The sequence below is a fragment of the Brienomyrus brachyistius genome, chromosome 22 (genome assembly GCF_023856365.1).
Source record: "Brienomyrus brachyistius isolate T26 chromosome 22, BBRACH_0.4, whole genome shotgun sequence".
In the NCBI taxonomy this organism is placed as follows: Eukaryota; Metazoa; Chordata; class Actinopteri; order Osteoglossiformes; family Mormyridae; genus Brienomyrus; species Brienomyrus brachyistius.
The window spans coordinates 13660200-13786273 of record NC_064554.1 but is presented as its reverse complement, the minus strand read 5'-3'; the positions used below and the strand labels follow the sequence as shown (position 1 = coordinate 13786273).

General features: G+C 44.6%; 6 protein-coding genes and 1 non-coding gene across 14 annotated transcripts in view; 4 read left to right on the top strand and 3 right to left on the bottom strand.

Annotated features, from left to right (window-relative positions):
- Positions 1–15145: 15145 nt before the first annotated feature.
- Positions 15146–21653, top strand: ccdc103 (coiled-coil domain containing 103). Of its 2 annotated transcripts, XM_048992252.1 has the most exons (5): positions 15946–16117; positions 16351–16403; positions 16561–16704; positions 17425–17557; positions 20668–21653. In XM_048992252.1, exons 3-5 carry the CDS (start codon positions 16562–16564, stop codon positions 21220–21222), a joined length of 831 nt encoding a protein of 276 aa, XP_048848209.1. In that variant the 5' UTR covers positions 15946–16117; positions 16351–16403; position 16561; the 3' UTR covers positions 21223–21653. The 2 variants fall into 2 exon arrangements, with proteins under 2 accessions (XP_048848210.1, XP_048848209.1); XM_048992253.1 differs by lacking the exons at positions 15946–16117; positions 16351–16403 and adding an exon at positions 15146–15201.
- Positions 21654–22518: 865 nt separating this feature from the next.
- LOC125718446 (Ig-like V-type domain-containing protein FAM187A) lies at positions 22519–23781 on the top strand. Its single transcript, XM_048992302.1, has one exon. It carries the CDS (start codon positions 22519–22521, stop codon positions 23779–23781), a length of 1263 nt encoding a protein of 420 aa, XP_048848259.1.
- Positions 23782–31434: 7653 nt separating this feature from the next.
- On the bottom strand, positions 31435–59304 carry kpnb1 (karyopherin (importin) beta 1). Its single transcript, XM_048990964.1, has 22 exons — positions 58943–59304; positions 57990–58048; positions 55504–55686; positions 55189–55389; positions 54823–54975; positions 54348–54407; positions 53832–53921; positions 48815–48925; positions 48092–48193; positions 47425–47649; positions 46262–46453; positions 45175–45305; positions 44466–44613; positions 41467–41538; positions 40841–40985; positions 40250–40332; positions 39703–39810; positions 39166–39309; positions 36796–36901; positions 35370–35484; positions 32950–33111; positions 31435–32744 (listed from the first exon to the last, which is right to left on the bottom strand). Coding segments are annotated over exons 1-22 (2631 nt in total). The 5' UTR covers positions 58983–59304; the 3' UTR covers positions 31435–32743.
- A 5594-nt stretch (positions 59305–64898) lies between these two features.
- LOC125718517 (extracellular serine/threonine protein kinase FAM20C-like) lies at positions 64899–74927 on the bottom strand. Its single transcript, XM_048992421.1, has 10 exons — positions 73737–74927; positions 73273–73451; positions 72179–72257; positions 70903–70995; positions 69905–70020; positions 68250–68430; positions 67574–67680; positions 67128–67209; positions 66323–66382; positions 64899–65998 (listed from the first exon to the last, which is right to left on the bottom strand). The coding sequence occupies exons 1-10, from the start codon at positions 74237–74239 to the stop codon at positions 65752–65754; spliced, it is 1647 nt and encodes a 548-aa protein (XP_048848378.1). The 5' UTR covers positions 74240–74927; the 3' UTR covers positions 64899–65751.
- trnas-aga (transfer RNA serine (anticodon AGA)) lies at positions 68917–68998 on the top strand. Its single transcript has one exon. It is a non-coding gene; the product is annotated as a tRNA-Ser (tRNA).
- A 4212-nt stretch (positions 74928–79139) lies between the features above and the next one.
- Positions 79140–105825, bottom strand: LOC125717801 (transformation/transcription domain-associated protein). 4 transcript variants are annotated; one of them, XM_048991071.1, is made up of 71 exons: positions 105579–105825; positions 104460–104634; positions 104096–104145; positions 103864–103974; positions 103567–103671; positions 103400–103483; positions 103100–103156; positions 102793–102918; positions 102627–102704; positions 101759–101847; positions 101345–101441; positions 101110–101248; positions 100946–101024; positions 100536–100770; positions 100100–100436; positions 99913–100010; positions 99595–99789; positions 99262–99453; positions 98288–98453; positions 97943–98199; positions 97651–97851; positions 97392–97543; positions 97103–97302; positions 96797–97014; positions 96510–96707; positions 96162–96422; positions 95919–96080; positions 95713–95809; positions 95502–95623; positions 95185–95355; positions 94855–94923; positions 94213–94233; positions 93496–93615; positions 93251–93370; positions 93004–93168; positions 92729–92910; positions 92433–92631; positions 92194–92322; positions 91338–91811; positions 91070–91228; positions 90779–90916; positions 90516–90626; positions 90268–90414; positions 89780–89993; positions 89497–89622; positions 89204–89350; positions 88928–89124; positions 88532–88653; positions 88111–88324; positions 87850–88029; positions 87591–87737; positions 87162–87281; positions 86790–87077; positions 86569–86706; positions 86143–86255; positions 85912–86047; positions 85598–85789; positions 85306–85501; positions 84863–85128; positions 84605–84705; positions 84086–84287; positions 83732–83893; positions 83495–83585; positions 82994–83193; positions 82551–82812; positions 81650–81875; positions 81305–81522; positions 80997–81181; positions 80693–80896; positions 80193–80387; positions 79140–80076 (listed from the first exon to the last, which is right to left on the bottom strand). In XM_048991071.1, exons 2-71 carry the CDS (start codon positions 104560–104562, stop codon positions 79792–79794), a joined length of 11541 nt encoding a protein of 3846 aa, XP_048847028.1. In that variant the 5' UTR covers positions 104563–104634; positions 105579–105825; the 3' UTR covers positions 79140–79791. The 4 variants fall into 4 exon arrangements, with proteins under 4 accessions (XP_048847028.1, XP_048847030.1, XP_048847029.1 ...); XM_048991073.1 differs by lacking the exon at positions 105579–105825 and adding an exon at positions 105516–105537; XM_048991072.1 differs by lacking the exon at positions 105579–105825 and adding an exon at positions 105471–105493.
- Positions 105826–122293: 16468 nt separating this feature from the next.
- Positions 122294–126074, top strand: part of LOC125718497 (neuronal pentraxin-2-like) — a 10212-nt gene continuing 6431 nt past the window's right edge. For 2 of the 4 annotated variants that reach the window (XM_048992390.1, XM_048992388.1), the window contains exons 1-2: positions 122294–123188; positions 126044–126074. The exon at positions 126044–126074 is cut by the window's right edge and continues 189 nt beyond it. In XM_048992390.1, coding sequence (XP_048848347.1) covers positions 122739–123188; positions 126044–126074 — 481 coding nt within the window. In that variant the 5' untranslated portion in view covers positions 122294–122738. Of the gene's footprint in view, positions 123189–126040 lie in introns of all 4 variants that reach the window. The other 2 variants (XM_048992389.1, XM_048992387.1) reach the window with 1 other exon arrangement.

Here is a 126074-nt window from a genome sequence, read left to right as displayed (position 1 = left end):
CAGAATTACATTAAAAGACTAAAGGGGACTAAATTAATTTTTTACTCAGAGAAAAGCTGAAAGTATTGCGCATGATTACATAATAGTTCTTTTAAAGAAAGTCCAAACCGTAATTTTCCTCACTATCAACTCAGTTTTGTCTGTCTCTCCCATACATTTGCTTTTCAGCTCATGGTGGCATAAAAATTGTCAGCCCTGGAAGTCATTACATAAGTGTTCAAAATAAATGGGATAAACAGAATAAATGTTACAATTTTCTGCACAATTTTTACTTCCCACTTAACTGCTTTATTCCAGCAGTTTGTGAACTTTAAACTCCAGGTTTGAAGTCAGAAATCGAGCACAGCCCATGTGACTTCACAGCCCTGCGAATCAGCAGACTCTTTTTTTTCACGGTCATCTTCTCCTTTGCACCTACAGCGTCCGTGTCCATCAGGAGCCTGTGGTGGGGTGACGGCAGAATCCCTTTGCGGGAGGGGGGCTCGGCAGGCCGGTCCAGACGGCCCCGAAAATGTTCCAGTCTTACGGAATTCAAGGGTGACCCCGGACAGGAAATGTCACTGAAACATACGCGTATAACAGTATATAGAAGCAGAGTGAAACACTGCAGAGAAGCGATAAATAGGTCCAGATCTTTTAAAAAAAAAATACATTAAATTATAGAGGATCTCTTGAGATGAGGTAGGAGAGGAGGGGGGAGGAGCAGGAGGAGGTGAGGCTGGGGGTTGCAGATTGTAAACTCATTTTGATGGCCAGGAAGGGGGAGGCAGTGGGTAATTGTGGCTTTTAAAGTGAGAAGTCAGGCATTTGTATCGTGATCCCTTCACTCTCTCTAGGCAACCGAAGACCCTTAAGCCCTCCTACTCTGCATAACTTCTGCACTGTTATGCAGCATAAGCACTTCTGTGTGACGACAGTTCAGAGTATTAAGGACGGACTTTTGACCAGGAGTCTATGGCACATTCCTGGACAGCAAAAACAAAAGATTTTCGGTATATAAATGCCTGCATTGTTGATATCGAATGGCACAGAAGTTTAACCAAGTGGACACCATAAACTAAATTTTTCCTGTGCTCATAAATACAAATAAAATTTCATGAAAATTTGTTGCATTGGCAAGATAATTTGCGAATGACAGGCATCAGTCTGGATAATAAGGGACGTTAAGGAAAATCACATAAATCAAGACAAGCCACTTAAAATCACAGCTGTCACTTTTTAGATTATTAATGACTGTTGGAACAGATTTGATAGTTCAGCCAGCCAAATACCTTAAGCATACTGCTATAAATCCAGTGCTATTCTAGTATTTGATAATTATCTGGAACATACAGGTTGCTTTCAAAGCAGGATTCCAGGATTCTGTTCTAAACTGAGAAAACACTAAACTGATTTACCTTCTATAATGATGTGTTAAGCTGAGTGAATAAACACTCAGGCAGACGGAAAAACACACGTGGCAGCCGACCAGACCCCGAGTCAACGCTGCATCAGTAGCCGAGCTAATATCTTCATGCTGTTCCACCAAAGTGATTGACTTTGATCGTACGATAAATAGCAACAACTTATTTGCAGAACCACATCTGTCTCTTTACTTAATTTGTTGCTATTTTCTCTTTTGTACCTAAGAACTATTATTCCTTACGGTTTGGAATTAATCAGGAAAAAATGCAGAAAAATGTGGGGGGGGGGGGGGGGGGGAAATCATCTGTTTGAAACTGCACATGATGTCATGAAAAATATTTTTATTGTGAATCTGTGACCCAGACAATTAGTACTACAAATACAGGAAGTGACTACACTCCAGCTTCCTGCTGGACATAGTTAACTAGGGCTGACAGTTCTCCTTAACGTGTCTAGCTGTTGGCTTTCTGCATTGTTCTTTTTACTCGGCTTTTCCCTCCTCCGATCTGCCCACAAGCTCGAAATTGTAATTCAAGACAGAGAACAGTATTTGGGGGGGGAGTAACCGAGAAAAAGCAGGCACCTCATTGGCTCACGTGGGATGCCCCATTTCCAGACTAACCTCTCTCTCCTGGCCAGTTGTTTGTTCCTCACGTTCACGGCTATGAGTGACTACTGATCCAATCTAGGAATTTATCTTTACAGAGTTTGCGGTGCATTTTTAAGCGCACTTACTAGTATAATGAATATCTGAGATTCACAAATTACTAAATCTCTGTTTGCTTTTTTTGAGCATTTAAGCTACTCGAGAGTAGCTTGTCATATTCCCATATTCAAATTGAATGTTTTTTTTTTTAAGTTTGTACGTACATATTTTTTTTTCGTCCCACGTTTAGTTTTTTTAATCTCCCTCAGCAGTCAGATATATTATTTTCTATACGATTCATAAAGCATGATGTCAGGGTTCCAGCTGACACGTGGCTGCTGTAGTCTGCCGTGTGCTGCTACCGTATAATCAGTACGTGCGCGACACTGTCTGAGGGATGCTCCTGTCCTCACGCCTCCATGTCTGCGGCGTCCGAGGGTGAAGGATGGAGTGAAGTGGAACACCCAGGAGCAACAAAGAAAGAAAAAAAAAATAAAAATTCGCAGCTTCTGTGGAGAAAGAGAGACCCCTCCTACCTCAGTGGCCCCGCCTCCCCGGCAAGATCCTGCTTGCTCCGATTCCCCTCCTCACATTCTTCTTTTTAAACCATTAGACGTCTAGGGGCCCACAAAATCCACACATATGTTGCCTTGGGATCGCTATCAACACATTCCAGGCAATAGTTTTAGGAAAGAAAATTAATGTTAAAGAAAAAGAGGAGAAAGAAAAAATGCATTTCAGGAAGAGGGGCGTGGTCATGAAGGTATGCGGTAGATCTGGAACACATTAGCCATTAATTTGATGTCTGATTGCAATCAAACCCACTCAGCCTCCTTGTTTATGTCCTTGGCTGAACTACAGCATCTCAAAGAAGAGCTTGAATTGCCTTCAGCTCTTCCTCAGCTAAGCACAAAGACGGACATGCGCGGTTCAGAGATAATCTCTGTTTCTTTCAAAGGAAACTGTCTCCTTCAGTGAAACTCATGCGTTGGAGATTTCAAAAGACCCAAATCCTCCCTTATAAGACACCACCCACCTCTCCCCCTACAAGCTGTAGTGGTGCCTAATTGCTTAAGGTAGCATAATAATAAACAATAATAAAGTTTGGGTTTGGTACCTTAAATTAATTTTGGGGATTAATAATGTTTTTTTTTTATCTGTTTTTCAATCTACATAAATACTTTCTTAAGTTAGTGTGTCTGTTATTTTACTAGGATATTATGATATTAACATGGTACCACATACAAGTAACCTTGTTGGCGGGGGGGGGGGTTATCCTTTAATACTCCAGGAAAAAAACCTGTCTAAATAACTGAACTTACTGTCTGGTGTCTGTTTGTGTGTTTATGGGCTCATTTTTGTTCGTATTTGGTATTTTATCTGCAGGCTCGTAACCAGCGGGTCACCTGGGCCAGACGAGGCTGCCGAATAAATAAAAGGGGAAATGGGAGCAGAACGAAACGCAGACTGTGAACCGAGCACATAAACGCGAAGGGGGGTCCGCGTGGATGCAGGACGGGGGGAGGGATAGTGCTGCCACGTGTTCTGGGTTATGGGAGTCAGCCCCCGCCTTGGGCCAATCCCAACACACCGGGGGCGGAAAACACAATCTCAGCATGGCCTCTACTCCTTAGTCTCTATCGTCTTCGTTAACAAAATATAGCCAATATAACACAGAATTACTTTGTCAGAGATCGCACAATATCTGATAAGGGACATGAACAGAATCAAGAGAATAGTTCAGGTCTAGAGAGTGAAAGTCCAGACCTGGATTTAATTTCAACCCACCAGTTGAGTCTCTGTGACTGTGACTCTTTAAACTCAACTGGTCGGTTGAAACAAATTCTTGGTCTGGATTTTTACTCTCTGGACCTGAATATAAAAGCATAAAGGGGTCTGATTTAAAGTGTAAATTTAAATAGGTATGCAGCATTTCTCCTATGCAAAGAGTGAAATTGACCAGCGCTTAAGTATAGTATTTGAGGAGAGTTTCACAGGAGACCAGCGCATTGTTGTTTTTGGTTTCTGTGTCCATAAGGGGAGTTCAATCGCACGAAAAAGCACGTGGAATTCAAACAATAGACTAAGGCACTAGAATAGTAGAACTTTCACACGCAATTTCACCATTAAGACAGATAAGATCTACTGCTCCTTCACACCTCTTTTCAGTCTTGACCTGTAATTACGTAACTCTGCAGTCAATTGGGAACATCACCCAAAATAAGCCTAAGCACTGTCAAGTGCTTATAAATTATTAAGCCAAAGATACTTACATTTTAACAATAGCTCAAAGATCATATTGTTTTATGGCTTTGATGATAAGTCATATGAGCATAGCATTCAAAAAACTGCACATCTAACAATGCAATTCAGTTATTAGACGGGCTCCAAATGTCAGTGAGGCTTTACTTAACTCTCTCCAAGTTATCTAACAATACTAGTGGAACATTCCTCGCAAATTCACAGCGCGCACATTCTAAGTGGTCGTTTCCTGATGTGGCAAGCTGTGGGGTGGAATTCTGCCACAAGGGGAGGATAGAAACACCGGACAGAAAGGTTCACACAAACAAAGGGGCTTTATTAGAGAGAGCGGTAGGAGTGTGGACAGGCCTCTACGGGGATCTAAAGGGGGCCAAAGAAAAAGCGAATACGTTGCAACTGAGCGAACCAAAAAAAAACAGGTTTGGAAAAATGGGGGCTTGGGCCATCAACACGACTCCCCAGGGGTGCACAGACTCCCTGAGAAGTGGGGAGGGGGCAAAACTCATCCAGCTGATGCCTTTAAACTGTGATGAGGATAATCAGCGCAGGCAGTGTCAGCAGGGACTCATTACCGAAACCCAGCCCAGTGCCACTGATGTAACTCCTGCCAACTCGTGGTGCTGTGTCTTTGTTTGGTAAATAAAGCATCAAAAAACGATATTACATAAAGCAAGATTTATATGAACAGTTAATGTGTCCAACTGCTGGTGAATAGGACCTCAGTTGTAGCATTTGGAAGATATGGTCATGAATCATGCATTTAATTACTCAAAGTAGCCCAGAGCACATACAACATACCATGAGTCAGTCGGTATTAATGATATAGTCTGAGCTCCGATACCCACGTCGAGCCAGTGCCACCATTTCATTGGGAATCCCTGTTGGGTATTTTCCAGTATTTATTTAAAAAAATAAAATAAAAGACTATTCCGGATCCTTTTGAATTAAGTCTGACTACATTTAGTTCAACTATAATGTAGGAAGCAAAGACCTAATTGTGTAAGCACCATTAAAGAGATTTTAATTAGGTATATTATTATACCAAGATTGTAATATTTTTTCACCTTAGAAAGATGTTATTACTTAGTTGGTGACATTAAGTCCAAGTTCCTTGTTTGTTCATAAATCCTGTCAAAATAACATGAGAAATTCTTCTTCATGACCACTAAGTTGTAAAGACCAATGGTTTGACAGGGGATGTGAGTGATGTGCAGCTGCACACCGAATGCTTCCACACATTCTCAGCACTGCCCATTGAAAGGGAAGAGAGCTGTGAGCAGAAGGGATCTTGGCAAAGCGGCACAGGAGATCTGGCACATTTCAACAGGCTTCGTCAGAACTCAGCTCCTCAGATGAAGATCTACTCTCATTGCACTTAATAGTAAAAGTGCTGCGCGAGCAAAATTCTTAAAGGTACAGATACACAAACAATGAAGGCACCGAAAAATCATCCATCCATCCATCCATCCATCTTATGCTTATCCTACTGGGTTGCGGGGGGTCCGGAGCCTATCCCGGAAGCAATGGGCACGAGGCAGGGAACAACCCAGGATGGGGGGCCAGCCCATCGCAGGGCACACTCACACACCATTCACTCACGCATGCACACCTATGGGCAATTTAGCAACTCCTATTAGCCTCAGCATGTCTTTGGACTGTGAGGGGGAAACCGGAGTACCCGGAGGACATGGGGAGAACATGCAAACTCCACACACATGTGACCCAGGCGGAGACACAAACCCAGGTCCCAGAGGTGTGAAGCAACAGTGCTAACCACTACACCACCATGCAGCCCCCAGTGCTAACCACTGCACCACCATGCCGCCCCTTGTCTAATACAAACATGAATTCTTCGTACATTTTCGAGGTGGAGTGCCTTCATGAAGTTACTTCCAGCGTTACTTCGGGAAAATGGTCATGGGCGTTCACAGAGATATGAAAAGATATGAAATCGGCCCTAATGATAAGTTGAACCACATGACGTCTTTGGCATGGATCACAGAATTGCTATTCTGCTTAAATTCTTATATAATGATGCACAATGCAAAAGTAAACAAAAGCAGGCAAAGTCAAAGTACACAAGTGATTTACTACCATCTGCCATCCCTCCACTGTCTCATAGACAAATAAATCTACTCCCATCTGGATTCGTAAATGCAAGTTCATAATATCCCGTGATTTTATTTCCCCTTTAATGATTTTATCTATGCAACATTTACCTGGTTTGGGAGCCTCTTCAGTCAGAAGTTTGCACTGATCAGTGCTCATCTGCAAGATTACATTTCGACTCAGAGCACCATTCAGCCAGATTTTATCCTCCTTACTTCCGCCCAGCTGACCACATTTATAAACTCAATTATTTTAACCAGGTCCAGCAGGATTCCCATTAACCGAAGTGCCTGTGGACACAGAGATGGCGGTCAGTTGCCATAAAAGGGCACGAGATAATCCAAACATGCCTTGTGACGCGACTGTTGAGATCACAGCAGAATAGGTAGCAGAGAGAAGCGTCGTTGACACAGATTTGTGCAGAGCTGCTATAAAACGTGATGAATATGCACACGAGATGTTTATGTGAGACTGTCCAACTTGGAAAGGTGGCACGAAGCAGCAAATGAGGCAATTCTTCGTAATGTTGGGGTAATAGCTGAGGCTTCGTGGATGGCAGAAAGTTTTGTGGTCTGGACACATCTTCTCTACCCCTGAAGCTATAAGAAATTTTTACTCTAGGATTAAATATATAGAGTGTTTCAATCCCGACCAAGTGCAGACAGATTATTCCATAAACAGAACAAGAAAACCATTCAAATGTGTATGTTTCCATAATGAGAGGACAGAAGCATTTGATTGGTTATTCCAGGGGTCTCCAACTCCGGTCCTGGAGAGCTACTGTCCAGTAGGTTTTCTATCTTACTTGGCTTCTGATGAGCCACACCTGTTCTCAGGTAAATACCAGGATCATCAGAAGCTGGGTTGGATAGAAAACCTGCTGGATAGTAGACTTGTAAATCCCTGGGTTGTGTCATATTTCAGTGGCACGGTGCTGGCTGAATCCGCAGTGAAACACGATGGGCTGTATGGTTATTGTATTGAAGGGTAACAGCTATGGGTCAATCAATTTTTAGAAAAAAACTTAGATAAAATGAATGAATTCAGAGATGCAGACAGGGCCGTGTTTCCCAAAAGCATCGAAGCACTAAAAGCAAAAGATCTAAAAGCTCTAATCAATCTGGATAAATAAATACTTCAAACATTTATATTATTATATTATGCATTGAAATGTTGTCTTTCTAGGGTATCATGTGGCTTACGCCAGTGTTTCTCAAACCGGCCCTCGGGGACACACAGATAGTCCACGTTTTTGCTCCCACCCAGCATCAGGTAGGGAGCAGTAATGTGGACTGACTGGCAGGGAGGTGGGAGAGAGCAAAAACATGGACTGGCAGTGGGTTCCCGAGGACCGGATTGGGAAACACCGGCTTAGGCTTAGATGTTGAATTAGTTACCTAAAACAAAAGAGATTCTAATTTCGCCAATTCTGGGAAATTCAACCCAGATGATTGAGACCAGATGTGGCTTCTTAAGGAGCTTCATCGGAATGAGGCACAATTCCAAAGGAGGAATGTCTTTGTATGACACAACGGGAGCCTTCTGAAATTCCCAGATATCACATTTAGCCAGAATGATTGTGAGGTACAAATGACTCAAGATGTTTGTACATATTGGTGTTTACTGTAGGAACTTGGGATCGTACCTCTGACCTTCACAATTTTGCATTTGAAGAAGCCAATTAAATGGGTTTTTGTTGTTATTGGGTCCGCTATTCCCAAATATCTCAGCGGCTCTTTTCTTAGCAACAGCTGTAGTACTAGCATGCATTTTTAATATTACTACAATAGACGCAAACTTGCCATTTGCATCCTGTTTTCCTGATGGCTACCATTATATGCAGATGGATGCATTTTATGCTTAAAAACTTTCTATTCTTAGTTGTGCCATATTGTTGGGCTTGGAATAATGTTTTTTTCCTGAGATTAATGTCTCTCTCTCTGCCCAGTGTCACTTATATCAAACCTGATGTTTCAAGTCTCAAGGCTTGTTTGTATAGTTTTGTTCATTTAAGTACTCATAAATAAATTGGTTCACTGAACACTAAGTTATAGTCAATGGAAAAATAGTTACATGCCAGCAGAACAATAAAATAATGCTAAAATGATTATTACGCCATTGTTGCTAAGAAAAAATAAATACAAGGAGAAGTGTCAGTTATAAGAAGGCATTTCTATGATGTGCCTGTTTAAATAGAGAAAAATGTCCTGGGTATCTTCAAACTGTCCTCCTTTCTTATACCAAACGATCTCACAAGTTCTTTGAAGACGCAGTCAGACAGTGTTATGTTATAATACGTCTATCTGTCTCATTCATCTACTTTCTTACTGTTTCCAGTTCCTCTCTAACACTGTCCGCCTCCCTATTATACAGTCTGTATTAAATACAGAAAGATATTTTTCACCATGAAACAAATATGTTGCTGTATACTTCTACTCCATAAAATAAAAGCACGCTATTTTGAGCTCCCAGAAATTAAACCCAATCGTACTGTAATCTGGAGGTGCTGCTTCTGATTTGCATTTGTTTAGCACTAATGAAAGAAATATTTGAAAAATAAATTCTGTCTGAAAATTCAGGCCCCGGTCTTCAGCACTCCATTGCAATCAAGATGAACTCAAGGATAAATAGCCTGAGAGGAGGCAGATTTTTCCCCTTTTTCTTGCAAAGCTTTCTGTTAAATTACCCATGTTATCGCTCTGCATAAGCCAGATTTTCACTTTTATAGGTTTGTATGAATGAATTTCACATTACTAGACAACCCAAACAGTAAGTCTTTACCCCTCCCTGACCAGAGCAATGACCCTAAGAAATTCATTTTGTTTGTACAGGCAAAGTTTAAGCTGTAATAAAATGCTTACATCAATCCAGTCTTCCATCTGTTTCTAAGAATTTTTTTCATCACCCGAAACTAAGCATGTTAATGGTGTAACACACTGCAGAGAAGTTCTTGCCGATGTCTAGTGGTCACACTAAAAGCTAAATGATCCATTACCACCTTCCCACCACCTGGACATGTTGAGGCACTGAGCAAAAAGCATTCCTTACATAGACTATCACCCCGCGTACGTCACACTTAACTCCAACATTTGCTATTAAGGCCCCAGAGTATTTGCTTGCATCTGCACAGAGATGCTTATAGGAATGACGATGCATTTATTGTTGAGTTTGTTCGCTAAAGAAATTAAACAAGGCAATCAAGGTGAGACGGTGATTGAAACATCATTTAAGCCATTTAGACATTATAAACAAAACAATGCAGATAGAGCTGGGATGCTGTAAACACTCAGGGAAAAGCTGAAAATCCAGAATAGAATCTGTCTGGATCCAAATGGAATCTGTTTGGTTGGGTTAGATAGTTTTCATTAGTAATATAGGGGGCCTTCAAAAAACTTGAAAAATTGACACTTATTCCCCAAAGCAGATGCGTGCTGCCTGCTGGGCCACAGCCTTCCCTCCCAGCTACACAACTCCAAGCTTTTATAATTATCTTCACCCCCCCCCCCCCTCCTACTTCTTTACCCACCTGCCCCTACTTGTCTAGTACATTGTTGAAGTTCCTCAGGTGCACCCTGAACCTGACCAATCCCCACTTTGGCCTTGTGGTACATACCATCTTGTCCTAGCCTCTGGAGAAGGTTGTATGAACTCTGCTCTCCCAGGAGAAGCTCCTCGGGGCCAAAAAGCAGGTTAAATCCTACGGTGAGGATACCTGTCACTGGCAGCGCAATTAGCCAGTGTTTAGCAATACAGCCCAGTGCTACGACTACCCGAATATCACAACAGGTCATTACTCTGTAACACACGGGCCATCTACAATGGTGCTAAATAGGTCAGCAATACGCAATAACTTCCCAAAAAGTTCCATCTCAAGAAATCAAAATTACGCAGAAATGTAGAGCCACGCATTTGCAGATGGAAATGCACCAAAGCTGGTTCGTTTCTGGGTTCGAGGCCGGATGCTATCTGAAAAGAAACCCTGGGAAAATGTGTTCTTTTAGTCGTGGTAAAGACCAATAAAGGTACAGTACTACCAATGACACAAAAAGGCTCTGCGAGGAGAGTTGACCCTAAAAAGCCTGAAAACTTTCAATTAGCTTGCAGTAACAAAAATTCAGAATGAGATGTTGGTGCGTAGCACACGTCATGCCAAGGAAGGAAGAACCTGTCACTGTCGGGATCGAACACACCAGCTCTTTCTCAGACACTCGGGTAACAGTGTCAGACTTTGCTCAATCACTCAACAATCGATCCTAAGACAATCTTATAAACCAGTGATTTTATTTTTTTATGTTCTTGTAAGCATTCAGTTACCATTCCAAGGTTTTCCAGACGATCCCCTGCCGTCTTGGAGAAAAATGTTGGCATAGCCCAGGTCCCATGGAAATCATACTGTCTCTTACCCAGAGGTGGAAATTTTAGGCCCACAAAGTAAAAAAATCCAGACCATGATTTTGTTTCAACCAACCAGTTGAGTACTCTGTAACTGTGCCTCTTCATGTACAACTGACTGGTTAAAACGAAATCATGGTCTGGATTTAAAATTTCTGTACCTGAAATTTCCACCTCTCATCACACTTAACCGACATCACCTACCACATTTGTGGCATATATTATTTAAACTATACACTTTAAAAAATGAATGTAAATTAGCCCAGCGCAGTTAGTTGTTTTGAAATTGCTCACATACTAATTTAAATAACTATAGCTTATGTAATTTGGACTCACTTTGTGATTTCATTGGAATTCAGAATAAATTTCTATGCAGGCCTTGGCTGTTAGTTTCATAGACTTGGTAGAAACTTATAAAATAAATAGTTTTTATGGTATAAGCTAAATTACAGGGGCATAATGAGAGGGAGGAATTACAAAATTATCCATTTATCCAGCTTCCAATCTTACCATATATAAATCCAAAACGTACTTAGAGAAACTGCTGTTGGAAGCAGGAAAAAGGTGACATAATTAGAGCACAGTGTTTTATTTTAAATATTTGCAAGGGAAGCATAAACAAACAAACAAGAGGAGGATGCTGTTTGCGGTGGGCTTGTATGTATTTAAAAGGCACGGATCCAAGTGTTTTCTTGAATTCATTGATCTGCCTGCAAGGGGCGTTGGTTCAGACAAGGGATGCATGAAATAGTAAGTCAGCTATAGTACTGCTTCTGTTATTATAGGATAGACATCTGAAGTTAGACATCACTCATGTACTAAAATTATATTTTTCAAAGCAACATGGAGAGCAGGGTCAACCAGCACCTCTGAGGTTAAGGGTGCTGCTCAAGGGCCCAACTGTGATACAAACATCTGACAGCCATGGGATTTACTGTAAAGACACAACCAAGCTTCCCCACAATACCACAGATCTCTATCCCCACATGATTTGCACAATATTAGGGGCCTGTATCATTTAAGCCGGAGTTCTTGTTTAGCCGGATAACTTGTTGGATTTGTTGGAAGGTAGTCGGGCTAAATGTAAGTGAAGGGAGATAAAGACCATTTAAATTGGGGTACCTTAAACCTGACAAGTTATCTGGCTAAGCAAGAAATCCGGCCCCAGAAGTGAAGCAGGGTCACAATCAGTCACCAAAGCAATGTGTGGCTAACGCTATGTAATAGCCACAAGTACTCTTGGCAAAGTAATAAAGCTGATGAATATTAACTGAAGTGCAAAACACAGGTGTATTTCCTTAGCACAGTCAAGAAAGTGAGCAAACTGTGGACAAACTGTGGATTATTTGGAATCTGTGCAAGTATTCTGACCATTAATCCCTTACTCACTGGAAGGTGGAGTTTTTTTCTTTTATGAACTTGTAAAACAAGAAGTATTGTTTTGAAGAACTGCTTTAATGGGACGTTATTTAAAAAATGTCCAGCCTCTTGAGATTGGCTTTGGTTCTGCGGTGCAACAAATCTAAGCAGGACGGGGGGGATGGGCAGTGTGTGGCTCAGTGAAATAGGGCACTGGGCTTGTGGTCAGGAAGTCACCAGTTCAAATTCCAGGGTCAGCACAGTGGTTTCACTGGTGGGCTCTCATGCAAGGCTTCTAACCTGTGACTGCTCCAGTGACTGACACTTTCACAAAAAATATAGGTAACACTTTTTTAGTCATTTATAAACACATTTATAATGCATTATAAAAGTATACAAATAATGCATAATATACCAGTTATTTTATGAAGAAATTCCTAGCAGTTTTTTAGTGTCTTACTGTTAATCTGGATATTTTCTCATGTTAAACATGCTTTCTTAGTTGTGAGCAAACCCAGATAAATAGCTTTAAGCATTTCCTTTGACTGCCTAAGACCTTTGCAGATACACATACATGCAAACAGTGATGTTTGTGTTGCATTTTTTTTTAATATAAATTCAATATACCAATTTCTGAATTACTGACAGTGGCAAATCCTGGCGAGATGGCAATTTTCCCAAGTTGGGACCTTCTGAGGACTGACAGTAAACCACTGCCCTCCATGCCCCCCTCCCGTCGACAACTTTCACCCTCACCACCCTCCCCCACTGCTTCCCCCCCCCCCCCCCAGGTCAACAACTTGGAATAATTAAAGGATCTGGACTGACATACTTTGCTAATTCATTCAATGCCAGAAGGGGAGTTGCTAAGCGTTTTCTGTTAGCCAGGATAATGCCTTCATTTTCCACAAATCGATCTTCAGATGTAAGTGTCTGTGAGCTGATCATTGATCATGTTTCCTCATGAATACAATTTGTATATTTGATTCATAGAGGAAGCAGAGCGGCTCGGTGGGAAGCCGTATCGCGGTTTGCACTCCTGCCACCACTCTCCTTATTTGGCATGCGCTCCATGAGAGCTTGTGTGGCTGTCCTTCTGCAGTCCGACAATATGCACTGAGGGTAACTGCCATTTTATATTGTCTAGGATGGATGGATGGATGGATGGATGGATGGATGGAGTGATGGAGGGACTGGGTATTTTGCCTGTCAACATCACAATTCGGGAATTAGCAGCATAGATAATGGCAAATTTTGTAAGGTTATCAAATTTTTTTCCGTTTTTTGACACTTTAATGCTACAGCTCAGGGCAGCAGGGAGGTGCAGTGGTTAGCGCTGTTGGCTCACACTTCTGGGTCCCGGGTTCGAGTCTCCGTCTGGGTCACATGTGTGTGGAGTTTGCATGTTCTCCCCATGTCGTTACCTGGGTCAGAAGCATTTTGAATGTGGGGGGGACATACTAGCATAAAACGAATATTTTGTGTTAAATGTGGGGGGGTCCAAATGAATAATTATGAAATGTGAAGGGGGACACGTCCCCCTCAGATTTAATGGCGGCGACGCCCATGTTTGGGGGGTTTCTTCAAGAGTTCTCCCATGTCCCCCCAAAAAGTCCAAAAACATGCTAATGTGAATAGGAATCACCAAACTGTCCATGGCTGTGCATGTGCGAGTGAATGATGCGTGAGCGCGTCCTGCAATGGGTTAGGGCCCTGTCTTCAGTCATTCCCTGCCTTGTGCCCATTACTTCCAGGATAGGTTCCAGACCCATGCGACCCTAGATAGGAGAAGTGGGTATTGAACATGGATGGATGGATGGAACTCTATAGTTCAGCAGCCAGAACCAGCACATGTGGATTTAACGGGGATCACATGTGCGAACACGTAAAAGAAGCAAAAACTTAAGAAATACTTTTCTTTTCCAGTTTTTACACAAAATTCACTGCAAATGTGTGATCAAACATTTCAGGTTCTGGCCAGATCACACTGGATGATATCTATAATTGTACCACTCGGAGGAGATCAACCCAAAGTTGATTATCATTCCTTTCAATTTATATCAAATCAGCAAATTTTCATTTATCTATAAATTGCATTTCATTATCAAAGACAAAAGGCAAGCAAAGTTCATCTATAAGAGGAGGTTAGTTTGCTAACTCTCTTTTTAAGCCCCATTCATCATTATTTAAAATGCTATAAGAACATAATACAGGATTTCCTTGGTGTTGACATTAATAGAACACAAACATCCAGAATAAATACAAGCAGACTGTAACCTGTCATTAATGGTGATGCTACTGAACCACAACTAAAACAATGGAACCCATTTTGGATGAAGAGTATGGGCCTATTCTCCCTTCCAGGCTATACTCCAGCTTTGTGCTCTGCGCTGCCCAGGATAGCCGCCCCCCCACCCCGCCCCTCCCTACCGCACCAACCCTAACCAGACTGGTTAGAAGACAGTTGGGTGAACCAATGGCATGAACCAATTCAATAAACACCTCTGCATACTACATACAGAGTATTTCCAGATATGCTTTATATTGACTTTCTGTTTATTTATCTTTCTTTTCTCAGAAATTCTAGTATTTTAGCCCCACCTACTGGACAGAATTGTGAAGAACATTTCCTGCGCAATTCTACATGAGCAATCAGTCTGATCTCATTTTAATACCTTTTTTAATAACAAATACGCAACTATGGGAGTAAATTTTAGTTGTTGATTTTTTTATGTAAATTGTTTAGACCGCAATCGAGCCCGTCACGGCGTGTGTGGGGGGGGGACCCCTCCGTATCCCCATTGACCGCCCCCCACCCGGCCAGCAGATTTTATTGGCTGCTCCTCTTGATAACCGACGATCATGCAAAACTCACAATAAGAAATTTACCAAGAGGGACCCCTCCTCCCTAGGTCAGCAAAATTTACTCCCGTTGCCCCCCTCCCCCTGCCGCGAGACCCGTCCTCCGCCCCTGGTTCGTGACGTAGCCTGAAAAACATAGAGACAGAGACAATAGAAGTAATTTCATGGTAAGTCCCGAGTTTTCAATTATAAAATATTTGATTATGCAGATAAGGATCAGAACCAACAATGCAGAATTACAATGCAGCTGCCAATGGGTCAGTACTTGATTTAATCAAATGAACAAACACAAAAACGTATATTTCGAGTGACGGATAAAATTACTGCATCCACATATCAAAATGTCTGTTTTGGGTAAAACAAAAGGCACGAAGAAGACATTATCGATAAATAACGTACACTTTAGTAGTAATCTCAAGTACACTGGATAAATCTGTTGATTAGGTAATAACCGATAAAAACTTCTATGTCAAAAGTTGTATTAATAAAAAGAATTTTACCCAGGAGCATGAAACCCTATTTGTCCTGTACACAACGATAATAATTATTTTTATATTTCCAGAATTTGCCCATGAAATTTCACTTAATTTCATAAACATGAGGGTGAAACCGATTGTGAAAAGCAAGCACTTTAGAATAAATTATTTATCAGATGAATACCAGTCGTAGAATTATGGTCTCACAACCTCAATGTTGTGTATTTAATTCCTAAACCAGCGTGTAAAGTTTGCATACCTGTCTTTATGGTGTAAAAATGTCTTACATCTCTTCGAATTTAAGTGTAACTTAAAAGTTTTCCACCCGAAGCTCGCGGGCTTCCTCCGCTCAGGTCAGTTTGTTGTACATAGTCGCGCTTTAGCGACTCGGACCTCGGTATCGCGGCTTGCCTTTCACACACTGCGCATGCTCATTCCGGCAGAACCTGCAGCTTTTCGTGGGACGCTGCGTTTGCTAGAACGTATCACCAGACCCTTTTCCCTCATCGAAGCGTTATCCTTCCACAAAAAGTGGCGTGGTCTGTAATATCCAATAGTCTGTACTAGCTACTGTAGACTAGTCGCGGGCAGAGCAGCCACAAACCCGGTAATATACTGACGGAGGCACAGCGATTGCTATAGTGGTTGCCATGGATACGAGCTGTTTACTTCCAGGGAGGAAAGCTAGCTAAATTAAAACTCACAGCCAGAATTTAGTTTCTTATTGTATAAAACAACAGCAAATAGCAGTAATAATACAAATGATTTTTTTCCTTAATCTAATTCTTGACAGTTCTAAGTAGTTATCTTTTAAAAAAAAAAAAAACTCACATTTTAAAGCAGGACTTACCACCGGACGCAAGAGCTGCTAAACTAACCAAGACACAGGCAAGGTAACGTTATCTAGCTTGAATGTCGATCAGTTACGGAATAAGGATGAACTAGATGAGAAACGTATAGTAGTTAGACAAAGAGGAAACAACAAAACTGAAATATCGTAATATCTGTAACCGATTTTCTTATTATTGTTGTTATTTCATCTATATGCAGCATGGATGGCCCAGAGGTAATTAATTTTGCGTCAGTGGAAAGTGCTCTCAATGCTGCCCTGGAATCCGACGAAAGGTATCAAAGAGAAAATAACGCCAAGTTTCGAGCTGTACGTCAAAGGGTGGCTTCTTACGAGGAATTCAGGTGAGCGCCACTTACATAGAGTGAGCAGATCATCCATGTCAGGGCGGACACTTTGAGCTACTTCACATTTTACAAACTGCGTTAAAACTGAAAGGCTCTTGTGCTTCACTAAATCGTTCAGTTCCTCTTGTGCTTTGACTGGTTTGTTACCTTGATTGAAACACTCATCCAACTGTTTGACATTAACATTAGTGACACATGCATGATTATAGGAGACTGACCAATCAGCACACAGCAAGAACTGAGTGCATAAGTGAAACCCAGGTCCTTTTAATTGAAATAGTAGCTTATATATCCTGTTCAAGCTCAAAGCGAATGAAGTGTGTAGACAACTTCTCATTCCTCGAGATGCTTCCTGTGTCATGACTCGACCTAAGGAAGCAGTTGACCAATATCTTTGTGATAAATGTATTTTTAAAATAAATCACATATTTTGAATGTAGAACAGTGTTCATGATGTGTATAAAAACTGAACTGTTAAAAATAGCTTTCAAGTGTGAAAACGTGGTTTCATGTTAAGCTGTTTAACAGGTGCAGAACTCTTGAGGGAAATGTGTTATTTAATCACACATCACCTTTATAAATATACAGGCTGACTCTTGGAGCTGTCCCTAATATTTAAGTATATTTTTAAGCCTTGCATCCTCAAATAATATTTTAATATAAGTCAATATTTATATATCAAAACTTATATTGATATGTTAATGTTTTACCTTTCAGGGATATAGTCCTGGCATCCCATTTGAAACCTCTGGAGAAGAGCGACGTGGTGGGGGCACCACGCAAACAACCATGGAATTGCGTTTTTTCCGCTACCAAGCAGAAGGACATGGTTTGCTGTGAGGTGACGGAGGTCAGTCAAGGCAATAAATGCTAATTACCTACAATGAACAGCTTACATTGGGTGTGAGGATGTTGAAGATGGCTTAGATGTTTAGTTATAAAAGTTTGTAAGGGGACCGCAATTGTACCTCTTACCTCTGAAGTCCAAGGTCCGAGTCTCCGCCCCAACACTATGTTTGTGGAGTATGGGTTGGCGTCCCATCCTGGGTTTTCCCTGCCTTGCACCTGTAGCTTCCAGGAAAGGGTTCAGACACCACAACCCTCCAGAAGACATAAGTGGGTACATAAGCTGGACAGAAGTGTGTAATTTTCAGAGTTGGGTAATTCAGGTCCAGAGAGTAAAAGTCCAGACCTGGATTTTGTTTCAACCAACCAGTTGAGTGCTCTGTGACTGTTACTCTTTATGCTCAACTGGTTGGTTGAAACAAAATCCTGGTCTGGACTTTTACTCTCTGGACCTGAATGACCCAACTCTGGTAATGTTACCTTCATGACAAGATGTATTGATCCTTCCAAATGACTTTCTTATATTGATTTTGAAAACAGACACATTTTAAATCCCTTTATTAAAAACAGTCAAGAAGTCAGTATTTCTGCCACCTACTGTGAGAAAATATTTAGACCCTTGTATCACAGCTCGTTTACAACCAAATGTTTTTGTGAGTAAATCTTCACCAACTTTTTTTCCTTTTTCTTTTTTTTTTATACCAAGCTTATTTCAGTGTGCAGTTATTCTTCTTGGCAGATCTGGCTGAGTTCTCTCGATTTGCTGGATGATTGCCCAGATAAAGAGTTTTCCAGCTGTACCACAGAATCCGAATAGGACACATGGAGAAGCTGAGTCTGCCAGAGCGCTGGCCGATCTGAAGCGAGGCGCAAAAACGTTTGAAAGAAAACAAAAGCGAACGATTCCAAAAGTAAATTAATTTAAATATTCAGAATGAAATCAGCATTCAAGAGCGAATTATCGTTAATTGAAAACACTACTCTTGCATCAATCATTTTTACTTTCGCAGGACTTCTCACTGGGTCTCAGCCAGCCTGGAGGCTGTCTAAGCGTGTAAAGGGCATCAGACTGGGTTCAGCCCGAACAGGATGCCAGTGCATCACAGCCCGCAAACACACACGGGGGGTGGGGGGGTAGATTTAGAGATTGGGGTATTTCTTTCTGGGATGGGTGCAGCGCAAAAGGAGGCAAGATGCTTTGACGAATAATGAGTGACAATGAGTAACCGAATGAATTATAGGAGCACGGACACTGAGATCTAGTATGTCGTTAGTTACAGGTACTAACTGCTTATCCAGTGCCATATCACTGGGAGCCTGGAACCTAGAGCCTATCATAAGTAACCAAGGGTGGGAACCCCCTACATAGGATGCCAGTCCATTTTAGAAGACATATTAATGTATTATGGGTAATTGGGACATACAAATTGTCCTAAGTGCATGGGTGCTTAGTCTGCGTACTTGACCATGCTTGTGTTCCCTCATAGCTGTTTTACGTCATCTTCCATTGCTGAAGACCAGTTCTAATAGTAAGATCAGCAGTAGAGAGGATGGTAAACATCCCCGCATGTCGTTCTTGCCCCGCCCCAAATATCAAGGATGCATCTGTTGCCTCTTCGCCAAATGAGACCAATCCCACGATTCATTGCTCCCCAAGTTCGCTCTTGGGAGGCAAGTTAGCCACGGGTACAATCTTGACATTCTTGGTATTGAGAAACACCCACGTCTTTTGACTAAGGGAGGAAATTTTACACAAATAGAGCACGGATAGGATACAAAAGCCCGTCATCAGCACTACCCACTGAGCCACCGTACCATTCCCATGTAGTCTATTAAGGTATGAGTTAATATTAAATAAGCTCAGCTATTTAACCCCTTGCTCCATGTTCCAGCACGTTTGGCAGATAATGTGTCATTGTTAACAGTATGCTTAACTGATGCAAAAGGATGAATTTCAGGTGAGAAAGAGAGAGGATAGATCACCCTGGACACAGCTGCCTTACTCAGCCTGTTCACATGCCCTGCAGGAAGCTGACTGGGAAGCAGGGTGGTGAAGTGGAACAAAACAGATTCAGTGTGAGACCTGCACAGTCACCCACGTCCAAGGGTTACATAGGTTCATGGACTTTACATCTCACATTATATAGCTGCTCTGTTCTGAATTTGGCAAGATTGTTTTGTAGTCTTGCCAGATGAAATCCACAGCTAATAATGTAGTAATACATGGCATTAATCATCCGTAAGATTTATGTCTGCTTGGCCAGCAAAGAGGTCCATGTGACACGGACTGGTGGATTCAACAGGGAGTTTTTTGCACCTTCAGGACTCAACGTCCAGGCAAACAGAGCAAACATCCAAGGCAGCCATTTATATTAAATGAACTGGCTTTATACCTTTAACAATCAATGGAGGGGCTTGTTATCCAAATCTACCATACTGTAGGTCTATCTCACAAACTACATTGTGACTGTAATATATATTTTTTTATAGATCATATTGTGCATTTTCAAAAGCCCATTTTATTCAGAATTGTGAACATTTCCAGGTCACTTTGGGTGAAACAAGTAAAATCGTAACCATGGCCAGTGGATATTCTCCGTATTATCAATTTCAGACGATACACTAAGGCATGGATTCACGTTACTTCCTTCACAGCTGATCTATAAGCAGAGTTGGGTAATTCAGGTCCAGAGAGTAAAAGTCCAGAACGGGATTTTGTTTCAACCAGTTGAGTACTCTGTGACTCTTTAAACTCAACATTTGAATACTCTGGACCTGAATTACCCAACTCTGTCTATATCAGGGTTAGATCATTTGTAAATCATTATTAGCTATGCGTGTCAGTTCTGTCAAGGTAAAATGTGGTCACGTCCAGCCAAAACAATGACCCAAACGCCAGGATCAAATCTACACTAACTGGCTCGTTCAAAAAGTGTGATCCTGTTTGAGCATCGACTACAAAAACAATTTTTGTTTGATATTCCATTTAAAACAATCTAAAAACGAATGTTGTGAAAACTTGCAATATGAAGGTTCATGTCGTAAAAGGTGCCTTACTTTTGTGATACTGCAACATTTTTGTAAAGTTCATCTTTATGTGATTTTTTTCCACAGTGTGAAGCAGCGAAGTTCCAGCCCCAGACAGCCTCGGAGTTTCAGCGCGACTGGCGCCGATTGGGTGGGAATGTCAAAGACAAATATCACTGCATAATATCCCTCGGCGGGCCGAAGTTGAGGGAGATATTCAAGATTGAGATTGGTGCAGGCCTGCTGGGAGAGTTTCTGATAATTATGGCAGAGTGTATGCAGGCGGGCGATGGAGCAGGGATACTGGCAATCCTGCAGGGCCTGTCACAAACTTGTCGTTTCAGCCTCAACGTTTCTCTCTTGGACCAAGCGGAAAGAGAGGGGTGTTCGCAGCTGTTCGGCAGGCTGCTGGATATAATGGATAAACAAGCTCTGAAAGGTCACACACGTGTCGGCCATGACAGTGCCCACGAACATACTACAGAGACGAGGGGAACGGAGAAAAATGACCAAGGTTTTTGCGATGCTCAGGCTGCAGGGGAAGGGATTGATGTTGAAAAGCTGAAAGACCTAATGCAATGTTATGATGTGAAAACACAACCCTTCACTACCCGACTGCACTGCATTACCCAAGACAGCTAAAAGTGTATAACTCTTCCTGATGCTGTTTAATAAAAACAAAAGTAAAGTAAAAGACTGAGTTATCCATTTGCATTACTATTTAACAGTCTAAACATAAGAAACTTTATGTATGTTTTGAGTCCTTGTTAGAATTTAGTAACCATAAAAGTAATACAAGTTCTGAAGAAAATTATGATGTTTTTATATAAATATGTTATTAAAAGTTTCAGTGTGTTTTATTAGAGTAATTCATCTGGTCTAGGCAGTTTATGAGCCATTAGCCGTGTTCATTAAGTAAGTGCCCTGTGTTTTCTTACATTATACATACTTCTGTGATTATACAATAGAGAATATGCTGCATGTGGTGCATGGTGCAGGGGTGTTGCAAGTGGGTTGGAAAATGATTCAGGGGACCATATATGGGCAGGGGCTCTAAAACCTGCCGGCAATCTGGGGACAGAGATCCAGAATTTCTAGAGTCACCCGTTTTGTGATGAATATTTTCTGACTGGTTTGTCTAATTTGTTTATTTCCTGAAAAAAAAAAACAAAATGCAGTTTTGGTATCAAACAAAATGTATTTCAGAACTTTCCAGGCATTTAGTAAAACACAACTGCCCTTTCTGTCTTATAGTAAAGATGTGGGAATATCCTCCAAAAAAAACCTAATATGGGGACAAATAAATGGTGATGATGCACACTAGTGCAGTTCAAATGTCAACCAATGAAAATAAATAGCTGTCTTCATATAAAAATGTATAAGGGCCAGTGAGCTTATGCTCACTGTACTTTTTGTAATGCATCTTATAAAAAAATAACCAAATTCATCACCATTTATTTGTCCCCATATTAATAAGGCAAACACCTTGCACAGAAATCAGAGGAATGAGACCGTAGGTTCACGGCATGAACAATCCCACTGTGTTTTCCCACACCAATCAGTGTATATCTGAATACTTCAAATAGTCAGTCTATCTTGCAATCAATCCTTCGATAAATCTTAAAATTTTCACTCATTAAATGTCTCGATAAATAATAAAATTGCTATAAGCCTTGCAATAACTGAATCATTTATTGATATATTTAATTAGACAACAGACTGACATAATTAAAGATAGGTTGACACATATAATTAAGGCTATGTCACAAAAAATCCTCCATATATTATTGCTCAGGCTACTATATACTTTAGAAATTGTCGGTTAGGGTTATCTCCATAGCAACTCTAACATCATCACTGAGAATTCTCCACTCCAGTGAAGCAAGGACATATTCATTAGTATTTTTCGAATCGCACGTTATGGCAGTTGGTTTAAAAATGTTGCTCTTTCCATTTTGTTTCGGATTGATAGCACTGCTCTTTGCCCAGGAGAGCCCAGAAGAAAAGGAGACCATTTCTGCCAAGAAGGCTTATCCTGCCGCTTTGGTGTTTGAAAATGTCGCGTCGCTGACCGATAGGACAGTTGAGTTGCCATGTCGCTGCAAAACGGAAGAGGCCTATTCAGTTGTTTGGCACTACCAGAGACATCTTGCCAGCAAGGACAGTATAGTTATCACGGACTTTGAAGGATTATCAGTGATAGACATGGCTAAGGTAGGCCAAAAAACGGACCTTCAGAACCGTCTGTCAATCCGCCTCTTCAGTCTAATCATCTTTAGAGGCCAGGAAACAGACTCTGGATACTACATCTGCAGCGCGAAATCGAAACGGTTTTTCTATGCCTACTATCTAGATATTCAGAAGATTCAGCAGGTGTCTTTGTCCCCCAGATCTGACATCTCTTCTCAGAATCCTTCAATAACCAGTGGATCTGAACAATCTCCACACTACATCGTGTTTAACAGATACCGGCGATGGTCAGTGTGCGATCGCTGCGGTGTACCCGGCGAACTAACTCGAGTGGGTCTGTGTTATTTGCGGAGCGACTACCTGAACGTACGCTACAAGACTTACAAACGTGGAATCGCCTCGTGCGGATCCCCTGCGGTGCCTCGTAGATTCCAGCTGGATGGTTCTCTGACAGGGGCGAAGCTGGAAGTGAGGGAGTGCCAGGTGCCCTGTCCACCAGCACCCAGGGTACCACCAAAAGAGAAGGCCATCCTGGAGTTCCTCGGCGATTCCACCAAAGGAGCCGGGCTCCCTGTGTATTATCAAAACCATCCAGTGAATGGCAAAGTCATCCTGACCTGTCCTGGAGCAAACTCCAGGGATGCCGTAGCGTGGGACCAAGGGGAGAGGAAGATGCTCCGCAGACACTTTATGGAAGGGGTCAGGAAGACAATGCGGGTCTACATCGATGGGGGAGGCCGTCTCCATTTGGACCCTGTGCTCTTGAATGACAAGGGCTCATACTACTGCTGGCTGCAGGGGAAACTGGCAGCAGACATCAGGCTTAACGTTTACCACCCTTTGGGCTACCAGTTCCAGCCCTCTGACCCCAGAACAGTTGATTTCTTACGAGCCACTCTCATGACCTATGCAGGATTCAGTTCAGTCTTCGTCCTGTTTTTAGTAGGCAGGTGTTCTTATAGGTATTTTAGAATGTTCCGCTGCACCAAAAATGTAAAAGATGAAGCCTAATGGAAAAAAATGCATTCGATAAAATACTTTGTTTACAGATGTTTACTTATTCTGATTCTTTAAGCTGTCTTGGGACTGAATCATCTACTGCCAGTAATGTGTTTATTGCCAAATCCTGCTTTCAGCTTTCCCTGGAAAAGATGTTTTGGATGACCGTAATTTATGTTAAACACAGATGCTAAATGACACCATTAAGGGTACGATCACAGGCTGAGCGGCGAGAGCGTCAAAGCGAGCGGAAGTCATTCGATCATTCTCTATGAGAAAGCACGTTGACAGGCGGCGAGCGGCACAATTTGGCCGCTGTGGGCGTCAACATGACCTTCAAGCCCGGGGTGCGTTTCTCGAATAACGACGGAAACGTACTATGTAAGTTCGTGGTTTGGCTTCTTGGATTGATTGACTGTTCATTAGTTTTGTGCTAAGCATTTGCAGACCCAAGACCCGTTTTGAAATGTAAGTCCTTACATTTCCAATTCTACCTCGCGGACCTTTCAGAATTTGCAAAACAAAATTTGGGTCGCGACCCTTGGGTTGAGAATCGCTGCTCCACAGTGTACTTTGGTTTATTACAAATGATTCTATGAAAATGTCACATTATTTAGTATTACTATTTAGTAATTATGTGGCTGTTCACTCAATTGTTTGCAACAAACAGTAGCTAATTAACATGTTTGGGTACGTTGCAGTCTGTTTTTTAGTATACCTTTTTATATCTGGTGAAATTGGAGCAATGGGAATGTCGTTGAGTATTACATACTGAAAATTGATTCGCATTATGGTATACAGCATTATGAGGTCTTATTATGACACCTAGAGGTTGTGAGTTGAATTGTACACTACCAACTGCAGAGTGAATGCCAGACGCTATCCTGCAATGGGAGTCTATGGCAGCTTTGTACATTTGCTTAACGTTTGCTTAAGCAGCGTTGATGGGACAGATAAACCCGCCTGGATACCAGGCTTCTCTGCACAAGACAGGATTAACTACCACTAACATTAATGCTCGGACGAGTTTCCACATGGCGTCGGCGGTGCCGGATCGCAGCATCCTGTCATTCTGTCGCATGCATGTGCAAATCGTCGAAATCCATTGACGATGAAGAGCAAAATTTACATACAAGTTTTTATATATGTATTTTTTAGTCATAGTGCCAAATATCCACACGGTGCCTCCCCATGCATTTTACAAATCACAATCCACTACTGTTATACTGGTTATGGAAACTGAATGGAACAACAGATTATAAAAGGAAGCGTTTTCTTCCATCTTTCAGTTTCAAGAAATTTGTAAATGGAGTGCATGATAGAATTTTAAACAAGGACCACAGTAAAATTGCAGGGTACCTCTTGTATGTAGATGGGCAGCAATGACTTGATCTAAAACAACACAAGGATCATCACTATAATAACGGTTAGTCCACTGTAGACTCCACCAGCTGTAGTTAAGGTGAAGCCAGGACGACACAGGATGCCGGTACTTTAATGACACTGAGTTCTAGCAGTTCTTATGACTTTGCTTAAATATATCACCTGCTGATATTGCAGTTGAGGAGTGGTGAGCACAGCCAGCCGAAAAGTTCGCTTCGATTACCGTTAAAACACTAACTCCGAAGATTAATTAGATAACGCTAAAACGATAACCATTTTGTTTAGCAGACGCTAACCGCTAACTTATACGAATTTAGCTTTGGTTTGGTTTTTGACTCGAACACTTAAAAGCATACCTAGAGACCAAAGTGTTAAAGTAGTTAATATTTTAAGTCCCAACTGTCGGTCCAAAGTGATTGCCAGGGGATATTTAGGACTTACTTAATTGGGTGTCATTGGATGCTGTAGTGTCTCCGGAATAAATATGCGTTGACATTTTTCATTTCTGTGATATTCCGATTTCGAGATAGAAGCATTTTTGTCAGAGGATCCTCGTTTCACAACTGGCCCATGCTGACATTTCGCACTCAGTGAAACCGCCTGGGGACTACAAACATGGCGCCGGTTGCCTGGAATTATGAAGGAGGATCTCAGCTCTTTATTGGTCAATAGCTCTGTCAATCAGAACCCGCAAAATACAACGGGGTGCCTGTATCGACCGACGTGCGTCCTTAACCGTATTTGTATTATCATCTTATACCCGCTTTACCTCATCCTCCATTGCTTAAGACCATTTCCAGTACTTAAGTACAGATATAGAGAGAACCGTAAAAATCTCCAGGTGCCCTACCCCAAATATCAATTATACATTAGTTGCATCTATTACTACTGGGGTATTTCTCAATACCAGGAAGAACAAAGTCCATACTTGTGGACTTGGCAAGTTCGGTCTTGCTAACTTACCTCCAAGAATGAATTATGGGCGCAATGAATCATGGAACTGGTCTTGTTTGGCGAAGATGCGGCTGATGCTTTCTTGATCTTTGGGCTGGGCAAGAATGAGATCTGGGGGTTTTACAGTCATCTTTACTTCCGTCCTTGAATACTGGAACTGGTTTTCAGCAGTGGGAAAATGACATAAAACAAGTACGCAATAACACAAGTGCAGTCAAGTACGCAAATTGAGAAACACCCCGGGAACTGAGTCAACACCTGTGGATCTCAGTCACACATACACCAGTGTTGAAAGCCAAATACAAAAGCACCGTAAAATGATCTTTAAAAAAAAAAAAAAAAAAAAAAACGAAAACTGAAAACTAATTAAAAGAAAGCCAAATACAAAAAACATACGTCCAGTCCCTGTGTGGAGTAGTAGTTGGAGTTGCCAGTATCTAAACTGACAATTAAAGGTAATCTGCTATTTTGTGAAAATTTGTGTAAATGAGTGTTGGTCCTTAACTTTCTACATTTGGTAAGGGTGTTGGTTTGGCAGATAGCCTAAAGTCCTTTATTACTGGAATAGTCGAATATTTTAATAGTTTAACACAGTTGACTCCCATCTGCAGCACATACACAACTCAAATCCACAGTTGACTCATCCTGTAGCGACAGCATCCAAACAAGACCAATGCACTGATTCATTGCACTTCAGGTTTGCTCTTGAAAGGCAAGACTTTGCATTCTTGGCATTGAGAAACACCCAGGATTTCTTGCTTAGCTGGATAACTTGTCAAATTAAAGATAGATTTAGACTAAGTGATCAAAGATAAAAACTAAATCCGACAAGTTATCTGGATTAGCGAGAAATCCTGCTTCGTAATCGAGGCCCCTGATCTCCACTTAGTTCAGGGTATCCCATTTTAAATGGACTTTATTTTAATTGAACAATCACATCTTGTGTTTACACATAATCAGCCAACAGCGTGCCAGACTGCTGCAGACACGATCACAATCGACAGGGAAAATATGTATGGTTTTGGGGTTTACGAAACATTTTTGACCAGTTAAACTTCAATCACTTTACCCGCAAAAAAAATGTAGGCAGAGTTACAGTTTTCAGAACTAAACTTAGAAGCTAATTGGTCCGCTAACAGTTTATAAAACTAGTGGAAATGCTAATCCACCAATGAAAAAGTTAGCTTTGCTATTTAAAGCATAAGAGTCCCGCCCACCAATGTAGGTGAGGGATGCCAATGTCTTCCGTTCTTGGAGGCCTTCTGGTCTTTTGGTCATATGTACAGACTTCCTGTGCTACCGTTTATAGCCGCCTGGTTCTTTTCCATCTCTCTTCCAGCCATTAGTTCCGCTTCCAGTCCCCGACAGTGACCCCATTCTGCAGTCTCCTTCTCCTCCTGACTGCATGCATATGGAGTTGCAATTGTGGTTTACTTTGTGTGCAGAATTGGTATACTTGACTCATGGTAGTCGTCCAATCAAAAAGGGATATTTAATATGCCTATTACATTATAGTTCGATTTGTGGCAAGAGAAAAAACTATATTGATTCTAAAAAATTGGTATAATAAAATGGTATAGAAAAAAATGAAAACTTTACCCATGGATTCATTTGATTTCCAGAAACATTTACCCAGTGTCATGTTAAATATATTACATATCACCACAAGGCATTTGTGTAAGACTGGACATACAAACCAACCAGAGGGCAGTCCTGATATTACACATTTTTTTCCAAAACTTGACATGAACAACTGATATGGGCACTGGTGGCTTAATGGTCAGGGAAGCGCATGTGTAATTGAAAGATTGCAGGTTTGAATCCCTGACTAGCAAGACACCACTGAGGTACCCTGAGCAAGGTACTGCCCCCAAGCACTGCTCCCCAGGCGCTGAATTAGCTGCCCACTGCTGTCACACATATGCATTAAACGCAGAGAACATATTTCATTGTGTGCTGGGGTGTCAACAATGACAATTTTATAGAACTGACACAATTACATTCTAGCTGGACAAACAGGTTCAGCTTCACAGTTTCAACTGTGGTTGAAAAGGGATCAAAACCCATCTCCACCAAAACATCTACAAAATAATGTATATAAATTGAGCATGACATTTAAAACCACCTAGCAGACACTATATGGACATATAGGACACCTGATCATCACACCTACAGGAACTTTTGACATCCCATTCTAAATCCCTAGGTATCAATATGGAGTTGCCCCCCCCCCCCCTTTACAGCCATAACAGCATTTCCACAAGGTTCTGGAGAGTGTCTGAGAATTTTTGCCCATTCATCCAAAAGAACATTTGTGAGGTCAGGCACCGATGTTGTGAGCCAGGCCTTCACATCCAATCTCCGTTCAAGTTCATCCCAAAGCTGTTTGATTGACCAGGGCTCCGTGCTGGGCAGTCATGTTCTTCCACAACAAACTGTCTTGATGGACCTTGCTTTATGGACTGGGCCAGTCATGTTGGAATGGTAAACAGCCTTCCCCAAACCATTCCCACAAAGTTGGAAGCATAGAATTGTCAAAAATGTCTTAGTATGCAGAGGCATTGAGTTCCCTTCAGTGGATCTAAGGGGCCAAGCCCAACCCCTGAAAAACAACCCTCTACCAATGTCCCTCCTCCACCAAACTTTACAGTCAGCACAATGCAGTCAGGTAGGTAATATTCTCCTGGCATCTGCCAAACCCAGACTCATCCATCTCACTGCCAGACAGAAGTGTGATTCGTCACTCCACAGAACACGTTTCCACTGCTCCAGAGTCCAGTAGTGCTGTGCTTTACACCACATTGCGCTTGATGTGAGGCTTGCATGGAGTTGCTCAGCCATGAAAGCCCATTTCATGAAGCTCCTGGTAGTTTTTTGCTGGGATTAACGCCAGAGGAAGTCTGGAACTCTGCAGTTATTGAGTCAGACAGGGTGATGACAAAATTTCCAGTCAATGGAATTTATGTAGCTGAAATTGTTAATGAGAGAGGTCGGGGGAGATTGGTATAGTTCATTAAAGGTGCAAAAACAACAGCACAACTATGGTGTGCAGAAAGAGATACGTCTTCCCTTGACGTAGTTCTGGAGACAAAGCTAATTCCTGAACAGCTGGAGAATAGCTATTGCACGCTATAGATAGTTGTGAAAACAACCATGGATTAGGTTGATTGAGCTAGATGGGTCACATTTTCTGAAAAAGAAAAACTCCTTGAATCATGACCAAAATTTATCCATGAGGCAAACTCGATTCGGTGCTTGTCACTGAAGTCAATGGCAAGGAATGCTACGATTCTCAGTCATTGCAAGGAAGTAGTTAACATCGTCTTAGAGGACACTGTCCTTAGACTGGTTAATGTCTCTGTACCTTAGGACACAAGGTGAACACAACATTGTAATACCAGCAATATCACACATTCAGTCCATCAAAAACTTAGTTTACAATGTTAACATAGCATATATGGGGGGGGGGGGAGCATAAAAATGTATCAAACTGACCAGATCAGCATCTTGAATGTAACATCATGTATTGATTATTGCAGGACAATCTTTGGTCCAGTTGTGTTTTTGATTGAGGGAGACAGGTAAACACCACAAACCTCGGCATATGCATTTATTTGAATAGTTGAAACCATTCCTACAAACATGACTAGTGAATCACTGTGAATCCATCTTTAGGACGTGTGAGGTTTGTGTAGATATTCTTACTGTAACAGACCAAGTTCAAGAGGAAAAACCCAACAGCAACCTTGTACCGACTGCTTCACCTTCTCTTCCAACAGACAGAGGGTTCTACTGTCATTACCCTTCACTATTTAGTCTTCAGGGATACTTCTCTTACATTAACGGCATCAAAGCCACACCAAGTGTAAATACCTGTAAGGTTCCCATACTATTCTGTTATTGGTTTAAAACAGTGTTTCTCAAACCCGGTCCTTGGGGACCCCCAGACGGTTCATGTTTTTGCTCCCCCCCAGCCAAACAGTCCACATTTTTGGGATGGGAGGGAGCAAAAACGTGGACCATCTGGGGGTCCCCAAGGACCGGGTTAAGACACAGTTTTCAATCGGTACAGGAATCTTAAGATTGGCTGCACATATTATCTGAAGTGACCAAACCGTGGGGAACAGTGTGCGGGGAAACGACAAAATGTGGAAAACTGCAACCTCGATGGATTGGAGTTCCCGCTGGCGCCTTGTTCGCTGGAAGGCAGGCCTCAAAACAAGAACGAGATTCAGCCAGCTGAAACTCCGCATATTTTATTCTCGGGTTCTAAAGCAGAAAGCAACACAGGACTGAAACAAGTAGCAGTGAGGAATGGTCAAAAATTCCCCATCTCCGGAACACCCCCCACCCCAAACCACAATTCCCCCATCCTGCCCCAATGATTACAAATTATATTAAAGCCAGAGTTTCAACTCCAACACTGGAGGGGAAAAAAACAAAACAAAAAACCTTGAGTTAACGACCCAATAGGAGTAGAAACAACCTTTTCCTGTTTTATTGTACAACAGTATTACTTTTACCTCTGGCAGTTGATTTGCACACAAAAGCAAGTTGGAGATTGATAACAGAGCTAATTAAACACATTAAAAGTCAATCAAAATAAGTGAAGCTGTAAATCCAACCGTTAGCAGCCAGAGAGCCCCATTCCCATTATCAGTTCTGACCTGCTTCGCTTTTAAAAAGGCACGGGCTTCGTATGCTCTTCATGTTATGGGCGATTGGGGATGACGCACTGTGACTGGCAACTGGGATGAGAAACCCTCTCCCCACTGGGAACAATGGGCTAAGCTGAAGCTCAGGAGAGACACCCATTTGCCCTTCAAGATCTTAAAACAGACCTTTTCCCTTCAGCATCTTAAAAACATTAAAAAAAAAAAAAAAAAAGTATGAAACAGGTAATGCACCCAAAAAAAAACGTGACCATGGGAAGCCTGCTACACCAAGACACAAAGCAGACAAACTCCTTATACAAAAAGGGTGGAGAGAAGAATGCCAAGTGTGTGTGTGGAGGAGCAGTGCCCAGTATGGTCAGTGAGTGGCGTAGCGGAGCAGGAGAAGCGGCTTACGACTCCCAAAACCACCTTCAGTGCTTACAGCTTACACTCGCCAGGCCTGGGGCCTGGAGGCCCACAGCAACGCGCCTTCACTTCATATCTCTTCTGCTTGGCATGCAAAATGGCTCATGACTAATATGAATAGAAATTATTAGCCACTTAATTTTGAGGGAGGGGGGCGTACTTGATTGGCCGCAATGCCCATTTACACCATCGGGAATTTTCAGCTCCCCAGAACCCACCCACCAAAAAGACCAAATGCAAACAATGCTAGGGGAATGTTTGATAGAATTTTATTTTTCTTCATTGCAGTGGAAAAATAGAACCTCATACAAATGCCTCCATTTTTACTCTAGACAAGTTGGATAAGCTGGACCTTTCCAACTAAGTTCGGGGGGAAACCAGCGACAAAATGGAAACAATGCAAGCACAAAAAGCCCCAAACTACCAATCATTTCCTATCATAAGCCTATTATCGGACCACTTATTGTATATCCAATTCTTTAGGCTTTAAATCCGTTCAAAAGAGAACCCAATTTGTAAATTTTTGTTTTTTACTGTCGGGTTATAAATTCTTTGGCACACTACCACCTTTGGAACTAGATTTAAAATAATCCAGACAGCTAAGTGTCACCTGCCGAAATTTCGGGCTTTTTGCTTCAGCTGCAAGCGTGTTCCTCACCTTGAATTACCCATTTTCCGTGAATTTGAATTGCTTTTAAAATTTCACAGTTTGGAATAGAGGCAAGAAAGAAACAGATGGCCAAAAGAATAAGGAGAAACCCCCTAGACACCTTAAGTATGAATGTTAGTCATTTTGTTAAAGAGAAAAAAAAAAAAAAAAAAAAAAAACAACTTACCAAATTTGTCTTACGCTGCCATTTACTCAAACTCCCCTTCCAATGTAGTTTCAGTACTGCATTCGGCATTTGCATTGTATTTATAGTATTGGGCAGTGAAGTGAATCCCTCACTCTCACACACTTGATTCTTATGAGCCAGGCCTAAAATCAGCAGGACTCCATGTGTGGACAGGTTAATGGCTTCCAAAAGGCTGTGGGACACAGGCCACCAAATCCAAATCGCTGATTCTCTTTCCCCTCATGTAAGCTTTCTTCAATTCCAGCAGCAAAAGTCCATTTTAGTTATCCAATTGATATCCCTTCTGAGCAACATCGCATACCTCCATATCCATAGCGCTGGGACGTCAAACCTCAGCACAGCGTCAAGTCCTTTCTCTCGGGGTGGGGGGGTGGGGGTAGGAGGTCTTCCACGTTTGGCAGTTTCTTCTTTAATGTTCCTTGAATTTTTCTGTTGACTAATGTCAGTTTGGGACCGGCCGGCTACGGCCGTCCCATACGATGTTCACGTCGTCGTTTTCAGGTCAGTCCAACGGTGGCCGGATGGACGCTGCGGGCGACTGCTGGAATTGTACTCGGGTGGTGTGATATCAAGCCTCACTCACTCACTCTCACATTGCAGACACTCATCTCAGCACACTCTTAACTTCTGCTTTAACCCAATAGCGCAAAAGACAGAAGAAACTCCAGTGGGGTTTGCTCAGTATGATCTCTTGTTCGGTCTGAGAAAGAAAAAAAAAAAAAAGTATTAATTGACAATATCGGACATAAGCTGGGCGATACCACTGATTCCTCCTTTGGCCAAATACAGCCAGAAAACGCAAAGTGCAGCAACTGTCTGAACACCGTTTCCTTTCTGATTTTCATCATATTTGATTTAGATCATCAAAGAGAGACCTTGTGCACGACCGTGGTGGAGACACTCACCAAGCCTGGTTTTTAAGTTTGCGCAGCTCCTTGGTGGCCCATGTGGCCAGAGTCTTGGTTTTGCTAGTCTTAGATCTTCGGCCCTCGGTCAGCAACTCATTGATAAGGGGCCTCACCTCCACCAGCTTCATGACGTCCTTGCCGAAGGCAGTGCACAGGTCACTGTGGGAAGGGGGATGCTATAGTCAGCCAAGTGGCCAATCAGATCAGCAGCTCCACAGTCCTTTAGGTTCTTCACCAACACCATTGTGTGTGTGGGTGTGTGTATTTATGTATATGCTGGTATATGGACACACACCAGGCTTGCAAAAGGGGTGGGAAAATTCCAGAAACTTTCCATTCATTTGGAAGTTATCCCAGCCTATTTCCAAAATTCCCCCGGTTGGAAACTTTCCATGGGAATTAACAGGAATATATGGAAATTAAGTGAGAAATTCAGAGAATTTTGCAACCATAACACACACACACACACACACACACACACACACAATGTGGAAAGTTAGAATATTAGATTGTCTCATAACTGAATGATGGAAAGTATGCAAAGTAACTAGGACCTGTAAATTTAAGGGCTCGGATTGGGAGACGTGAATCAATGCACTTCCCTCACTAAATTAATCAACGGAGAAACTTTTTCAAAATGTGTCCGGTGGCAATTAGACACCAAACTGCCTTCATAACTTGTACAGTATGATAACAGTATGCTCATAATCCTACAGAAAAAAAGATCAAGTTAAGGGCCCTTCTGAAAGAAACTCAGAAGTAGAATTCAGATATTCATTAAATAGTCTTGAATAACTAGTCTTAAATTTAGCCATGTAAAGCTTGGTGACTCAGCTGTGAATTTCACACGACAAGTATAGAGAAAACTGGCTGGTTCAGGAAGTGTCCAAGAACTCCTACCAAGTCCTTCCAAAAATACCCAAGACTTTTACCATTTATATTTCAGCACACAGACATTTTAAAGTGTGTCGGCATAGGCGCTCGCTGGTCTGACAGTTTCACAGGAGGCAAAACATTCAAAACTGGAAGTGAGAATAATAAGCCTTAAGAAGAGTTACTTTTAGAAGTAGGTTAACACAACCAACGCACAAAACAAACAATTCAAATAATGTTATACAACATCCCCCAATAACAAGACGAAAGGAAGCTTCACAGTTGATTTTACAAAATGCCAAGTAATCTATTCAATGGGATGTTGCTGGAGGTTAAAAACGTGCAATGACAAAATCAGGCAGAATCGATGAGTTCCCTATGGCAGGACTATCAGTTCCCAGCATATCTGAATGGCACAGAACATCCAAGCAAGTCCCCTGGATCTTAAAACGGGTAACCCTGGTGCGTCACCAAGCAGCAGCCTGCATTCCCCCGGCCAATTAGTGTGTACTGTGATAGCAGCAGGGCTGAAAACAGAATGTACATGCAGTACACGACTCGGGGATCTCCAAGTGATCATTTAGAATGACTAAAGCCCGTCAGAGACTAAAATAGCAAAAAAAAAATCACTCTGAGGGTGCATTAAATCTTTCGGCTTCTATACATCTGGCTTTTCTAACTGCTGGGCGCTTCAATCCCAAAGCAAACAAAACAATGAGACTGCAAACATAACAGCGGTATATACAGCTCAGGGAGGTAATATGCTAGTTTTTGCTGCTGAAAAAGCAAGTGACCCCCAACTGCACAAAGGTTAGCGGCTGGGTAGGGAAAAAAAAAGCAGAAGGGGGGTAAAGAACTGTCAGTCACGTGGGTCCGTTTGAGAGGATCGTTTTACGGCCAAAAGCAAGCCAGATAACCTGCTAAAGGGACGCTTCACAGGAAGCAGCTACGTTAGCAAAGAGGTGCAGCACAGATACATACACAGATATTCTAATTAACACAGAAGGGGAAAGGGAGCTTTAAAAATACTAGATAAGCCAGGCAAAATTAGTATAAATTCAGGTATCGGAGTGTGTTGGAGGCAGCGGTACGGTCAAGTGCAGTGCAACTGCAATAAATCAGATATGAAGAAGGGAGAAGAGAGGCTCAAATCATTGAAATTTCATAAGACATGCGATGGCTGCATGCTTGTAGTCATTAACCACATGACTGCAAAAATGACAAATTAATGTCTTAAGCCATGAATGTTGCAACTTTAACGGTATGCTGGAAAACATGAATTCTGGACTAAAAAAGGACTTCAAAATTGCATATCTAAAAACACACATGGTAAGAGCAGAGTGATCATCACGTTTAATGGCTTCCCAGGGGAAGAATGACCTTCATTTTTGCTGGCTTTCCCCAATAAAAGATGGCAGTCATAAGCAGGGTGGGACAGCAAGCAACTACAGCTGCAGCCATCGTCTCTCACAAGGCAGGGAGAATTTCAGACGAACAGAACTACAGTGCTGTACTGCAGAGGGATGTCCTGTGACGTCGCTCACCCTATGAGGCCGGTAGCATTGGCTACCACACCGTCAGAATGATCCTCGTCTTCAGCAATGTGGTGAATAAAGGACAGGATAAACTCCACTCGGGGCTGAACCAGCATCACATCCGCTGGAGAGAAAAGCGCGTCAAATGCCGAGCAACTCAAACACATTTACACCAACACATTCCTTTCACAAAGACCAGCTGGTTAATAAACTTCCTTGCCACAAATAAGATACAGCTAACGAAGGCTAGAAAGGGCTGTGAATCGATTCAGTTTCCTTTGATTAATTGCAATTAAATCACACCAAAACCATACAATCATAAAAATTTGCACATTAAATGCCTAATTTAATGTGCAAATAAGAGTAATATGGGTCACTCACTAACTCATACATTTTTTTCAGATTTGTAAAATAATTTTGAAGACTGACTCGAGTTACACAACTTCATCAATCAGTTTAGCTAATGAGTTGTTATATCACTGTTTATGTAATAAACCAAGCATTTAATCAAACCCAGGGCAAGGGTTAGGGTTAGAAAAAAAAAAGACAACTAACCAAAAATGAAGCAAAAACCTACACAAACTATTTACTACAAGCAAGACCATTGTGAGTTACAGATGAAAGGGTTAACATTATCTGGGTTTTTATCCTTTGATTTTTGGTGAAAATGGTCAAAATCAAATCAGATCAAGAAGCTACAATTTTAATATATTTAGAAAGTATTGGCAATGCAGATTTCTTTACACAAAAAAAAATCCGAAAACTTCTCAATTTATGAGAGTGACCCATATTAATATTTGTAATGGTTTAACAAGCTAACATACAGATTATTCATTTAACAGAAATACAGCCAAGCAGGTATAAGGTACATACCACATGTACATACAAGCACAGATGCAGAACAGGCAGACTAACACATCCCTACCATGTGCACCATCTAAAGTCTGAAACCTATTTGACAAATAGCTTGAAGAAACAGAAGCATGTCTACTGAAATTAGACTTGATCTTAATATTTTAAGATACAAGCCATCAATAAAATAAAACAAAATACTGCAAATATGATACAATATTTTTAATCCTCTGTATGCCTCAATCGGGCAGTTTTATTTAAACTAAATAAACCAGGTAACATGATTACACATTCCCTGTGAGACTGTAACCCTTTTAAATTTTGTTTTAAATTCTAGAATTCTGTGCAACATCACACAAACTCCAGGATGGAATATTAAAAGGTCTCAGTTAAAAATCTTCTCACACACTATTCTCCCATTCAGGTATTAAACCGCTGCACGCGTTAATTCGATCAAAGAAACAGTTAGTTAAAATTAGTGCAGCACCTTAATGCTATAAAAATCCCTGCCCCCACTAGACAGCCTATACGAAGTTAAGACTCCAGCACAAAAAAAAAAAACATGTAAGGGCAGGACACTTACGATGTACATTTTCCTGATCGCCTTTCAAGCCTTGAATAATCCCCGTGTAGGCTTCCAGACAGCCTTCTCGAAGCTCGTTCAGGTAGTCCACCATGTCGTAATCCGTCTGCCAGAGAAAGATGAGAATGTCGGCCACAAAATCCCCATTATCACCCGCAACTGAGTAAAGCACAACAGACTTAGAACCGTTAAGTTGGATTGCATTAAGTGCCTAATGGAAAAGCACATGTCCGTCTAAGCTACATGCTCCTAACCAGGAAGTGATGCCGTTCATACTATCCTCCAGCCAGAACAGAAGCCCATTTACAAAATGCTGGAGAGACAGACTTGCCAATCAAGTCATTCACAACCCCAATGAATCATGGGAATGATTTGAAGGAAATGAAGAGCAAACTGTCTTATGCTCAGACACAGAGCAGAAACACATTAAAGGGAATCACTTCAAACCACAGCAATGAATGAGGAAATGCATCACGAACAGGGGAACCGTTTAACTCTAAGCCTCCAGTGGTCTGCATCCAACACAAATGACTACCAGGGATTTTTAAAGGCAACCTCAAAAACAACTGTTTGCAATACTACTGTAACCGTCCATCTGTATTTGATTTTCAATGGTATTACAATGATTAGGATTTTCCATAAACAGAATTAAAGCAGAATTCGACAGAACCTGCCCTATCGCTACAGTATAACCGGTAGCCAAACCGCCCCAAGCAGCTTCCGTCAATTTTACCAGGTCACCGAAATGCACTGGCTACCTCTGAAGCAGCCCCTGAGAGAAAAATCCCCCCCCACTAACGCAAGCCAAAGAACCAGTCGGCATAACGGGCTGAAAGGGACAATGAAGGGCAGCACAATCTGCTTCCAGACATTCCTGCGCTCTTACCAAACCACAGGCCGCAATTCAAGCTTACTGAGGCATTTCGCTTCGTGCAGAATCTTGGGAACGTATGCAGTCGAGCCCATTAAGAGCACGTCAGCTTGTGTACGTAGGAGAGAATCAATTTAATGTCCATGGTACGCAGGTTTACTACCAAGAGCTAAGAGTACAGCAGGCTGCTGTAACATTGTGCTTTACAACCAATTGTAAAGTGCAAGGTTTTTAAAACAAACTGCAGTTTTCATTGAACCATTAACCCTCTGGGGTCTAGGGAACACACATTTCATTCAATATCACAAAACGTAATACATGGCAAATAAATTCTTACATATTTGTTTTGGTATTACCTTCATCTTAACCTTAGTTTACTTTGTAAATATGTCAGATTTATGTGAAGTTTGTAATTTGACATCAAAGTATAGACATTGCAAAATGCAGTTTGGAACACTTGCAGAAACATTTTAAAAATACATAGTAAGCAATGGTGGAAGTTTGTTTTGATCCCAGATATCTGCTCACCAAAGTCTTGGCTAAATGAAGATGACTAAATGGTGTAGTTGCAACATTCAGTTGGATAAATAAGGAAAGCCGAACTCATGTCATCCTTCCATTGAATATGTAGCAACTTTCATGTGTATGCATGAGACATTCACACCTGGCCACACCACCCCCCCCCCCCCCATGGTGCTGATGGGGATGTATCTGGATCGCGTTTCACCGCTGCGCTGTTCATCAAATTACCATGCGAATGTGATTTGAATATACAGTAATGCAGCCATTTATAATCTGAATAGCGATCTTCAGGTGAGGGCGGCACTACACCCCCCAGATGCAGGTAAAATAAAGTAAGGTGACATGGTTTACTTTTTTGCCGATTTAACCTCATTTCAAAAACTTTAATAATTCCGACAATGGACGTTTTGAAAAGAAGACAGATTACAGTCAGTTTTTTCCATGTTTCTACAACAGGATTTCAGCGAGTTATGAACTGAAATACATGAGAAAGATACGCAGCATCGACCCCAGAGGATTAAATCCTACCAGTCAGCAGGCCTGCAAATGAATCTACATTATGAACCACAAGGTTCCACAAGCAGCAAAACAAAAAGCAGCCATTTTCATATACTGGACGTAAAGTGGCCTTTTACTCCCAGAAACACGCCGCAATAATACTGGTGGAGGACACTAATCCAATAAGCAGCCAGTTGTTTGTCACTAAAACGCAGGCAAAAAAAAGCTTGGCGTGAATTTTGTCCATTAACACACTATCCAATCCACATATCTGGTATGTGATCAAAGGGGTCAGTCGCTCAAGCTCAGCAGAAGTGAGGCTCTGACCTCAAATAAGGAAGCCAGTGGTTTAGAAGAGCAAAACAGGAAAATAGCATTAAACCAGAGTGGTGCTGCAGCAATGAAGTCATGAAATGAAAATCCATGTTAAAAGGATGGGCAGTGCGGGGTAACGTGTGCGCGGGACGCAAAGGACAGACCTTATCCACTTGGGCCTGCGACGCTTGCTGGAGGGTGTCCAATACAATATCCAGATATTTCTTGAACTCGCCTCCAATGGCCAAGGCGATATCCCCGAAAGCAGAGAGAATCTGCGGCTTCACAGATCTGTGGACGTTCTCATTCTGTCGAGAGAGAAAAGGTCACTTTACAGCAGCGCGGTGCCGGCAGGGTTTCCACTCAGCGCTATCCTGAGCATGTAATCGGTAACGGGCTTCTTAAACACAATCCTGTCTTAAGGCACGGAGACACGTTTTACTCTGCAAGTGCAGTAGCTAGAAGCAGAATGGTGTCAGAAACTAGACACCACAAATACAAGAACCTAATCTAATCCTGCCACCTGGTTAAAAAGAAGAAAAAAAACATTGTAAACAAGGGCAAGTGTCCTCTAGAGGGAGCCAAACAACATATTTTGAAGGCAGGGTAACAATTTAACCAGCAGTTTCTGGAATTAAGCATAAATGACCTAATTGGCTGCATTCATCAATCGGAGGATGAGTTGGTACCGAGAGACGTACCCCCAGGTTCTCCAGTAGAAGCTGCATGATCTCGTCACAGTAAGGCAGGATGTTGGTCGTAAGTGCTCGGCAAAGATCACAAACCAGGCCGACAGCGGCGAGACACACCTAAGCGGGGGAAACGAACCTGACAGCTATGGCAACATGCATGTTACATTCCTGCACTGTGACCGGAAGCTACCAAATATGATGTCACAGGATGCATCAGCCACATTTTCTTGTGCAAAGGTTGCTTGCAGAAATTTGCATGCCAGACAGAAGAACCAATATCAAAAACCAGATATTTAAGCAAAATGTGTGGTGGTTATCAAGTCAAGCCAACCTGACATGAAAAAGAACAATTCAGTATTTTATCTGCTGCATTGTTAAAAGTGATGTCTTCCTGAAAATGGGATATACTGGACCAAAAGGTACCCAAAGGGGATCCTCACAAACCATGGATTTACACATTTATGCATATAGTTGTGCTGAGCGTGCTTCCGATAAGGAAAAACCTCAAACATGCTAAAACCGACAGATAGTTCTGTTAGATAAAACCAAAGCCTACCTGATATTCTGCATAATTTTTCAGTCCGATGCCCAGGAAAGGTTTGAAGGCGTCCATGTATTTCAAAAAATCACTGCCCAAAACTGAAAAAGGACAGATGCTGGATTTCATTTATACCGTGACAAGAGCAGATTAAACACTGGGGAGAGGGGGGGGGGGGTTAACATTTTCAAAATAGTCACATAAAGGTCACACAAGAGGAAAATATGCTTATATTGACATACACACGTCAATAGACAGCTAAGTGCAGGCTGGAATGAATGCAAGGCCTGTCTCACCTACACTGGCCTGGTAAAAACACAATTTCCCCCCCTACACTAATAGATGAGACAATCAAAAATGTAGACCACAAACATGCCAATACAACAGACCTACCTACCCTAAAAAACAGATATCAGAAACGCTGTTAGGATAACTACTACATCCAAAATGGAACAATACCATTGGCCACATGAAACTACATAGTACAGCAGACCTAAAGCCCCTGGAAACCTTTTTGAAAGAGCATGGACACAGGCTGAATGGCATAGCTATATAAAGAAAGTATCATTGAGGGACAAGACTACATAAAGCAAGAAAGTGGCGTCTCACCTTCCACAAGAGTGCTGACAGCCATGAGGGCATCCTCCTGCACACCCCCAGAGCCAGCCGTGCTCTGGAACATGCGCAGCAGCGAGGCCATTACCACATCGGAGATCTGCAGTGCATCTTGGTGCTGCACCTTCCGTAAAACATTCTGTGGGGCAGGGTGGGGGGGTTGGGTGGCAAAGCATCAGCACCTGATATTCAACAAAAAAAAAACCACTCCCCAAAGATCAACTGGTCCTACAAGTTAATGCTACGTTTCAGCAGCATAACCCAGTGTTTCCCAACCCAGTCCTCAGGGAACCCTGGTCAGTCCACGTTTTTGCTTCCTCTCAGCGCACCTGTACCAGGTATTCGGTGTTCCCGATTGGCTGGGAGCTGGGAGGGAGCAAAAACGTGGACTGTTCCCCCAAGGATTGGATTGGGAAACACCGGCATAAATCAGTGGAAACAATCGGCACCAATTTCTCTCAATGTCTCAAGTTTCACTACCAGGTTCTCAAAGTCTGCAAATCCACACAGACGGAGTACTGTGTAATGGAACTGAGGCATACAGAAAAGTTATGCAATTTTAAACGCTCTCGTTAAAACTGAAAACAAAAACTACAAGCGAGGCCCATTTCATGACTCACCTGCAGGGTGGCGCATAGTAAGGACTGCAGGTCATTAAACTGGATTCTGTCAGAAGTGCTCTGAATGTGGGACTGTGGGAAGGTAAAGAAAGCCTGGTGAATTCCCAATGACCAGCTACATGCAAAGACAATACAGCTCCATCGTCTGTAACAGGGATGAAGCTTTAGATCCTCGCGTTCAAGATATTATGCATTGAAGACCGACTTTTTCAGCCGCTTAATTTAAGCTTTAACCCACAGTAATTTGCAACCGTTTACAAGGATGGATTTTTCGTGTTAGGCCAGAACTGATCTCCTGGGGGAGGACAGATATTTTTGTAATTCCGCTGGAAAACAAACTTCAAACAAATTAGCTACCCACTAAAGGATTAAAGTACACAGTACAAGTAAGGTACAAACATGGATGTAGAGCAGAGAGCGCAGTACAGGGTTGGGCTACAGACCTGGAGACCAGAGGGACTGAACAAATAGCAGTAGGCACAAAGGGGTATGAGGTACTCTGCTGTGCACTTCAAGGAGATGAGTCAGGGGCTGAAGGTGCTCCTCAACCGTACCAGCTCTGAGAGGACGGGCCTCATTCAGTAGTACCGTTTGGACAGTATTCTTCCCTTGCTACTTGCAAGGAGTCCACTCTCGGCCAGCTTTCAGCCTCCTGCACATTGATATTACCTCCCCCAGCAAACTGCAGTGAAGTGCAGCAACAGAGCAGTGAAGTGTAGCAGTTTGCCACATACACCATAGGACAGAAGCCGCTTCAAGAACAGCCTACTCTGCACTCTTCTGTGGGCTCTGCTTTGTCATGCCAGTGCGGCCTGTCATTGACATACACGCCAAGGTACTTATAGCACAGTGCAATATCTATGCTCTCCTCTTGGATAGTGACTGCTCACTGCACTGCCTTAAATACACAACTTAAAACTGCCTTCAAAATAACAACCATCTGTGTCGTTGACCTACAGGTGGTCCTTACTTACTCAGCTCTCTTCACTTCCCTTCTCTACTCCTTTCCCTTCACCAATACATCCCACTCACATGCAATTATTGAACATCTGAAGAGGAAATGAGTCAGACTTGTGCCTGAAGTCCGTGGTATTAAGAGCAAACGGGAACATCGACAGTGCTGTCCCTTAGGGCACTGCTGTGCCGCTTCGCACTACATCAGACATGCAGTTACTGGTGTGGATGAACTGTGGCTGTTCAACAAGGTAATCTGTGATCTAGGCAATCACGGCATTCCCAGACTGCACTGCTTTTTTCCTTTCCCAACAGGGAAGGCTAGAAGGCATCATGTTTCTGCCCGTACTGTTCAGTCTTGCTCGGGCTGCTACTCCCCAGCTTTCGCAGAGTTCGCTCCCTCCTTAGAGCCCTCTCAGCAGACCCCATCTCCCATCCAGAAAACAGTAATTGAGGAATGTTTTGATAACCACTGCGATTTCGAGGTTGTTGGGGAAACAAATTACTCTCCAGCGAATAACTGCGTCCACAGAGAAGCCGATGTAGACAGTGAGCCCGGGAGGTCCTCACCATACAGTTCACAACATCCAAGCAGTTCTGCAAAGCTACTGCTACTGAACAAGGGTTTTGTATTTGAGGACCAGGTGCACAAGGTTGTGATCTGACTAGCCAAGTGGAAGACAACAGCTATATGCATCCATGTTTGCATAAAATCCTATCTTCCCCCGTCTATGTACTGTGTTAAGTAGCTCAGTGTATCGCAGAGAGGCATGACTGAAGCCACCAGAGATAGGAGTGACTGACAAGTATGTAACCTCACTGATGATATCCATGTTAGTCAAGGGAGGAACACAATGCTGACTCATGAAAACCTGCACCGTCAGAATATGCAAAACCACCATGTTATCTATTCATAATTATTAAATTACTATTAGTATGTGAAGCTTAATACCTTTTGTTGTTCTAGCTGCAAAATTATTTAATTTTTAAAGCCATAAAGTTTTCTGTCCGCTACCTTAGAATTTCCTTTGAATAAGCGTTTCAGAAAATGTTTAGAATACAATGAGGGCTTATTCTGCTGTGACTGATGGTGTCAGTCTGTATGAGAGTGCTGGGCTTGTTGGGACCAGTATCACCATAAACTAAAACAAAACAGACGGAACTGAAATAAATTATATATACCAAAAAAAAAAAAAAAAAAAAAAAAAAGTACTTTGAACTGCAAAAAGCTACCAATGGCTTTTTTCCCTTGTTTATCCACAAAATCTCATCTATTCAATGATGTTGCGGTTGCTGAGCTTTCCTTTCCTTGACTCGGTACGTATCGCTTCCATGATTTACCAAAACAGTCACAGGCAGCGTGCTCCGCTAACCGGGTTTAATAAGCATAAGGACACACCAAATTTATACAGATTCACTATGACTTTTGGGCATCGCAATATGCCTCTCCACGTATTTTATGTATATTAGTAATCTGCTTCTGGAATTGTGGCTGCAACTAAGGTCCGCATAGTGCCAAAAAACCGGCATCCGTTATCTAAAGGGCTGCAGTCACAAATACCTTGCTCTTGTCAAAATAAAATTAAGTGAAAAGACAGGAAGGAAATTTAGATAAGATGAATCTGTAAAATAGTCGATTAATTTACTGACTGAAAAATAGTCGTTAGTGGCAGCCCTAAATAGCACAGAAGCTCAAAAGAGGAAAACAGAGCTACTGGACAAGACTGCAAGACCACACTGTCATCTTGCTGTAGTCAAGGATCTTCCTTCAGAGGAAAATCAGTAACGATCCTTTGAAACCAACAGATATTCAATGGAACAACACACACTGAACGCTTCACTATAAGCATCAAGGACTAAATCCGTTTATTCGGAAATGTATAAATAGTCCACCTTGCATGAATGATGCAGCTGTATTTCAGCATATTTACCAGTTAGACCCGGAGCAGCCGGAGAACACAGGGCACACCAATTCAGAGAAGGTTCTGTATAAGCTTTAATGAGAAATGTACGTTTGATAGCACAAACAGCCGGTAGACACCCACCTCCATCTGAAGAACTTGCTGTAACCGTTCCATGATCACAAGGGTAGTCTTCTGCACAGCTGGGTAACAGTCTTTAGCACTGTTCTTCACTATCTCCATTAGAGCTTCATATGCCGCACTCCGCAGGTTGTTCTGGTGGCCATCTGGCCTACAATTTTACAACAGTTAACCACTACTTTTTCGTTTACTGCATGACCATACTGGCAACATAGGCAAGCAGGGAAAAAAAAAAAAAAAGCAGGGAACAAAATTTTTTATAGAAAAATAAAATCAGAAATACCACCTCCAGCTGCATTCCATGACGTTATTTCTTCTAGTATTAAAATTTCATAATCTCGCACAAGGCGCTAGAATACCTAGGGCCTAGAACTGCTGCACGGCCATTTGATAAACTCTATGGCAAAAAAAAAACAAAAACACTGCATAACGCCTTGAAAGGAAACATTAATTTTTGGTTAATAAGAACCAAAGATCAGCACCTTAAATGAACAGGCATCTCCCTCCCTCCAAAACAAGCTTATTGCAAATAAGTATCACCTTTTGTCCTGCTACCCCCTGGAGAAAATCTAGAAGGACCACAATTTGACTATACTAAGCCTACGCCTTTTCTACACCTATTAAATAGCTCCGCCCGACAAAACACAGTATCTGATTACCCCATTCACGAGAACGTTTGTTCTTCGAGTGTGTCTGAGCCAAGACACGTTACCTGTCCGTGGTCTCCAGGAGCTTCTGGACAATGATCTCGAAGGAGGAGGACAGACAGTAAGTGCTAGGTTCATCCTGGTCATCAGTGGTCTCTGCAGCTTCATATGCAGCTTCCGCAAGGCTGGAGAAGGCCTGCAATATAGCACACACTCAAGGATGTGGATACAAACTCACACTCAAGGATGTGGATACAAACTCACACTCAAGGATGTGGATACAAACTCACACTCAAGGATGTGGATACAAACTCACACTCAAGTGTGAGAATGACCCAGACAGAAGAGTTTCCCCTAATACTGCCAGTCAACATTTATAAATAAATTTAGAAGAGTGGAACAAGTTCAGTTTATTGACTGCTATGACTCTTGCCTAGAGATGTCACTAGAGGAACTAACAAGGTCCAGAGAGTATTTTGGAATAAGCCCGAATACCAGAACCGAAGTGACCTGCTTGTAGGGGTGGAGGGATCTGAATTTTATATCGTGATCGATCTTGAAGATGTCCGTGATCTACTTTTTATGCAACCTTATATGCGCCAAAGCTTCACATGAAACGTCGCTGGCCAGTGTTAACGTGGGTCCACTGCTACACCAAGGCTCCAGAATGACTCCCTACTAGATGGCTGTGCTGACTGGCCAAATTATATCGCATGTCCCTATCACACAGTCTCTGTGTTGACGTATTTGGAAAAAATTCAGTGTGAGCTACTGGCATGGAGGATAAGGAGTTGGTGCCAAAAAAGGACTCCACATCAGTAGCGTGGCAGTGGTTTGGCTGTTATCTAATGACTGCTTACTACAGTTTTTAAAATATTAACTCATGTTTTAATGACCATTTTGAAAAGTGTTGTGTTTTGAATGGCACCAATAGATAAGCCCTTAAGCTTGTTCGAGTGTGGGTATTCTTTACAGTAGATATCAAAACTGGAAGAAAGATTCAAATTGTGGACTGTGGTTTTTTGGGAAGATCGGCCACCAAGCATTTAAGAAAAAAAAGAAAAGAAAAAAAAAAAACTACGACAACGTGAAGGCAGGTAAAAACCACAACACCACATTCACCGTTAACCAAGCGGGGAAAAGTGCGCTTACCCAGCAGACGTTGGATGCCACACGGGGCTCGGCACTCAAGCCCTCGATCAGACACTGCAGCAGAGGGGCCAGGTACACCTCATTGATGGCTGCTTCAGGAAGCAGCTCGCAAATGCGGCCCACAGTCCAGGCTGTAGTATCTCTCACCACAACACTAGGATCCTTCATCAATTCAATCAGCGTGGGCATAGCCTGTACACATTAAAAAAAATATTACAGGTGACCTTAAGCCGGTTCACCGGAATAGCAAATGATCTGATATTTAATGAATCTTTGTAGTTCAGAAGAGGCAGCCATTTGTCTACAAATCTGAGTAGCATTTCAGGCTAAGGAAATTAACTGGAATTGACATATTGGTTATAACGTATCAGCCAAAATTCATTAAAAGTCACTAACAATAATTAAATTACGTCAATATTCAACATTAGCAACACTAGAGCTTACGACAACTACTAAAATAAAGGAGATGATTGCAATGACAAAGTCATTTTCCATAGCGATCCGTTCACCATACAATTCAATGGCTGGCCTTCTGGTAATTTCATACTGGCGCGTTTCTCTGTTTAATAACAGCAATAAAAACATTCTTGTTTTGAGATCCTACGTTATTTGCTTTCCATTAATAGTGTGTAATTAAGTTCCCATGGTAAACTTGTGAAATTTTTTTTCCCCAAAGGGGAGTTCAGTATTAAATTTAGGTCATCAAAGAATCGATTAATCGAATCAAACTGTGATGGAGATCAAAAGATTAACGAAGCATCGAACCAGAGCCGCGTAGGATCTCCGTGGGGACAATGATTTACACCCCTAGCGAATATACATCAAACCTCAAGTTTAAATTTAAAGGGGACTTTGACAGGCTATAACACACACAGAATTACTTCCAAGGAGATGGCAAAAGCCATTTTATGGCCACAGAACACTTGCAGATATTTATAAAGTCCATAAAGAAACACGGCCAAGCCGACAAACACCTCTAACCGATTCAACGCACCTCGAATCCACTTCGAGTCCAGTAACAGCTGTCAAAATTATGGATTGCCAACAGAATCAGATATAGCAATTTGTTTCTTTTTTACATCAATGCTGTTGTGCCTTGCTATAAAAAGCCATGCGTTTGGCAGGCCTCATTGTAAAATAAGAAAGAAAAAAACGCACATTACCTGGATGACTAATGGTTTGAGCTGGGTCAGCTCAGGACCCTCCAAGATGGAACCGAAGGCCATGACAGAAGCATCGCGGTAACGCCAGTCAGGGTGCTTGATGTGGTCTTTGATGAAGGGCAACACATGAGGGACCACATCATCCTCGCAGCAGGTAGCCAGCAGCATCAAGCACACTCCCGCTGCCTTACACGGGTTCCAGTCGTCGTCGTCGTCGTTTTCATCCTGTTTGCAGATGGGAGGCTCATTAGTATGGACACCTTCCCCTGAACAGACTGCATATTGAGAGAACATCCAAAACACGATTAGCATGTAAATCGGCACGCCAACGACCTAGGATCTCAACACAATTGACTCGACTTTCAATTCAGGTTTCCGCGTTTCGTTTTTGATTTTGCATGCGACATTTAACGCGGTCACAGTGGTTATTCCACATTCAGGGACATCAAAATACACTAAACAAGCAAGAAAGATTAATAGTCAAAGCCACACAGAAGCAGATGGTTGCCGTGGACAATTACAATGCATCTAGTTATCAGCTACTACATTTACATTTCTCTCAAAGCCGACACATGACAGACAGCTCTCTGTACATCAACAAGGCCATACATATTTGTCATCTTATACCATGCAATACGAGCAGCACTTTAATCTGATTTACCCTTACCTGCTTGGTGAGTGTCTGGGTGAGAATTGGAACCAGATACTGCAGAGCACCTTTGGCATAGAACTTGCTGGTATGCTCTGGGGGGCGTCCCTGTTCTGATGCCTAGGTGGAGAGAGCAGAACCTTAATTACAACCGTGCAAACAATGTGTAGGATTCCAGTGAAACTTAAGAGGCATGTGATCAACACTTAAGTAAATCTAAAGGGATCTGCCCAACAACAGCGCACAGTATAAGCTACTGATTACAGATTAGCTGCCTCTCTGAAAGCAAACGTCAATACAGGTGGACGATTTTAAACGTGGTCCAGAATATTTTAAAATGTAATTTGGTGGGGGGATAAAATAAACTGCCGGTTCAGTTTTTCAACACACTGCCCAGGTGGTTATGGTAGGTGCTACATGTTTAATTAAATACTAGGACCATTATGATACACTCTCGTAACACACAGGATTCCCAATGACAATGCAGCAGTTTATTCATAAGCACTTTACTTGTAAGAAAATGGGCTGCAGTGTCCCAAACATCTAAGTCCAGACTGGTCACTGCAGTTCAAGAAGAATTCAAATGTTAGCTGGATGATTCAAATCGCGACCCGCTGGCCACTCCCAGCAGGACGAAAGCGGTTTGTACGTCTTCGCTGCGGCGAGGCGCTAACAAAGCTCTACTCTGCACTGGAAACGATCAGACGCGACGGTCACGAGCGCAAAGGACAAAGATTATACCTCAGATGCTTCAATAGCCAAATCCATTTCCTCATCACAGACGTTGGACCAGAACTCAATTCCTTGTAAGGCAACCTCATCAATGTCACTTTTCATGGCTTCTATTGTGATCTGAAAAGGAGAACAAAGTGAATGAGATTCACAAACATTTCCAATTAAAACAAGCATTGACACACAGCTGATTTTAGCAGGCTTTTAACACTTCAGAGGAGAAGGAATATTCCTCTATAAAGGCTTTGATAGGCTGTCAAAATACAAAGGACTAAATACAACTGTCATAACAATAGCATGCAGAATCCACAATAACTTTTCATGCCACTTAAAGCCAGTTAAAATTAATGAAAGGAAGCTACTGAACAGGGCCTTCTTCAGGCTGATTTTGGTTTGTCGATATGGAAAGAGGCCAATTTAGAAAGGAAAAAAACTGATGAGAACTGTCACTCTGCACAGCTAAAAAGATTAGAACTGAGAGTGAAATTTACAAAGCACCACATTATGCCATGATCAGTCTAATGTAAAGTATTACCCCCCCAAATCAGGGACATCAGGGTTTGATGGGTTTCCCTGAAGGGTCACTTTGTCCTGCACTGTAACACTATTGGTCAGATCAATAATCCAGGTCAATCAAAAGGCAGAAAAAAGCCGGAAACTTGTCAAATCCATGTCCCTCAGGAACACCGTACACAGCATGAGCAACGGCAGTCTAGAGGCCCTGAACGAGAGACACACCGATGCTCTGAATCAACTACCGCAATCAACCATCAACCAAAGGTCAAAAATGAGGCAATATGTACCACCGTAAGCCCCTTTAAAAAGGTGGCCCAAAACATTTGAGCATCATACATAAGGAACGCCCACATACTAAACAGTTAGGACAAATAATTGTTGTGTGGAATTACCTTTCTTTGTGACAGACATTAGAAATGCATTTTGCAAACACTGCTCTGAGAAAGTTTCACAAAGAGGGTCTAGATGTGAACTCGCTCACATCAAGGTGAGATGGTAAAACGTGAAGTTTCTGAAAAGCAAATCCACTGCAGTGAAGGCTGCAATTCCGACGGTGCATCCATGGCAAAGTTTTTTGATTCGTCATTAATTTCAGAAATAGTCATGTGAAATGTGTAACTTACAGCAATTAATGCAAAAAATATTATGAAAAATTGAGCTTTGCCGTTGTATTCCAAAGTTCATTTTCCTACCAAAACACTATTTTCATAATTTTGGAATGTAATTTGGGAGGAATCTCCCTTCATAAGTTATTTAATCAGAACCCACCCCAAATGATCACTATTGCTTTTCCAAAATAAAAAAAAAAATCGGCATGAGCCAAAAATTCCCTTATCGGTGCATCACTACCCTAAACATCCAGTCAAAATCTTAAGTATTACTGAATTGTTTTAAAGCCTTAGCATTAAATAGAAAAGGAATGCGACCAAGTGCACATCTCAGCACTACTGCCCAACGATCATCTTTAAAATAAAACTTAACTGAATTAAGTCAGCCCTACAAACAGCTGGACGGCTTAGCTCTCAGACACCACGATCTCAAATTCAGCAGCCTCCTTTGAGCGGCTGGATCAGGATATGTAACTTAAGTACACACTCATGGAAGCAGACTCCCTTGGTAGTTTACTCTCCTAGGAAAACCTAGCGGCCTACACCTGTTCTCATCACTGTCTTCATATAAAGTTCAGGATGGACAAAAATTAACAACACATATAATACTCCTGTAACAGTACAAACACGAGAAAGGTTGGAAATAAACTCTCAACTATAGAAGCCCCAGGCTGCAGCAGTCTGCCAGCTAATGCGATGAATGCTCCCTTAATCTCAGCACTTACACCAAGGCTGAAGATGGCTAACCTAAAGAAGGTTGGGTCACCATAGATACTGCATCTGTCATTAGCCTTGAGTCTGCGTTTCTCCTTTCTATGCCTGAATGTCTCTGTATTCAGAGAACACATTGTACCACTCAAGTTTTGAACACCTGCAAGTGCAGCAGCTTGATGACCTCAAATCACCAATCCCGTGCCCACCCCCTAATCTCAAAGCCACCCCCCCCCCCAACACTGACTCCTGCAGCATCATCTCATTCATACACCTGAACTGCAAGCCAAGGGGGTTGCAAAATGCTTACATTTCACACAGAGTTAAAAATAAGCACCCAGGAACTACTGAAGTTGTAAAACATTAAATCTCCCAAAATAAAATAAATAAACAAACAAACACCCGTCAGACCTTCGATGGAATTTAAAAGCATAATTACATCTCCGGTCAATAAGCAGCATCACGTCATTTGCCCCATGGAAGACGGCCGGTATTACAATCAACGATTTATGGTTAGCAGAGTCATCAATACTGTCATAAACCAGTATCAGTTTTTCATAAGTTTCCAGAAAGAAAAAACCAGGACATTCGCGTTGCAATCAGAGCAATTTCTTTGTTGTTAAATGTTGATACCGTTGATGTTCCAAACCAATACAAAATACACCAAAAATGTGCACTTCTAAACGCACTCTAAGATGAGGCTGGCCTGTAAATGCACTCAAACCACACTCTGCACAAAGTATATCAGCCTTGCAAGAGAGACGGAAAGAGTGCAATGCTTAAATCTCACTACATTCCACTGCTTTCACTTAGAGGAATGTTATCTACACAATATTTTCAGCAAACTCAAGCCTATTAATTTGGTGGGTTAGTGTGTTCAATAACCTTCTATTGTTAGTATGAACGGAATGACTCATTACACGGTGCATCCATGTTGAGTTAAAGGAGACACAGCAATCCATTAACTTTCCTCTTTACTTTGACACTGCATTGACCTTGACCACTTCGTTTAAACCCCGAATGAGGACCAGCCAAACAAAATAGTTATTTTTAATTAAGTGGAGTACATCACCCCAAATGGACCACAACTGTCTAGAGTATAAGCAGCACGTTCACCATCACCCGTAACTATACACCGCCAAAGACCTCGACTGACTCATTACTCAGCAACCAAATCAAGGCTGACACCCACTGAAATAAACGTAGTTCAAGCAGACATCTGCCAACCAATTTTCTTCATCTGAATAAAAAGAATTACTTGTCAGTCATTTGATTTTGGGGGGGAAAGACGAGCACGCAACTAGGGAATTTTTCATCAATTCAAATTTTTGCTTTTATGGTTATATTTCAAAAGTGGTGATCAAAGGCTGCGCACATGCAGTTTGAGTCAGTCCACAATTCGCCGATTTAACAGAATTGGAAATTTGATGCAAAACAGAATCAGTTAGAATTCCGCAAAGAGCCATTTGCAAAATTCCACCCAACACAGCCCACCAGGCGACAGGGTGTATTGTAAATGCCAACGCAAGGATGCCCATGTGTTTCCCCAACAAGCCACGCTTGCCTCATTCCATGCATTTCTTTACTTATGAAGGGATGCCAACTAAAAACAGAATCACTCGGTATTTGACAACTCAACACCATGCAAATATGCATGTCTCAGCTTTCAATGAGTAGCAATACTTGTGCATTTGCTCCTCATTTCCCCTGTAATGGTTGCGTGCTAAAGGTCCCTGGCGAGTTGAAGACTTCAAGTTAAACGTCATTGGTCACAACATTAAAGCATATTCTGCATGTACTATATGCAGTAGCTTATTTTAAAGATATAATGGACAAAGGGCACTGAAGATCATAACTTCAATACCGTAGAAAACATTCCTATGTGTAGCTGAACTCTACCACCAACATGACAGTGGGCCAAAACATACATCAAAACTACAAAAGCAACAAACAGCCACATGCAAAAATGCTTTCCTCCGGCAACTTCAATCTGCAGACCTCAAATGAATAATTTGTGGTTCAAATTCAATAAAATTTCCTCAAATTAAAGTTCTGGAGGAACCAGAATAATTCTCTTGAGCAATAGCCAAAAATCCCTTCAAGAAGCACCAGAACCCTGGACGACTGAAAGGTTCGCCTGTATAATCCAAAGCAAGGGATGTTTTAGCGAATACTTGATATTTTGTCGTGTAAATGTTTCCTTTTTCCCTTGGAGTCCTGACAAATGAGTTTAATTAACCAGTAACATCTTTAAACATTTAAGGCAACATTTCATAGACACTCTTTGCTTGGGATAATATAAAATGAGGCATGAAAGTATTCACTACATAGAGGTCCCTTGGGCCTAACCTCGAAGCTTCCAATTTTGAATGATTCTCTCTTGTTCCCATACTGGTACGCTTTCACACCAGAACCTTTTTCTGAATTCAAGATCTTTAGTTTAGTTCCCACAGCAGGAACTCAGTCCAATTAGTCAGGCAGTTACTCAGAGTCAGTTCTGGAACCATTTTTTTGTCCATACTCAAAACTAGGTACTTTTCAATAGAAGAAACTACTTGGGTGGGGCTTGCAGTGATAGCAAAGCAAATGTAGAAGTGAAGCAAAAATTGAGCAAATTATTTTGCATGAATTTATTTTTTGTGCATCTCAGTTTCATTGAATGCATTGGCAAAACCTTTCTGCTTGCAGCGCCATATCTATGCATTAGAAAAAAGTATAAAAAGCGATCTGAACGGTCTAATATCGGCAGTGCTGCTGGTGAAGCTTGCTGAGGCTTATTAGTGGAAAGTTACATCATTTATTATTTGGTGTAAAACAAAAGATTGATCTGCCGGCCAGATTTAATAATGATTTTTTTCATGGGTTGTATAAACAAACGGCTGCATCCGAATTTTGATCATGATCAATCACCCCAGTAACTAACAAGCGACTCGTTCATTCTGCATTGTGTTGGGTGCCGGCAGTTATGTATGACACTATCCACGAAGATGTAACCCGCAAACTGCTCACATCACTGCTTAACTAGCAAAGTTCACAGTTCCCGCTGTGCACGGCGAAAGCGGCACTCAAAAATGGCCAGCAGTTACGAAAGTTCCCGATCGAAACGGCCCAGGAGCTTGGAACCAGGTCCTGCAATTTCAGTGTGAAAACATCCTTTTGTATGACAGGTAGGTCAGTATGCAGATACTTACAGCAAACAGAGCAGGTCCCATGTATGTCTCCATATACTGATAATAGAGGGACATTATCTTCACCAGATTCTGTAAGGCAGCAACTCGCACCTGGTGGGGGGAGAAGCCAACTCAATATTTACAATCAGCAAGTAAGAACAACACGACAAGCTACCGACTGGTCTGTCAGTATTAACTTTAAAATTCTACTCCATTTCTTACATGTTTGTACTTTTTTCGTGAGCATTATCATTAGAATATTCTGGTAAAGGCAAAAAAAAAAAATCTGTATTGTTATTCCAGACAGTACGACTGACACTGTCCAACTGTACATTATTTGGTTTACGAAGAATACATTTTGAATCTCAGCGCTACTGGAGATCAGAATGTCTCACAGGTGAAATAAAAGCCATCTGCAATCACTTGCATTTATCTTCATTCATTTAAACTGCAATTTGTCTGGTACTATGGGATACGAACCAGACACCCATTGAAACAGTTTCTACAGAATTTAAATAAATAAATAAAAATACATACTCTGTTATCTGGACACTGCGTGGCTTCACACACAACCTGCATGATGAAGTGCCGCTCCGTCTAGGAGAAAAAAATAAGAGGTTAGGGGACTTCAGACCTTACAGGAAATCATATTCTTCACACCCTCAGGTCTCAGTTGATGCAGATGAATTTTACATCAGTCATCAGCGTGGTGCATGATTTCTCATCACAGACCAGACAGGAGCTCATGATGTGAGAGTAAGGGGACATTTAATAGCATAGATTGTATTTAAGTTAAAGGTTCAGTTTATTGTTGAATGAAAAAAATATTTAAATAATGTTTTTTGACGTACGAAGAACTTTTCGCATGTTATGCAAATTCATGCAAAGAGGAAACTAATTTGTGAACAAACTAATGATAAATTCTCAGGATTTTGCAGACTTCCTTCATTATAAATGTATTCAAAGGGGAGACAAAAAAAAAGGTCTATACAGACAAGGTCAGCGAACGCACCTCTTTGTCGAAGTTGGCTTTGGTAAACTCCAAGGAGTTGAGCAGTGCGTTCGTGGCTGCCAGCTTCACATTGTTGCTAGGCTCCTCCTTACGCATACCTTGGATGATGGCTGTCAAGATCTGGTTGGCATTATCCTGCAGCTGTTCTGGGTCCTAACCAGCAAAAAATATGGAACATGCAACATCTAAGATGTGTCACAAAGCATTGATCCTGAACACCACAGCTCAATTCATCCTCTTCAGACAGTACCAATAAAACCACCCCATTATTTACACTTGCCACAGTTTTTAATTAAAATGTTGGGCCATTACTCTTACTTGCTAGTCGGAGGACCGCAATCAACACCATCTTAACGGCATACTTACGATGTCCTGGCAGATGTAGCCAATAGCCTCCAGGGTAGATTCCTTCATATGCTCGGTGCTGCTGGGGTCGGTGACATTAGCTACAAGTTGAGGTATGAGCTCTGGCCACTGGGCTACAGGAATCTCGGCGCAGGCTATCCCGGCAACACACTGAGATGCCGAGCTGGGGCGGTACGTCTCCGTACCCAGCGTCTGCAGAACCTGAAAATGCAACAAAGGGGGCTGTGTCACGCAAAAACGCTAACGAGCAATCTCTACACACCAGAAAAGCCAGACGAGTGATGCCAATCAATTCGTAACAGTAAGGAGACTCACATAGCTTTTGATCTCCTGCCGGGCATTGCTGTCAATGGCCAACCATCGCTGTTGGTATTGTGCCTTCACATCCGGGTCTTTCGAGGTTAGCGAGTTCTTGACCTGCAGCCCTGCCGCCACACGAGCCACCTGGCTGTTTCCAGGATTTGCCAGAACCTTAGAAAGCTCCACTAGAAACGTGGGCTGAGAGAGCAGAACAGAGGCATGAACAAACAGGACACACCCAGCACGAGGCAGTCGGCGATTTCACACTAAAAAAACATTCAAGGACTTAAATGAAATAGTCTTATGACTTCACAGTTACTCTTGAGAAACTGATGCAGAAATCTGCACTGGATCTCTCCTGGAAATCAAACTATGGAAATGTCACTGCCTGCTGCACAGCCAGCAAACCCAGACGTTCCCTCCATCCACCAGCCTCTCTGTGTCAATAATACAATAAATCAGTAACACCTGCACATAATTAACATTTTCACAATGGCCAAGTGCTCTTTTGGCAGAAACCTTTGTTCGGCCATGGCGCACCAGCATGGCATGACTTAACACTGGTGGGGACGAGGGGCGGTTCTCTCACAACAAAGTTGCAACAGCACCAAACTAAAAGGGCAACAATCATTTTTAACTGAAGGCATAGTGTGTGTAAAATAGAGCTAAGCAACAGAGCCACACAAGCAGGGGAACGTCTTCCCTGTGTTGGAGAATCTCAAAGTGGGGGAAAGGCATTCTTCATACTAATACAGGACTGCATCCTGGAAATCAGTATCTTTAAAAGGCATGTTCGTAATCATTTTCTGCTTAAACCATTTTACGGAAAACAAAACCTAAAAATCGCCAAAATTAAAAAGCATACTAAAAGTCCGGAGCCAATCAATGAAGTTCAAATTAATGACTAAACTATGCTCTTATCTAAAAGCACAATTTTCAGCTAATTATACAAATATTGATTAGAAAACCAACAATCACTTCCCATTAAGGTACATTTAAAGCGGGACATTTCTCACGGCCGGGCCAGAGATAGACAATGTCCCCGGACACATCCCACCTCACTCAGAATTTGACCTGACCTAGTGTACTTTCAGTTTTAAGTTGACGGTTTTTCAAAATACACCTTTGGGAACGATGTTAACTATAGAGTAGAGCAAACAGTCTGCAATAAGAACCGAATTTGTAACATCGGTAACTGATTACGAACTGTCAATTCAAATTCCAGCTAAAAACTTACAGAAGTTTCTTGCAGCCTGGTAAACAAAACCAACGGAAACAAATCAAGAACCAGAACCCTTTTTAAACAAAAGGCTAACTTTTAGAAGAACCATCGTACATATCAGGTTGTGGTTCCAATACTTGATTCTGAAATCAATGATATTTAGAGTTCTCCTAAAGGAGCTGTTAAGGAGGACAGACCTCCTGATCACTGATAATTCACCCACACCTGGCAGATAACTTGCTATTCATAACCCTGAGCATCCAAGTAGTGACTATTTGAATGTTACTGCCAAAGAATCAGTCCTGTTCCTGCAGTCACACCTAAAAAGACGGAACTGAATCATACAACTGAATGACAAGCAAAAAGCTGATGCCAAACAGCTAAGCTTCATACCACTTTAAATTGAATGCTTTGAAAACGTCACTCTTACTTTTCCACATATATCCAAGCCTTGCATTTAGAGCATTTTCCAGGCCTGCTCCACCCCCGGGGAAACGAATCAGTTTTCAGGATCTGCAATTATCTAGATGTGACAGCAGTCCATGCTGCAATCTTAAGCAACTCGCTGCAGAATTGAAAAGTGTCCAAATTTGACATTAAGCGACGGATCGATGCCGCAGATCCTAAAAATCACAAGTGAATTCAACGTGCACCCAACAGACACCGATCGCAGACACCAAGCAAAAGCGTTTTATCCTAAGAAATTAAACGGTCTCATATTTGTACTGCTCCAATTGTAAAAGGACAACTTAAGACAAAAAAACGCCCCCCATCACAATATTCCGCTGATAGCCTCTTCTATACAAGGCCACGCCCAGGACCGATTCGGCCTACTGACCCTTGTGACTAGACAAATCAAGCATCTATACTGTTTGGGCAGCAAAAAACTGCATGCGCTTTGGGGCTATTTTTTCTAGGGGGGAGTTGTTAGCCTCGAAGTGACATATTGGCTAAGCGAAGCTAATCACTGTCGGGGGCTATCGGCTTAGCGAGCCGGAAGGCGCCGTAGCTGCGGGCGAAAGCATGCCGGCTCCGGCTTTTCGATGGTGCCGTGGACTCCAAGGCACAAACACACATGCAGGGAAACAGTGGGGGGTTCGCAATGATACCGCAGTTTCACTTTGAAATGACCATTAAGACAAATAAACTGGCTTTTTAAAAAACATGCAAGACGTGCAAAGCTGCCGCGAGGGTGAAAGGCGGGGGAAATGCCGGTCAAACTGACAAACGATGCTGGGGAGGGGAGGAGGGGGGGAGAGAAAGTGGGACATGTACAAACCAAGTTTTCAATCGCCGCCTGCTCCAGAAACTTCTGCGCAGCCTCCAGCTCGTTCCGATCTAAAAAAAAAAACAGCGGAGCAGGAGAAAGATATTAGCCGCCCAACTTCCACCTCAGCGCGGCTTTTCTGACGGCGCCGCGCCGCTTCCTCTGCGGCTCTCACGTGAAACGGCGCCTTAGCGCGTCCATACACCGTGCAATTCATCAAATACCGGGCCCCCCAGCCCAAGACAAACCCCAGGCAGCGGCAGCACATTAAAAACAACAACATTGCAGGTAAATCCTGGCCAGACGGCTTCTGGCGTACTTCAAGCTAGCCCTCCGCTAACATCCTAAGTCTCTCGCTTAGCGCCCCGTAGTTAGGCTAGCAACCAGGCTAGCCGCCTACCTAGCACGTAGCATACGGGCTGCCCCGCAAGGCTTACACCCCGACAACCGCGCCGGTGGCGGCCGCAGCCGGTCCTCTCCTCCGGCGGTCGTGCAGAGACGGTCGCTGCGGGGCCAGTGTGCGCCGGCAGAAACGCATTTGGAAGTTGCAAGATCTGAACTTGGCCTTGAATTATTAAATCGCCTGCCCTCCCCGTAAACACGCTTCCTAGGCAGGCTAGGCCGACCTGCTCGCGGTGCCCAGAAAGCAAAGAAAACAGGTGAAATAATGGCTATGCGCTTAAGGGAGAACGGATATGTGCTAAATCTATTAGTTACCCACAGGATCATGTCTGCAGAATCTAAAACGTATAATATCGTGAGTATTATTACTGAGGAAAAAAAACCGGGTAAGCGGAGCGTGCAGGCCATAAGGTAGGAGCCCCCTCCCTCCTTTTTTCTAGCACAACTTCCTAATTCTGAAGCAATATACAGACCCCATTTGAAAAGTTAAAATAACGACTCTACTTCCAAATAGCAGCGGGAAGGGAATAAGCGTAAGGAAATCGCTGGCGTTGCATAATCACCTGGAGAGACAGTTTTTTCGAGGATTGTGATCAGCTCCATTCTGTCCGTGCCTCTTTCCCACAAAAGTGCAGCACACAATACAAACCGGATAATATTTCTTCTGTGTTCAAGTGATGTAACAGGAACGTAAATGAAGCAAAGGACGCCAAAGGGGAAGAAGCGGGTAACGCTCAGGTATTTTCCCCCACTTGTCGACTTTACGGTGAATATGCACAGTTTTTTAATATCTGGATGTGAATAATTTCTGGCTGAGCAGGACTGCCGCTGCTCACTCTCAGCCCGTGTTATCGGAAGGGGAAAAAGACCGCGTCACCGTCCCGCGGAAGGATATCACACGCCGCCGCAGTGGCAAAAGCCCTCCTACGCGCCCCTGTTAAACCCATAGAAATCGCGAGGAGTAACCGGAAGTGTCACGTGACGACCCCCGAAAGCAGCGCGAGGGTTCCACGCAGGAGTAAGTGCGTGCGGTGTATAAGCGCAGAACGCCAATGGAGTGACTGCCGTCATTCTATTCGTTATGAAATAAGGTACCACTTTTTTTTTTGCTTTCATAAAATAAAAAAATACAGTTTCAGAGACTTGTGTCTGTCTGAGCTTCAATATGCTGTATTTGATTGGCTAAATTCAAGAAGTGCTGACTAATATAAAATCTATATGGGACCACCGTTAATTCGATAAACTGATTATTGAACAATAAGTAGCACTGCATTTCTTATTATATGAACACACTGTAAAATGCACAATGTAATTGCATTTATTTATGCATCGGTTCTTAAATTGTAAGATTGATTTGTTGCATTTTAGTATGATAGACTAATATGATTAATATTTGACTATATTTTTTGTAGATGGCAAAATTTAGATGGATTCTTACAAACTGTCCAACAATTTTCTGGTAATAAATAACAAACATCAAGATGATTAGTGTTAATAAATTCTTTTCAGCTGGGTGTATATTAAGGTGCATTCAAGACGTCTACAACAAGACCTCTGCAGAAATTAAGAATCTGCATGCTTTCATTTCGAGAATCGATTCAAACGTTTTTACGGACATTTTATCGAAACGGTTATATTATTATAGCCAGAGGCGCACTGACAAAGTTGTCGACGGGGGCGAGGGGGTCTTTGTCCACCTTGGGGCCACGTTTAAGTGGAGGCCCTTGAGTTTGAGCCATCCCACTCTCAGCAAGTTTTATCGTCATTGTTAGGTTGGGATACCAACCTTGGATCGAATCGAAACCAAATCTGAAAGAAAATCACCCAATTAAAGCTGCAAAAAAGAAGCGTTTTACTAAGGTAGCTTTTTCAAGTAACATAGGAAGACAGCCGATGAAGCATCTACAATATAAACAATTATTAGCATTAAAATCCAAGGTTGATTATGATGAATGATTCACAATCACTGTGTGAGATTTGTATGAGCCAATGTCACTGACTAAATAAGTATTATTAGATTCCTATTCGGAATCGTATACTTATTAATAACAACGGTCAAACTAAAATAGCAAGGAGATTGAAGAAAACGATAAAATTACAACTGAAGTGAGGTTTCAAATATGATTAAAAAAAAGATTATAACATTTAAAACTGGCTTTTGTGGCCCCTTTTATACCTCTGGGACCATGGACAGCTGCAGTTGTACCCACCGCTGATACCCTTGACATTTGGATTTGTTATTATTTGACTAATATTAGCTGCTGTTGTTTTTGCTATTTCTGTAACTTAAACGTCAAGTAAGGCTGCAGGATTTCGAGTAAAATATGATGCGATTTTTTTCTTTAATGATCCGTCAGCATATTGCTCCCTTTGTTAATATTTTGCATTACATGTTGCCTTTACGAAGATGGAACAAACAATATGAGGCTGTATATATCACACGATACATTGGTTAATATACCGATATTGCCAGCTGATATTTAAACTTAAATACTCAAAGTTAGCAGCACCAGAACTACTGGACGTGACTACTGAAATAATGGACATTATTGCACTGGAAGATCGGCCATTTTCCGCAGTGGAAGACTAGAGATTTCTTCGGCTTGTTCAGCACTTATGAGGTGTCATGGTACTTGTGTCAGAAAATCATCAGGAAAACTAATGGAAAGACTTGGACTCGAGTTGACCTTAAGAGCAAAAGATCGGAGACTTGAATCGGACTTACGATGTTTAGACTCGAGACTTGACTCAGATTCACCAAGCAGTGACTTGTTCCCTGCTGAGTAACCTGAGATTATACCCATGCAGTGTCAACGGCCTACCAGCTTATCAACGCTGGTCACAGATTTTAATAAACTATTTATGTATTTACACATAAGTTATAAGTTATAAAGACACTTTATTATATGAATCTCAAATAACCACAACCCTGTATAGTGTAAGGTGAAGGAATGGAATGTAATGGTAATGAGAAAGAGTAATTCAAGATTTAAACAATTTATTGTTATAAGTCAATGAAATTCTTATTGTGACACCGAAGCCACATAATCACATAGTAGATAGCATATAAAATATACATACCTACCATAGACAAGAAAGATATTAAAATGAAGAAAATAAATAAAAGTAGTTACTAATGTAAGGTATATAAAATGCAACATATATATGAAGTTGCTGGTCCCTGTGATTTTCTGGCCTAACCAGCTCACCCGCTGTAGTGATCATTTGTCCTGTCCAGTGCAGCTGCCAAATCACACAGCCATACGGTAGGCTAACGCACAGGCGCGTGCAGGCTGGAGGTCCTGAGCGACTGCCGTACGGTAGGCTAACGCACGGGCGCGTGCAGGCTGGAGGTCCTGAGCGGCTGCCATACGGCAGGCTAACGCACGGGCGCGTGCAGGCTAGAGGTCTTGAGCGGCTGCCGTACGGCAGGCTAACGCACGGGCGCGTGCAGGCTGGAGGTCCTGAGCGACTGCCGTACGGTAGGCTAACGCACGGGCGCGTGCAGGCTGGAGGTCCTGAGCGGCTGCCGTACGGCAGGCTAACGCACGGGCGCGTGCAGGCTGGAGGTCCTGAGCGGCTGCCGTACGGCAGGCTAACGCACGGGCGCGTGCAGGCTGGAGGTCCTGAGCGGCTGCCGTACGGCAGGCTAACGCACGGGCGCGTGCAGGCTGGAGGTCCTGAGCGGCTGCCGTACGGCAGGCTAACGCACGGGCGCGTGCAGGCTGGAGGTCCTGAGCGGCTGCCGTACGGCAGGCTAACGCACTGGCGCGTGCAGGCTGCCCGTTCTGACCAAACTATTTCATGTGAACTTGTGTGTGAGGCTCTGCACAGCCCTGGTAATGCATAGGTCACCCTCCTTTTCTACTGGCAAACCATGACATAGCGGCTGCAGGCCTCAAACACATGCTACAAATATTAGCCGCAGCTCCAAGAGTTAGCATGTATATTCACACATTTGGTGTATATTTGAATAATACATCAGACAATCAGTTAGAACAAGGTTCACTTATGACTAAGTTTGCATTTTACATTAAAATATATTTGGAATGTTGAAGATGACCCTCAAACAAAAACCGCTTTGTCAGAACATCCAAATTGCACAATATAAAGTTCCTATTGATTCTTTTTGATAAATATGAGGCTCCTTGGACGATTGTGAAAGATAAAAACATTAAGTGACATAGGTAATACTGTACATTCTCCGAAAAAAGGGTAAACATTTGTACCTTTGCTTGTCACTGGGGCTGTACCCTTCAGGGTCTGCCAATTGTGCCATTAGCTGTAGGCAATTGTAACTGGACTCTTTTCTACCATTGATGATACATTAATGCTGTTTGTACCATTGAGACGTTCCTCAGAGTCTATTTCTGTGCTTTAATAATAATAATTACAATGGAGACTATGAGCTTACAGCCGTCAAGCTAAATAAGTATGAACTTTACTTCAAGGAAACTACACACGTTTGTAATTTGATTAAACCTGAGCACTTGGCTCTTTTGCCCGAATGACTGAAACTGCCTAATTTATGAGAACTTTACTGAGGGGACCCCCCTCCCCCGATCAGTAAAATTCACCGAGAAGATTCCCCCCCACACCACCACGATCGAGCACTGCCCCCCGAAAATCCCTGCACGGCACTGCTATGCACTGCATGAACATGTTGCCGTCTGCAACTTCTGATATATACGTGATATGTATTAGTTTAAAAAAATAAATGTATGCTTATACATATTATAAAATAGTATTTTAACGGCAAAACATGACATTTGTCATTTATGCAAAGATATGCGTCATGCATATCGGCTACATGACATGGTTTGAACCGGCATTCCTCCGGCAGCGTCCCGCTTCCTCCGCTAACGTGCGTTTACGGCGATAGGTGCCACGAGGTAAGAGATGATGGAGGATGGACTTTAAAGTGGCTTTATTGCGACACCAGGAGGATCTAAATGAAATTGCACTAAAAGTCTTCAACACTTGGAGATTTTCATTACGATAAAATGTTTTGAATTTAAGTAAAAGAGGTGCTGACATTTTGAAAATACTTTTCTGTTGGAGGCCATGCAGTTAGTCTGATGTTATAATCCACTATCAACCCGTCCTTGTAACGTAGTCGAATAAGGTCTTGCTGTGTTTGTCACTACAAGATCTGAATCAACCGTGTTAAACTATTAAAGCATTAAAGTTAAGTAATTTAAGGACTCTAGACCATCTGTCAAACCTGCACCCTTACAAATTATACAAAGTTAAGGCCCATCTCATGTATTTGCACAAATTTTCATTAAATGACATTTACTTGTCTGCAGGGGTGCAGAGAACTTTACTGAGGGCCCAATTAACCCAGATCAATCGGATTATGTTCCAAATTTTTTGGGGCCACAGTCACTCAGGGGCCCTTGAAATTGTCCTAACACGCCCCCCCCCCCCGCCCACCCTTATGCCACACCTGCTCGTCTGTACTGACACTGGCAAAGACCTTCCCAGGAACTGAACATATCCATTGTATTTTTTTTGTATTTGCCTTGCTTTTAGATCATTTTCCCTTTTAGTTATTTTTTCTAATTAATTTTAATTCGCTTTTTGTACTTGGCTTTCAAGGCTGCCGCATATGCGATTCAGACCCACGGCTGACTCACATCCCATATCGACGGAGCCAACCAAGTCATTACTTAAGAGTTCAATCGCAGGCATCCCGCCTCCCCCAGAATTTCCATGCTCCTTAACACCCGTGAATGATGCGCAGTGTCCTGGAAATCTGTCATTCCAATCAGGGCTGTCAGTTAGGGTTCAACATTGGTAATGACTAAATAAGATTCAACCCCCCCCCCCCCAAATCACATACAGTTCACACGCAGTAGAAGTAAAGACAGTAATTTTTACCACCAGCACTCCTCCTGCTCGGTAAATGTTACTGCGCCCTTAACATCCACGCCAGTCAGTCTGTATCTTATTTTTAATACCGTCATACCATTCAGACATTATACTGCGGTATACCATATTTTGTGTGTATATATATATATATATATATATATATATATATATATATATATAAACATATAAATGTATATTTTGTATTCATATTCATTCATGTTCAAATTGATTCTTATATTTTGTATTTGTATATTTTGTACACCACTATTGCTTGTGAAGCTTGCACACAAGAATTTCACTCACATGTACTGTACCAGTGTACCAGTAATGTGATGTGACAATAAAAGTGATTGATTGATCGAATTTTAATGGTATTTTGAAAAGCAACGTTATTGCAATGTACCCCGATAAAATTAAGTGACTCGGCACGCTAATTTTCTGTGCCCACGATCGCAAGATTGCCAGTTCGAGGCTCGGCAGAACAGCCACATGTCCGTGGGCCCTTGAGCAAGGCCCTTAACCCGCAGCTCCAGGGGCCCCCACTTCGGCTAACCCTGCGCTGTGACCCCCAAGCTATGGACAGCAAGATGGGGCAGGCAAAGAGAAGAATTCCAGTGTACTTTGCAAATGGCAAATAAACAATTTATCAGAATGTCATAGAAACAGTATTTCTGTACATAAACATTTGGTGCATACAGATATGGTTCATGTTAACTTTACTGCCTATGAAATTTAGAGACATATAATTTAGATCAGTTTTGTATATGTCCACTACAACTTTCTCAGCTAACATTTGGCAAATGGATTTACACTGACCCTAACCCCACTGAAAGTCACCGAGATGTGCAGAAGAAGATTTTACAGAGTGGTTCCACTCACTTATCATCAGTAGAAAATCTCGACAAGGAATGAATGCAAATCAGGGTGAAAAAAGATTTGAGATGTTGCATAAGCAGACAGAAACAATGCATGGACAAATATGTACCATTATCAAAGATAAAGGCGGCACAGCAAAATATTAAAGTGTGTCACTTTTTTCTTTGGTCAGGCAGTGTACAAATATAACAAAAGTTCTTAAAGTAAACCATCACTCCATTTAAAGCTTTAACTCCATTTAAAGCTTTAACCGAATAAATTCATACAAATAAAACTAGCAAAATACACAAAGGAATGATTAAAATGTGCTAGAATACACTTATTCTAACTAGACACGCCACCTGTTTTATGTATATCCATAAGAGCCGTACAATAAGTAGGACACATTGGTGGGGGTCGCGTAGGGACATGGATAATCCTCTCCCCACCAGACAAAGCAAATTTTGTTGTTTGGCTGAGGCTGGTGTCCCATATTTTATCAGATTGAAAGTGGTAACCTTTGGAGTAAAAATATCTAGATATGCATAAAGAAAACTTGGAACTCACTGAATTCCAAGGGGATGTAAATAAAAATGTGCACATGTGCTGTGGAGGGATGAGCCACCAGGTGGCGCTACCGGCCTCAGCTGTTTCGGCGAGCGCGCCTCTCCCCCATGTCATCCTCCACCACGAGGGTGTAGCCCATCTTCCCGACACAGTCCTCCAGCACCCGCAGCACGTGCTGGAGCCTGCGGTCCAAGGCCTCCAGGTGCGGCTGGATGAGCACGGGCGCCAGGCGGTCCTTCCGCAGGGACTCCGTCATCACGACGCTCAGCTGGTGCTCCTCCTTGGCCAGCAGCTGAAGGCGCAGGAAGGTGGAGCGCCTCACCCTGGCCGGAGGTGAGCATACATGAAGGCACACTCACAGGTAGCCAGAAGTGGAAAGAACAAACTCAAACCAAGATTTAGTTTCAACCAACCAGTTAAGTATAAAGAGTCACAATCACAGAGTCCTCAGCTGGTTGGTTGAAACTAAATCTTGGTCTGAGTTTGTTCTTTCTGACCTTCAACTTCCCACCTCTGGAAGTAGCTTATTTATTCAAAACAGTCAATTTATAAAACACTGAAAACTACAAAGTATTTTTTTAATACTTTTAAAAAACTGTAGGTAAAATACTGAACATTCTTCCTCATATAGGAGGCTTTCGACTTACCTGCAGCACTGACTTAAAGGTGCCAGAATCGAGACTTCGTCGTGGGAATGCCTTCCAAATCTGGAATGGAAAAAGATCGGCCTTAAATTACAACGATATGGGCCTGGTACCTCCTGGTGCCTCCTGGGGGGAGATTTTAATATAAATATACATAATGCAGGAACTCTAAAACATGCGCATATTAAATTTAATGATCAGTATTGGGTGAACTGGATGAGATTTGTGTCCTGTGCCATCAAGGACAGGCTCCACCATCCCCCCCCACCCCCATGGCGCCATAATGAAAAAGCCGGGGGTCTCCAACTCCGGTCCTGGAGAGATACTGTCCAGTAGGTTTTCTATCTTACTTGGCTTCTGATGAGCCACTCCTGTTCTCTGGTAAATACCAGGATCATCAGAAGTGGGGTAGGATAGAAAACCTGCTGGATAGTAGCTCTCCAGGACCGGAGTTGAAGACCCCTGGAATAAGCAGTAGGAATATGGATGGATACTGGATTAAGCACAGATTTCAGTCTTACGTCAGAGCCATCTGGAAAGCGCGCTGCCTTTAACTGGATGAATACAATGAGACCAATTTTAAAATACATACAATTAACACAATAATTATTAATAATTACAATAAATAATACAAGCTGCCGGTGTGTTGGCGACTGCCCAAGGTTGGTTCCCGCCTGTGCCCATTGTCCCCCCCCCCCCCCCCGATTATGTGGTTTCAACAAAAGGATGGAATACAAGCTGCATTGTAAAATACGGCTGAAATAAAATGGCATCATTCCGATGCAGCACGTATATTTTCCTCACTAACCCTCTTCCGTTATCCAGATGGAGGATAAAAGTGTCATTCCCAAATTTCTCCAAGGTTTCATAGTGATGACGGTCCATGTTACCTTTGGAAACACAGCAAATGTCACTCAAATATAGTTTTACTGTATAACCCAGTGCATAGGGTTAGGGGGTCCAAAGGCAGGGGATCTGGGGTAGGTGAAAATCCACAAGACATTTTATATGTTATAGGCAGAGGTGCATAGTTCAGTCCAGAAGGCAATAATCCAGACCAAGATTTTGTTTCAACCAACCAGTTGAGTGCAGCTGTGACTGTGTCTCTTTATACTCAACTGGTCGGTTGAAACAAAATCTTGGTCTGAATCTTACTTTTCTGAACCTGAAATTTCCACCTCTGGTTATAAGTAGCGAAGAGCTGATTCATCACTGCACATTTTCAGGTTCCGGAACGTCAGCCATGGGTCTCACCCATCAGGAAGTCAAAAATGGTCATGTCCATAACATCTAGGAGGCGCGGACCATCGTAAGGGGGCATCCGTTTCACCTTGTCACAGTAATTCGGATTGATCTCCCACCTGTGGACATATAAATACATATAATAATACTACTAGACACTCAAAGAAGTCATAGGCAATGAAGTTATTGTTCTCTAAATATAAAACATAATATAAAACTATATATACCCAAATATATGTAAATATGTAACATCTCAGGTCATATTTGCCATTTATTTTCAGCCAAAATAACTCGAGTGCTTATGTAATGATTTTACATAATATAGGACATTACTACCCCATGACCCTTTGAATGGTCATTGACCAAAGCAAACAACCACCCAGATGAGTGGTTGGTAGAAGGATGGAAAGGCAACCAGTTAACAGACCTCACAGGCAATTGCAGTGTATATGCACTAGGGGGCACTACAAGAAAGGCTATACACATATACTGTTCGTTCTTTCCAAAAGTACTGGGTTAAAATTAGACTCCAAAAAGACAGAAGTAAAATTCTGCTATATTGTCTTCATTGTGGGCCATGCATGTCAGATGGAAAAAGACTGAGTTGTAATTTACATGAAATACAACAAGCCAAGCCTTAACTGGTTAATTTCATTTTCCAATGCACCCTGGCAAGACGAAGCCTCACTCTGCTTTCTTGCGCTTATGGTAGGAGCGGCGCCACGGGCTCCTCCAGGTCCTGCGCTTGGCCAGGACCAGGTCCGGCAGGAAGGCCGACAGCGATCCCTCCATGTGGTCCGGCGTCCCGCACAGAGCGTGCTCCATGGAGCAGTAGTAGGTGCATTCTCCATAGAAACAGGTGTTGTTGGCTGTGATGCAGGGGCATACAGTGAGCCAGGACGAAGCGGGCATCAGTGTTTAGGCAGGATGGTACTTACAGTAATTAATAACTAAATACCTAATGGAAGCCTTTGCTTTGGTCTGGCATCACATCCAGGATGTACACTAGCCTTCTGCCCTATGCTGCCTGGGATAGGTTCCAGCCCCCCCCCCCCCCCCCCCCCCACCCTCTGCACGGTGGGTGATAAATTAGCACAGTGGCTCCCCATGAAAATATTCAAACTTGAAAATATTCAGTTTCTTAGGCCAGTTTTTCCTAGGTCTTTGGGGACCCCCCCTCCAGTCCACATTTTTGCTCTTTCCCACCTCCCTTACCAGGTATTTGGAGTTCTCCATTGGATGGGAGCTGGGGGGAAGCAAAAATGTGCACTGGAGGGGTCCCCGAGGACCGGTTTGGGAAACACTGTGTTAGGTTTATAAACGGCCAGAATCTATGCGAGACCCACACGTAACTTGTAGTCGTGGCCGAGTGGTTAAGGCGATGGACTAGAAATCCGTTGGGGTCTCCCTGCGCCGGTTCAAATCCTGTCGACTACGGGGATTATTTTGAGGGCAGTATTTGACTTAGCAGGTTAGGACACTCGGAAGGTCATTGTTTCCAATCCCAGGGTCAGTAGACTGATTTCATTGTTGGGCCCTCGAACGAAACCCTCCAGAGGATACCTGACACGGCTTCATCAAAAATGGAGGTCGCTTGGGAGAAAGGCATCTGCCTGATACATAAAATATAACAATCAATTCCAGTGTAATATGCCCCCCTTCCAGCAATGGCTGAGCTTTGATGGATTATCTGAGTGCATAAGTGACTCCAGGCTGTAACAGAACATGTATACCTTACTCATAAGAAGTTACGAAAAAAAGATCTAGATGGAGAAGATCATTAAAAGGTCAATCACCAAGGGTACACGTCCCAGAAAATAGTTTAAAACAAACACGGCCATACACAGGGTGGGCCAAAAGTATGTATATAGTTTTTATTTTACAAAGTTATTTTTAAAAGTAGGTATACAGTTTTCTTTGCAGTATGATAAATGGGTCTCAGGTGTTTGAAATGTCCTCCATCAATGCTGGTATTCCAACAGCCTGTCCCTGGCACTGAGACACACTTCAGCTACCTTGACGACACCTTTCCACAGCATTGTCTGGCCACCACGTTCACCCCACCTGACACCCATGGAATTTTATTTTATTTTATTTTTTTTTGGGGGGGGGGGGGGGGTGGGTAGGAAAGGAGAAGGTTTTTAAGAGGAAGCCCCACACAGTGGATGAAATGAAGGTGTTCATCTCACAAGCATTTGTGGACTCTGATGCTAACCGGGATTTGTATGCTAAACTGTGTCACAGTGTGTTCTGTGCGTCTAAGACACTAAACACGACCCAATCAGCGCTGAAAAATAAAAGCCACATACAGTATAAGTTCTTAAAAGCCCTTGTTGTTCGTACCTGGTGATATGAAGAAGGTCCTCCAGAGTTTCTTGTCACGGGTAACATCTCGGATTTCCTTTGTGATATTGACAAGCCGTCCAGCCGCAGGAGGGACTCTGCGGAAGCCCAAGATCCTGAGAAACAAAGAATACCAGTAAGAAAATCGTACTATTGATAAGACCCCCTACCATCTCCTTAAGACTGTCCTTCTTGGGGTCAGACTGTCCCCAAGGTCGCACCGTATGAGCTGAAGGTGTTCAGAAGGCAGCTGGTGTTTGCATACAGACATGGACGATAAGTTCTTATGGTCATGCTTAGCGACCTGGGACCACTAGTGTCTTCATCATCAAGAAATTCAAAATCTCAGTCTGGTCCTTGGCGATGTATATACGTTTATTTTATTTTTTTTATATAGCGCCTTTCACAACAAAGCTGTCCCAAAGCACTTTACAGGGTTGTGTTGTGAAACATAAAACATAATTAGAGAGAGAGAGAGACAGAACAGGGAAAAAGGAAGGAAAGAAATTAAATAAATAAAGCCAGATCACAACGATGGAGCGTAAGCAAAAACTCCCAAGTAGGAAGAAAAAAAAACCTCTGTGTTTATTTTCTTATTATAACTGTTATGTACATTTATTTTTTCACAAAAAAACAATATTATATCGACCTGGCATTCACCCCAGTATTAGCGATAAATTATGCATAATATATTGTGTATTATGTAGGTATTATGAATTATGTACATAAAAGATACGAGTGTGATTCAAGACTGGCAAGTGTTAGTTCAAAAATGGCTAAAATAAATCATGTGTTTAACTCACACTGAACATATGCATTGTAATGTTATAGTATACATGATTTCTAATCATGCGGGAAAAATCTGTTAAAAGGGTTACTAAGAATCCGTGCTGGTCAGTATTCATGCATGCAGTTCTGCTTGCTAGGTTTGCCACGGGAGAAATAAGGATCTGTAAGTGTGCTCAGTGCAGGAATGCGTGGGGTGGTACAGAACTGACCTATCCAGGTGAAAGGCTGCAATCTCAGCGTTGTGCCTCTCAAAGTCTGAGAAGTAGAAGACGTCCGATGGCGTCTCCTGGTCTCTGGCTTGCCTACAAGGTGAGAGACGAACCCAGCATTAGAGTCACAGTCCTGCATGGTGGCCAGAGGGATTCTGAGCCATTTCTCTTGCAGAACAGCGACCAGGTCACTATGCGATGCTGGTGGGGGAAAACGTTTCCTGACTCGCTCCTCAAAAACACCCCAAAGTGGCTCAATCTGGTGACTGTGCGGGTCATGGCAGATCTTCAGCTTCACTGTCCTGTTCATCAAACCACTCTGTCCGCAGTCTTGCTGCATGTATCGGTGCATTAACATCCTGATACGCGGCACCACCTTCAGGGTACAATGTTTGAACCACTGGATGCACATGGTTCTCCAGAATGGTTCTTTAGTCCTTGGCAGTGGCACCTCCTTCAAGAACAAGTAGTGCACCTAGGGAATGTCATGACATTGCAACCCAAACCATCACTGTGCCGCAGTCTAGGTACGCAGCAGTCTGGGTGGTAAGCCTCTTTGGGGCGTCTCCACACTGTAACTGTCCTGGATGTGAGATAGACAGTGAACATAGACTCATCAGAGAACAGTATATGTTTCACTTTGTCTACAGCCCAAGATTTCCGCTGCTGGTACCATTCAAACTTTCATTTGGCATTGGCATTAGTGACCAAAGGTTTGGCTATAGCAGTCCAACAATGAATATTGACCCTGTGGAGTTCCTGATGAAGAGGTTTGGTGGAAACTGGAGAGTCGAGGTCTGCATTTAATTCTGCAGTAAGTTGAGCAGCTGTGGTTTTACGATTTTTGGGTACAATCTGGGTTTGTGCCCGGACATCCCTGTCAGACGGCTTCCTCTTGCATCCACAGTTACTCCTGTTGGATGTGGTCCGTCCTTCGTGGTGGTATGCCGACATTACCATGGTTACCGTGGATCTCAATACACCACAAAGACTTGTTGTCCTGGTCACAGATGCACCAACAGTCTGTCCTCTTTTGAACTCTGATATGTCTCCCACTATGTTGTGTGGATTGCGGTGTTTGATGTACACCTGTGATTTCAACCTTCACACTCTGCTCTTACTGGTCAAACGTGCAATCAGGCCGCACACACACAGGCATGGAACCTCAAACACTACACTGGCCAGCCCTCTATGTCTTTATAGTTATATACAGTGATAGTTATAACACTCATTCACACACGTGATTCATTACAGTCCATACAGCAGTAGAACTTACTTCATAGGTTTGAAAAGTGCTTGTCCATAGTTCTGGAATCTCATGATCAGCTTAAGCTGCGTCCCACCCGGCTTAATTGCTGTGAGACAGAAACAAAGGTATTACATGAAGGTCCTTCCACAGTGAAGCACCTGCTGTTATTTATGCAAGGACACACACAGACAAAAATTCACGTGTGCAAATACTAGAGAAAATACCAGCTGAATTTCTGCTGTGGCATGCAGAACACCCACAAACACATGTATGCCAAATTTTCAGGGCAAATTGATATTCAGTATCCGCGTCCAAGAACATTCCTGTAAGAATGTGTCCGAGTTCAGCTGGGAAGAAAACACCGCAGGACCATCCACTGTCTTCCTCTCAGGGGTTATATGAGGAAACACAAGCCGGCCATTTAAGGGGGGGTGTCATCACCCACTGTCACAAACCTGTGCAACTAGATGCGCTGTGGAACAACAGACTTTAAAGAGTCACTAATCTATTATGAAAAGCCTGCAGGGAGGATTATTTCTGTAGGTCATTATGACGACAGCCTCTGCTATTTTTTCTTTATTTTTTTGTTTCTCGCTAATATTATGCTTTATGTTGTGTTTTCCAGATCGTTCTCATTCCAGTCATTCTCAGCCTCACTTCTGGCCGGCAGATTTCCCAGATGTCTTTAACATGACAGCACACCGAGTGGTATGAGGCTAAGATATTTTAATTAGTGTGATTATATCTGTAGGGGGCGTCACCAAACAGGGTAAATAAATACCTGCACAGACCATCAACTGACTCCGATGAAACCCAAACACTCATATGAGCACGATGGATAATCCCTTGTGCCAGTCTCCTCCTGCTCTTTTTCTCTTCACACATGCACCCTCATCCACATTCTCATCCACATTCTCATCCACATTCTCATCCACGCACCTGCTGCTCCACCAAGGCCGTAGGAGAGAGTTTGATACTGGTGGGGATACAGCTTTATTGTCTACCAGCAAAGGTTCTATTTATTAGTGGAGGGGAACGAATGAACCAAAATGAAATATTGGTGGGGGGGGGGGGACACGTCCCCCCAGGTTCCTATGCCCCAATCTGCCGCCCATACTCACCCACATTGCCAATCCTCTGCATCACCAGGTCTCCAAGCAGGTCGTCGACAGCAGAGCTGCGCCTGTCATACAGTTCATAACGGTTGATGCCAAGGTGGAATCGGACCCAGCTTGGATACGAGTTGATGGTAGACATTCCCACAGGAAAGAGGTCTTCCTCTTCATCACCCTCGCGGGCCCTGAAAGGACAGTGTTTCCCGTTTGCCCGCTCGCTACAACTCACACATGCACCAAGCAGCCTTACAGCGCAAACCACCGACAAATCCCTAGTGAAGAACAAAGTCGTGAATACAATTCAATCAATATATTTAATACAGAATCCGTAAATAAAATGCGTTACTATTGCTGTTGAATCAAATACATGACTTTATTTGTCGATTAACTATTCAAAATCGCATCTTGTCAATAACCGCAATGCACATGACTAAGTTCTTCACCTCTTGCATTTTTAATGTCGCGCTTACCATTTCTGATTCCCGTGAGCGTGTGAGTAAAATGTCGTAGCACTGTTGACGCTAAACAAGGTGTCTTCTTCTGCCAGAATCGGCAGCATTTTCTTATACAAAGGATGGTCAAAAAGAGCCGCTAGGCGCCGGAAACCGTCAACAGGCACGTGCTTACTGGTGCCTTTAATGGGAGACTTGTGCTCGCCTTCATGCGCGTACTGCTCCGGTTGCCCGACTATGTTTTTCACGGAAAGTGATGTGCAATTTGAGCTGGGATTGTTACTGAGATGAATGAAATTCGTGTCCGTGCGGCCCGACTCTACGGCCGACCTGCCTCGCGATTCTGCCCGGCTCGGAGTGTCTTCCATGGGTTTGTGGGAGCATGAGCAGCCGGTGTCGCCCGAAGTCAGTCCAGCTGTCTGCTTCTCCAGTGTAAATAACAAGTTCATTACAATGTGCATAGTGCACACAATTAAGAAAAACACGAGAATGAAAAGTCGGATTTTACGGAGAGATACCATTTCGGTACAAACATATACATATAGGCTTTGTATTAGATTAAATCTATGAAACGAAGAATATGATTTCTGCAACTGGATGACCTAAAATCTATCTTTATTCCAGACGCAGTCTTTAGATTTGTGTCCCAAATACTGAAGTCTTTCTACATTGGCAATTCTTGTTTTGTAAATCACTCTTTTATTACATACATTTGAAATATAGCCTACAACTTTATAGTAGACGGACACAGTGTTACGTCGCCTGTAAACAGTGACCCCTCTTCAGAACGACTATGCGTAACCTAATTCCGTCAAGAAACCATATATGACAGCAAAAAGATTAGTCTATTGTTTACCAATATATGAATACAAGTAAACATCACCTTACTTTTCCATGGTAAATTAGCAGACAAACTTTTTGAGTAATATATATCTGTAAAATATGGTGATAAATACGTGTATACCAATACAATAAGATAACGAAAGCAAGCAAAAACGAAAAAAAAACTGGTGTCTAAACAGCCTGAAACAACTGTTCAATATTCCGCCATAAAATGCATTTGTGTATTTGCTGTTTCTATTAACCGCTGCTATAAAAAGAATAAACACGGTGACCGGAGCTATCGATTCTTCTTCTTCTCCCTTTTGCGCATCTGTATTCCTTATGATACAAATCAAGCTGTTGCGATTGCAGCCTCGCTCGGCGTCACGAGGGCGACATTGGCTCTGTCTGAACATGGGCAGCGATAATGACATGAAAAGACGTAAAACTTGAAAACGTGACACCGAAACCTCTCCCTTGTGGAATACTTTACCCTGCAATTCACAGTAGCTCCAGTAGGTGGCGCACAGCGTGCAGACCTGCTGATTGGAGTTGTATTAGGTGCGCTTAATTGAGCCGAGTATAACTGTCGTCACTTGCTTAATTTTTCAGGATGGGATCACAAATAAAACAAACAATCAGCTAATGTATATTCGATCACTATAAAAGCTCCTTTTAAATATTCTTATACAACTGAGAATAATCTCAGCTGAATTTAACTGAAAATCGAAAATTTTTGTAGAAAATAATTGCTGAACCCGTGGACACACATATTTTTGTAAACTAAATATTGTTATAGTAAAACATTACATACAATTATAAATAAATGCCTTTGAAAATGTTGCGGCTGCAGTTTTCATCCGTGATGATCAGATAAAATGAACCGGATTTAAGCAGATGTACGAGAGGAAAACCACTAACAGTATCCGTAAACTGTCCTGTTACGTAAATATACTAGTTCTTCTGCTGTCGGGCGCCCACGGAGCGCTTAACCCATAAGTGCATGTAGACTAAAGTTATAATCTCTGTGAAACGATATAAGGTCATAAAGGTGTTTAATTTGACGGATTATTATTTGGATAATATGCCAAAAACAAGCCATACAAATACAAGCACCTTATTCACGTCCAGGACTGACTGCTGCTGTAGCAGCTTAACGTGTCGGTAATTCATCGGGGAAACAGCGTAATACCCTACGGAATATATTCATCCTTAAGGGGCTTAACTGCCATACAGACAGTAGTAAAGTGACATGCTGTGTTTGTCTTTATTTTAGTTTCCTCGTTAGATAAAACTCATTATTTATGCACATCTGCTTGTCAAGGCAGCCAGCCTGTTCTGGGGCAGCTGGATACCGTATAACTAGGATTCGTGATACAAGTGTTTCTTAAATGTGACTAGGACTTTTACGAGAAGGAACATTTAACATTATGCACTTGGTTGATCTTCGTTTCTAAAGCTTAGAAATGCACCTTAAAACAATGTGTAGCGTGACACGCCAATTTTCGCTCCTGTTATAAATCGTGCATTAATATTTCTATATTAATTCTATAATCAGAACAATATATACATGCAGTCATAGCTCTGATTGATTTTTCCTAACGTGAAAGGTTCTTTCTTCGTTGTAAGATAGAAGGACGGATATTGAACCAGTTGCTTTGTAGTCTAGAATTTCACTGTTAGTCCGTCCTTGGTCTGCTGCCTATTAGCAGTCAGTACTGGAGAAAATTGTAAATGGAGCATGAATAACTGAATGGAATCTCGTGAATATACTCAGACATTGCACGACGTGTTGTTTTTATGCAGACACTTGGACTTAAATTAAAAATGCATGCCTCGATCGTTTCGCAATACGAGTCTGACCTTCTCAGAGATATAGACGATCAGGCTATTGTGCAGCTATTTCCAGGCGAAGAAGCATCTTACCATTTGCATGCGCTGATTTTAAATATTTCAAATCAACTTTTTTTTTTTTAATCATTTTTAAGTGTTTTTGTTCTCAAGTAATATACAGCCTAAATTGTGCAAACTTTTCACAATATAACTAAGGAAGACAAATATTTGTTTATAACAAACATCTTAAAAGCGTCTGAAATATTCAGCGCTAATCATAATTTCTAAGCACAACGAAGCAATGATTCTGTGGGCTTGCAGAAGAATCGTCGTGGCTGGGGCGAATTCCATGTATGAGCTGTTTGCGTAGCTGCCAGATGGTACAGTTCTCCTTTGTTAGGAAGCATGGTGGCTTCACATCTGCCCAACTTCTGCAGGAAAAGCTTGAGAAACCACTGCAAAGAACAAGGCTTGTCAGAAACTCTGGCGTTTAATAAATGTTAGATGACTACAGTTGCTTTTTTTTCTAAAACCTCTGAAAAAGCTTTCAGGCTTTTGGAGCAAAAATGATTCTCATTTCTGTGTGGTCCTGGTCAGAATATATTTCATAATTCATATGTTCCTAGATAGAAAACCTTTGAATATTGAAAGTTTGAATATAGAAGGATCTTGAAATGTGTTATTTCTGGTGGCTTGAATTATGCTGGCCAGGCAGAATATGAAACGCAGTCTTGCAATGTTATGCTCTTGATTTATGTGTGTATGTTTTTCTAGGAAAGAATACATGATTTGTATTTGCTCCTTCCTGGAGAAAGACTTTGCATCAAGGTGTTAGAATGAAACAGATGAGTGTGATGACACTCAGAGCTATCAGCGATCTTACGATTTTCTTATGGACACTTAATATTATTTTAGTTTTTTCCTGTTAACAACACCAGGTACAAAGAAAACCTAACAACTATGACATTGTAATCATAATTGTAATTGGATTCAAGACTAACATGCATGAGAGGCGTGTGAACAGACGGAAGTTCGAAGGGAGACACACAGTCACTCGTGGGAGTTTTACTTACACGAAAATGTTCTAAGGGTAGAAGGAAAAATGATTGGTTCAGAGAAATAACCAATCAGATTGCTGCAACCAGCGGAAGCAGGACCAACCAATCAGATGTCTTGGTCCTGCTGCCTCTAGTTGGTTGGATCTTCTTCCCTCAGAACATTTTTGTGTAAGTATAACTCCCATGGCCCAGAAGCTCAGAGACATGTTTCAGAGAGACATATGAATCACACCATCTGGATGCCTTTATAATTCCATACTGGCTCAGGGTCTTTCCCGGGATTTAAGTAGCCCTGTGGGAAAACATGTAACAGCCTCCATTTGTCAAGCTGCTCACCCTTCAACCCAACAGGATATGCCCCATGACATCCTAATCAACTCACAATGTCACAAAGCATGGCCACATCTCTGTTCCTCCACATGCTTTAACATTTAAGTCACGGACAAACTAACAAAGAGAAAAAAAAAACCTTAATTAGAGGCAGTAAATCCTTTAATTCCGCTCAGTTTCTGGGTGTCTCCATATAATCTGGAAAGATTGTTTGAATTAGTGCACAGCCACACCTTTTACACAGCTTGGTTAAAGCGAGCTGTAAAGGATACATGGATCAACAGGCACTAGTTAAGGCTTCAGCTAATGGTGACTGCTACTTTTTGACAGAGTTGGGTAATCCAGGTCCAGATAGTAAAAGTCCAGTCCAAGATTTTGTTTCAACCAAGCAGTTGAGCATAAAGAGTCACAGTGACAGAGCACTGAACTGGTTGGTTGAAGCCAAATATCTGTCTGGATTTTTACTCTCTGGATCTGAACTTCCCAACTCCGCGTACTGAATAGTACACGTCATCTTTAACATGGGCTCCTTGCAGCACGACCTTGGGAGGAAACAAGGTCACATGGTTCCAGTAATGCTATGGAGCTGCAAAGATTAACAAGATGTTATCAGCGGGAGAACGCAGCACTTACGTTAGTCCTATCAAATCTGACACCCTGCATCTCTTAGCTGACAGTGCGCTTTGGATGAGGTGGATGGCCAAGGATTACGCTCGTTTCGCACTGTAAGCATCCTGTGACCTTGTGTGCATACTGGGAATCTGCTGTTAGCACTCTGCAGTGGCAGCCAATTATGAAAGTAATCAGCATTCCACGGTACTAATTGTACACAAGTATGCCGTCGAGTTTTGATGTTTTGAAACCACGATCTGCCATTTCGATATAGAAAATGCTTTGAATTGATTCATTAAGTCTGTTTTTTCATTCTGACAGCGAAGGCTCAGACATAACTTAACTCCTACCTTGCAAAGTAGACTTGGAGTTTGGAGGAAGTTTTGCCTTTTATTATTATTATTATTATTGGTATTTTCAGTCTTGTCCCTTTTCTTCAGTTGGATCACAGAACCCCGGAAATAGGACGGCTGGTTCTCTAGCACGGCCACACACCACACACTGTAGGAGACCCTCCTTTTGTCTTCGACACTTAAAAGCACAAAAGCTTTGGGATTAGACTGAGAGGAAAGAATTCCAACTAATCAAGCTAATACAGCTTGGCACTAGAACAGTTCAGATTCAGCGATTCACTTTGAATAAGGTTTGACTGTTGGTGCGAGAGACGGCGGTGAAGCAGCCAAGCCCTTGGGATTTCGATACATCACACATCAAGAGTTTAGGAGAAAGAGTTGTTGAACATGAGAGCAGTGAAAGGAGAACGGCCAGACTTTTTTTTTTTTTTTTTTTACTTATTAAATAGCCAGTTTTAATAAGTTGAGAAAATATTTTCAGATGCTCTTTCTACCGGAAGTACAAAAAGTCCTTATTACACATTCATACAAATGCAGTTGTTCAGAGATCCAGCCTTGTTTCTCTGTCGAGTCAGTTTACAGTCAAATATACAGACGACTCCCCTGTGTCGTTCACAGCTTTACAAGCGATTGTACATTAAAACGTAAAATTCTGCCTCTACCACATCACATCGGGATCTCGTCCACGCAAACAGGCACCTGCTTCTATGACCAGACTCCCTGCTTATAAAACAGTCCTGTGCATTACTGGCAGTCACCTATTTATTGTTTTCCAAACTTACCGCTATACAGTCTTATCTTTAATACCAAAGACACCTTTTCGGAGCATGTTCAGGAAGGACAGCGCTTCCTGACACATGGCCATATCCATGCAAAGACTAACTGGTCTACAGTAACTCACCATTTCCCGCTTTCAAACACATTCCAGTTTAAATATACAGCTTGAGTTCCTCGCCTTTCTTACACAAGAAGCATGCCTTTGTTGAAGCAAATTGTTTTGTGCATTAAAAACTGTAACACTTAATAGCGGCAACAGCTAAAATCTGCCAAATACAAAGATGGGGTCTAAAGCCAGGGATGCCAGGCGGGGTCCATGCGGCACAGGTTGTCCAGGCTGTTGGCCGCCGCCACCAGCGTGTTGACCTTGCTCTCGCCCCCTTCGAACTGAGCCAGGTTGTGCAGACGCGACATGATCGCCGTGACGGCCTTCTGGACCAGGGACACCAGCTGCTGGCTGTCCATGTTCTCCGGCTGCCCCGCGGGAGACAGGGGCACTGAGGTGTCCTCCTGCGTCTTCTTGTGCCAGGCGATGATCTCGTCCCTTAGCACGGCTTTCAGGATCCCATCGACCTGCAGGAGCGGAAGCCAAAGGGTAGCTATACAGAAGGGGTCTGAATCTGGCCCATTTAAACCATCATACTACTGCAAAGCCAAGCAGCGAAGCTAAAGATAAGAAAGCCAGCTACCTTGAAGCTCGGCTGGGCGAAGCACCGAGCCACTGCAATCATGGAGGCAGTGAGGGGGCCCGACACGCCGATGGGGGTCAGGAACTCCGATATGTTCGGGGTCAGGCGGAAGGGAACCGGCCGGTTGGCGTCCAGGTCACCAGTGGCATCATTGATGTCGAAACGGAAATACGCCACGTTCAGCTTCCCAGTGTCCTGTCGGAGAGAAATGCAGGATGAGCACACCGTCCAAAACGTTACACCTCCTCAGCTTTGCAGTTCTTAAACGCCAATCCTTCGATGCCTCATGTGTTCTAACCTCGCACCTGACCGCGGAGCACCTGTGCAGGCAGCAGGGACCCATCGAGGGCTAGAAACTCCCGAGTCATTCTTGCTAATACCAATAAGGAGCTACATCAACAAAACACTTCTGAGACATCCTGCCCTTTTGAGGGATCATTTTCTAGCGAGGCCTTCGTCGTCTTGTTACACAGCTCAGAGTATCTAGTTATTACCGTTACCTGCCCAATCTGCAGCATCTCAGGATTGAGTCGGTTTAAGTGCAGCACGAACTCGGCGAGGCCGATAAGCGCCAGCTGGATGGTGAACATCTTGCGGAAGGTCCAGTAGTCCGTAGCATTTGGGAAGGTGTGCAGGGCCCACTCGCGAAGCATGCTACGCGGGACCATGTTCCCCTGTACCTCCTTCAGGATGTCCCTCAGAACCTGCATTCAAATGCACACGTTAAGCCTGAATGCGATGGCCACTGCTAAACTTGGTCGGAGTCTGAGAGAGCCCATACGGGAAAGAGCGTGCTCCCCATACCTGGTGGCTTGCCTGGGTCCCACGGGCCTGTACGGTCGCCAGGCGGTCGTAGTAACGGGAGACCGGGTTGTCATGTTCGATGCCCTTCTTAGCACAACGCTGCTTGTAGATCTCCACCAGGGACAGCGACGAGGGGTTATCTTGCACCAGCCGCATCTGAGGGGACACCGCCACCACCCTGGGCACTGAAAAGACGCAGATACTGGTCAAATCACCTGTCAAATCGACTCGGCACCAACCAGTCGCTGCGGTTTCCCAACAGGAGCCAAATTCAGATTCAAACAGCAGAAAAGACGATGAAGGCCCACCTGAGAAGAAGAGATGGCGCTTGGTGGTCTCCTTCCTTTTCTCCAGACAGGGATTAAGGAGCCTGAGCAGCTGTAGCACCCGCTCCTCTCGCCGTGACTCCGTCAGACACGCGTCGTTCATCACCAGGTATGGGTAGATCTTCCCGTTGTGGCCGCGGATGTAGAGCCGCCGGGCCGCCGTGTTGTGCTTCTGGACGATCTCCACCCGCGGCATGAACCTGTCCAGCAGTTAATAGTCTGAGGATCCAAGCTAAGCTCTTCCTAAGCAGTTACCGTCAATGTTTGTTACAGAATTTGTGTTCATTTGGGGAGATAAGTCATGCCTATTTGCACGGAAATCCACACCTTGCAATCCTGATGTAGTAATGGGTGGGTTTGGGCATGAGGAACTCTCCAGGAATCTCCACCTCGGCCGTCTGGGCAGAGAAGTTGCTGAGGAAGCGACACTTCTCCTCAATCAGGAAGAATTTTGGCAACTGCTTGGTCTTGGCTTCCAGAATCTTGATCCATTTCTTCAGCTTTGAGATGAGATTGTGCAGCTTCATGGACCCCGGCACGCTGAAGTCAAAGTCTAATGGCGTATATATATAAAAAAAAAAAAAAACGAAGGGGGGGGGGGTCACAGGGTGAATTAACTTGCCTTAAGCCATTGAAAAAACACAAAAGTTCAAGCACATTCTGGACTTGACTAGGTTTTGCGAGGAGATAAACGTCTCCTATGACGTTTCATAAGACCAAACAAAACATTTTTCTTTCTTGTCCTGATGCCTTTAAGGAAATTCCATAAGGACAGAACAGATTCCACCTGTAGCCCCACCAGTCTGTGCCACACACATGCTGTTACACATTTGTTATGGGTATTAGCAAGGTCGTGTGTCTATCCATCTTTGTGCCTTCATCATTGTTATGTCAAGTCAAGCCCATAAATAAACCAAACACCTTTCCCCAATGATGCCTTCACTTCCTGGTATATTTATGATTCCAGAGCCCATGTCATTACAGCGTCAGGACGAACTGTCCACCTTCAGCAGTCAATTTTTGTTTTTTTGCATTTGTCCATTTTCTCCTTTACTGCCCTAAGTGACAGCTGAGGAGATAAGCTGGTTATAGCACCAAGTTATGGAGATTAGTAGAGTTTTTAAAGCACATCTACATATCATCAACCAGTCTAATAGGCCACATAAGCATCCATGCACTAGCATCGCTTTTCGACGCAGAGGTGGAACACTTGACCCCACATTCTCACCTGTGGTGAACTGCCCCTTCATCTTCTGGAAGACGGGGTCCTGTGCGGTGGCCTGGGCCCGGCGAGCCAGTGACTCGGAAGCAGCGCTGCTGAACATGGTGGAGACGTTGGACACATTCTCCAAACCCACTCCAAAGGTGCTCACGAGCTTCTTCACAAAGTTCAGAGTGTGGGGAGTGATCTTGGCGTCGGACACGGCTCCGCTCTTCTCAAAAGCCACGGAGTAGCACTTGGCCAGACCCTGCTGCAGCTGCCTCAGGACCTGCCAGAGAACGTGACCGTTAGCTACAAAGGAAACCAGTATATGGATCTCAGAGACAGGGAGCACTTCAACACACGGTAAGTTGGGTAGAGACAAATTTTTGGGCACAAAGGGAGGATATTCATCGCTAAGGAAGAGCAGAAGACTGGGCATATGGTTAAAGTTAGCTGGCTGAACTTGCCTCCTCGTGCCAGTTTTCCCGGAACCAGACCATCTGGTCCACGATTCCTTCAAGTGAGGACAACAGTGTGGGGTGCAGCTCCCTCTGCATGTGCATGATGCGGCTACAGCGCCACATGGGGGCCGTCGCGCGTATCGGTCCCGGGTCCGGGGCAGAGTGGGCTGGAGCTCCTGCAGAGCTGGGCTGCTGCTGGCCAGAGTCTGCCGAGACATAAGGGTCAATGCAAGCCTCAATTTAAGCACGCAAGCCGATCCGATCGAAGCACCACGCAATGACAGAACTACAGATTAGTTTTTAGCCTTGAAGCATCAAGACAGAAGTAGACTATAGGGAAAGGTTCCCCAGTTCCAGACCTAGAGGGCCAGTCTGCGAGACAGTTTGCAGATTTCCCAGCTGGGGAGCTGAATAAGGCATGTTTGAGCAGGGAAATCTGAACTGTGTTGCAGACTGGCCCTCCAGGTCTGGAATTGGGGAACCGTGGGATAGAAGGTCCGTACTTACCACTCTTGTAACGCTCTCGTTGCTCGATCTTGAGCGTCAGGTACAGGGTTCGGATGGGGAAGTAAACCGCTTGGGGATACATGCGGCCCACCTTGCGAAAAAGGCGCACAAAAATAGTGAGCACCAAGGATAACAAGAGTGCACCAAGGATAACAAGAGTGCACCAAGGATAACAAGAGTGCACCAAGGATAACAAGAGTGCACCAAGTACACACACAGGGCTACGGGGACACACACCTGGCTGATGAGGTTCAGCAGTGGCTTGCCTTCAGAGCCCACCAAGCAGGTGAGCAGCTGTGGGATCCAGGCCAGCCACTGGATGGGTGGGACACCGATGCAGTACTTCTCTACAGCATCAGCCAACGTGTTCTTATCATCAAAACTCAACAGCCACAGCACCTGGAAGCCCCAAAGAAACACTCATTCTAAGGCCAGCTTGGTTATTTACTGGCAGGGAAAAACAAAGAGAAGTTTACCAAGGGGGTGAGTACAGTGGCAAAAGACAGTGGGAATGATAAACTACCGTGCAACAACTGTGCCGCTATGCAAAGTTGAAAAAGCGCAAACCAACGACAAAAATGTGACGCTCACCTTGGCCAGGTACTTGCGGGACTTGCTCTCATTCTGGTGCCTGCAGGCATGCAGGTAGCAGGTGATCGCCGACACACCCAGGTGCAGCTGCCGGTCTTTGACGAAGATGTTCTCGAGGTAGTCCCCCCACATGGCCCACGCCTTCACCAGCACATCATGCATCTGCACCGCAGCTGAGAAGGACTTGTTGGCCTCTTCTGACCTGCAGCGTCAAGACCCACCATAAGTGCTTAATGCTGAGGATGGGCTGAGGCGTCAGTCTGAAAACACCAGTTACATCTTCCAGAGATAAAAACATTCTGCGTTCATCCTGTAATACCAAGAGTACTTATCCGTCAAGCAATTAAAACGACACAAAGTGTCAAGATGAAGATTCATTAAACCATAAGATATATTTAAATAAAAAACAGAACTACACTTGTGGACATGCCTACTTAAAACTATCATTTGTTTACTAGATTGTTACTATGCTGCTCAACTCATAAGATAAGTGGCACCAGTAAATGGAACTGAACATACTTGTTGACCTGAGCCAGGAACATCCCCTTGAGAGCGTAGAACTCAGCTGTCATCTCTTTCGTGAAATACTTGAGGTTGGTTGACTCAATGACCTCCAGGCCCTGGCAGAGGGAGGAACAGGTTACTCGTACTCACAAAGACTGAATTCGACCAATGTTGTAACACCATCCTCAGCAGGGACCTCTATCCTCATCATTCATAGTGACCAAGACGCAGAGGAGCCTGCCTGGAGCTGAAGGCAATCTCCTGCCACCTCACCTGCATGCACTCGTTCTTGCCCATTATGCCCGCCAGCTGCAGGTAGCACTTGACCTGCTGACGGATCTTCTGGAAGCAGTCGACGATGGGCACGGTGGGGATGGTGTGGATGCGGCTTAGGATGTCCAGCGCCACGTTCACCAGCCCCTGCTTACGGGCGATCTTGCCGTACTGGATGATGGCAGAGGCGGATGCGTGGACGCCAAGCATGGCGTTGTTGGAGCTGGGGTCGTGCTGAGTGCTGCTCTCATAGGCGGTCACGATAGCTGTAGTAGGAAGAACCATGGGGAGAATCCTCACGTAACGAGTTTTTTGTCCAAAAGTACTGAGAATGGCAGCATTCCACTAAAGAGTCATTGGTTCTACAATACAGCTGAACTTTGGAAAGGCCTGGATGGAGAGAGGAGACAGTACAGATAGCCACATGGAGTAGAACCACTCACCCTGGTAGTGATGCTGCCTCCACATGAAGATGCTGCTCCAGTGCGACAGATCATCAGAAACGATGGGCAGCCGGTTCCTCCACGTTTTCACCACAGTCTTCATGTCGTGCAAGCTGGTGTTCCGGCCGAGGTTAGGCGGCTGCAGACCCGCATTGATCTGAGCGGCCTCTTGCAGCTCAATGATCTGCTGAGCAGCCTAAGGGTACAAAAAAACAAGATTAGATAACTTCAGAAAAGCCTTTCTGCTAGTGCCCCAGGACGTGGGAGGCCGGAGGTTGGTCGGGGGACTCACCTGCAGCAGGGGTGTGTGGACATGGGACACGATGTGGGGCAGGCGTCTCCACTCGCGGATGGCCAGGCTGCTGGCCATGTCCACCAGCCGCTCAATGAAGTTCAGCTGCTGCTCCTCTGGATGGCAGATGGCCAAGTAGCCGCGATGCATGTTTACCTTCCAGGCCATCTCTTTGGGGCAGCTCAGTTCAACCTGTGGAGACCAGACTAAACATCTAATTGCACACTGAGGCATGACACCCTGGAATTAAGGGTTCTGGCCTTCAGATAAAGTAAGACACCAATACGATGAGGAGAGGGGGGGCATGTACACACCTGACCCAAAGCCTCCTTCATGGCTGCCCAGTTAGAAACTCGCCAGGCACACTCAAGTACCAGATAGGGGTTATTGTGGCCTTTGCTCTGGCCATACTCAGTCAGCGCCTCCCACTGGTTCAGTTCCTTAGAGCAGCTGGAGAGCAGAGCCACGGTAAGGTAAGAGTACGGTAATATGAAGGTTGCCGTAAGGAGCACATTTTACGGTAAAAGCAAGAACATCTCCCTTACCGTATCCAGTGGTCCTCCCACAACTGGTACTCGGGTAAGACAGCCGGGGGGGCGTTGTTCCTCTCGTGCTCCTTGCGCGCCTTCTCCATGGCCTTTTCGTACGTCTCCTGGGCCTGGAAGTTCAGTTTAAAGTGCCATTAACTCCAACGACGACCCTATATGACTCCCAAACTAACCCTGACACTATAGCAAACACTACAGATCAGTGTTTCCCCAATCCAGTCGTCGGAGATTCACAGACAGTCCACGTTTTCGGTCCCTGGGTGGGGACCTAAAATGTGGACTGTCTGGCAGGGGGATCAGAGGGAGCAAAACCATGGACCACCTGTGGGTCCCCAAGGACCGGATTGGGAAACTCTGCTATATACTAACACTGCAGGAGGCACCTAACAGTACATCATAACCCCAGGCATGTTCCACGCTTACCTGCTCAAAGAAACCATGTTGTTCGTAGGCAATGGCGGTGCTCGTCTCGGGGAACTTGCAGCGTTTCTGCCACAGTCCGGCCCACATGTCTTCCTCCTGCAGCAGGGAGTACAGCTCTGCCAGGGAATCCAGAATCTCCTGCAAAGCCAGCCACAGAGTCAGGGACAGCTCGAATGTGCATCTGCGTGTAACGTAGCCCAGTCGGCCCCAAATCTCTATACCTGCTGGGGAGGCGTGATGCTCTCTTGCTCGTAGAAGTCGCTGCTGTGCTTGGGCTTGGCATGCAGGCTGAGCCCCTTCTCAAAGGCCTGCTGCTCCAGCATCAGAGTAGAGCGTAGCCACAGGTTGTGCGTTTTGCCCAGGTACTTGAGCACACAGGGCCGTATGGGAATGGGCGGCACGCACTGGGACATGGCCTCCACGAAGCAGCTGAGTGCGCTGGGCTGGCAGTCCCGCTGCACTTGGTGGCTCCCACTACACAGGAAGGGGCTGATCTCTCCCGCCAGAGCCTGAAGCGACATTTACACGCCCATCAGCATGTACCCCAGTTACTCCTCCCTCCGGTTTTAGGCCATTCGAGCAGTGATGCTCACGTGCTGTTGACGGTCCGACAGGATCTTCCAGAGCCTCGGGAAGAGTTGCACCCAGGTCTTCTCAGCCAGAGGCGTGGATATGTGGCAGAGCTGGACGAGGGCATTGAGGAGGGCGCCAGTCTGTCAGCAGAACAAGGAAATCATTCAGCCACAGCCGTCCTGCTGATGGAGTATCAATGGAGCTTAAAAACAATCACGCATTTAAGACCTGATTTCCGGTACATTTAACCCATTCTCTGAGCCAGATCCCATCAAGATGTCATACAGGAAAGACATAAGAACCATCAGTCATGACTCATTACACTGAGAATGGAGTCCTACCGGAGACATGGTTCTACTCTGGAGAAGAGGCCACCAACTAGGATCAAACCGATCTAAAACAGGCTTGGGTTAAGGGCATGAGCTGAACACCAGCAGGGTTGACATTACCTTCACCTCCCTGAGGGAATCCAGGAACTTGTCATGCCGGTTAGTAAGCATGTGCAGCTGGTTCCCTGCATCCCTTTCAGCCTGCTCCTTAGTTTTAGGGGTGCTGGTCTGGTCTCCGGGAGCAAGCTCGATATCAATCTCTACATCCTACGGAAGGCAAAACCCAGCACGATTTGCTAAGAGACCTTTCGCAAGGCCGCAAAATAAAACAGCTCATGTAGGAGCAGCGTATTTAGCAATTCCCAGGCAGGACCCTCACCTCCTCCTTAGTCTCACTGTTCTCCCTCTCGCGCGGCTCCTGCTTGATGTGTGTTGCCATGGCGAAGGCGGCACGGTCATGGCTGTCGGCCAGGTTGATGACGTTGGTGATGGCGGGAAGCATGGCTCCCTGGCAGCTTGTACTGATAGTGCTGCTATGCTCGCACACCGCCAAGAGGAGCTGGAAGCACAAGACTCTATGAAAAACACCCCCCAATGCACTCAGTCCGCAAGAACCATGCACTGGCCCTCTTGATCCTACCTCGATGCACTGCTTGATCCAGAAATGGCTGCCCATCGCTTCCCAGTTCTGGGAGCAGCAGATGTAGAGGAGCCGCTCGTAGACACGCCGTTTCATGGAGCTGTCGAAGACCTCGAAGAACTTGGCGCGGATGTGTGGCTGAGCACAGCGCAAGCCAGAGAGGAACGCCGGCTCCAACTTGGATGTGATGTCACTTCCTGAGAGGCTGTCATCTCTTAGAAATATCGCAAATATGAATGTTGATTTTCAAAGCTTGAATGACAGATCCCTATACCCCAATTATACAGTGAAGTTACGCCATCCATGACATTCAAATACGCCTTGTGCATTTATCAGGTCATAATCCTAGTCACTTCAGTATAATTGATTGCTCAGTTGAATTTAAGAAAATGGTAAGTGGAAGATCTTGCAAGAGAAGTACCTGTAGACATAGTTAACGAGGTCCAGAAACTGTGCGTTTAACTCAAGGTCGTCTGAAAAGCGCTTTTCAATGTAGGTCATCATTTTCACCAGTAGGATGGACTTCTCTCGTGGATTAGGTACCTGGGGAGAGAGATGGAGAAGATTTAGAGGCCAATCAGGGGACATTGGGGAGCCGTACAAGTCATGCATGTTCTCCGTCAGGTTCAAGATGCAGGCTGGACCACAGGATTCTCTGCAGGGGCGAGGGAGGTGTTTAGATGTAAGACTTCCTTTCACCGTACTTAAGAAAATTTTTTTTGGTTTGGGTGGCATTTTTCCAGCTTTGAGATGGGCCAAGCCCCTGAGTAAGTGAGCCAGGCAAAGGGATACAGCAGATAATGACCGAGCAGTTCACCTGGTTGCCCATGGGAGAAGTGTTCTTCACCCATTCCTCCACAATCTTCACCACTGCCCGCAGGATCTTAGCGTCAGTAGACTTCTCAATGAGCGATGTGAGGATGACCTGGATGAAATTCTTCCTCATTTCCAGACTCATGACGGAGAGCCGCGTCTTGACCAGGTCCAGACTTAATATCACTAGTTCACTAGTCACTGTAAAGAAGAGAGACACACATACATGAAGCACTTCTCAAACTACTCGATCAGATCTGGGCCAGGCATCAGGACCAACCTGTGGTTGTCTCTGTAGCCCCAGTACTGGGCTGCGGGTTCAGATGCTCCCTCACCATCTTCTGCAAGGAGCGCATGAACACAGAGATGAGCCGGTCAATGTAGCTGGAGTTGTAGCTACAGGCCGACTTCAAAATCATCAGCGTTCCTGGAAGGCGGAAAGATACAGCGATGAGTTTGCATGTGCAAAGAACAAGGCCAAAGTATAATTCTGTAAAATTTCTTAAAAAAAGATACTCTAATTTACCTAGGATGTGAGCACAGTCAGAGGGCAAGGTAAGGCGCAACACTTACCAAAGAGCTGTGTGGGATTAGCATTGGTGGCCTTCTCATAGTTGGTGAGGCCCTCATAAATGACCTTCCCAACGGCGGCATACAGGCACTCCAATTCCTCGTACTTGGAGGCAACGGTGGATGAGCCTGCAGAGGTTAGGGTTAGGATAAGAGAGAAGCAAGTAAACAGTGATTAAAGCTCCAGGAGATAACACCAGCTGTCGTCATGACGACATAGCCAAGACTCAAAGACACCCAGACTTGTGGTCATCCCTGGCTTGGCCACTAGGGCCCCGTGACTCACTGGGCTCAGTGGGGAAGATGCTCATGAGCCGGGATAGCAGCGTGTGCACGGCACGCAGCACTTTGGTGTTGCCGCAGGTCATGCAGGCGGCGATGCCTCGCTGCAGGGGCTTGAAGTGGGCCAGGATGGCCTGGGACTGCAGGACCGTCAGAAGGAAGCTGAGGATCTCTAGCCCCGTGCAGATGTTGGCGTAGTTAGCCTGAGCGGGCTGTTCCTGGAGGACCAGAGAGAAAAGCCTCAGCCAGCAGAAAGGATCACCTCAGACAAGGCTTCCTGGATTCTTCTTAGATGTACGAAACAGTATAATTTATCAATAAAACATACCCAGCTTCTTAAACAGAGAAAATCATCCTCCAAGACTGAAGCCTTCTCTCCAACACAAGTCTGGAGCAGACCGTTAGTGATGAATTTTGTCCCCAGCACACCCTTCCAAAGTTACCCCCCCCCCCCCAACACCCAACAGCCAGGGGTATCGACCCAACACTCACCACAGTCATCAGCAGCTTATCGAACCACTGCAGCTTGAGCTCAGCTCGTGCCCACATGTCGGGTCGGAGGGCGGTCTTCATCAGGCTCACGCAGCGGCGGGACAGGAGTTCCCCGGGGGACCCCGCTGTGCCCGTGCTGTCATTCACCTGCGGGGAAACCCCATCCGTGTCACACCCAGCAGAGGGAAACCCCCAGCAGAAGTGAGACCACCAGTTCAATGCCTTCCCTGCTTCTTGACGCGTGTTACCTGGCTAGCGATACGGATGAGGAAGCCGACCACGGTGTCTGTATGCTGCTTCTCCACAGGCTTGGCGAGCAAGGCCTCCGCCCCCGTTGTGGACTGACTTCGCCCAAACACCTGCCGGAACAGCCAGGGAGCCGTAGTTGGAGAACGCGAACTGGGAAAACCCGCTACGTGGCGCTACGAGTGCCACTTGGCAAAAGGGAGCCCAATGGTCAAGTGGCACCGAATTATGGTGACGAGAACTCAAAAAGGGGAGGGGCTGTTACCGTGCCAACCGCGGTCCCTGCGGCGGTGCGGAACCTCTTCACATCCTGGCCTGAATCCACAGAGAGTCCCCTTTTGACACTCCCAGATGCCACACTGGTCCCCTCACCGCTGGCCCCCGTGTCACCATCAGATTCCAACTGCCAAGCATATGGAGCACATCTCAAACTTGGGCATCTACTGAACCACCTGGGTAATCAACTACTGTTTATTAAACTGGAAAGAGCCCATAATTAATGCTTAACAGCCCTATTGCCCGTCTGAACCGTCAGTAGGCTGCACTCGGCCCCAACCTGCTGGTCCTTGATCCTCTGCAGCTCCCACTTGATGATGACTTCAGCCAGGTCCACAGCCAGCTTCCGCTGCTCGATGGTCACGCTGGGCGTGAAGCCCAGTCTCTGCATGGCGCTAATCATGTGCTGAACCAGGTGGTGCCTGACAGGGTAGTACACCTGCAGAGAGAGAGAAAAGCTCACTCTGTTAGTCTAACATCACAGTACACCTGTACAGGGGTGATAATTAGTCTGGGAGGGGGGCTGTTTCGCCACACCGGCCACCCACCCTGAAATGCTGCACGATGAGGTGCAGGATGTGCACCAGCTGCGGCACCGTGTGCCCCTCCTCCACGATGATCTTGCGCGTCCAGTGCGTCAGCATCTGGTGGCCGTCCTCCATGCGGGCAGGGACCGCTGGCGTCAGGATGGCCATGGCCTGCCGGACCACCACCCGCGCCTCCATGGTGTGGGCCTTCAGCAGGCTGTGGAAGACCTGCAGCACGATCTTCTTGTGGATGGCGAACTTGGCGATGATGTGCGCCAGCAGCAGGTGGCCGCTGTACTTGCAGGCCGGGTCCACGCAGGCTTTGGAGAGCAGGCAGGGCCAGGCGAAGGTCATGAGGCGCCGCAGCTTGCTGTTGCGACTCTTGTTGTTGTCGTGGATGTGGTGTGGCGCGTGCTCCACCAGCAGCGTGGCGAACTGCAGCAGGTAGATGCGGAGCGAGTCCAGCAGGTCTGCCTGCTTCTCTGGGTCCAGCACCTGTGATGGGTAGAGGTCAGCACCTGGATATATGGCCATTACAGGTCAGCCCCCCCACCAAAAAAAAACTACAGCGAAAGTTAAAGCACCTGCAAGGTTGGTTGCCGTCTTGCAAAGATTTCCTCCAACAGTCCAAAAGCAGTGTTTCCCAACCTGGTCCTCTGAGACCCTCAGACGGTCCGTGTTTTTGCTTCCTCCCAGGAGCAAAAACATGGCCCGTCTGGAGGTCCTGAGGACCAGTTTGAGAAACACTGCTCTAAGTAACTCCTGAAGTGTAAGTACACGCATGTTTGTGCCCTGTGATGGATTGGCATCCCATCCAGGAAGGACCCCAGACTGTGCTACCCTTGTATACACTCAACCCCCCCAGGCTGGTCATTACCTTAGTGATGAAGACGCTGGTGATGCTCTCTGGGTTGTCACCCTCTGGGTTCGGGGGGCCAAGCAATTGTTCTCCCTCCCCCTTCTCAAAGCTGTACAGGAATGCTGGGTTGAGTATGTGTTGCAGAACCTTGGTGGGGGATGGGTTGGACGAGACGCATAATTCAGTAAGTAGAACAAGTTTATATATAATTACAGCAGGAGGGAGAGAGATTCACGAGCCGCGGAGCCGCAGCTCACCTTGGCCTTCAGCTCGTCACCAAAGTGCGGGTCGTTCATTTCGACGAAGCGGAAAAAGAGCGCCCTCTTGTGGGTGATGCTGTAGTTTTTCGGGATCTCCTCCTCCATGTATTCCTTCAAGAAGGTCATGTTGCACAGGAAGCGTCCGGTGAACGCCCGCAACAGCTGGAACAGCAGCTCAATCTCGGTGTAGTTTCGTCTGACGTGAGCGGAGAGAAGGGAGAGTTTGGTAAGCACTCGTGTACATGCACGTTGAGAGAGGGAATTAATTTGGGTGTTTGGCGCAAGAGTCGTACTTGCAGTAGCTGAGCAGGCAGTAAGCAAGCAGCTTGGGCTCCTTCCAGTTGGTGGCGGCCATGTTGTCCTTGTGGTGACGTTCTTGGAACGCGTCGCTGACCCAAACGCGCCGGAGCTGCCCAACCAGAGAGTGCTGCCCCGCCAGCCAGGATTCGTCGTGCTTCACGATGATGCTGATGATCTGCAGAGAGCAAACCACGCACTTGCGTCGGCAGAGGAGCTTTTGAAGGCCTCTGCGCATGTGTGTGTCTCAGTGAAGATCTTCATGACTCACCTTAATGGCTTGGAACTGAAGGTCCAGCCGGGCGGTGCTGGTGGATGGGGAGCCGGGCCGGACCGTGGCAGTCGGCCCGGCGGGGACCAGCAGAGGCAAGAAGCGGCTCGGGTTCGAAGCCAGAACATCCCGTAGCGGTTTGGCATCTTTGTGTTTCAAGAAACTCTGCAAGGAGACTCGAGTTTCAAGACAAGCGGACGAGGAACTGATGGGAAGTAAAAAAGTGGGTGGACATGGCCGTACTCACCATGAACATGCGGCTCCACTGGGGGTCATTGAGGGTGGCCTCCATCATAAACAGCTCCACCGTCTGAGATGGATGACGTGTTAGGAACCGAATCAGGGGCTCTCTGAAAGGGCTTCCAGCCTGGGGGGGTGGCAGCACACAGAAGAGTCAACCCCAGGAACAAAACAAAAAACTGACAACACAATACACTGAAGACATTGAAATCAGCCCAAAACCGCAGCGCCCCCTGCAGGCAGGGCAGTTACCTCAATGAGCATAGCTCGCTCCGTCTTCATCACCACCTCCAGTAGGGGTTTCACCAGGGTTTGGGGTGCGGCCGGAATGAGGTGGAAAAGGTTGATGATGGCTGAACATATCTTCATCTCCTGCAAAATAAGCCAGGAATGAATACCTGCCAATCACCAATCCATCAGAAAGCACATCCACATACACAATTAGGAATCGACTCCTAAAATTCAGTTCTCTAGCACTGGAGAGATCTCTGCAAGTTTTTATTTTCAGTTCACATACCCCCACCCTCATACTGTACATGAGGAGGAGAACCAAGGATTCGACGCAACCTCAACTTGCCACCCATGGGCGTCTTACAGGGCTGAGATGACAAGATGATAAAAATTTCTCCACTTATAAGGGCTTCCAGTTGCAATCAGTGAACAAGGCCACTTGCATCTGAATTATGGAAGACCAGCTGACATCCTGACACCAAGAACAGCCGACGTACCAGAAACTGCCAACGTGATGAAATCGCTACCACAGCAGAAGCAGATAAAGTGGCCAACAGCGCCGTTACGACCAACGAGACAGGGAGAGCACATCAGACACACCAGGTACGGGAAGAACCACGCCCACACGCACGTACACGCACACACACACACACGTGCACATGCAAACACACAGCACACCACCAGCATGACGACAGTTCCCAGACCGGCGTACGGAAGGTGACCGTGAACAGGTCTCACCTCGAGGCTGTCCGTGGCCGGCTGCGCCAGAACGGGAAAACAAAAGTGATCAGCACGTTTGAACCAGCGTGACCACTCTCAGCCACGAGGAATCACAACCGACCGCACACCAAACATCCCAGAATTAAAAATCTGCCAGAAAGGTTTGCACCCTTTCCTCCAAAGGGCGATAGAAACATGGTCACAGAGGGCAAATAAGCGGCACCCCCCAGCAGCAGGCCTGAAATCTCACAAGCGGCTGTGCAGATGTGAGTTGGTGAAAGAACGTCCCTCTGCACAGCGGTAGCAGGTTCCCCCGCCGTACCGTCGGGTCCGAGGGGAATTGGAGCCGACAGTATGCCCGACACACAAAGCCTCCACCTGCAGTGGTCCATTCAGGTCACCATCAGAAAGTCAGAAACGATCCCAAATAGGCAGCCGATTGTCCATTGCCCGCCACGTTCTCCAGATGGCCCTCACGTACTAATGCTAGTCCGCCACACTTAGCATGGCAGCCGGCGCATGGCAGAAGAGAGACCCGCCACCATTGCAACAAGCAAATGCATGACCGGTCAAGTGGTCATGTGAGAATAATGATCTTCCCAGGTTCATCTACCACCCCACCATCACCAAAGACCCGGACATGCAGCCGGCGCCACTCACACTGCCGTCGCTGCGCTGGCCGCCCTTGTGTGTGATCACCACCACCTCCATCCACTTCCGCAGGTGTTGCTGCGAACGAAACATAGGAGCGGTTAACAGGCCAGGTGGCCCCAAAACATGACAATGGGATTTCAGCTAAAGAGCAGAAGTTGATGTAGAGCGTTCTAACACCACAGAAGAGTCTTGCCCATGAAATTACAGTTGCGGGGGGGATTTTAGAGTCCACGAAAATGTCTGCGTCACTGATGATGTATTTCAAATTTCTGCTTTTCTAATCCAACGTTGACCTAATCACCAACTTCCATGACTGCTGAACAGCCAGGCACTCACCATCATCTGGTCACAGAACTTGTCATTGAAGGAGTTGGGGAAGAGGCGTGTTACGGACGTGAGGCGGTTGACCACGTTGAGGGTCAGGCTGCGGTAGTCCCCCAACATCATCAGCAGGGGGCGCATATGGGTGTGGATCTGATCCACTTCGATGGTGGCCCCTTCCAGGAACTGCCGGAAATGGACACGGAGTCATTCAAACCAGCATTTGTTACATTTAAAATCCTAGAGCGGAAAAACTCCTGGGATAAGCTTTCGTGGTGAACATCCAAAGAACTCAGAAGAACCGACGGTAGGAGCTTGGGTAGGGTCCTGACCTTGCGCATACAGGCCTCACCGGCCTCCTGCAGCTCAGCATTGGTGGAGTTGAGTGCTTTGAAGAGAGCAGCAATGATCTTCTCCCTGGACTGGGGTAGGTAGTTACAGGCGGCCAGAGCATCTGGAATGGGAAGGGATATTGGGCAGAGCAGGGCATTGGTAACGGCCCAGTGCTGTGTGATCTCTCTCTGGCCTACACACGGTACTCACTTAGGGCGGCGATGCGCAGCGGCACCAAAGATGGCAGACTCTTGTAGCAGGCGAGCTTCATCAAGGTAGCATCTTCAGCTTCACAGAGATTCAGCAGCTGCAGGACGACACGAGATGGGAGGCGTTACCATGGATACCCGCCTGCACCACACCAGCCCAAAGAACGGCGAATAGAATCACCACACGCATCTTCAAAATAGGCATACCTCTGTGTAGAAGACCTTGTGCTCCATGACGTTAAGGTCCATGGTGAAGAGACGTGGCTGAAGCGTGGTGCAAAAGGTATTTCCCTCCATTAATCCGATCTGGGCGTTGGCTGGTTGGTGACGCAGAAGATGCTTCTTGGGTGGAACCATGTCTTGTAGTACCTGAGAGGACAATAATGAGCTGTGAAACCACCCGAGAGCAGCAGACCTCTTCAGAGAAACACCTTCTGTCGCAGGATCTACCTCCTTGTGTGGTTCCATGATGACAGTGACACTCTTGCCCGTGACCTGTGCGAGCACCTGCAGCGAGTGCATGGCCTGCTTGCGGACCGTGGGGTTGGGCGAGGTCACCTCACGCACCAGGTCATGCACCACCATATGGAAGGACTTATCCTGGGCAGCCAGCAGCTCCTCGCTCCGCTCTTCGTCCTTCAGGGGCGTGGCACACCGCACCAACAGCTGTTCCAGCGTGGTCTTGGCCATGGCGACCGCGCCGTTCGACACCTACAGGAGAGCAGTACAGACCTGAGCCGCGTGGCCAATGCCGCGTTGGTTAGCATGCGGCTAACAGCACCGGGTCCATGTTCGCACCTCGCCAGTGAGGTCCATCATAACAAAGAGCAGCGCTTTGAGAAACGTCAGCTGGTTCTGTAGAACCCAGATGAGTGGTAGCCTCTCCATGAGGAACTTGATGGACACCACGCCGCCCAGCTTCGCATACCAAGCCTGCTCGTAGCAGCAGGCACAGAGACGCTCAACGATGTAGGAGAACAGTGGCAGCTGGCAGGCCTGGGAGAGCAGTAGGACACCATCAAAAGGCTGGCTTTTACTGTTCTGGTAGAAGATACTAAAAGTGCCTGTCCAGCCCAGAGTCTCACCCGCTCCTTGGATCCCAGGATGATGCTGGCCACATCAAAAATAACAGCCAGGGCCACCTCTCCAATCTTGCAGAGCTCCTTCTCTTCATAGGCCATGCAGATAGCAATGGCATCGATCAGCACTAGTGGGTCCATACCCTTGGATCCATTCTCCTCGCTGTGGAACATGGCCGTGCTGGGCTGGCTCCCTGATTGGTAGCACGGGAGCAAGAATGGACCTGCAAAAACACACAGAATTAAAAGAACGAAAGATATAAGCCGTCTGAAACAAGGCCACTAAGCCGTTAACATCCAGCAGGTCCTCACCACATTGCTGGGCCACGGCCACCATGGTGTAGTGCCGGATAAGGCTAGCCACAAAGGGCAGGGCACTGGGCCGTAGGTCCTTGATGACAGCAGACATGAAGGCCCCGGTCAGCGCCTGCTCGAACGTGCGTCGCGCTGGCGTGTCCTGGGCCTTGTAGCGGTGTGAGATGATCACATTGGGGATCCACTTCTCTGTGAAGCTGGAGGGGAAACGGGAGGTTTACAAAAAGAAGTCAACGGAGGGACACATACTCCAACGGGCTCAGCCCGACCAAACCAACGGCCTTACTTGGGGTGGGCCAGTAGCTGGTAAAGCGCATGCTTGTTGTCTTCCAGGCTAGTCATGGCAACCAAAAAACACTTGATGACTTCCCAGGCTTGCCGCCTGTAATAGGGCTCTGTGTTGGCACTCTTCAGGCAGTCTAGGGCTGTCTCGATAGCCTGTAGGCCACACCGAAAAGATGTTTAGATATTTTCCCCCTTTCACTTGATTTGTGGTGAATTAAACCCATTTGCACGGTATTCCCTCTCTCAAATGCAGCACATACCTTCTCCATGGGGAGCTGGATGGAGGCCTTGCAGTCCGTAAACTCGGCAGTGACGCTGGGACCCGGCACCTCCGTCACGACGTACTGCAGCCGCTGGCTCTCCTTCAGCATCTTGCGGTTGCTGCCGCCGAACTTGCCCAGCACGCGGTACGCCACGTGAGAAATGCTTTCTACCGGGTTCCTCAGAGTGCGCCACAGCGCCTGGTCAGGACGGAACGCGGGGAAGTCAGACGGAGGGGCCTGAGCGTGAAGTGCAGAGCCATGGGTGAGGTATACCGGCACGGCTACGTACCTGCATGAGCTCAGCACGGACCGGCTGGATGTGATCGTAGAGGAAATCGGGCTGCAGATTGTCCACACAGAGCTCCAACGTACGCAAGCCCTGGCTGACCAAGGTCTGGGAGCCATTCAGTGCCGACACTAGAGGGTCCATGAGCATGGGCAGGTAGGGCAGCAGCGAGCTAAGCCGAACGGGCACCGTCAAGCACAGCTCCACGAACAGGTCCTTCATGTGCTGCTTGTGCAGGCCACTCTGCAGCATGTTAAGTCCTGCGAGAGGCAGAAACACATACTGAGCACTAGACAGGGGTCTATCAATCAGCTGTGGGGATACAGGCCAACTGATGGTGACCCTCACCTTGTAGGAGGTTAGGCAGGAGAGGCAGGAACTCCTGGTAAAGCAGGTCGTGGCTGCCACCCCCAATGGAGCGGAAGAGCGCACGCAGAAGCAGGAAGTAGTTGTAGGGCTCCTTGGCCGACTGGGCCAGCTCCATCGAGCTGTTGACAATCTTATGCAGGTGTGGCTGGAGAAGAAAGACCACATTAAGTCATAACGATTCCCCAAAGAACCAACAGATTCAAGCCATTCATGGCAGATGGGGCCAAACACATGCCATTTTCTATATCTGAAGCCCCCGAGCTGGTCATGAAAATTCAAGCACCAGCTGCATCTAACTACAATAACCCATAAGTAGCGAGTCATCGTAAAGCTCAATTCATAACTCTACTGCCGAGAAACACATTCCACACTGTATTGGCAGGTCTGACTGCTGACAGACTAACAGTCTACGCCTGAACTCATGCCACCAGCAGAACGTGTGAGAGCAGCACCGTAGGGCAGAGTGTCACACCAAAGAGTGCAAGTACACAGGCCTGGCTTTCAGTGCTTGTGCTTAACAGCTCCCCCTCCCCCTCAGACAGCTGGCTAACTGCACGACAGCACAGCCGAAGACACCACTGGCTAAGACATGACTAACAGCGCAGTTTGCCGGAACAGCAGATCAGCCTGAAGGTATCATCTACAAACCTCTTTATACAGTGAGATCTGACTGCACAGACACCAAGGGCCCAACCAGTAACTTACGAAAAGAACTGCAATTATCAATAATCTGTGACCCAATCCACACCAACGGTATGTGTGAAAGCACACATTTTTCTAAAGTAACCTGTAGCCTCCCTGACCTCTCTAAACCAGTGGAGAGAGGACTAGGCATGTCTAGAAAGCTACACCTGCTCATCACTAAAAGCAAACTCTGCTGGGCTCGCCAGTGATCACATTCACCAAATGCTTCCCCTGCACCGATGGGACTGAACAGACGGCAGGGAACCAACCTTGAGCATCTGTTCGTTCTCGGCAGCAAACAGCGAGACGGAGCCGAAGACCAGCTTGAAGAGTTTGAGGTAGAGGTTCGACAGCTCCACGTTGGAGCCCATCTCTGGCAAGCGTTCCAGCAGGTACTCCACCAGGATAGTGGCAAAGAGCGCTGAAGTCGACAAGTTTGCCAGGAAGGAATTTGCCACAATCTGGGGCAGGGAGACGGGTACGTAGGTAAGCATGGATCAAAAACCACAGCAGAACTACCTCATGATCAGCACGATAATTCATCTAAACCCTAGAACATCATGCATCTCCTGCTCCTCCCCAACTTAATCATGGCAGCATACCTGCAGCGCATAGTTTTTGGAGATCCGCTCCACCATATAGGGCACCGTGGTCTGGAAGATCTCTTTGAAGGTCAGGGGGTTCATCATGGTGAAGACCCCGGCAAAGTGCTCCAGGACCTCCTTCTCCTCCTTCATCCGCACCGTCTGGCAGTTGGCCACGCGGACGTAGGTCTGCCCGTTTCCCGCAATTTGCACCTGCAATGACACGGGGGGGGGGGGGGGGGGGTTGGGGAGGTGTGTCAACCAATGCCAAAGGAGGCCCTGATAACCTGAACGTCACCTGAATGCAGGAGCAGTACAACCAACAGCTGGTCCTACCTGGTATATGTCCAGGGCCTGCATGGCATACTTCACCAGCTTGATGTAGATCTGGGTCTCCTTGGGTTGTAGCTGCTTGTTGGGGATGAACTGAGCTTCTGCAAGGCGGGCATACAGAGCTCGGTCACGCCCCCTCCCCACGCCTTACACAGGAAAGGTGTCACAGGCTGTGTGGGAAGGGACTCACCTCCCGGTGCTTTGCAGGAAGTGATACCCCACGTGATGGTCTTCACGCCACACACCAGCGTCTTCACCAGGCTGCGGCAGTCTGACACCTGGAACGTCTGCTTGTCCTCCTTCTCCTTCTCCCCCGGACGATCCAGGGAGGCCACAGGGGTTGGGGCTGGTGTGGCAGGGGTAAGGGGCGTGCTTGGCGGCAGGGCAGGCGTGCTGGCAGTGGGGGTAGCAGGAACTCCTGGCAAGACCCCCGGGTCCACCACACCCATCTCTGACTGGGGCTTACACTTCTTAAAGATGGTGACCAGCTGGTAACGGGCGATCGTGTGGAACTTCAACACGAACACCTAGGGGCACAGAAGAGTACTGGGTGTCCGTACCCACACTCCCAAATCCTCCCCCCCACCAAACCATCCACAGTGAACACCCCCCCCCCCACCCCATACCTCCAGCATGCGCATGAGAATGTCACGACCGTTGCCGTTCTCCTGCTCGCTCTTGGAGCGGATGCAGTCCACCAGGTTCAGGAGCAGCTTGCAGGACATGGTCTGGATGTTGCTAGGCAACGACTCGTCGTCGATATTCTTGGCGAAGAGCTGGACGGCGAGAGACAGGTCGGCGAGGGGCAGGTTTTGCCGGACGTGATGCACAAGGTCAGCCAGCGTGCTGTAGGCCAGCGGCCTGGAGGAGGGGCAGGATGCGGCCTGTTACACAAGGTAAACACTCCCCTGCTAGAACTCGCTTGCCAAGTTTGCAGCCACACACTGTAATAACACAAATCCTCTGTGCGGAGCATCAGACACCCAGGGCTTAGACACCACACCAGCCAGGGGGAGCGAGATCACGACCATCTCACCGCAGAGTCTCCCGCGCAGTGTAACCAGAGCCAATCAGGATGGACTCGTCAAACAGCTTATCCATGCAGGGAATGAACTCTGTAAGACACGAGAGGGCGTTCGATTTACAGCGGGAGCCCGTTGACCGCAACACTACGCTTGGGCCGCGGGCGTGTGGACGTACGACTGCGCAGGTCTGTGGTCAGGATGTGCTTGGCGGCAATCAGCAGCTCCTTGCGCAGGTGGGCGGTCTCGGACGGGCAGTTTGAAAGCAGCTGCAGCATCCCCTTCACCATCTGCTGCGAGTACTTGCTCACCAAGTCCTGGTTTGGGGGAGAAGGGAAGGATGCAAGGGTTAGGGCTGCCTGGAGAGGCCGGGAGGAGGCAAAGGGAAGGGGCAGAGCCAGACAGGACGCTACCTGATAGATGCGGATGATGTAGGCCAAGAAGGACAGGGTCTTGATCTGGGCGGCGATGAAGTCCGCGTAGAGTTCCTTATTGTACAGCTTGTGCTGCCTGGAAAGACGACAAACCTCAGGAATTCAAATAAAACCCGTTTCCAACTAACCACTATTGTTAATCATCATGATATATAATGATAATGAGGGACAGGTAAAGGTGAAAGAAAAGCTTGGGGTCAGAGAGCAGGATGAGTACTTTTGGGGCGTAAGGGCCTTGCTCAAGTGCCTAACAGGGATATAATCACTGTACCTGCCATGGGATTCAAACCCACAACCTTCTGGAGACAGGCAAAGACCCTTAAGCCACGCAGCCACACGCCAACCCCCCCCGCCCCTACTGTGCAGGCCTGGGAGTTAAATCCTGGGTCTTACCTGGCCTGTGCAGACACCTGCAACATGATGGTGGTCATGATCAGGGGGACGAACTCGGAGACAACGTTGTGGATGTTGAGTTTATACAGCTGGAGAAGTGAAAAGGTGGTCAGTCATTGCAGTGGGGAGCGTAACCTGTGATGGTAATATAAGGAATGAGGAGAGACTAACTAACTTAATGAATCTGAGGACTTTCCAGGGAGTGTAATGCAGCTAGCTGGCAGTGGAATTTCCAGGGAGTGTAATGCAGCTAGCTGGCAGTGGAATTTCCAGAGAGTGTAATGCAGCTAGCTGGCAGTGGAATTTCCAGAGAGTGTAATGCAGCTAGCTGGCAGTGGAATTTCCAGAGAGTGTAATGCAGCTACCTGGCAGTGGAATTTCCAGAGAGTGTAATGCAGCTACCTGGCAGTGGAATTTCCAGGGAGTGTAATGTAGCTAGCTGGCAGTGGAATTTCCAGGGAGTGTAATGTAGCTAGCTGGCAGTGGAATTTCCAGGAAGTGTATTGCAGCTGGCAGTGGAATTTCCAGGGAGTATAATGCAGCTGGCAGTGGAATTTCCCGGGAGTGTAATGCAGCTGGCAGTGGAATTTCCAGGGAGTGTAATGCAGCTGGCAGTGAAATTTCCAGGGAGTATAAAGCAGCTGGCAGTGGAATTTCCAGGGAGTGTAATGCAGCTGGCAGTGGAATTTCCAGGGAGTGTAATGCAGCTGGCAGTGGAATTTCCAGGGAGTATAATGCAGCTCGCAGTGGAATTTCCAGGGAGTATAATGCAACTAGCAGTGGAATTTCCCGGGAGTATAATGCAGCTGGCAGTGCCTGCAAAGCCATGGCTGCGATCCCAAGATGGGTACTGACGAGAGGACCTCACCTGGTACATGAGCACCACGATGATGGGCAGCTCTGCCAGCACCTTGAGTGACAGGGAACCCCGTGGGATGATGGTATGCTGGATGAAGAGAGAGAGTGGGATGTGTCAAGGGTGAAAGAGCAGGGTGAAAGTGTGCCGACAGAGGGTCCTCGGGGTCCTCTCTCACCGTGCGGGTCTCACTGTCCTCCCGCTCCGGCGCCGTCTTCACCACCACCGACGTGATCATGCCCACCATCTCCGGCAGGGGAACCGTGTTCTCGGCAATCACCTGCGGGTTCTCGAAGTAACGTGCCTGCAAGGGGGGCAGGAGATGCCGTGTGACTGCAGCACGACCCCCCAACACAACTGTGACCCGGAGAATCGCAGAATGACCTTCCATCATGACAGCAATCAAAATACCCCCGGGATGACCTCCCGCCGAAGACAATGACCCTGCCAACCCAAGCACGACCGCTCAACATGAGCAAACTTACCACCACTTTGGGCAAGTCTTTGTAAATCTGCTTCACAAAGTCAAGGAAATGATGAATCTATAGGAAACGTAAATTACGGGTTATTTTTACAGTAATATTACGCTGAAACCTTGCATGCAAATTATACACAAATAATACATCGGCAGCATACAACATATTAAATGCACTTATTTATATCCAGCAATTAGCTGAAACATCTAAACATTTGCTTGTGATTCACTGACATCAGGTGAACAACAGTCATTACAAAAACACACTGATCAGGGACTGAAAGCAAACTGAATGCAGAGTGTTACTCACCTCTTGGGTGATGGGCGGCCGGAACTGTTTGTGCAGCTCAATGATGATACGCAGACATATAAGGACGTTCTCTTCATTCTCGATCTGTTGGAAGAGACACGCGGTCAGGCAGCTGTTAATCATCGGTGGGCCCGCCCCCGGCCCCCCGCCTTCGGAGTCCAGCTGACCTCCAGGAAGCGGAACATGACAGACAGAATGTTCTTGGTGTGCGGCCGCAGGTGCTCGTTGGTGGGGATGCGGTGGATGATCTCTAAGACTAATTTCCTCAGTTGCTGCAGCACAGACAGGAAGCAGCAGAGGAAGTTAGGAGAAAAAGACTCAAATCCTGGTTATACATAAACAGCACCGGCATCAAGTGCTGAAGGTCGGATACTCTCAAGTGTGAGAGACACACACACACACACTCACACACACACACACACACGCAAACACGGTTTCCTTCCAGCCCAGCGCTGCTCACTCACCTGAGCCGGCTTCTCCTGCAAGAACTGTACCTCTCCATCCTGAAGGAATGTAAGGAAGCGTGGAATGATGTGCTCCAGGAAGGTGGAGTACTGAGGCGATGAGGTCACGTTCTGGGCACAAGCAAGGACCGGGTAAGTCGCAGGTAGCACCAACTCTATGAAGGCTTTACAACTCGCAATTCTACCATCTAAACACCATAAGAAAGACAGGTGGGGGTGGGGGGGGGTATACCTCAAAATTCTCGCTGACCTCCTGCATCATCTTCAGCTTGGTTTCATCAGCTGCGTGGACAGGAGCAATTCAGCAATTCAGGGGGAATGAGGGACCATTCTAGACATGCCTATGACTTCCAGAGAAGCACTCAGATCTTATCAGTTTTACTTTCAGCGCCCAGATTGTCAGGTACAATCCCTTTCTCGCACACTCGCATGGACACATGCGCACGCGTGCACACACACACACATACACGTACCTCGCACTGGACTAAAGCACAATGTGTTCTCATCCTGTTGCTTCTCTTTGGCTACAAAAACATTTATTTTAACCGTTCATTAACCATCTGAAATCTACAAAAGGTGCAAGGATAGTGCCTCACGTGTGTTGTTGTCTGTAAGCGCCGCCACAAACTGCAAGTATTTCTTCATGAGGGTGGTCTGGTCCACCACGGTGGGGCTGGGCGCAGGCGGTGCAAATGCCATGACTCACAGTAGTGTATGTGGGGACAGTGGCAGGAAGGCCAGCCTCACAGGGAATTCATGTCCTCCACAAACCTAGAGCACAGGAAGGAGGCCAACGACACTAAGAAACATTTTCACACAATTTCACACAATTAATCTTAGAGAACATTCTGTTAAAATGATACCAATTGTCCGAATATGTTTAAACTCTCAACAGCATTCAAAGGAACTTGGAAGTGTTTACAGCTGGACATACTACCAGAGATATTCGGGTCATGCACCTTGCCCAGCGACACCTCAACAAGGCTGCATCTCCTACTGCAGCCAGCAGCATCTGGGCTGCCAAAGGAGATGCTTAAGTACTAGGCTAGCTGCTCCATCATTTACACATATTCTTCAGGTGAAAGCTGCTTTTGCTGGGAAACGTCAAAAATAACAACTTGTGCCAACCTTAACGATCAGTGAACAGCACTTTACAGCGGGATCAAGTACTAATCACCAAATCAGCATTTTTCTGGTACTACAATGCAGAGTAAATAGCCATGATACGGCAGGGAGGGGAGTCGCCCAAGTGCGTGCAATAATAGCGCGTTGGCAGAGGCGTACAGTGGCGCCTAACAAAGAGCAGCCAGCAGCCCCGGGCTGCTCGCTGACAAGCATCCAGCATTGCACTTTCCAAGCAAGTGCCAAGAACGGTATCAGTCCTCGCGAAATGAACAGAAACTATTTCATGACCAACCATACAAGCACTGACGCATCCGTATTCACACACACGCATACGATCAATAGACTGTCCCGCAAATACTACCAGTTATGTCCGGGCCCCCTCGCCCCCAACTCGCACACGCACCACTTGCCTCGCAGGAGGATCACGTAACATTGATCCCTTAGTCACAGAAGCTCAAATATCAAAAACGAAAAATACATACGTGCTACAGATTCAATCGCAAAGTAGACACGCCACGAAAAATTACCAAATGCAATGCAGTGGATAAATTACAGCATTTTTTGCTAGAGATGGTCACATTGGAACTTACCGTCCAAATCGACAGGAAAGAGTCCCGCTACAATTTCCGCCCATACGAGTGGAGAACCGGTGCATAATATCAAACCGCTGTTGGGTAATGTAAATTTTACCCCAAATTTTAGGAAACTAAAACATAAATGGTTATTATTACATTTCTGTTGTTATATATGCCACTTGGAGCTTTAAAAATATTGCATTTTTATGTTGCAAAATCTCTGAATATTAGGTTATTATGCGGCGGAAAGATATCCCCTTGTCGGCGGGTGTTGTTAGACCATCGAAAACGATTGTCTCTCGCTTATGTCGTCATAAGCAAACGACAAAAGTAGACCAATCAATTTCTGGAATGCACCGCCCGTGAGTTCCGCCCTTTGGCGGAGGAAGCAAACAAAATGAATGGCATGTGCTCATATTTAGCACTCTCTCATTTTGGGCTATTGACTGTTCTAAATTTCTGTGGGTGTTTGGCTTTGTTATAGAATTTGAATTTGATCGAATTTTACTTTCCATTTCCCGCTTAAACTCCAGGCCAGTAGATGGCGGTGTGCACCCTCGAGGTTGTTTAAATCGTTGTTTAGTTTTTACCGAAGAAGAAGACCATTGAAACTGTATATTTTGCATGGCTGAGATATAATATGAACTTATTTTAGTAATGTGTGAGGTGCGTATTTCTATCAAGCAAATTAACCTAAGAAAGTAAGACTGAAAAGTCCTTCCTATTTTTCACGGTTCTTTCGCATTATATCCTGTATTTTACAGTTTACGCACTAGGTGGCAATGTGAGGCCGTCTCTGCATTGTTTTTCAAGGTCAGACAGTTGTGTAAATTGCACCTGACTTGTGTTATTACGGTACATCGCAATATAATTTCCTCCCATAATCCAACAGATGCACGTTATGGCTACAGACAGATGTCGTCCATAGATGGAAAATTATCGCTTCTATCAGCAGTCAGCAGGAGTGTGTTTTGGCAGGGAATTACACTAAGTTGAATACCGTTTAATTTTTTCTTCTTCTGCAACCTTTGACCTGCACCTATTATGATTTAACAGCTTTCTAGATTTTGTCTTTTTAAATTCAGGATTGCATAACCCGGGTGAGATGTATGCATGTCATTTGGGAAAAACACACACAAAACTGTAAATTGATCAGTTTATATTTGTATAATATGTCAAAGCAAATCACTGTGAGCAATGTAATATATAACATGTAAATTGTCCTGGTTTGTGTTTGTGAAACATATAAAAACTGTGTAAATCACTCTGGCCTACAGCATCTGCTAAACAAATAATGTTTTTTTTTTTTTTGCAGCGAGACAGTTTCCATGGAAACAGCTGCTGAGTAAGTGTAGCTGTCATTAATTACCCGGTTTCCCTTTCACATTGCACTGGGGATCTTTAACAGCCATCCATCTTCCAGTTGCTTATCTCTGTCAGGATCATGAGGGGCCTGGAGTCTTTCCCAGGCAGCATAAAGCATAGAGCAGAGCTATACCCTGGATGGGATGCCAATCCAAGGCTCACTCACAAGAGACAATTTAGAGATGTAAATTCTCCTGTTTTATCTTTGGACCACAAGGAAAACTTGAATCCTTCACGGGGAATGAGGACAGGATACAAACCCCAACGCTGGAAGTGTGAGGCAACTGAGCCCTCAGTTATTTGTACCCCCTGCACCCTCAGTTATTTGTACCTCCTGCGCCCTCAGTTACTTGTACCCCCTGCGCCCTCGGTTATTTGTACCCCTTGCGCTGTCAGTTATTTGTACCCCCTGCACCCTCAGTTATTTGTACCTCCTGCGCCCTCAGTTACTTGTACCCCCTGCGCCCTCGGTTATTTGTACCCCCTGCGCCCTCAGTTATTTGTACCCCCTGCACCCTCAGTTATTTGTACCCCCTACGCCCTCAGTTATTCATATTTGAAATTATCATTTCGAACATAAGAACATAAGAAATTTACAAACTAGAGGAGGCCATTTGGCCCATCAGGCTCGTTTCGGGAGAACTTTAATAACTCAGAGCTTTTAAAAATGTATCTAGCTTGGATTTAAAGGAACTCAAGGTTTTAGCTGGCAAACTCATATACAGTTATATTCCTCCACCACGTGAAAATTCTCGCCTCAGACGTTTCTCACGAGTGTCTCCCCAGTGGTGAAAAGAGCCGCCAAATCACATCTGGTTGCCAGATTTCCTCTCCGCCTCCAAGAAGCACCTCAAGGCCCATCTGCTCCAGGAACGCCTCTGGTGGTCGACATCACTGTACCTTCCCTGAATGCTCTTAATGTTGTATTTTGTCTGCTGATTTGAATAGTTGTCTTACCGGGTTCCTGCTTTGTGTGAAGGATGCCGCACAGCTCTTGCCCTAATGCTCTCTGCATGTAATGGGGCCTTCACTGGAAGCTCAGCCTAGCTGCACTTATGCCTAATTACAAACATACAACTCCCAAGGAGTTAATCTGCTACTTGTCTCGTTCAGAAATTTCATTGGTCAGAAGTGTCTGTTAAAGAAAGTCACCCCAGCATTTGAGTCAACCACCCTACACTCTCAGAAAAAAATAATTAATTTAATTAGTTTTTATTGTGTTATTGTTTATTTTACATGTTATAATGTTAAAATGTGCGTCACTCTGAGCAAATAAACACTTACTACCCAGATACATAGTTTAAATATTTTCTTTGAATTCCTAGGACTGTACTAATAATAGTTCTGTAGCCCTCATGTAAATGAAAATCAAGATCAATGGTAAATATAGCATTTTAAAATATTTGTCTCATATTTTTGCATAATTTTATATTTCCTCATATATTGATAAAACAGACTAATTGTTTGAAACACTTATACAATTAATCAGAACTTAAATCAAGAACAATAATTTCGGAGTTTTGGGTTGTTATTAATCGGAACCATCTAGGTGATATTGACTTCTGTTAAACATTTCGGTATAAATGCGATGTTTACGTTCCTTTTGTTCTCTTTAACCGTCTTCAGACAAAGCAAAACTAATGTTCATTACTTGGGTGGAATATTGAGGTACCAGAAATTTGGCCAAAACCCAAACCTACAACCGCCAGATAAAAGCTCGGGTAGAAGAAACGCTGGCCGCTCGATGTGCCTCTGACCCTCTGAAAATCCCATATCCGATTGTTTTGTTTTATTGACTAGAGCAATCAACACCATCTCAACATCTCTACCCCTGGCTCTGGTATAAAATTTCAAGGTCTAGTTCCATCTATGGCTCTTGGAGAAGAAAACATCTGATGTTATTACTCATAGTTTGCTGGCGGCTTAATTTTAGCTCGGAACGAACGCTTTCTGACATGATTAATATTTGTGGACCGAATATCGTCAGTCTGTTATAGGTGCCAAGAATTAATAACAATGATTAACACATCAAAGCATGAAGCAGTGAGGCATTTGTGTCACAGTAAGTAATATGGGCAATAAATTACTATGGCGACAAATTATAACACTACTATAAATGTCCAGTTTGCCCCTGCATTAAATTTATTTGTATGGAACGGGCAGTGTTAAGAAATATATCTTCATTTTTTATATAAGATTTTGCATGTGCCCACTTATCCAGGACACGTGACAACTGACGGTAAACATCACATCAAACGTATAATATTATTCGCCCTCAGCGATCTTTTCTGCACGGCAACCAGAACAAATTGCCAAGGTTTGTAGCGGAAATGTAATATTTAGGGGCCGACTTCTTCAGTAACGTCACGAAATGACCCTCTTGGAGAAAGTGAGATTTCAAACACGGCGATGAGACCGCAATTCATCTTTCATAATAAATAGTAATGCTTTAGCGCCTGCAGCCCTTAATAACCTGTGCCAGTACTGACATATATATATAGCTTAGCAACTAAACTTTACTAAAAATATTGTGTCTTGTTGAGTAACACGTGTCATATAATCTGTTCTCCAGTCGGGGTATTCCTCCCCAAATCAATACTGCTTCTGTCAAGATTCTCTCAGATGTTCTTGAAAGCTGCGACATGCGCAGTTCTTGCCAAGGGCAGAGATGAAGGTAAATTGGCGTCTAAGCTGGGAAGACGTTTCATCATTAGTTTTATGGACGCAAAGACCAATGAAGGCACAGCTGGAGACCTGCTTAAGAGCCCTACCACTTGACTTTATTAATCTCGCTGCTGACTTTCAAGTATTCCATCATTTTGTTTTATTTTGATAGTAAAGACTCTGCGTTCTGACTGTACCTTAAGGTTTTACAAGTACAGGGTGTATTTGTGACATACGTGCGTTAGCAGGCTAAATGTTGTACATAGTCATTATGTAATGAGGTTATATTTAAACTCGCTCAGTGTTCTCTATAGTCAATGAATATGAAGGCATTAGATCATATTTAGAAGGATTAAAATTAAAAGATATAATTTTTAAGTGGAATGTGAATACAGAAATGAGTCGATTTGAACAGGCAGGCTGGAAAAGATTTGCTTAAATTTAAATAGGCCTGCTTGTAGCCGAGAGCTGGGGAAAGTTCCGGTTATTATCATCAGAACAGATTAAACTTTATGTTAAAGTGGGGGGGGGGGGAATAATTTTGTTAAAAAATGATTTATGGTTAGAGTTATCCTTTTTTTGTTGCCGTCAAGAACCCAAAGTGGAGTGTTTAGTGCCAGATCATGTTCCTTCTTAAAAACAATTGATCCCACAGGACCGGTGGGGGTGGGGGGGGGTTGCCGGAGAGGTGCCCCTCATGTGGCCATTCTCACACAGGACAGAGTCTCACATTCGGTCACGCACAGAGCTTCAAAGGGGTCAAGTGTGGCATCTCATACAATTCCAAAAGCGGGGCTTCACACGGACATAGAAAGCACACCCCACCGATGCAACCTCAGAGAGCACACCCCACCGGTGCAGCCCAACCACAGGCAAAGCCACGGAATAAACTCTGATGATGCATCCAGCCCTCCAACTTCTTCAGATTCAACCTCATCTCACTCTCCTCTTCCCGCTGAATGGCACAACAAAGGATCTGTATTCGCCTCAGGGAACCTCACTCGTTGCGCAGTGATGCCCAGCTTGCCAGAACATTCCTAGCAGCTTATTAATACTATAGTTTGTAAGCTGATTTTTTCACTTCTTTGCACTTAGAAACAAAACAGAATCCGTGCACCTGCACTACAGCCAGGTTACCAAGCTTGGTCAGCTACCTGGACTGAGATTTTCGATCCGAGACACTTACATGTATGTAACAGTTTCGTTACCTTGGAAATAGTCTGTAGGGCCCCAGTGCTTTTTATGTGGCTAATTTTAGGTTTATAACGGAGTAACATAGATTTGGCGTGAGATTTCTTGCATGCGTGAGAGGTTAGCAACCCTGGTATGGACACGCAGTAAATCTTACTCTACAGCACCTTGATATAATCGCGCAGAGACGTCAGCTTGTTTAAAGCTGCCCTGACGGACCTGAAAGGAAACGTATCAAACACTTGACAGAATCAATTATAGATAACAATCAGCGGTCGCAAAAAAACACATTTACTCAAATTGCTTGAATACATTTTTAAACACGCTGTCAACTGTTTCTACTGAATACGACATAAATTTAGTGTTTTTTTTTCTGCTGTTGACAAATTCAGTTGGGTATCACTTAGATTTTGCTTTTTTTCCCCCTTGATTCCCTGTGAAATGAAATATGGCTGCCAGCTGGCCCTGCTGTCTGCCAGGGGTTGAAGCGATCAATATTTCAGCAGGCGGTGGTGGACTGTTAGTTATTCTGTTAAGCTGAAGGCGCACTGTACAGTCCTCCAGCCCCTGTGCCTGTACTGTGGTCCCTCTCCAGTATCTTTAACATGAATCATTAATCTAGAGCTACTTTTATGTTTGCTCTTGAGTGACTGTACATTTGGTTACCAGTCCATCACATCCTGCTTTGATATCTGCTTTGAGGCTGAAATAGTCTGCATTGCATGTGCGTGTGCGTGTGTGTGTGTATGTGTGTGTGTGCACATGTCTGTGTGTGTATGTGTGTGTGTGTGTGTGTGTGAGGCTGTCTATACAGTATATCAGCGAGAACTGGGTCTAGGGGGCCAATGGGTTTGTGGACTGGCAAAAATGATCATGAGGGAGTCTCCGCCCACACTCCCCCACCCCCGCTCTGCAGAAATTATCGTAAAGAACATAAGAACATAAGAAATGTACAGACGAGAGGAGGCCGTTCGGCCCATCAAGCTCGATTGGGAAGAACTTAACTAATAGCTCAGAGTTGTTAAAATCTTATCCATCTCTGATTCAAAGGATTTTAGCTTGTGCTACACTAACAGGAAGACTATTCCATACTCTAACTACACGCTGTGTAAAGAAGTGCTTTCTGTAATCCATTTTAAAATGTTCTTCCGTAGGAGCCTTGTGCGTGTGTGTGTGTGTGTGTGTGTATGTGTCAGGCTGTGTATTTCTTGCCTTTGTGTGTAAGGTTGTGTGTATGGGGAGGGTTGAGTGTGTCTGTGTAGGTCTCAGTGCATAGATGAGGTGGTTGTGCAGCTGTCCTCTAAAGACACAGAAACCCCGTGGTTGGGGGGGGTCGGGGGGGGGGGGGGGGGGTAGACCGGTCATCTGCAATTGTGGGGCAATTTATTAACACATAATGACAGCCGGCTGAATGCGATTATTTTTGTTTTTGTTTGATATTTTGTTTGATATGGTTGGAGGTTTGCTCTCTGAAACGGGCTTGGCGTGGTCCCTAGGCTTGGCACATGATTGGTTTCTTTGTGGGGCTATTTTTAAAGTTAGTTTTTCCCTCTTTCATTGTTAAAAGGGGATCTCGTCCTCATTTTTTGCTCTATTTCTCAAGTTAAATTCTCTTCTCTGTCCAGCCTTTGGCACCTTGCTCCAAAGCACGGAGAGGGCAGGCAAAGTAGGTACAGCTTCGCATGCATGTGACGCGCTTCTGATACAGTGATACACATGAGTCGATGCTCCTCATCTGCTGAACTTTGTTATCCAGTAAGCTGCAGATTAAATGCCACACGACGCCACTCTTCTGGTCCGTAAACATTTTTTGAAGCCCCGTCACTGCCGACTACGTCACCGCGTGCTGTCGGGGGTTTAGATGGGCAGCCTTTATTCCACGGAAAAGAGGCTGTTTTGCTGCCCCTAGAAACTCCTTTGATGAGTGACCCTTAAGCTCCACACAGGACTGATTCATATTTCATAGAACTCTTCAGCTCTAGGCTTTGCACTTTGAACCTTTTACCGACAACAGCGTAGGATCTGTTAGTGAGCGGCCCCCAGCGGGCCCCGGCGGCCCCACAGATCTTCCCAGGCTGCCTCACCATGCAGCCCACCTACACAGCTTCATTTTACATTCCCACCTCTACCCGGCACCTATCCACCACGATCTGCTGGAGACCCACGGCTGATAATGTCCACCTCTCACCCTGTCTTTAACCCTAACCCTTCACCAAAATCTCTGCCCCAAATCCATGTTCTTGTCTTCCACCTAGCGGCCACGTTTCCCGCTACTCAAATCACTCGTAGGGGCCCCAGGGGTTTGGAGACCCCCTGCTGGCCACAAACAGCCACTACACTTGGGGAGTGAATTTTTGAGAGTGCGCCAAAAGCCGTCCTCTACTTCGTTTTCTTTCCATCACTCACGGTCTCTGATATAAAATCAGGCACCTGATAAGACTTTTCTGCTATTGATTTGTCACAAAGACGGCATGGTGGCTAACGCTGTTGCCTCACACCACTAGGACAAGGGTTCGAGTCTCCACCATGGTTCTATGTCTGTAAACTTTTCCTGCTCTCATTGTGTCATCGTGGGGTTTTCTCTGGGTACTCTGGTCCCCCCCCCCCAAACCAAAAACATGCTTATGTGAACCGGAGTTCCCAAATTTCCCATAGCTGTGTGTTTGCACCCTGGAAGGGGTTGGCGCCTCATCCTGGGTTGTTCCCTGCCTTGGGACCATAGGTTCTGCGATAAGGGTCGCAGGGAGATCAGAGCCTATCAGGACAAGCGGTTACAAAATGGATTGATTTGTTGTAATACTGCTGAGTGACTGGGAAATGCATTGTTTTTTTTTTCTGAGCGATGTAGCGACCTGCAGCTTTGGTAGCACAAGGTTATGACAGAACACATCATCTCTGGCAGAAGTAATCCAGTCGGTCACCCCTCCCCTTTCCTGCTGCTTCTCTCCTCTTCAAAGCGAAATCCACCAGGCAGAGCCAGCTAAACCCCTCCACGGCAGTCAAGCCCGTGAATGCTGATGAGCGAATATCTCACTGAGTATGAATGTCACACTGCTCTCTTAATATTTGTATCGTGTGTCTGAAAATTCTTGTCATTTTCGCACCCAAGGTAAACAAGCACCACGGTGCGAGATGGTCAGCGATGGGCGAGGCTCTCTTCCCCTTCTCTCACGGCCCTGAACACACAACCTTCATCTGTCAGTGGCCTCCCTTGAAATGTGCCTGTCTGCTATGCGCGCCGGAGAATGCCGGGGGGCAGGAGGCGAGAACATCGCGGCCGCCGACTGCACCGGCCATCGCTGAGGCGCCGGCTAGCTTAAAGATTCATGGGGGCTTCGCCTTAAAACCACGGGCACGGCTGCACGGGTGCGCATGCGTGTGTGGAAGCCGCGGCGGATCTCAGGGCTGCGGACGGGATTAATAATGCAACAAAGCTGAGAACGGAGCTCACTGCCTGTGCCCGATTTAATGGATTTACTCCAGCTGTGTCCAGCAAGAACCTCCAAAAACGAAGAGAGGGAAGATCAACACAAAGACCAACTGCGGAGTCAATGAGCCCTTTACTCCAGAGATACACACAGATTCCTGCCCCAGAAGAACTCTGGGACACAGATCAAACGACATTGTCTGTGAGGGAAATAATGCTGGCAAGATAGTTACTCTCTCACTGCTATCCTTGGAACGTTCTGGAGTGAAACTAATAAATGTATAAACGCCAGTGGGCTGCTGTGTGCTTCCAAGTTTTCTTGCGTCTCAGTCCTCCTCCTATCCTTCCCCATCAGCTGAAGAAACAGTGAAAGGAACCGCCATTTCAGTGGCAGGAAGAGACGAGGCTCTGATCCATAGCAAGCTCCGGTCTGTGCATGGCGCTGGGTCTGTTTGTGCTGCGTGAGGCAACTGTCAGGAGTTTGTAGAATCTGAGCGAAATCAACAGATGCTCATCGCTTCAGTTTCCCCTTAAAAAAAGTAGGAAGCGCCGCTGAAGGTGTTATACACAGGTACTTGAAGATGACCGTTTGATGTTAGTCTTTGTCTGGTGGAACCAACTCAAGCTCACCAATTTCTGAAATACGTGACCCTGTACGTCTACCTGCCACATCTCCATACGCTCAGGTCCGTGTCTGTACAGTGGGGTCATGAACGCTTAGACATCTACCACAACCAGAGGAGCGTACAACGTGCGTTTCAGCTACGCTGATTTCTCCAAGGGTCGGGGCATTGCACAATCGGCATGCTGTAATTGCACAGGGACTGAGCACAAGCGGTGAGTCAGTTTCCCAGATGAACGGATGGGTCCTCATGCTCGTCCCTCACGCTGATGGAGCGTTTGATGCGCAAAATGTTCCTCTTCCAGAGAGAGAAGGATGCCTCATACATTAGGACTCAAATGTCCCAGTTCTGTGCTGAGATTTGGTCCCTGACCATAAACTCCTACAAGTAATATCCTTCCAGAAGCAGACACCTGGATCCTAGAAGCATTCATCTCTAAGACATGGCCACTGCTAAATGTAGAGATTGTCTAGCTCTCTATATACTACTACTGTAATGTGTTTAGTCACCTACAAAATTAATTAAAATAAGTCTAATACAGATTCAAGTGAAAGTCAAAAGACAATCATTGTGGATTCTAACAATTGTGGACAGCGCTACCCCTCCCTACATGCAGGACACGCGCTGTGCGTAGGGCCCCACAATCCATGGGGGGGCCCCTTTTTCCACAAGGGGACGCATTCTCTGCAAACGCGCAAAGGATGCGCATCGCTGCCGTGAGACGCGCGTAGAGCACCAAGTGAGCCCAAGGCAGGAGAGGAAAAAAAAAGAGAGAGGAGTGATCTGACAGCACGCAGCGTCTGACCAATCAGTGGCCTCCAAACGGCAATATGAAACGGGAGCGAGCAAAAGGAAGAAAAAGTCAAACCAAGAGGAGACTCGCGCTTCACGTGAAGGTGGGTCTGTTGTTGAAATAAAAAAGAAAAACTTTCTGGCATAAACACCCCAGCTGCTACCCTGCTAATCAGGAGACAGAAGAAAGGATCATTCTGTCTAGAGATAAAAAAATTTCCAGCGGCCCTGATTATCATTTATTTAATGTCTTGTTAACTGCATATACATTCACCTCTGTTGAAAAATGAGTGGTTAATTGACCAGTTGCCGATCACAGGTTTATCAATCTTATCAATCAGACTTTTTTGGGCTTGTTCCATTGATGAAAGGGGTTGTTTATTTGATTTGTTCCTACTAATAAAGGTTGTAAACCTAAATGGCATTTCGTGTTACAGTCATTTTGTGATGGGGGGGGCTTCAAAATTAAATTCTGCTTAGGGCCCCAATTTGGCCAGGGGTGGCCTTGATTGTGGATTCTAACAATTGTGGATTCTAAGCACATTGATCTGTAAAATAACTGCTGTGGTAGATAAGGCATGAAATAGTGAGCTAACGCTGTCGCAGAAGGGAAGGACAAAGTGTCTCACATCTAAACAGTCTTTGCTTCACCACAGCTCATCCATCCATCCATCCATCCATCCCCGGTGGATCCCCGAAGCATCACCGGCCAGCATCAGTGGCTGCAGCACATCTTAAAAATGCTGGAGATGCTGCATTTAAAGATCATAATTATCATCCTGCGTGGCTCCGGCAAAACCGAAAACCTGGAAGAAGTCAGAACTTTTGAACATAATGTCTCAGAGGATTTAAATCGAGGTGGGGGGGGGGGGGGGGGGGGGGAGGTTTATGAGAAGAGAAGATACGCAAGAAGCCATATTTCCGTGCAATGATTCCATATTCAAGGTCAGAAACAATCCATTCGACTGGGACACTTTGAAGGAAGTTATATAAAACTGGTCTGTTATAAAATTAAACAAAATTAATGATACATCACATATTGTGAAAATTTCCAATATCTTCCCATATTTATTTTATATTTATGGAGTAGCATTTATTTTGCATTTAAGAAGTAGCAAATACTGCTGTTTGTATCATGTACTCTGCATTATAAACATACTTTTCTACACAAATTTTTGGGGGATGATTTCTGTAATGACTTCTCGGTAGAATTCCTCCATTTCTAATCTGCCTGTAATCTTCTTGCCAAGAAAAGCTACACTTATCCCGAAAGCTTTGATCATGAATGCGTTCACAGCTGAGTTTTTCAGAGACGCACGTGTCGAACCTCCTCCAAACCGTTCACTGGTCCCCAGTTCCCTCCGTCTAACCGTGAGGCACCGGTGTGGACGGGTCCAGGGTGAAGCGGGGCAGCTCCGAGGCACAAGGCCGTGTCACTATTAAAATTATAATTTATCGGCAGAGTCAGGGTATATAGCACCTGAAACGCAACCCCAGCCTCCCTAACACCCCTTAACAACCGCACAGGCTTACAAAAGAATATTTGATGTGGATTTTGCGGGTGTGTGTGTGTGTGTGTGAGCCTGAACTCTAAAGAGAATGGTAAATTACTTCAGCTGTGCCTATTTTTTCATTTTTTTTCCTTGCAGCCTTAACCGTGTCAGACCGAGAGACCGAGAGACCTGACAACACCATTATTCTTCCCTACGGCTGTGATTGGAGGTTGGCCTCCGTTCGTATCCAGGCTCCAATGAATAAGTGAATGAATGAATGAATGAATGAATAAGTAAAGCAGTGCTATGTAAATGTGTCAAAACTATCGCAGAGTCACGCATTGTTCACTGCGAAACGCGCTCCATGGTGGCGACGTTTCTAAGCGCGGTGAATCCTGCCACACTGTTTCTGAATTCGTGTCCAGAATAATAAGATGTGCAAAGCCAAAAAGCATTGGACTCAGGTCATTATGGGAACATCTTCAAACACCAAGCTCTGGCCCCCCTGCGTTGACAGAGAAAGTGGTTCAGTAGTACCCAGCTGTAAAATGGGTTATTGAATACGATAGCAATGCGCTGTGTCCTATATAGGACTACCTGCTTTGCACGTATATCATGTGACCTGGATATAACAGGTACCTCTAATTAGGCGGATGGCTTAGCAGAAATCTACTAGCAGTGCATCTACTGACAAAACCAGGCAAAGCACAAAAATATACGCTTAAATTAACCCTGCTGGGTTTTCTGTATGAAGTGAGGATCACCTGGGAGGATTTGAGAACACAGAGGTTGACTCAGATCAGCAACATATCCACCTAGACGTAAATTCACTCCAGGGGGCAGCTGAGAGCTGCATGCTGAAGGAGGAGTCAGGCTAACAGCAGTTCAGAGCAAGTATGAGATTGGAACATCTGGACTGGAGCCCGAGGGATAGTGATAAACTGACTGCTAGATGTTTTGCAATACGATAATTCATTGACATGTACGCCTCATTTGCCTGGTCGCATATCATACAGCTCCAGTGATGGCAGCCAACACCTTGTTTGTCACGGCTGCTAACTCTCACCCGACTCCCCATGTGACATGATGAGTGAGCCTGGGAGCCGCACACGCACGCTACTGGGAAGTCACAAGCCGGAAAAATCTGTTGTACTGATCCTGACATTATCTAAGCTAGCTGGTCATGCTTTGGCACCAAGGCTCCACGGCCAGCTGTCACACAGTCATGCAGGCCCCGGTTGACATATCCAGCATGCACCATCCACGCTGAAATGACACTCACTGAAATAACACTATCTGAAATTACACTCGCTGAAATAACACTATCTGAAATGACACTTGCTGAAATAACACTATCAGAAATTACACTCGCTGAAATAACACTATCTGAAATGACACTCGTTGAAATAACACTATCTGAAATGCTACTCACAGAAATAACAGTCTGCCCTGCGATGAACTGGCCGGGATCCCATCCCCGCGTGTCCCCTGTAATTCCTGGGACAGGTTCCAGGCTCACTATCGCCCTACAAGACAATCAATTACGAAAGACTCATGGATGAAATAGCATTAGCTGAGATGAGACTCACTGGAATAATATTTGACATGACCTGGTAAAAAAAAAACCATGCTGTTCCCAAAAAACTGGACCATTAACAATAGCTCAAAGCTAAAGGTCAATTTCTACACAGGCTGAAAAAGTTACTGTTATTTAATGCACAAAATAATTCTAAGAGCCTTTGCCTCCCTTATTCAGAATGTCAGACATCTCGCAAATAATAATTTTAGTTGCATCTCAGATCCAAGACCAGTTATTGAACTGGTTGTTCAATATTCTGGTAATAAAGTCTGCTTGCATGTGGAATATGCACTGTATATATGAACATGTCACAGGCTGGCTGAAAAAGCTATATAAATTGATTAAATTAACCTAATCACTGCTGACATTTTTATAGCCCATGTTTCCAATTAGCTTGCTTTCCCGGAGGGCTGCAGTAGGGTGTGCTAATGAACTTTTCCTTTCCTGTGATATACAAATGCAGTCTGTATGCCCATTCGACAGTAATTGCCACATCGAGAAGTTATTACTCTTAGGATCAATAAGCATGAATTAATCAGAGAAGTTGTGTCTAAGCAAACCTGAACGGGGCTCTCCACACCATGACTCATCATCAGAGGTGGAGATTTCCGGTCCAGAGAGTAGAAATCCAGACCAGGATTTTGTTCCAACCAACCAGTTGCGTACTCTGTGACTGTGACTCTTTATACGCAACTGGTTGGTTGAAACAAAATCCTGGTCTGGATTTCTACTCTCTGGACCAGAAATCTCCACCTCTGCTCATCATGGTTTAGATTAAAGCATCTCCAGTCCTCCATCCTGCAAAACTCCACATCAACTGTTCATCCACCGTCAGCTTCCAAGGTGCAAACCCTGTAGGACACAAAGATTTCAATCAAAGTATCGCACAGTAATTGAATATGTAAGCTTTCGAAGTCCAGGATATTTCGTGTGACTACCAGCCCTGATGGAGGAAGTTCTGGAACGGATCTGTGGGTGTCTGTTTGGGACGTTCACGTCATCCATGGTTTCAGCGCCGTGTGGGAGAGCCTTACGGATCCCACAGAGCACACTACAGATATTATGTAAGTGTGAGCTGCGAAATATGTTGTTTACTTGCTGTTGAGTAATACAATTCAGATATGACATGACATTACAGACAGTCTAATCCTTACTAATACCAGATGAGCGGTGAGTTGTTGAAGGATCATACTAGGTATAGCAGTGGCTGTTGCTGGGTGACTTCGCATCAACCCTCACAAAGTCCGCACACAACTCATGGAAGTAGCTTAAAATATAAAAAAAAAGAGATGATATCAGCTTCACGTGGTAATAGCAAAGAACCTTCTGGCAATATGTAGAATGTATCTTCTGGTTAAGATTGTTAAAAGTGTTCAACTCAAATTTAATCTTAAAGGTTTTTTTCCATTAAACGTATAAAATATTTATAGACTTACATTACAAGAAAGCTGTTTAATTACGGGTAAAATCCCATTTTAGGCATACCCATCAGAATGGTATATTAAAGACCTGTATTCATCATATTGGACTGTTAAACACACATTCATCTCCATCTTTCAATCATTTATTCCATTGCAGGGTAGAGTGGCTGTTAAAATTCTTCAATCGACATAAAATCTTTATTCGTTTAATTTAATGATAGATTTTGGTGACAGATTTAACAATAAATAATTGTCATCCTTGTTTTGTGTTTTCCCTTGTTATCTCTCCCAGTCCAGAGTGAGAAATTCTGGAGTAAGAAAGTTTTTCTGTGCTATCAGTAAAGAAAAGGGTACATCGTGTAATGCGTGCTATGAAAGATAATTTATTATATAAAAAGTCATTCAAGAAGCATGATGCTTTAAAGACATTTCTGCAGCCTCTTTTCATACATTTACTAAATTGAATAATTTATTGAGTGAACCTACACTGCCACTTCTCATGCCTAAAAATATACATTTATCCTTGTGGACAGAGGAAGGTGAGGTGGACTTTTTAGATTTTTGTTTTCAGCATCGGTGAAAAGAGGTTGTGTTTAGCACCATCTTGTATACTGTGGAAAAGGCTACTGCCTTCGTTCTCAGCAGTGTTACACATCAAAGGAACCTGCAGGCTTTTGAAAAGCAATTTGATTTTCAAAGCATTTACTGCCTTCCACCCAGTGAAATAAAGACTGGGGAAAATAACGGGGGATGTACATTTGCTGCAGATGATGACGGACAGAACAGGCAACCAGCTGGCGTCAAATGAGTGTGTCGAGGCTCCAACTTGAGTGTTAATTCTTTCTTCGTTAAAATGTCGGACGTTAGCCGGACAACACCGATCCCCTTTCAGAGTACAGAGTCAGTGTAAAATCAGAGTCAAACCAGAGTCAAATCAGAGTCAAACCAGAGTCAAACCAGAGTCAAATCAGATCAGAATCATCCGAAAACCAATCCAGATGCAGCATTCAGTCTAAAACAGACTGGCATCAGCATCAAAATATCAGTGATTTCAAGGTCATAGTTGTCTGATAACAATATGCATAATCAAAGTAAATGTGTGAACTGAATTGGACAGTTAGAGAACAGAGGTCTACGCACTGCGGGAAAACGTATGAGCGGGGAGCATAATTCCACGGGGGGTAGAGCGGGGGTTCCGGGCAGTGAGGGATTTTCTGGTTTGACGTGGAAGGGATCGACTGGAAACGAACTGTACTGGGAGTAAGTGGTTCTTGCTGTGCAATACGATTGCTTAAGGCATTCTGACACATTTCTGCGCAATATGGGTTTGGCATATTGGAATCTTCCTGCAGGATGAAATATTAATGTTTATTTTACAGCGAAATTTTGCCAGCTGGGGAGGAGGTGTGTGAGGCACATACTTGCACAACAGCTGGTGCCTCAACAAACTGCAGCTAGAGTTACTTTCTCAGTGGTAGCAGTGATACTGATGTGCATTTTTAAACCCTTATAATAATGGAATAATGTAAAATCGTTTTTCCTTTTTATTGCCCATCTTGAATAATGTATCCAAAAAGGCAGCATTTTTTTTGTTAACCATGCACATACTGCAATAAAAATTCAATATATTCTTTTGGGATAGATTGATATTCTGTCTATAGTTAAGGGGTTTGTGGCCTTGCTCACACACCTAAGGGGGATGTGACTATTGTCGAGAAAAGGGTACAAACCAGCAACCTTCTGATCACATGTGTAGAGGTCCAGCAACCTGATGCACACATCATCCTACAGGTATAACTACCAGAGACATGTTATTTTTTGTCTTTCACGCCATACTGTGCAAATGCTGCCCGATATACTACATGAAAATTGTAAGAAAGTGAAAAAGGTTTGAGGTGCAGTCACGTGAGTCACTGTTGGTAGGGGCTTTGACATATATATTTCAGATCTTCTATGTCAATGGGGGGTCAGCATGTAACTCCATGGTTAAGTTCGGTCTTATCCGCAGGCTCCTGATAAATCAAACAAGTTTTACGCTAGCAGTTGTAACAGACACGATCCACCCGCACGCCATACATTCGCACGAGCAGGTGACGTATTCGCGCCCCAGCCAATCAGATGGAGCTGCGTGATTGTGATAAAGCGCTGGCGCTGTAGTTTCAGCACCACAGAGCGGACAGCCGCGCGGAGCGCGAACCGCGAGCCGCCGGGACTTACATCCAGCACGTTTAGATAGACCCACAACTGAAGGTTATTTTTTCTTTCCGTGATATGTCGGTTTTTGTATCGTAAAAGGGCTTTATAAGCAGATAAACCATCTAATTTAAGATAACTGGAAAATCTGCAGCTTGTAGACATTTGAAATACTCTAGTAGAATCATCATTTCTAAATGAATTTCTACACCTCTAAGAAGTCTTTTTTGAGTTATTGTGGTAGTCTTAAATCCAATACTAGCTTTAATGCTTTCTGTAAAGTCTAGAAGATGTGATTTTTATGATCTCCTTAAATTTTATGCACGTTAAATAGAATCCGACAGATTTATAAAATACTTTATTTTTCACTCTAGTTATTGGTGCTTTTTGAGCATTGTCTTGTATCAGGGACAGTCTACGCGTCGTCATGCATTATCTCTTAGCGGGGTTGCTTTGCTTTTGCGCACTTGGCAATAGGAGACTTGTGCTCTCCCAAGACATCGCAGGGTCCCGTTTTGTTTGCACGGCTATCCCGGTCGGTGCGGATCCAAACTGCGCGGTGCCTCCCAGTACCATGCAGGGCACGAGTACCCAAGACGAACAGCTTAGGGACACAGTAATGCAGCTCCGGGAGACGATCCTGCAGCAAAAAGAGACCATCGTCAACCAGCAAGGCTCCATCAAGGAACTGACTTCCAAACTTTCCCGTTGCGAGTCCGAAGCATCGCCTCAGGACGGGAGATCGAGAAGTCAGGGCTCCTGGAGGAAGGACTACAACAAGAACACCATGGGTGACCTTCCCCGGGACCCTGGCGAGACCATCGACCATCTGGGGAAGACGATGCAAAGTCTGAAAGCAAGGCTGGAGAACTTAGAGGTGAGATTTCAACGCTAAACTACACGCTGAACCAGAAACCGAACTGATTTTGAAAAGATGAAAAATAAATAGCTTGCTCTCAGTATCCATAATTTAATGCATAAACCCTTTAAAGACAACTCAAAATGTAGCATTATATTGCATTTTTAGTTTTGCGCTTTAACACCTAACTGTAAAAGCAATATACGATATATCTTGTTTACGGTATATGAAGTATAGTGCATGTAACATTAGTTTAATGGTTTTCCTTATTCAGTGTTTAGGTCTTAGGCAAAGCAGAATTCGCCTACTCAGTGAAAAGTAAACTGCTCATGATTTTCTGACGAAATACGAGAGCAACAAATAAAAAACACATAACATTTGCCCTTTAAACTATTCTGCTTGCTGTCCCCTTGCAATGTAACACTGCAGTTACTTCACATGCGACCAATATTCTTGACACACTGTTGCAAAATATTACCCACATCGGAGTAAAATGTTTAATTTAAGGTCTTGTTTTGAATCATTTTCATTAATCTTATCTAAGGATTAACAACATCCATCAGGTTATCCGTAGCTTTAAACGAGTGCATGTATGAAGTGCCTGTACGTTGTGGTAGAATATATGTGCAGGCAACCTGCATAAATATGCTGTCTGAATTCACATGTGTAGACTTGCTATATGAATGCTTTCCGTCTGAACATACATAGGATCTGTACGAATGTGTTATATATGAATATTTTAATGAATATTTTTTTGTGGTTCGTTCCTGTATGAATGTGTTCTGTGTGAATACTTGCATGTATCCGATACCTGTATGAATGTGTTCTGTGTGAATACTTGTATGTGTCCAATACCTGTATGAATGTGTTGTGTATGAATACTCGCATGTATCCAATACCTGTATGAATGTGTTCTGTGTGAATACTTGTATGTGTCCAATACCTGTATGAATGTGTTGTGTATGAATACTCGCATGTATCCAATACCTGTATGAATGTGTTCTGTGTGAATACTTGTATGTGTCCAATACCTGTATGAATGTGTTGTGTATGAATACTCGCATGTATCCAATACCTGTATGAATGTGTTCTGTGTGAATACTTGCATGTGTCCAATACCTGTATGAATGTGTTCTGTATGAATACTCACATGTATCCAATACCTGTATGAATGTGTTCTGTATGAATACTTGCATGTGTCCGATACCTGTATGAATGTGTTCTGTGTGAATACTTGTATGTGTCCAATACCTGTATGAATGTGTTCTGTGTGAATACTTGTATGTGTCCAATACATGTATGAATGTGTTCTGTATGAATACTCACATGTATCCAATACCTGTATGAATGTGTTGTGTATGAATACTCGCATGTATCCAATACCTGTATGAATGTGTTCTGTATGAATACTCGCATGTATCCAATACCTGTATGAATGTGTTCTGTATGAATACTTGTATGCATCTGCTTCTTGTATAAATGTGCTCTGCCTCAATAGATATCGGTTTTAACTGTAAAAAGGTTTTTGCCATATGCATTCAGTGGCCATTTTATTGATATCCCTACATAGTACCAGGCAAGACCCCCTTTTCATACAAGAATCACTGTTCCTGTTAGCTTTCTCAAGTCTGTTCTCCTCTGATCTCCCTCATCATCAGCTGCCACTGACTGCATGTCTTTTGTTTATCGCACCATTCTCTGATACCTCCAGACACTATAGTAAGTGAAAATCCCAGGAGGGCGGCCGTTTGTCAGATGCTGGAAGCACCACGTCTGGCACTGATGATCATACCACATTAAAAATAACTTAGATCACACATCTCAACTATTTAAATGCTTAGCCACGCAGTAACCAAACTTCTTCACATTGTTTGCTTGCCGTTTATATATTCTGTTTGCAGCCACATGCTTTGCTGTGTGCGTCCATGAGCAGGTGTGCCTAATAAATTGGCCACTGAATGTACTTACCGAATGAGTCAATCTGATGGATCCATCCACCTTCCTGTTTACCCTAGTAAGGGCCGCATGAGAGTTAATTCAATTATGTACCAATCCCAATTATATCTGCTGTGTTTTTTCCTTACAACTCATTACCTTTCCTAATAGTGAATAATATGTCATCGTCATGGTGATCTTGTCCGTTTCTGCCACTTACTGCGACTGAAAGTTGGAGGCTGTTTTCTTAGTCATACTGCTCTCATACACTCACTGTACCCTCTGCTAAGGCTTGTTTCATGCCTGTGCCATAATTTGTAACTAAAATTATCACCAATAATATCAAATTGGGATTCAATAGGCCAGGTCTGACATGTTTCCCCCGCTACCGACCTGCCTCTTTAACCGCAGCTACTGTGGCCAGTAGCTGTCGCGGCTGCTCCGAATGCTGAAATGATTCTGACTTTGGTTTGTCGCCACGCTACTGCGCTATTGTCGGTGTGTCCATGTGTAGGAGGGAGAGAGAGGATCACACACTTCAGTCAGCAGAGCAGAAAGCCTGTCGTCTGGGTACAGGATTCATAAAATCAGACAAAAGGTTTCACCAAAACATCTTTTGACTGCATTATTTTCTGAAGGTCTCCCCCAAGGTAGAAACTGTCAGGAAGGGAAGTTTTGAATAACCTTTAGTTGAAACGACATAACAAAGTGGGTCATTGGTCTAACCTGTTTTGTGTTATTGTGGAGAACAAAATCTACAGTAAAAATCTATCGGCCTATGAATAACTCTGGCAGGAAACATGCTAGGGTCTGAGTTAGCGGGTAGCAATGGATGATTGCTGCACCAGAGTGTTTAATAGCTGGTTGTGATTGATTATTTTTTCATGAGCTATTCGGAAAGCTGCGACTGATAACTGCTTTGCTCCACCTTCCAGCAGCAGCAGCAGGTGCGCATGAACACGTCCGGCG

What these genes read in the sequence shown, in the direction of transcription:
- ccdc103 (XM_048992253.1), top strand. Translation starts at nt 16,562, where the DNA reads ATGGATGGCCCAGAGGTAATTAATTTTGCGTCAGTGGAAAGTGCTCTC. An exon ending in GCTTCTTACGAGGAATTCAG is followed by an intron (nt 16,705 to 17,424) that starts GTGAGCGCCACT and finishes TTTACCTTTCAG; the next exon opens with GGATATAGTCCTGGCATCCC. An exon ending in TTTGCTGTGAGGTGACGGAG is followed by an intron (nt 17,558 to 20,667) that starts GTCAGTCAAGGC and finishes TTTTTTCCACAG; the next exon opens with TGTGAAGCAGCGAAGTTCCA.
- LOC125718446 (XM_048992302.1), top strand. Translation starts at nt 22,519, where the DNA reads ATGTTGCTCTTTCCATTTTGTTTCGGATTGATAGCACTGCTCTTTGCC.
- kpnb1 (XM_048990964.1), bottom strand. Translation starts at nt 58,982, where the DNA reads ATGGAGCTGATCACAATCCTCGAAAAAACTGTCTCTCCAG. An exon ending in TGGCATCCAACGTCTGCTGG is followed by an intron (nt 45,306 to 46,261) that starts GTAAGCGCACTT and finishes GCTATATTGCAG; the next exon opens with GCCTTCTCCAGCCTTGCGGA. An exon ending in CTCCTGGAGACCACGGACAG is followed by an intron (nt 44,614 to 45,174) that starts GTAACGTGTCTT and finishes GTAAAATTGTAG; the next exon opens with GCCAGATGGCCACCAGAACA.
- LOC125718517 (XM_048992421.1), bottom strand. Translation starts at nt 74,239, where the DNA reads ATGGTATCTCTCCGTAAAATCCGACTTTTCATTCTCGTGTTTTTCTTA. An exon ending in GCAGAGGATTGGCAATGTGG is followed by an intron (nt 72,258 to 73,272) that starts GTGAGTATGGGC and finishes TCTGTCTCACAG; the next exon opens with CAATTAAGCCGGGTGGGACG. An exon ending in CATAAGCGCAAGAAAGCAGA is followed by an intron (nt 67,681 to 68,249) that starts GTGAGGCTTCGT and finishes ATATGTCCACAG; the next exon opens with GTGGGAGATCAATCCGAATT.
- LOC125717801 (XM_048991071.1), bottom strand. Translation starts at nt 104,562, where the DNA reads ATGGCATTTGCACCGCCTGCGCCCAGCCCCACCGTGGTGGACCAGACC. An exon ending in GACCACAGACCTGCGCAGTC is followed by an intron (nt 101,025 to 101,109) that starts GTACGTCCACAC and finishes CGTGTCTTACAG; the next exon opens with AGTTCATTCCCTGCATGGAT. An exon ending in TCATGGAACCACACAAGGAG is followed by an intron (nt 96,081 to 96,161) that starts GTAGATCCTGCG and finishes TTGTCCTCTCAG; the next exon opens with GTACTACAAGACATGGTTCC.